We start from the raw sequence: 138,721 nt of genomic DNA on the forward strand, positions 1-138,721 counted from the left end.
GCAATGGTTTGGAGCTGAGGCAGAGCAGAGGGAGAGTGGAGCTGAGGAAGAAGCTCTGCAGTAGGAGGTTGGTGAGAGCCTGGCACAGGCTGCCCAGGGAGGCTGCAGATGCCTTTTCCATGGGGGTGTTCAAGGCCAGGCTGGATGAGGCCTCAAGCAGCTGAGACTAGAATCAGCCAGGTTGGAAGAGAGCTCCAAGATCACTCAGTCCAACCTATCACAGAATCAACCAGGTTGGAAGAGAGCTCCAAGCTCAGCCAGCCCAACCTAGCACCCAGCCCTGCCCAACCAACCAGACCATGGCACTCAGTGCCCCAGCCAGGCAGCCCATTCCAATGCCAATCACTCTCTCTGACAACAACTTCCCAACAACATCCAGCCTCAACCTGCCCTGCCACAGCTTCAGGCTCTGTCCCCTTCTGCTGCTGTGTGACCCGAGCTAGATTGTGTGGTCCTGCTCCGGCAGGAGGGTTGGACTGGATGATCTCTTCGGGTCCCTTCCAACCCCTGACACCCTCTGAGCCTGTGATACAGCCTGTACCTGCCCTGGCACAGCTTGAGGCTGAGTCCCCTTGTTCTGTTGCTGGCTGCCTGGCAGCAGAGCCCAACCCCACCTGGCTACAGCCTCCCTGCAGGCAGCTGCAGACAGCAATGAGCTCTGCCCTGAGCCTCCTCTGCTGCAGGCTGCACCCCCCCAGCTCCCTCAGCCTCTCCTCACAGGGCTGTGCTCCAGGCCCCTCCCCAGCCTTGCTGCCCTTCTCTCAACACCTTCCAGCACCTCAACAGCTCTCTTGCATTGAGGAGCCCAGAACTGGACACAGCACTCAAAGTGTCCTGACTAGATGAGAGACTCTGCCTGTGGCTGGGGGTTGAGGAGCCCTGGGCAGGACAAGGGAGGATCGTTTGAAGCTGAGGCAGAGCAGGGTTGGAGTGGATCTGAGGAAGAAGTTCTTCAGGATGAGGGTGGTGAGACTGTGGAACAGGTTGCCCAGGGAGGCTGTGGCTGCCTCCTCCCTGGGGGTGTTCAAGGCCAGGTTGGATGAAGCCTGGAGCAGCTGAGATTAGTTGAGAGGCTGTGCCCATGGCGGGGGAGGGATGGAGTGGATGAGCCCTGGGCAGGACAAGGGAGGATTGTTTGAAGCTGAAGCAGTGCAGGGTTGGACTGGAGCCGAGGAAGAAGCTCTTCAGGATGAAGGGGGGGGGTGAGATTCTGGAACAGGCTGCTTAGGGAGGCTGTGGATGTCCCCTCCCTGAGGATGTTCAAGGCCAGGGCTGGATGAGACCTTGAGCAACTGACTTCATCCTGCCCATGGCAGAGAGGTTGGAGTAGAGGATCTCTGAGGTCCCTTCCAGCTAAGGCACTCAAGGTTTGCCTGCTCCAAAAGTCAAGTCCCATTTCCCCTTCACTGTGAAGTATTTCCCCCCTCCCAAATGTATACTTTTCCTTCACTGGAAGTATTTCCCTACCCCACTTGAAGAAATTCACTTCTGTCCTCTCTCAAAAGTGGTTTTTTTTTCCCTTTCCAACAAATCCACATTTCTCTTTCACCAAAAGGCTTTCCCCTCTTTGGAGTAAATCCACATTTTGCCTTCATTTCTAAGTCTTTCCCCTCCCTCAATCAAAACTAATCACTTTTTTTTTCCCCTCCTTGAAAGTATTTTCCCCCCTGAATAAATCCACATTTCCCCTTCATTGCAAAGTGTTCCTCCCCCCCCTCCCCCCCAATCAAACACACTTTGGTGTTGCCTTTAGACCAAAGAGTTTTCTTCCTCTGGCAAATCACTGCCCCTGATTCCCTTATTGCAAATTGGGTTCAACCCCCCCTAGAACTAAGCACTTCTGGACCCATCATGAAGGACATAAGGAATCAAATGGGCACAGAGGAACCAGATGAGGTTCAACAAGGACAGTGCAGAGTCCTGCACCTGGGGAGGGATAACAAACTGCAGCAGGACAGGCTGGGAGGTGACTGCTGGAGAGCAGCCCCAAGGAGAGGGAGCTGGGAGTGCTGGGGGAGAGCACCCATGGGGCAGCAATGTGCCCTGCTGGCCAAGAGGGGCAATGGGGTCCTGGGGGGCATTAAGCAGAGTGTGTGCAGCCTCAAGGGAGGTTCTCCTGCCTCTCTACTCTGCCCTGCTGAGACCTCATCTTGAGCACTGCCTTCAGTTTGGGGCTCCCCAGTTGCAGAGGGGCAGGGATCTGCTGGAGAGGGTCCAAGGGAGGGCTGTGAGGATGCTGAGGGGACTGGAGCAGTGCCTGGTGAGGAGAGGCTGAGGGCCCTGGGGCTGCTTAGTCTGGAGAAGAGAAGACTGAGAGAGGATTGAATCAATGTCTATAACTATCTGAGGGCTGGGGGTCAGGAGGGGGGGACAGGCTCTGCTCACTGCTCCCTGGCATAGGACAAGCAGCAATGGATGGAAGCTGCAGCACAGGAGGTTCCAGCTCAGCACAAGGGGGAACTTCTTTGCTGGAAGGGTCCCAGAGCCCTGGCACAGGCTGCCCAGAGAGGTTGTGGAGTCTCCTTCTGTGGAGCCTTTCCAGGCCTGTCTGGATGTGTTCCTGTGTGCCCTGAGCTGGATTGCCTGGTCCTGCTCTGGCAGGAGGGTTGGACTGGATGAGCTCTTTGCACCCCTTCCAACCCCTAATATCCTGTGAGCCTGTGGCATTGAGGGGCTGGAGCAGGTCCAGAGAAGGGCAAGGAAGCTGGGGAAGAGTCTGGAGAACAGGGCTGGGGAGAAGCAGACTGAGGGGAGACCTTTTGGGTCTCTGCAGCTCCCTGGAAGGAGTTTGGAGCCAGGTGGGGGTTGGGCTCTGCTGCCAGGCCGCCAGGGACAGAAGAAGGGGACAGAGCCTGAAGCTGTGTCAGGGCAGGTTGAGGCTGGATGTTGTTAGGAAGTTGTTGTCAGAGAGAGTGATTGGCACTGGAATGGGCTGCCCAGGGAGGTGGTGGAGTCTGTGTGGCTGGAGGTGCTGCAGCCAAGGCTGGCTGGGGCACTGAGTGCCATGGTGTGGTTGGTTGGGCAGGGCTGGGTGCTAGGTTGGGCTGGCTGAGCTTGGAGCTCTCTGCCAACCTGCTTGAGTCTATGATTCTATGATAAGTGGTGGGACAAGAGGAAAAAGCCACAGGTTGGATATTTGGAACAATTTCCTTCCCTTTGAGAGTGGTCAGGCACTGGCCCAGGCTGCCCAGGGAGGTGGTGGAGTCTCCATCCCTGGAGATGCTCAAGAAACCTGTGGCCATGGCACCTGGGGCCATGGTTTGGTGTTGGGTTGATGGTTGGACTCAGTGATCTGAGAGGTCTTTTGCAGCCTTAGTGATTCCATGAAGCCCAAAAGGGTTTTGGTACCCAAGGAATAAATGAGACCATGTTATTGGCTCATCCTTTGGCTGTGCATCCCCTAGACCTCAGCACAAGGGGAAACAGCCTCAGGTTGCACCAGGAGAGGATTAGGTTGAACATTTGGAGAAACCTCTTCACTAAAAGAGTGGAGAAGGATGCCCAGGGAGGTGGTGGTTCAATGCCCATCCCTGGAGGGCTTTTAAAGCCTCTCAGCTGCAGTGCTCAGGGCCATGGTTTAGCCCCAGCCTTTGTAGAGTTAGAGAATGGTTGGACTGGATGAGCTTCAAAGGCTTCTCCAGACAAGGAACAAGTGATAAGCCAATAGGGAATGGCCTCAAGTTGCCCCAGGGGAGGTTTAGGTTGGCCATGAGAAACAATTTCTTCCCCTTGCTGTTTCTCAAGGCCTGGCCCAGGCTGCCCAGGGCAGTGCTGCAGTCTCCATCCCTGGAGAGGTTTCTGAGCCCTGGAGATGTGGTGCTGAGTGCCATGGTTTGCTGGTGCCCTGGCAGTGCTGGCTTCAGGGCTGGACTCACAGTATCACAGCATCATCAGGGCTGGAAGAGACCTCACAGCTCATCAAGTCCAACCCTTTAGCACAGAGCTCAAGGCCAGACCATGGCACCAAGTGCCACGTCCAGTCCTGCCTTGAACAGCTCCAGGGACGGCGACTCCACCACCTCCCCGGGCAGCCCATTCCAGTGTCCAATGACTCTCTCAGGGAAGAACTTTCTCCTCACCTCCAGCCTAAATCTCCCCTGGCACAGCCTGAGGCTGTGTCCTCTTGTTCTGGTGCTGGCCACCTGAGAGAAGAGAGCAACCTCCTCCTGGCCACAACCTCCCCTCAGGTAGTTGCAGACAGCAATGAGGTCTCCCCTGAGCCTCCTCTTCTCCAGGCTAACCAATCCCAGCTCCCTCAGCCTCTCCTCGTAGGGCTGTGCTCAAGGTCTCTCCCCAGCCTCGTTGCCCTTCTCTGGACACGCTCAAGCATCTCAATGTCCCTCCTAAACTGGGGGGCCCAGAACTGAACACAGCACTCAAGGTGTGGTCTAAGCAGTGCAGAGTCCAGGGGCAGAATGACCTCCCTGCTCCTGCTGGCCACACCATTCCTGTTGCAGGCCAGGATGCCACTGGCTCTCTTGGCCACCTGGGCACACTGCTGGCTCATGTTCAGGCAGGTATCAATCAGCACCCCCAGATCCCTCTCTGTCTGGCTGCTCTCAGCCACTCCCACCCCAGCCTGTATCTCTGCATGGGGTTGTTGTGGCCAAAGCGCAGCCAAGGACCCTAAAGGTCTTTTGCAAGCAAAGCAGTGCCATGGTTCTGTGATCTCTGCAGGAGCATTGCTGTGCTTCCCTGCCCAGAAAGGCAGTTCCCATTCCAGACACAACAAAGTTGATAGTTTGGAGTTTTTGGGGCAGTTCTTCATTTAGGTTCAGATCTTTCTTACCAGGAGGAGATCACAGCAAAACCACTTCTTGGGGTTTTTTTTTTTTTGGTAGGAGCTGAAAATGGCCTGAGTTGGCCCCAAACCACCTTTAAGAGCTTCATTTTTGCTTCCCCTCCCTCTCCCCCCCCCACCCCATCCAGGCACCTTGGGATGGGAACATTGCAGCCTGTGGTGCAGGTGCAGCTGAGGGTGCAGCTGGAACTGCAGCTGCAGTCTGGGCTGCAGCCAACCCTTTCTGCTGCATTTTCCATCTCCAAGGAGCTTTTGGTTTGCAGGTTGGGATGCAGTGCCAATCTGGGATGCATTTGCACTCTGGGGGCCTGAGCCCCTGTGATGCTGATGGGCACCATGGGATCACAGAATCCTTTGGGCTGGAAAAAGCCCTTTAAGGCTCATCCAGTCCAAGCCCTCAGCACCATATCTGAAAGGCTTTCAAAGCCCTCCAGGGATGGAGATTCCACCACCTCCCTGGGCAGCCTGAGAACCCTTTCAGTGAAAGTTTCTTTTCATATCAAGCCTAAACCTCCAGGGGTGCAGCTTGAAGTTGTTCCCACTTGTCCTATCACTGGTCCTTAGGAGAAGAGATGAAGCCCAACCTGGCTCCAACGTCCTCTCAGGGAGCTGCAAAGAGCCAGAAGGTCTCCCCTCAGCCTCCTTTTCTCCAGGCTCAACACCTCCAGCTCCCTCAGTTGCTCCTCCCCAGACCCCTCAGCAGTTTCCTTGCCCTTCTCTGGACCTGCTCCAGCTCCTTCATGCCCTTCTTGGAGTGAGGAACCCAAAAGTGAACTCAGGATTTGAAATGACCTCCCCAGTGCCCAGTCCAGGGGCACAATCCCTGCCCTGCTCCTGCTGGCTGCACTCTTGCTGATCCAAGCCAGGCTTCTGGTGCCCTCCTTGCCCACCTGGGCACACATCCAGCTGCTCTCAAGCACCACAGCCCAGGTCTTTCTCTGCTGGGCAGTTCCCAGCCATTCTGCCCCAAGCCTGGAGCCTTCCTGGGCTCGTTGTGACCCAAGTGCAGGACCCAACCCTTGGCCTTGTCAAACCTCATCCCACAGCCCTCAACTGATGGATCCAGCCTGGCCAGAGCCTCCAACCCTTCAGCAGATGCACATCCTGCTCAGCTTGGTGGCACCTGCAAGACCATTTCCAAAGCCAACCCCCCCCACCCCCCCAAACCCTGCTGTAATCCCCTATGAAGCCCCTTGGTGGTGGTTCCAAAAGGGTTAAGAAAGAAAGAGAACATTTTACTCACTGGATCAGTCGTGAAGCATCTCTTTGCCCCCACCTCTTGTCCTGCTGATCTTTTGCTTTTGCCCTAATTTAAAAGCAGAAAAGTGGCAAATTAAAGCCTGGAATCCAGGAGCAGGCTGGGAGGGATTTGGTTGGTTTAGGCTTTTGCCATGTTAGCAATGGGATGGAAGGAAACCACTTTGCCAGCACTGCAGCTCTGCTGCTTGTCCCTCCAAATGCAGGGTAAGTTTTATTCCCTCCCCCTCTTTCCCCTCACCCCCCCCCCCCCCCCCCCAAAAAAAAACCCCAACCAAACCCAAAACCTCTTCACTGAGTTCTTCAGGGTGGAATGGGAAGATTTTGAGGCAGGTTGCATCAGGCTGGGGGTTAAACTGGTTTTTCCTGGGATGTGGGGAACTGGTTTGACCTGTTCATTCCCAACCACAGTCTGGGATGGGGAGTGACTCACCTTGGGTAACCTTAGGCTTGGCTTTGCCTTCCCCAATCCTGGGGGTTGTATCCTTGCTGGGTGGTTTTGGGGGATGGGGATATTGTGGGGGGGTGTTGTCTGTAGGGATAAGGATGTTTAGAGTGTCCCTGGAGATAAGGATATTGGGAATATCCCTTGAGGAAAGGGATGTTTGGGGTGTTGGTGGGGATTGCAGCCAGTCACTAGTGGTGTCCCTCAGGGATCAGTGCTGGGCCCCATCCTCTTTAACATCTTCATAGATGACCTGGGTGAGGGCATGGAGTCAGTCATCAGCAAGTTTGCAGATGAGACCAAGCTGGGGGCAGATGTGGCTGGGTTGGAGGGCAGAAGGGCTCTGCAGCAGGACCTTGACTGCCTGCACAGATGGGCAGAGTCCAAGGGGATGGCTTCAATAGCTCCAAGTGCAGGGTGCTGCACTTTGGCCACAGCAACCCCATGCAGAGATACAGGCTGGGGTGGGAGTGGCTGAGAGCAGCCAGACAGAGAGGGATCTGGGGGTGCTGACTGATACCTGCCTGAACATGAGCCAGCAGTGTGCCCAGGTGGCCAAGAGAGCCAGTGGCATCCTGGCCTGCATCAGGAATGGTGTGGCCAGCAGGAGCAGGGAGGTCATTCTGCCCCTGGACTCTGCACTGGTTAGACCACACCTTGAGTGCTGTGTTCAGTTCTGGGCCCCCCAGTTTAGGAGGGACATTGAGATGCTTGAGCGTGTCCAGAGAAGGGCAATGAGGCTGGGGAGAGGCCTTGAGCACAGCCCTACGAGGAGAGGCTGAGGGAGCTGGGATTGGTTAGCCTGGAGAAGAGGAGGCTCAGGGGAGACCATATTGCTGTCTACAACTACCTGAGGGGAGGTTGTGGCCAGGAGGAGGTTGCTCTCTTCTCTCAGGTGGCCAGCACCAGAACAAGAGGACACAGCCTCAGGCTGTGCCAGGGGAGATTTAGGCTGGAGGTGAGGAGAAAGTTCTTCCCTGAGAGAGTCATTGGCACTGGAATGGGCTGCCCGGGGAGGTGGTGGAGTCGCCGTCCCTGGAGCTGTTCAAGGCAGGACTGGACGTGGCACTTGGTGCCATGGTCTGGCCTTGAGCTCTGTGCTAAAGGGTTGGACTTGATGAGCTGTGAGGTCTCTTCCAACCCTGATGATACTGTGACACTGTGATACTGTGATTGGGGATGTCTCTGGAGAGAGGAATGTTTAGGGAGGGTCCTTAGGGATGGGGATGCTGGAGGTGGACCTGAGGATGGGGAGATTTGGGATATTCATGTCCCCAGGATGGATATATTTGGGGTGTCCCTAGAGATGTCTCTGGAGAGAGGGATATTTAGGGGGGGTCCTTGGGATAGGGATGCTGGAGGTGTCCTGGGGATGGAGACATCTGGGATATTTGTGTTCCCAAGATGGATATATTTGGGGTGTCCTTGGAGAGAGGGATATTTAGGGGGGACACAGCACTTAAGGGGTGTCCTGAGCAGTGCTGAGCACAGGGGCAGAAGAACCTCCCTTGTCCTGCTGGCCACACTGCTCCTGAGCCAGCCCAGGATGCCATTGGCTCTGCTGCCCACTGGGCACACTGCTGGCTCATCTTCAGCTACTCTCTATCAGTACCCCCAGGTCCCTCTCTGCCTGGCTGCTCTCAGCCACTCTGTCCCCAGCCTGTAGTGCTGCTTGGGGTTGTTGTGGCCAAAGTGCAGAACCCTGCACTTGGTCTTGTTCAGTCTCATCCCCTTGGCCTCTGCCCACCCATGCAGCCTGGCCAGGTCCCTCTGCAGGGCTCTGCTACCCTCCAACAGCTCCACAGCTGCTCCTAGCTTGGTGCCATCTGCAAACTCACTGCTGCTGGACTCAATCCCCTGCTCCAGGTCATCAATAAAGATATTGAACAGGACTGTGCCCAGCACTGATCCTTGGGGCACACCACCAGTGCCAGCTGCCAGCTGCATGTGGCACCATTCACCACCACTCTCTGAGCTCTGCCATCCAGCCAGTTCCTGACCCAGCACAGAGTGAATGTGTCCAAACCATGAGCTGCCAGCTTGGCCAGGAGCTTCTTGTGGCAGAAGCTCCATGAGGGCTGGCATCACATTGCCCGGGGAGGTGGTGGAGTCGCCGTCCCTGGGGCACTTCAAGGCAAGGTTGGACGTGGCACTTGGTGCCATGGTCTGGCCTTGAGCTCTGTGCTAAAGGGTTGGACTTGATGGTCTGTGAGGTCTCTTCCAACCCTGATGATACTGTGAGACTGTGATACTGTGATCTTCATTTGGGCTTTCCAGCCATGCCACCCTGCCACAGGCAGCAACTTTTGGTGCCTTCCTGGAAGATCTTTCCAAACTAACAGCCAAAACCACCCTCGGGACACGTTGGGACACATCTTGGAGATGTCCCAAAGTGTTGCCCGGGAGGGTGCCAGTAGAGGGCATCCCCAGCCCAGCTCCATCGCTCCTCTTCCAGGCATCTCTATAAATAACCTATTCTGGTTTGTTTCCCCCCCCCTCCTGGTATGGTTTCTGTTTCGATCCCCACCCTGCCTCCACGCCCATCACGTCTGCTCTGGACCACCTCCCAGCCCTCAGCACCCTTCAGCAGCCGCTGGGAGGCCAAATAGTTCAAATGCCTTGAAATAAAACCAAGTCACAGTTCCCACCCAGCAAAACCAGTTTATGGAGTGTCTCTTCCATCAGATTGGGCAATGCTCCCTCGGGGAGAGGCTGTCAGGCTGCAGAGGGAGGGGGGGGGTTGGATTTTGGGCTGGGGCTGAGATTTGCATTCTAAGCAGGATGAGGCCACCTGGGCTGCATCAGCATCAGCTGCTTATTTAGAGGCTGAGCAGAGCACTGAGCTGATTACATCCTGGGGGTCCTACTTTTGGGGTGTTCCAAGGATGCCAAAAGATTGCTTCTGGTGGGATTAACTCACTGAACCCACGAGTGGGTGCCCCCCCACGCCCTGCACTGAGCCAGCCCTACTCCTTGGTGGGTGAATCCTTACTAGGTGGACTGTGGTGGGTTCCCTGTGGCAGGCAGGAGAGTGCTGCCTTGTGTAGTAGCAGCAGGAGAGGAGGCTGCTGGGCTCCTGGGTGCCAACAGAGATCGTTTTCTTGGCACTGGTTTGATGTCTTGACCTGGATTGGCAGAATGTGCTGCTCCAGGTTGCAAGAGAAGGCTCCAGGGAGACCTCAGAGCAGCCTTCCAGTGTCTGAAGGGGACTAAGGGAGACCTCAGAGCAGCCTTCCAGTGTCTGAAGGGGACTAAGGGAGACCTCAGAGCAGCCTTCCAGTGTCTGAAGGGGACTAAGGGAGACCTCAGAGCAGCCTTCCAGTGTCTGAAGGGGACTAAGGGAGACCTCAGAGCAGCCTTCCAGTGTCTGAAGGGGACTAAAGGAGACCTCAGAGCAGCCTTCCAGTGTCTGAAGTGGACTAAGGGAGACCTCAGAGCAGCCTTCCAGTGTCTGAAGGGGACTAAAGGAGACCTCAGAGCAGCCTTCCAGTGTCTGAAGGGGACTAAGGGAGACCTCAGAGCAGCCTTCCAGTGTCTGAAGGGGACTAAAGGAGACCTCAGAGCAGCCTTCCAGTGTCTGAAGGGGACTAAAGGAGACCTCAGAGCAGCCTTCCAGTGTCTGAAGTGGACTAAGGGAGACCTCAGAGCAGCCTTCCAGTGTCTGAAGTGGACTAAGGGAGACCTCAGAGCAACCTTCCAGTGTCTGAAGTGGACTAAGGGAGACCTCAGAGCAGCCTTCCAGTGTCTGAAGGGGACTAAAGGAGACCTCAGAGCAACCTTCCAGTGTCTGAAGGGGACTAAGGGAGAGCTTAGAGAAGCCTTCCAGTGTCTGAAGGGGACTACAGGAGAGGGACTTGTTATTAGGACATTGAAGGACAGCTCAAATGGTTAGGGATGCCAACTGAGCTTGGATTTGCCATTAAGATGAAATTCTCCCTCATGAGGGTGTTGGGACACATGAAGAGGATGTCTATAGGTGCTGTGGAGGCTCCCAGCCTGGAGGTGTTCAAGGCCAGGCTGGATGGGGACTCGAGCAACCTGGTTTAGTAAGGAGTGTTGCTGCCCATGGTGAGGGCGTTGGGAATTGATGATCAGGGAATTGATGAGTAGGTGTGGAGCTGCTGGAGGGTAGCAGAGCCCTGCAGAGGGACCTGGCCAGGCTGGATGGGTGGGCAGAGGCCAAGGGGATGAGACTGAACAAGGCCAAGGGCAGGGTTCTGCACTTTGGCCACAACAACCCCAAGCAGCACTACAGGCTGGGGACAGAGTGGCTGAGAGCAGCCAGGCAGAGAGGGCCCTGGGGGTGCTGAGAGGAGCTGCAGAGGAGGCAGCAGTGCCCAGGTGGGCAGCAGAGCCAATGGCATCCTGGGCTGGCTCAGGAGCAGTGTGGGCAGCAGGACAAGGGAGGTTCTTGTGCCCCTGTGCTCAGCACTGCTCAGGCTACCCCTGGAGTGCTGTGTCCAGTTCTGGGCTCCTCCAAGAGAGATGTTGAGGTGCTGGAAGGTGTTGAGAGAAGGGCAGCAAGGTTGGGGAGGGGCCTGGAGCACAGCCCTGTGAGGAGAGGCTGAGGGAGCTGGGGGTGTGCAGCCTGCAGCAGAGGAGGCTCAGGGCAGAGCTCATTGCTGTCTGCAGCTGCCTGCAGGGAGGCTGTAGCCAGGTGGGGTTGGGCTCTGCTGCCAGGCAGCCAGGGCCAGAAGAAGGGGCCTCAGGCTGAAGCTGTGGCAGAGCAGGTTGAGGCTGGATGTTGTTAGGAAGTTGTTGTCAGAGAGAGTGATTGGCACTGGAATGGGCTGCCCAGGGAGGTGGTGGAGTCTGTGTGGCTGGAGGTGTTGCAGCCAAGCCTGGCTGGGGCACTGAGTGCCATGGTGTGGTTGGTTGGGCAGGGCTGGGTGCTAGGCTGGGCTGGCTGAGCTTGGAGCTCTCTGCCAACCTGCCTGTCTCTATGATTCTGTGATCTTTAAGGTCCCTTCCAAACCATTCTATGAATAAACCCATGCTGCTGCTGTGCTCTTCTTTTTGGTGGTGGGGGTGGGGGTAGATGGTTGCAAGGAGAAGGTGCATGAAATGTCCTGCAAGCAAGGTGCTAGCAAAAGCACCCTGAACCCTGGCAGCTCATTGCAGTCCTGCTGCACTAACGAAGCCTCTAAGGGCTGGGGAGAGGGGGGAGAAGGTTTGGGGCAGGTTTTTGCTTGCATCAGCCAGGCCCCCCCCCCACCCCCCCCTCCCATCCCTCCCCCTCTTGCCTTGCAGTGGAGGAGCAGCTCAGCAGGCTGGGGAGTGTATTTTTAATGGACCTTTTTTATTTTGGATTTCTTTATTTTGGGGTTGTTATTTCACCTCCCAGCACCCCAGGGTGACCCAACCCTACTGACGCCGGCACCCAGCCCTGGCTGAGTCAGTGCCGCCGGCGGCACGCTGGGCACCAGGCTGCTGCCAGCCCTCCCGGAGCAAAGCTCTGCCTGCTCCTCTTTGTGCTGAGCACTGGGTGAGTTTTCTGGAGGGGTTGGGCGGGGGGGGGGGGGTACCTGATGGGTGACAGGGAGGTGAGTGCAGAGTCCTGCACCTGGAGGGGGAACGATAAACTGCAGCAGGAGAGGCTGGGAGGTGACTGCTGGAGAGCAGCCCCAAGGAGAGGGAGCTGGGAGTGCTGGGGGAGAGCATCCATGGGGCAGCAATGTGCCCTGGGGGCCAAGAGGGGCAATGGGGTCCTGGGGGGCATTAAGCAGAGTGTGTGCAGCAGATCAAGGGAGGTTCTCCTGCCTCTCTACTCTGCCCTGCTGAGACCTCATCTTGAGCACTGCCTTCAGTTTGGGGCTCCCCAGTTGCAGAGGGGCAGGGATCTGTTGGAGAGGGTCCAAGGGAGGGCTGTGAGGATGCTGAGGGGACTGGAGCAGTGCCTGGTGAGGAGAGGCTGAGGGCCCTGGGGCTGCTTAGGCTGGAGAAGAGAAGACTGAGAGGGGATTGAATCAATGTTTATAACTATCTGAGGGCTGGGGGTCAGGAGGGGGGGACAGGCTCTGCTCACTGCTCCCTGGCACAGGACAAGCAGCAGTGGATGGAAGCTGCAGCACAGGAGGTTCCAGCTCAGCACAAGGGGGAACTTCTTTGCTGGAAGGGTCCCAGAGCCCTGGCACAGGCTGCCCAGAGAGGTTGTGGAGTCTCCTTCTCTGGAGCCTTTCCATCCCTGTCTGGATGTGTTCCTGTGTGCCCTGAGCTAGACTGTGTGGTCCTGCTCTGGCAGGAGGGTTGGACTGGATGATCTCTTTGGGTCCCTTCCAACCCCTGGCACCCTGTGAGCCTGCAGCACACACTGGGCTGCACCTCTGCAGCCTTGCAAAGGGAGGTGGCAAACTGCCACTGGGTGCACCTTACAGGTGCATTGCTGCTGGGCTGGTGCCAAGAGAAATGCAAGGCTGCTGCAACGGGGTGGGAGGATTTGGGTGACCTTTGCACCCCACTTTCTTGACAAGGCCAGGTTATTTTTTTGGGGTGTAATATCCCCTTCACTGCTTGGAGAGGGCTTTGAATCCTTTGGGGCGGGGTGGGCAGATGAAAGATTGATTTGCTATTGAAATGCAACCTGAAAAACTGAGTTAAAAATAGCTTTCATCTCCATGATGAGATGCAAAAGCATTTCTGCCATGGCCATGAAAATCTCTCAGTCCCCTCAGGAGCTGTTGAGGATCTTCCTCTTCCCAACATTGGGATAGTGAGGATGATGCCCTCCATACCGGTGATGCTCAGGTCCCATTGCTTCCTGCAGCAAAGTCTTCTTGCTCAGGCTCAGTACCTCCACGGGGAACCACCCAAAGGAAAAGCAGATGACTTTTTTTTTGGGGAGTCATTTGAAGGGCACTTGGATATGTACAATGATTTATTTATTGAGGCTGGGCTTGTTCAGCTGGTTTGGAGCTGCAATACACCCAGCAGCTGTTTGGTCTGTTTGCAGAGGGCTGTTTTGCAGCAGGGCAGGGCTGGGCCGGGCTGTGCCAGCAGGTAACAACTGTGACAGCAGCTCAAAACTCCCTTTCCCAGCAAGAAAAGCTTCTCTAGCAAAGAAAAAGCCCTTCTCAGTAAGAAATAATCTTTTTTTGGTTGTTTTCCCAGCAAGAAAAAAGTTCTCAGCAAGAAAAAAGGTAATTCTCAGTAGGAAAACCTAATTTTTTTCCCCAGCAAAAAAACCTTTTTCCAGCAAGAAAAAAAAAACTCTTCCCAGTCGCAAAACCTTTTTTCCAGCAAGAAGAGTTAATTCCCAGTAAGAAAACATCTTTTTTTCCCCCAGAAAGAATAAGTTCTCAGCAAGAAAACCTTTTTCCAGCAAGAAAAAAATGCCCTTTCCAGTCACAAAACCTTTTTTCCAGCAAGGAAAAAGTTAATTCCCAGCAAGAGAACCTCCTTTTTTTCCCAGCAAGAATAACTTCTCAGCAAGAAAACCTTTTTCCAGCAAGAAGAGTTAATTCCCAGTAAGAAAACGTCTTTTTTTTTCCCAGCAAGAATAAGTTCTCAGCAAGAAAACCTTATTCCAGCAAGAAAAAAAGCCATTCCCAGTCACAAACCCTTTTTTCCAGCAAGAAAAAGTTAATTCCCAATAATAAAACGCCATTTTTTCCCATCAAGAATAAGTTCTCAGCAAGAAAACCTTTTTCCAGCAAGAAAAAAAGCCCTTCCAAGGCACAAACCCTTTTTCCCCAGCAAGAAATGGTTAATTCCCAGTAAGAAAACTTTTTTTTCCCCCATCAAGAATAAGTTCTCAGCAAGAAAACCTTTTTCCCCAGCAAGAAAACCTTTTCCCAGCAGGAAAAAAAGTAATTCCCAGTCACAAACCCTTTTTTTTCCAGCAAGAAATAGTTAATTCCCAGTAAGAAAACCTTTTTTTTTTCCCAGCAAGAATAAGTTCTCAGCAAGAAAACCTTTTTCCCAGCAGGAAAAAAAAGCCCTTTCCAGTCACAAACCCTTTTTTCCTGCAAGAAGAAGTTAATTCCCAGTAAGAAAACCTCATTTTTTCCCAGCAAGAATAAGTTCTCAGCAAGAAAACCTTTTTCCAGCAGGAAAAAAAGTAATTCCCAGTCACAAACCCTTTTTTCCAGCAAGAAAAAGTTAATTCCCAATAATAAAACGCCATTTTTTCCCAGCAAGAATAAGTTCTCAGCAAGAAAATCTTATTCCAGCAAGAAAAAAAAGCCCTTCCAAGGCACAAACCCTTTTTTTCCAGCAAGAAAAAGTTAATTCCCAGTAAGAAAACCTCTTTTTTTCCCCAGCAAGAATAAGTTCTCAGCAAGAAAACCTTTTTCCCAGCAGGAAAAAAAGTAATTCCCAGTCACAAACCCTTCTTTCCAGCAAGAAATAGTTAATTCCCAGTAAGAAAACCTTTTTTTTCCCAGCAAGAATAAGTTGTCAGCAAGAAAACCTTATTCCAGCAAGAAAACCTTATTCCAGCAAGAAAAAAAGCCCTTCCAAGGCACAAACCCTTTTTTCCCAGCAAGAAATAGTTAATTCCCAGTAAGAAAATCTTTTTTTTTTCCCAGCAAGAAAAAGTTCTCAGCAAGAAAACCTTTTTTCCCCAGCAAGAAAACCTTTTTTCCCCAGCAAGAAAACCTTTTTTCCCCAGCAAGAAAACCTTTTTCCAACAAGAAAACCTTTTCCCATCAGGAAAAAAAAGTAATTCCCAGTCACAAACCCTTTTTTTTCCAGCAAGAAATAGTTAATTCCCAGTAAGAAAACCTCCTTTTTTTTTTTTCCCAGGGAGAAAAGGTCCTTCCCAAGGAGAAAAGGTCCTTCCCAAGGAGAAAAGGTCCTTCCCAGGGAGAAAATCACATCCCCGCACTCCGATGCAGTAGGTAAGAGGGGTGCGGGATACTGCGCTTAAAGACACACTCAAGGTCCCTGCGCTGCTCCCACTTGTCCTGGTTGGGTTTTTTTCGGTTCCAAAGTGGAATGTTGGTGATTTTTAGGGAAGTTCTCCTTGAATGAGGGTGTGGAGGTGCGTCTGGGGATCGCTAGCCTCGAAAGCAGCGGTTTAGCAGGCAAAAAAGCCAGGAGAAAGATCCTCTTTGCCTGGAAGAAAGTGGAAGCTCCTGAGCCGGTGTCTGTGCGGGCAGGGAGAGGGTTAATGGATCGCTCCGGCATGCCAGGGGTTAAAAGCGAAGGGGGGGAGGCAAATCTTGCTGGGGGGTTGGTGGTGGTTATTTATCGAGATCGGGAAGCCCAAGGGGTGTAAATCAAAGCTGTGTGGGCAGAAGAGGAGGAAGAGGAGGGGGGGAAGGGAGATGCTGCTCCAAATCCCGGCATCCCTCGCTGCCGCCGCCGCTGCCGCCGCCGCCGGACTGCGGCTCCCGTTCGGCCGCCAGCCCTTAGCGGAGGGGCTTAAGGGTGGGGGTGGGGGGTACTGGGGGTGGGTGCCCCCCACCCTGGGCACCCCGTTGTGGTGCGTGGCTGTGTGTGTCGGGGGGCGGGGTGGTCAGTGGGGTTAATTCCAGTCGGGTGGTGGCCAAGTTGGGTTGATTCCCTCTCGTCGCCTGCCCGCCGGGGGCCTCGCTCGGCCGATGCGGACACAAAGCCGGAGGAGCCTGCGCAGGTCAGCCAGATCCTGTCTTTCCCTCGCCAAAAATATCCCCAAATCCCTATCAAAAGCCAGACGAAGGGGAAAAAAAACAGAGGGAGAGATCTCTGTTTTCCCTCCTAGCTTACGGTATTGCTGGTGCAAGGGGGCAGAAGGAGGAGGAGGAGGAGGAGGTCACCCTTCGCCTCCCGGCGCTTGCGGCTTTTGTTCTCTGCCTGCCTCCAGCTGCTCGGAAGGGAAGAGAATTGAATTGATTTAAAACATTCCCAGCCCCCCCCCCCCCCCCCCAAAAAAAAAGGCCACATGTTGGGGAGGACAGAGCCAAAACTCCTTACCCCAACCCCCAATCCTTGCCTTTTCCACCCCTGTTTTCTACCAGACCCAGCGGGCGGTTGCTAAGCTTCTCCCTTCCCCCCCAGCCCCGGTTGGGGATTTGCAGCACCTGTAGACATGGGAGAATTTTCGGGAGGGGGGGGCAGGGGGAGGAAAAAACTCTTCCTCCAGGAGGAATCTGCCAGGAAATAATGGGAATTGCCCCCTCCCCCCCCCCCCTTTTGTTTTTAAGGTCATTTATTTTGGGTGGCACGAAAGGTGCCCGCAGCGCTGCCCTTGCGAGGGGATGCTGAGGGGCTGCGGATATTCGCCCTCCTCCCCCTGCCGTTAAGCCTTTCTTTGGGATGCTGTTTGCTTATCGGCATTAATTTATTAAGTAGTCGTCTATTAAGAGCAATTTATTACCGGGGTTGAGGAGTTTGAGGCCTTGAGCGACTTGTTCTAGGAGGAGGTGTCCCCTGCCTATGGAGCTGGCTGAGCTTTGAGGTCCCTTCCCACCTCAACCATTGGATGCTTGATCCTCTGGACCACTTAATGATGGGTTTGGTAGTGATGGGCTAAGAGGAAAAGCAATTTATTGCTTGTATTAATAGTAATCATCTCCTAATCGCCCCAATTTATGTTTGTTTAGTGGCACAGCGACCCCAAACCCACTTTGTTGTTAGGTGGTAGCTGCTTATTAGCGCCAATTATTAAGTAGCTATCCGGTAGTGGTCTTATTAACCCCAGTTTGCTGGTGACTTCTTTAGGCTGCTTAGTTATTGATTTGTTTTTAATGGCAATTGTATTGCTAAGGCCACTTAATGATTTGTTTTGGAGTGATAGCCTATTATTAAGGTCAGTTGGTGACTGATTCTTGCCTATGCTTTAGTGTCCAACCCACTTCATTATTTACTTCTGATGATAGTTTAAGACCAGGTTGGTATTTGTTATTATTAGTGTATTAAGACCAGTTTATCATTATTAGTGTATTAAGACCAGTTTATCATTATTAGTGTATTAAGACCAGTTTGTCATTATCATTATTAGTGTATTAAGACCAGTTTGGTATTGATTATTAGTGTATTAAGACTAGTTTGTCATTATCATTATTAGTGTATTAAGACCAGTTTGGTATTGATTATTAGTGTATTAAGACTAGTTTGTCATTATCATTATTAGTGTATTAAGACCAGTTTATCATTTATTATTAGTGTATTAAGACCAGTTTATTAGTGTATTAAGACCAGTTTGGTATTGATTATTAGTGCATTAAGACCAGTTTATCATTTATTATTAGTGTATTAAGACCAGTTTATTAGTGTATTAAGACCAGCTTGGTATTGATTATTAGTGTATTAAGACCAGTTTATCATTTATCAGTGCTAGTGCATTAAGATCAGTTTGTCATTTATCATTATTAGTGCATTAAGACCAGTTTATCATTTATTATTCGTGTATTAAGACCAGTTTGGTATTGATTATTAGTGTATTAAGACCAGTTTGGTATTGATTATTAGTGTATTAAGACCAGTTTGGTATTGATTATTAGTGTATTAAGACCAGTTTGGTATTGATTATTAGTGTATTAAGACCAGTTTATCATTTATCATTATTAGTGCATTAAGACCAGTTTATCATTTATTATTAGTGTATTAAGACCAGTTTATTAGTGTATTAAGACCAGTTTGGTATTGATTATTAGTGTATTAAGACCAGTTTGGTATTGATTATTAGTGTATTAAGACCAGTTTATCATTTATCAGTGCATTAGTTAGTGCATTAAAACCAGTGTGTCATTTATCATTATTAGTGTATTAAGACCAGTTTGGTATTGATTATTAGTGCATTAAGACCAGTTTGTCATTTATCATTATTAGTGCATTAAGACCAGTTTATTATTAGTATTAATGTGTTAAGACCAATTTTCTTATTAGTGTGTTAAGACCAGGTTATCATTTAGCATTATTAATACATTAAGACCAGTTTAGCATTTATTATTAGCGTATTATTTGTATATCGTTTATTATTAGTGTATTAAATGATACCAGTGTATCATGTATTATTATTAGTGCATTGAGATCAGATTATTATTAGTGCATTGAGACTAGTTTATCATTTATTATTATTAGTGCATTGAGATCAGATTATTATTAGTGCATTGAGACCAGTTTATAATTTATTATTAGTGCATTGACATCAGATTATTATTATTAGTGCATTAGGACCAGTTTCTTATTATTATTAGTGTGTTAAGACTGATTTCTTATTAGTGTATTAAGACAAGTTTATCATTTATCATTATTAGTGTATTAAGACCAGTTTCTTATCTATTAGTGTATTAAGACCAGTTAATTATTATTATTAGTGCACTAAGACCAGTTAGTTACTAGTGTATTAAGACCAATTTGTTATTAGTGTATTAAGACCAGTTTGGTGTTATTTCTTAATGTATTAAGACCAGTTTATCATTTATTAGTGTATTAAGACCAGTTTGTTGTTGTTATTAGTGTATGAAGACCAGTTAAGTATTTAATATTATTAGGGCATTAAGACCAGTTTGTTATTAGTGTATTAAGACTGATTTATCATTTATTATTATTAATGTATTAAGAGCAGTTGATCATTTAGTATTAGTGTATTAAGACCAGCTTATAATTTATCATTTATTAGTGTATTAAGACCAGCTTATAATTTATCATTTATTAGTGTATTAAGACCAGTTTATCATTTGTTATTAGTGTATTAAGACCAGCTTATCATTTATTAGTGTATTAAGACCAGCTTATCATTTATTAGTGTATTAAGACCAGTTTATCATTTGTTATTAGTGTATTAAGACCAGTTTATCATTTATTAGTGTATTAAGACCAGCTTATCTTTTATTATTCTTAGTGTATTAAGTGTATTTATTTTTGCTAATACCTGCCTATCAAACCCACTTTATTACTGCTAATAATAGCTTACCAAAACCCACTTTCTTATTTATTTAGTCTTAAACCCACTTTATTATTAATTTCTAATAATAGTCTTGTTACTAAAGCCAGGCTTATTTATTTCAGATGCTGGTTTAGTATGAAACCCAGCTTAAAGTACTAAATTAATATTAAAGCCCCTTTATTAACCCCAAATTTATTAAACCCTAATGAGTTTAGATCCTAATTTAGTATTAAACCCTGATGAGTCTTGATTTTAAGTAGTAGCCTATGATTAAACCCAGGTTATTATTTCTTGTCTATAATAATTTAGCCTCAGATCCACTTTCTAATTCAATATAATTTTATTATTAAGCCCAGTGTATTAATATCTAATAATAGCTTAGTATTAGACCCCCTTTATGGTTTACTTTTAAGCTCAGGTTATTATTAAAAGCAATTTCTTATTGACCTTTAATAATAATTGGAGCCTTAGACCCAATTAATGATTTACTTTTAAGCTCAGGTTATTAATTAAAAGCAATTTCTTATTGACCTTTAATAATAGTTGGAGCCTTAGACCCAATTAATGATTTACTTTTAAGCTCAGGTTATTATTAAAAGCAATTTCTTATTGATCCTTAATAATAATGGGAGCCTTAGACCCAATTAATGATTTCTTTTTAAGCTCAGGTTATTAATTAAAAGCAATTTCTTATTGACCTTTAATAATAATTGGAGCCTTAGACCCAATTAATGATTTACTTTTAAGCTCAGGTTATTAATTAAAAGCAATTTCTTATTGATCCTTAATAATAATTGGAGCCTTAGACCCAATTAATGATTTGCTTTTAAGCTGAGGTTATTATTAAAAGCAATTTCTTATTGATCTTTAATAATAATTGGAGCCTTAGACCCAATTAATGATTTACTTTTAAGCTCAGGTTATTAATTAAAAGCAATTTCTTATTGATCCTTAATAATAATTGGAGCCTTAGACCCAATTAATGATTTACTTTTCAGCTGAGGTTATTATTAAAAGCAATTTCTTATTGATCTTTAATAATAATTGGAGCCTTAGACCCAATTAATGATTTACTTTTAAGCTCAGGTTATTAATTAAAAGCAATTTCTTATTGATCCTTAATAATAATGGGAGCCTTAGACCCAATTAATGATTTCTTTTTAAGCTCAGGTTATTAATTAAAAGCAATTTCTTATTGACCTTTAATAATAATTGGAGCCTTAGACCCAATTAATGATTTACTTTTAAGCTCAGGTTATTAATTAAAAGCAATTTCTTATTGATTCTTAATAATAGTTGGAGCCTTAGACCCTCTTTATGGTTTACTTTTAAGCTCAGGTTATTATTAAAAGCAATTTCTTATTGATCCTTAATAATAATTGGAGCCTTAGACCCACTTAATGATTTCTTTTCTCCACCTCTTTTACTCTGAAGCCCTCTTTAATCAATTTTCATCCTGATTTAATGTTAGACCCACTTAATAAATTACTTTTATTAATTTTATTATTCACCTTATTACTTTTAATAATAATTTATTCCCTTTATTTTAAGTAACACTTCATTAACACCTCCTTTAGTGTCTGTTTTTTCTCCACTTTAATTGGGTTTTAGCAGGATGCTGAGTTGCAAAGGGTAATTTTTGCCCCCAAAACAGCCAAAAAATAATGGGTGGGGGAGAAAACCTCAATTTTTAAACAGGAGGTTGCAAGACAGGGATGGAAATTAAGAGTATTGAGGAGAAGGAGCTCCGAGCCAGCAGTGTGCACTTGCAGCCTGGGCTGCAGCAGCAGCAGTGTGGGCAGCAGGGCCAGGGAGGGGATTCTCCTCCTCTGCTCTCCTCTGCTCTCCTCTGCTCTCCTCTGCTCTCCTCTGCTCTCCTCTGCTCTCCTCTGCTCTCCTCTGCTCTCCTCTGCTCTCCTCTGCTCTCCTCTGCTCTCCTCTGCTCTCCTCTGCTCTCCTCTGCTCTCCTCTGCTCTCCTCTGCTCTCCTCTGCTCTCCTCTGCTCTCCTCTGCTCTCCTCTGCTCTCCTCTGCTCTCCTCTGCTCTCCTCTGCTCTCCTCTGCTCTCCTCTGCTCTCCTCTGCTCTCCTCTGCTCTCCTCTGCTCTCCTCTGCTCTCCTCTGCTCTGCTCTGCTCTGCTCTGCTCTCCTCTGCTCTGCTCTGCTCTGCTCTGCTCTCCTCTGCTCTCCTCTGCTCTCCTCTGCTCTCCTCTGCTCTCCTCTGCTCTCCTCTGGAGTCCTGCATCCAACTCTGGAGCCCCTGGGACAAGAGGGCTGTGGAGATGCTGGAGAGTGTCCAGAGCAGGGCCAGGAGGATGCTGAGAGGCTGCAGCAGCTCTGCTGTGAGCACAGACTGAAAGAGTTGGGGCTGTGCAGGCTGGAGCAGAGGAGGCTCCCAGGGGACCTTCTTGTGGCCTGCCAGCATCTGAAGGGGGCTCCAAAAAAGCTGGGGAGGGACTTTTGAGGCTGTGAGGGAGTGGCAGGAGTGGGGGGGATGGAGCTGGAGGTGAGGAGAGTGAGGCTGGAGGTGAGGAGGAAGTTGTTGAGCAGGAGAGTGGTGAGAGGCTGGAATGGGTTGCCCAGGGAGGGGGTTGAGGCCCCATGGCTGGAGGTGTTTGAGGCCAGGCTGGCTGAGGCTGTGTGCAGCCTGCTCTAGGGTAGGGTGTCCCTGGGCATGGCAGGAAGGTTGGAACTGCCTGATCCTTGTGCTCCCTTCCAACCCTGAGTGCTTCTATGATTCTATCCCATGGAATGAAGGGAAAAAGCTGCCCCACAGGGAAACATCCCCAAACCAGACTGGGATGGCAAAAAAAGGGATGTGAGATAACCTAAGACAGACACCTCCAATGCAGGCTAATCCAAGAAGGACATGGCAATGCAAGATAATCCAAGAGGATTGCAGGGATATTATCTTAGCCATGGGGAAACAGAAGGGATTTCAATCCATAGGATTCCCAACTGGAAGCAGCATCCAGCAGCAGGATGCACTCAGCACTGCTCCTGGTGGTCCCCTCCAGCCCTGCTTGGAGCTGGCTGCTCCTGGTGGTCCCCTCCAGCCCTGCTTGGAGCTGGCTGCTCCTGGTGGTCCCCTCCAGCCCTGCTTGGAGCTGGCTGCTCCTGGTGGTCCCCTCCAGCCCTGCTTGGAGCTGGCTGCTCCTGGTGGTCCCCTCCAGCCCTGCTTGGAGCTGGCTGCTGATCTCTTTTGATTTTTTTGATGGCTTTTGGGGGTCTCTCTTGACATTTTAAGTTTCCCCCTCGAGTTCCAATTAAAACCAAGAGGGTGGTTGGAATGGGGATGCTTTAACTGGGGACTAGTCTCTGAGTGGGGGGGGGTGGGTATGAGGTGTGGAGGGGTGGTTGGCAGCCAGCCCTGCCAGCTGGGACCTGTCACTCTGGCCTGGTAGCTAAAAATAGCCCAAGTAAGCCCAAATGGGGGTGAGCCTGCAGGGCTCAGCAGATGCTGCTGCTCTTCTGCCTTGATTTAGAGCCTGCTTAGTTTATTTTGCCCTCCCTATCCAGGTCAGGAGGGAGATGAGGCTGAACTCCTTCCACCCTGGATCATAGAATCGTAGCATCAGGCAGGTTGGCAGAGAGCTCCAGGCTCAGCCAGCCCAACCTAGCACCCAGCCCTGCCCAACCAACCAGACCATGGCACTCAGTGCCCCAGCCAGCCTTGGCTGCAACACCTCCAGCCACACAGACTCCACCACCTCCCTGGGCAGCCCATTCCAATGCCAATCACTCTCTCTGACAACAACTTCCTAACAACATCCAGCCTAGACCTGCCCTGCCACAGCTTCAGCCTGGGTCCCCTTGTTCTGTTGCTGGCTGCCTGGCAGCAGAGCCCAACCCCACCTGGCTACAGCCTCCCTGCAGGCAGCTGCAGGCAGCAATGAGCTCTGCCCTGAGCCTCCTCTGCTGCAGGCTGCACCCCCCCAGCTCCCTCAGCCTCTCCTCACAGGGCTGTGCTCCAGGCCCCTCCCCAGCCTTGCTGCCCTTCTCTCAACACCTTCCAGCACCTCAACATCTCTCTTGAACTGATGGGCCCAGAACTGGACACAGCACTCAAGGTGTGGACTGAGCAGAGCTGAGCAGAGGGGAAGTTACTCCCTTGTCCAACTGCTGGATGCTGCTTCCAGTTGGGAATCCTATGGATTGAAATCCCTTTTGTTTCCCCATGGTTAATATCAGTATCCTGCAGTCTGTCTTGGATTATCTTGCATTGCCACTTCCATCTTGGATTAGCCTGCATTGGATGTGTCTGTCTTGAGTTATCCCACATCCCTTTTTTTGCCATCCCAGTCTGGTTTGGGGATGTTTCCCTGTAGGGCAGCTTTTTCCCTTCATCCCATGGGATAGAATCATAGAAGCAGTCAGGGTTGGAAGGGAGCACAAGGAGCAGCCAGTGCCAACCCCCCTGCCATGCCCAGGGACACCCTACCCTAGAGCAGGCTGCACACAGCCTCAGCCAGCCTGGCCTCAAACACCTCCAGCCATGGGGCCTCAACCCCCTCCCTGGGCAACCCATTCCAGCCTCTCACCACTCTCCTGCTCAACAACTTCCTCCTCACCTCCAGCCTCACTCTCCCCACCTCCAGCTTTGCTCCATTCCCCCCACTCCTGCCACTCCCTCACAGCCTCAAAAGTCCCTCCCCAGCTTTTTTGGAGTCCCCTTCAGATCCTGGCAGGCCACAAGAAGGTCCCCTGGGAGCCTCCTCTGCTCCAGCCTGCACAGCCCCAACTCTTTCAGGCTGTGCTCACAGCAGAGCTGCTGCAGCCTCTGAGCATCCTCCTGGCCCTGCTCTGGGCACTCTCCAGCATCTCCACATCCCTCTTGTCCCAGGGGCTCCAGAGCTGGATGCAGGACTCCAGGTGGGGTCTCAGCAGAGCACAGCAGAGGGGCAGAATCCCCTCCCTGGCCCTGCTGCCCACACTGCTGCTGCTGCAGCCCAGGCTCTGCTTGGCTCTCTGGGCTGCAAGTGCACACTGCTGGCTCCTGCAGAGCTTCTCCTCCAGCAGCACCCCCAAATCCCTCTGCTCAGGGCTGCTCTCCAGCCTGGCACTGCCCAGCCTGGATTGGTGCTTGGCATTGCCTCTCCCCAGCTGCAGGACCCTGGCAGCTGCTTTGCTTTGAGGAAAAATAATATACAGAAATAACAGTTTTTATTTTAATGTAGCAAGGTTTGGGGGGGATTAGTTTGTAGTTCTCAGTGGCAGTTTTGGTGCAGCTGGGTCAAGTGACAGCCTCTGGGACAAGCTGGGCTGATGAGGAGCTTGTGTCAGCTGTCAAAATGGGAAGTCCTGGACTGCATCAAGAGCAGTGTGGACAGCAGGGCAAGGGAGGTGATTCTGACCCTCTGCACAGCTCTGCTGAGAGCCCAGCTGGAGCTCTGTGCCCAGTTCTGGAGCCCCTGATCTGGAGGTGCTGGACTGTGGCCATAGAAGAGCCACAAGGATGCACAGAGGGCTGCAGCTGCTCTGCTCTGAGGCCAGGCTGAGAGAGTTGGGGTTGTGCAGGCTGGAGAGCAGAAGGCTCTGAGGAGACCTTATTGTGGCCTTCCAGCATCTGAAGGGGGCTACAGGAAAGCTGAGCAGAGTCATTTTTAGGGTGTGAGGTAGGGCTAGGACCAGGGTCAATGGATCCAAGCTGGAGTAGGACAGACTTAGGTTAGACATGAAGAGGTTCTTCACCATGAGGGTAGTGATGCACTGGCACAGGTTGCCCAGGGAGGTGGTGGAAGCCTCATCCCTGGATGGTTTCAAGGCCAGGCTGGATGTGGCTGTGAGCAACTCTGCTCTAGTGTTGAGGTGTCCCTGCCTGTGGCAGGCAGGCTTGGAACTGGATGATCTTTGAGGCCATTTCCAACCCTGACAGTTCTATGGTGGTGTGAAGTGACCTTCTCCTGCCCTGCTCTGGGATCAAATTAAGGCTCAGGCACTTCATCCTCCTCCTGCTTCCCTCTCCCAGTCCAGAACCCATCAGCTTTAGGGAAGAGCAAAACAAAGCAGGGAGCAAACTGCTGTCTGGCTCAAGCCAGCAGCTGGCTTGGTTTTTCCCAGGTGCTTGTTTCCTTTTCCCTTGGTTTAGGGTTTTTTTGGGGGTTTCTTTTATCACTACAAAAGGATTGGATTGGATTTTATGTCCCCATGGTCTCAGCTTTGCAGCTCCCAGTGGGGTTGGATTTATCAGGGTTCTTGTGGTGGATTTCTGGCTTGGTTGGCATCACATCCACAGGGACCAAACCCAGAGCAGAAAGAGGGAAGGGAATTGCATGCACTCATGGGAAGCAGATTGGGTGAGACATCAGAGCAGTTTTAGCTGCTTTAGTTGAGTTTCTGCTTCCAGGACCAGGGAAGGAGTTCAAGGAAGAGCTAAAAACTAAGGCACTGTGGATCCTCCTCCCAGATCAATCCCTATTAATGTGTTTAGGGAGTCAGCTGGCTCCACAACTTGCAGAAGTGGCTGGGAAAGGATATTTGCTGCAGCAACACAGGTCAAGAAGGGGAAGAAGAGGTCAATTCTTCGGGCTGGGGAAGGGTTGAGTTTAGTTTGATGCTTTGGAGGGAGCTTGGCAGTGAGGTGAGATTGGGGTTGCTGAGAGCTTTGCAGCCCAGTGGGGTTGCAGCATCTTGTGCACAAAGTTTGGCTGCAGAGGGTCTCTTGCTTGTTTCCCAGGGGGAAAGGCATCTCTGGGAGGTGAGTTCAGAGCTCAGCTGCCTCCTGCTGTGCTCTGGACCTGTGTGCATAGAAATGTGATGCTGGAGCTGTGTGGCTTGGGCCCAGGGAGTGGTAATGCAGGTAACAGTGACCTCCATTCCAGTTGGGAATGCAGGTAACTGCAGTTGCTGGCTGGTCTCAGGTGGTGTTTCCCAAGGCTCAGTGCTGATCCAGCTACCAGTGACCTGGATGAGAGGATTGAGGCAGTTTGCAGATGATAGTAAGGTGGGAGGGACTCTTGATCTGCTGGAGGCTCTGCCAGGTTGGTTCCATGGGCTGAGATTCAACAAGATCAGGAGCTGGGTCCTGCACTTAGGTCACAACAACCCCAGGAATGCTCCAGGCCCAGGGCATAGTGGATGGAAAGTGCCTGCTGGAAAGGCTGTGGGGATGTTGGTCAGCAGCTGGCTGAGGATGGGCCAGGGTGTGCCCTGCTTGCCAAGAAGGGCACTGGCATCCAGGCCTGGATCAGCAGCAGTGTGGCAGTGGGACCAAGGCAGTGACACACCTTGAGCCCTGGGGTCAGTTTTGGACCCCTCCCTCCGAGAAGGACATTGAGGGATAGGAGCAGGTCCAGCTGGAGAAGGGTCTGGAGAACAGGGCTGGGGAGGAACAGCTGAAGGAGCTGGGAGTGTTGAGCTTGGAGAAGAGGAGGCTGAGGGGAAACCTTCTGGCTCTCTACAGCCCCCTGAAAGGAGGTTGGAGCCAGGTGGGGTTGGTCTCTTCTCCCAAGGATCAAGTGAAGGGACAAGAGGAAAAGACCTGGGGAGGTCCAGGTTGGATGTTTGGAACAATTTCTTTCCCTTTGAGAGTGGTCAGGCGCTGGCCCAGGCTGCCCAGGGAGGTGGTGGAGTCTCCATCCCTGGAGATGCTCAAGAAACCTGTGGCCATGGCACTTGGGGCCATGGTTTGGTGTTGGGTTGATGGTTGGACTCAGTGATCTGAGAGGTCTTTTGCAGCCTTAGTGATTCCATGAAGCCCAAAAGGGTTTTGGTACCCAGGGAATAAAAGGGACAGGTTTTTTTTGGGGGGGGATATCATCCTGTGGCTGTGCATATCCCCTAAACCCCCACCCCAGGGGGCATCCCCTAAACCCCCACCCCAGGGGGCATCCCCTAAACCCCCACCCCAGGGGGCATCCCCTAAACCCCCACCCCAGGGGGCATCCCCTAAACCCCCACCCCAGGGGGCATCCCCTAAACCCCCACCCCAGGAGAAATGGTGGCTGGGGGTGGAGGTCACAGCCCTGTGGAGCACAGCATTCGTTGTTCACCTCCTGCTGCTTCCAACAGGACCAAACCTGTCACTCTTGGCCCTGCTCTGCTCTTTGCAGCCTCTCAGATGCCATTTCTCTCTGTTCCATTGTCCCTGAGGAATGGGAATCCCTCTCTCTGTCCTTTCTCTTCCTCTTGGTGACCTTTCAGGGTGTCCTGCTGGGGCATCTCTGGTTACCAGAGCGGATGAGGCATCGATCGCAGGGAGGAGGCTTGGCGCTTCCTGACCCTCTTGAGACCTTCAGGCTGGATGCTCTGGGCTGGATTTCCTCTGCACAAGATAAATTCCCAGTTCAGGAGCTGGATGTGAGACTTGCAGAGGATAAATTCCCAGGAAAGCAGCTGGATTTGCTGTGCAGGAGCTGGACTTGTCCTGCAAACTGGGACCTGGGAGCAGCTCTTGTGCTTCCTTGCCAGGTTTTGCAGCAGCTGGAGTTGGATCCATCACTCCTGGGCTCTCCCCACTTCTTCTTCTCTTCTGTGAGTAGATTTGCAGGGTCTGATCTGCCCTCTCAACCCATTTCTCCTTCTTTCCCACAGGAAAGCCTCAGGGAAGGGCCCAGGTGGAGCATCTGGACCCCTAGCACCATGGCTTCATCAGAGCTGCCCCCCCACCCTGCAGTAGGTACTGTCAGCCCGCTGGGGGGGGGGGGCAGAAGAAGGGCACACCAAGCCTTGGGCAGGAAGGGAGGCACCCTCCAAGCCCCCATTAGAGCTTTTGGGGGGGTCATGAAATGCCAAAGAGCTGTTATGTTGTGTGGGTTTGGGGGCATGGAGGTTCTTCTGCCCCCCTCCATCGCCATCATCTCCCCTTCCATCATCTCTCTCGGGGTGCAGCAGCACTTGAAGGAGGACCCCAAAGTGACAGACTTTATCCTTGCAGGTGACCATCTTGTCCCAGAGCCCCCCAGCCCCCTGGCCCACGGGGTGGAAGATCTGGGTGAAGCCTTTGCCTTTGAGGACAGCGAGGAAGAGGAGGAGGAGGAGGAGGAAGAAGACTCAACGGCTGAAGCTGTCCTCCGGGCACCTCCTCGCAGGCGCCGTGCTGCCAGCTCTGGAACTGGTGAGGTGCAGGAGTTTGGGGGGGGGGGGTTGGGGAGAGTCTCCAGTGTCCCCCATGTCCCCCCTGTGTCACTTTTGGGTGGCCTGGCTGCCAACTCTGTTGCTCTTTGCTTTTCCTCTCTGTAGATGGGTTGGTGCCAGAGACCCAGGAAGGGTATGTGGGGTCTTGGGGGGTGGGGGTGGGGTGGATTTTGGGAGGGGGTGGTTTGGGTCCCTTGAAGTACAGCTTTGGGGTTTGCCCCTCCCTGTTTGCCGTGTCACAGCCTGGTGCCATGCCTCAGTTTCTTGGCTTCTCCCCATGCAAAAGGAGCTGCAAGAAGAGAGGGCCCTGGAATGTTGGGGTGCACCTGAGGATGTCTGGGGGCTTTGAGGGTCGTGAGGACTTCCTGCAGCTCCCAGACCAGGAGATGAGGGAGAAACCTCTTTGTTTGCTGTTTGGAGTGGGCTGGGAATGTTTGGGGTGAAGTGATGTAAATCTGGGTGCAAGGCTGGGCTTAGCCCTCCTGGTGGACCCTCAAAAGCCAGGACCCTCCAATCTGTGAAGCAGATGTTGGGGTGGGGATGGGAATTTAAGCTTCATTCTGGGCTTGTCAAACCCTGCAGTATGTGATGGTGGGGGGGGGGGGGGGGATGAGAGACCTGATCCCAGGGGGATTCACACCCTGGGGTGCTCCCTGACCCCATTCCCTGCAGGTTGCCAGCAGGGATGAGCAATGGGGAGGCTGCTGGAGATGCCCCCATCAATGCCCAGACCTGGAAGAGGAAAAGCAGCAGCCAAGGTGGGTTCCAAATGCTTTTGAAGCAACCCTGCCATGGCCTGGGAGGGTTTTCTTCAGCCTGCTTTGATCCTTGGGTGCTGACCTGAGCCCTTGGGGGCTTTGTTTTTGTGTGTGTCCCCCCCCAATAGAGGAGCGCTTTGAGTTCCCACCCGTGGAGGATGATGTGATCTATGATGATGTCCCCTGTGAGACCCTTGATGCTGACCATGATGGTAGGGACAAACCTTACCCCACACTGTTTGATTTTGGGGGGCCATGAGTTCATTTTTTTGCCTGCCTGGGCAAACTGAGGCATGCTCTGGGCAGCAGTGAATCCTAGAAGGGGATGTGGACATGGACAATCCTGGGGCAGCTGTTGGAATTTGGGAGGGGTGAAGGCAGATGTGCTCCCAGAGAGGTTCCAAGACCTCTGTGTTCCCCCAGGGTGCAGCACTGGGACTGGTTCTGTTCATCAGTGATCTGGGTGATGGGGATTGAGGCAGTCTCAGACCATTGGCAGATGACACCAGGATGGGAGGGATGTTGATCTGCTGCAGGGTTGGAGGCTTTGCCAGGCTCTGGTCAGGCTGAGGCCAATGGATGAGGTTCAACAAAGCCAAGGGTTGGGTCCTGCACTTGGGTCATAACAATCCCAAGGAAGGCTCCAGGCTGGGGGCAGAGTGGCTGCAAACTGCCCAGCAGGAATGGTCCTGGAGGTGTTGGTTGGCTGCAGCTGACAATGAGCCAGGGGGTGCCCAGGTGGGCAAGAAGGGCACCAGCAGCCTGGCCTGGGTCAGCAAGAGTGCAGCCAGGAGGAGCAGGGCAGGGATTGTCCTTCTGTGCTCAGCATGGTGAGGCTACACCTTGAGTGCTGGGCTCAATTTTGGGCTCCTCACTCCAAGAAGGACATTGGGGGGCTGGGGCAGGTCCAGAGAAGGACAACGAAGCTGGGGAAGGGTCTGGAGAGCAGGGCTGGGGAGGAGCAGCTGAGGGAGCTGGGGGTGTGCAGCCTGGGGGAAAGGAGGCTGAGGGGAGACCTTTTGGCTCTCTGCAGCTCTCTGAATGGAGCTGGGGGTTGGTCTCTTCTCCCAAGGGAGAAGTGACAGGACAAGAGGAAATGGCCTTAGGTTGTCTGAGGGGAGGATTAGGTTAGACCTGGGGAACAATTTCTTCCCCTTGAGGGTTATCAAGGCCTGGCTTCAAAGCCTGCTGGATGTGGTGCTGAGGGCCACGTGTTGCTGGTGCCCTGGCAGTGCTGGGTTCAGGGTTGGACTCAGTGATCATAGAATCAGTCAGAGTAGGAAAGGACCACAAGGATCAGCCAGTTCCAACCCCCCTGCCATGGGCAGGGTCACCTCACACTAGGTCAGGCTGTCCACAGCCTCATCCAGCCTGGCCTTAAACACCTCCAGGGCTGGAGCTTCCACCACCTCCCTGGGCAACCCATTCCAGGCTCTCACCACCCTCATGCTGAAGAGCTTCTTCGTAATACTCAGTGTGACTCTCCCCATTTCCAGCTTTGCTCCATTCCCCCCAGTCCTATCCCTCCCTGACAGCCTCAAAAGTCCCTCCCCAGCTTTCTTGTAGCCCCTTTCAGGTACTGTGATTTCCCATTGGAATGGGCTGCCCAGGGAGGTGGTGGAGGCACCATCCCTGGGGGTCTTCAAGATAAGACTGGATGAGGCACTTAGTGCCATGGTCTGGTTGATTGGATAGGGCTGGGTGCTAGGTTGGACTGGATGATCTTGGAGGTCTCTTCCAACCTGCTTGATTCTATGATTCTATGAAAGACCACAACAAGGTCACTTGGGAGCCTTCTCCTCTCCAGAGCGAACAGTCCCAACTCCCTCAGTCTCTTCTTAAAGCTCTTTTCCAACCAAACCAATTCTGTGCTTCTCAACCTCTGAGCAACTTTGCAGCACCTCCTGAAGGGTCCTTTCTGCTTTGCTTTGCTTTGCTTTGCAGGCCTGAGCACCAAGCCCAGCCTGATCTACGAGGAGGTGCAGCGTGGCGAGGGACCGCGGCTGGCCGAGGACTTGGGCTGGAGCTCCAGCGAGTTCGAGAGCTACAGTGAGGATTCTGGGGAGGAGAACAAGCCTGAGGCTGAGCCCACCAAGCATCGAGCATCATTCCAGCCCAAGGTAGCAACTTGAAGTCAATCTTCTTATTGTTGCTGGTTTTATTTCCCCCTTTCCCCCTCCTCTGGTTTTTCTTGCATGGAGCTCCTCCGGATGGCGACGTTAAGAGGATGCTGCAGTTCCCCGGGGCCAACTTGACACTTTAGGGCTTTCATTTCAATCCCTTCCCCCCCTTTTTTTCTTTCCCCAGTTTTACTTTCAACGTTTTTTTTTTGCCTTGGATTTTCAATGACTTTTTGGTGTGTTTTCCCCTTCCCTCCTGTGCACTGCTGAAGCTTGGCTGCTGCCTTTCCCCTGCGCTTGCTCCCTCTCCCTTTCCCCTGCGCTTGCTCCTTCTCCCTGCTCCAGCCCAACCTGGATTGCTGGGGGTGGGGGGGAAGATGCTGCCTTGGACAATGCTGCTTTGGGATGATTTCTCCTCCTCTTTGTTGTTTTGGTTTTTTTTTGGCTGCCTACCTTGGATCTCTTCTCTGCCTTCTCTCGCCTCCTCTGCCTTCTCCTCCTCCTGCCTGGTTTGCTTTGGGCTCAGCTTTCTCCAGACCTGAATAGACTAAAGGAGAGATACGCCAGGACTAAGAGGGACATCCTGGCTTTAAGAGTTGGGGGGAGAGACATGCAGGAGCTGAAGCAGAAGTACGATTGGAAGGTACTGTCCCCTCCTCCATCCCTTTGTCCCTTCATTCCCCTCAATTTTCCATGGAGAGGTGAGGGTTGGAATTCATCCAGGCTGAATTCATCCCATTTTATCCTCCCCCCCCCCCCCAAGAAGAGTGGAGTTAAGCACCACAAAGCTGCCTCTCATCTCCATCTGTCTTGCAGCTCCCATTTGCTTGCCCAAACTTTTTGCTTGTTGGGTGTTTTGTTTTCTTTCAAGGGGCATTTGGATGAAGCCAAGGTTGGCCCACAGGGATAGATGGACCTGAGAAGGTGTTTTTTGCCCCTGATACAGGGTGGAAATCAGGTGGGGAAGGAGGTTCTTGGGAGGTATGGAAACAGCACAAAGCCTTTCCCAGCCTCAAACCATCCAGGTTGGCCTATTTGTGGCCAGGTTGGGCTTGGGAAGGTGACACCACTGTCAGCTTGGGCTATAAAAACGCTGTGATGGGAGGTGTGAAAGGTCACCACACCCCCAGCCCTTTGCTCCCTCACATGCTACACCCCCAGCTGTGAGGAGGGGATGGATGGATGGATGTGCTCCTGCCTCCCTTCCCTCCTCCCTCCTCTTTGCTTTTGCTGCATGCTCCTGCTTTGCCTGCGCCTGCTTGCCTGTGGCTGGGTCCCCGTGGAGCCAGGAGAGATGCTGGAGCATCCTTTTTCCTCAGCCATGCACCTCCTCTTCCTCCCCATTGGGCTGTGCAGGAAAAGGGGGATGGCTCCTGAAGGAGGTATCTCCAAGGGGATGAGCTGAAACAGGAGATGATGCTCAGAGGAGATGGCTCCAGCAGGGTGGTACCACTCTCTCTGGACTCCAAATAGGGAATGATGATTGGAGATCAGAGGAGATGTCCTCAAGGGGGTGAAGCTGGTGTATCCAGACCTAAAATGGGGAATGATGTTTGAAGGAGGTGTCCCCAGGGGGTAGAAGAACTCTTCTCTGAACCCACAATGGGAAACAGTGTTTGGAGAGAACAGTGCTGAAAGCAGATGGCCCCTAGGGAATGGCTTCCACTGTATCTGGAGTCAGAAAGAGGGACAGTGCTCAGAGATGTCCCCCAGGGGATGGCACCACTTCATCTGGACCCTAAATGGGAGGTGATGCTCAGAGGAGATGTCCTCAAAGAGATGGCATTGCTGTATCCAGACCTAAAATGGGTGATGATGCTTGGAAGAGATGTCCCCAAGGGGATGGTGCCTCTGCATTTGGATCTGAAATGGGCATTGATGCTCAGAGGGGATGTCTTCATGGGGATGGTACCACTCTATCTGGACCCAAAATGGGGACTGATGCTCAAGAGGGGACAGTGTTCAGAGGAGGTGCTCTCAAGAGGATGGCACTGGTGTATCCAGACCTAAAGTGGGTGGTGATGCTTGGAGATGTCCCCAAGGGCATGGTGCCTCTGCACCTGGATCTGAATCAGAGGAGGATGCTCAGAGGGGATGCCCTCATGGACCAAATGACTCAAAATGAGATTCTAGTGCTGCCTCGAGCCTCCTGGTCCCTCTCATCCCCCTGTCTAGATGACCCAGCTGATGAAAGCAGCCAAAAGTGGTACCAAGGATGGTTTGGAGAAGACCAAGATCGCTGTGATGAGGAAGGTGACCTTCCTGCACCGGAAAGAAGCACCAGGTCAGTGTGGAAATCCTCTCCCTTTGCTTTTGACAGCCAAATCAAAAGGCCTTTTGGAAGGTATTAAGGGAGAAAAAAGAATTCCCTCTGAATCCTCATGGCTTCCAACTTTTCCTTTACTGATCTGTTGCTGTGGTTTAAGCTTTCACCTGACTTTTGTTTTCCACTCTGTGCAAGCTTTAGCTCGCTCCTAGCTCCAACCACTCGTGGCCTTTTGGGGAGCAGAACAATGGATTCCCACCATGCCCAGCACCCATGGGTGCCTCAGCTTGGACACAGAGCAGGATCTGCCCTAAGATACTGCTTGGTGGTGTTTTGTTGGGGGGGAGGAGGTGGTGTTAACCCTCCTGCTGTTGTGTAGGGGATGGGGAGCGGAGGAGGAGGGCGGCGGAGGTGGAAAAGCAGCCTCTTGCCCGCCGGAGCTCGAGGGTCTCCCTGGAGCATCACAGGGGAGGTAGGATCCCAACAGGTGGCCTTGGAGCTTGACCAAGGCTTCCTGGGGGATCCAGCGTGTGTGTCCCAGCCTTGCTGCATGTCCCCAGCCTGGCTTAACCTGGCTGAGGTGGGAAGCTTAAATGCTTTTTGTTCTGGGGGAGGGTCCTCCAGCTGTGGGAGGGCATCTGAACGCCAGGCTGCCGCAGAGCATCTCATCCCCAGGGCGTGGAGATGAGGAGGAGGAGGTCTTGGAGCTGGCAGGCAAGGGGTGACGAATCCTGCCTGCCAAAATTAGGGAAGGAACAAGGTCACCCAGGCAGCAGCGCCCTCCCCTGCAGCCTCCCGGCTAGCAGCTATTAATAGGCGGTGGGGATGGGGCAGGGGCGGCCATGTGGAAGAAGAGGCTGTCCAGCCAGCATGATACCTCCTTGGCTCGCTCCTACTCCTCCTCCTCAGCTGCTTCAGCCTCGGGTAAGGGCTCACCACGCTGGCAGACCAGTGCTTGCCTCTTGCCTTCTTCATTTTCTTCTGCCTGCTGCTTTTGGCTCCTTTCCTCCTCCCCATCCCCCCAAACCCCTGCCAGTTTTTCCCTGCGCTCACTCACTCTTGGAGCAAGGAGGAAGGGGATTTTCCCCCCACCCCCAACCGCGGTGGGCTTTGGGGACAGGGAGGTTTGTTGTCCCCTCCCTGCAGGGGGCTGGCAGGGTCACTGCTGGCAGCCTGACTCATGCTGGTGTCCGGTGACAGTGGCCGGAGCTAGGGGAGGGACACACAATGCTGGGAGGACTCAGAGATCCATCACTGCTCACAGCTCCAAACCTAAACCCACGCCCTGCCAAGCTGCTGATGGAGCCATGAGGGCATCTTTAGACCCCCCCCCAAAACTCTCCAGTTAGGGTCTTTTTTCTTTGGCATTTGGTTGTGGCATTTTTTTCTTGCCTCCCTCCAGGGGACTCTGAGGAGGAGGACACAGGTTTCCTGGAGGTGACAGTCTCTGACATGAAGCACCCACCGCCAGAGCTGGGCCCCATGCCTGAGGGGCTGAGCCCACAGCAGGTTGGCATGGGGTGGGTCGGGGTTTTTGGGTGGGGTGGGCACAGCTTCCCCTTCTCCTCTGATTGAGCAAGCCGGGAGAGGGCGAGTCAGCAGAAAGCCCTGCTGCTGCCTCAGCACTTCTGCTGCCCGCTCTGCCCGTGCTGCCTGCCCCCAGCTGTGTCATTTTGCTGGGGTGGGGGAGGGCAGGCAGGGTGAGCTGAGCCTGCCTGAGCCCTGCTGGCCCCGCAGGTGGTGCGGCGCCACATCCTGGGCTCCATCGTGCAGAGCGAGCGCAGCTACGTGGACTCCTTGAAGCGCATCCTGCAGGTGGGGGCAAACTCCCTCTTGGTTTTGGGGCTGGGGGGGGAAAAGGGGGAGGTTTTGGGGCTGGGAAGGGGGGTGTGAGGATGAGGGGATACTGGGGGGTTGTTTAGCTTAGAGAAGAGGAGGCTCAGGGGGGACCTCATTGCTGTCTGCAGCTACCTGAAGGGACATTGTAGCCAGGTGGGGTTGGGTTCTGCTCCCAAGCAACCACCGATAGAACAAGGGGACACAGCCTCAAGTTGTGTTGGCTCAGGAGCAGTGTGGGCAGCAGGACCAGGGAGGTTATTCTGCCCCTGTACTCGACACTGCTCAGGCCACACCTTGAGTGCTGTGTCCAGTTCTGGGCCCCTCAGTTCAAGAGAGATGTTGAGGTGCTGGAAGATGTTGAGAGAAGGGCAGCAAGGCTGGGGAGGGGCCTGGAGCACAGCCCTGTGAGGAGAGGCTGAGGGAGCTGGGGGGGTGCAGCCTGCAGCAGAGGAGGCTGAGGGCAGAGCTCATTGCTGCCTGCAGCTGCCTGCAGGGAGGCTGTAGCCAGGTGGGGTTGGGCTCTGCTGCCAGGCAGCCAGGGCCAGAAGAAGGGGCCCCAGGCTGAAGCTGTGTCAGGGCAGGTTGAGGCTGGCTGTTGTTAGGAAGTTGTTGTCAGAGAGAGTGATTGGCATTGGAATGGGCTGCCCAGGGAGGTGGTGGAGTCTGTGTGGCTGGAGGTGTTGCAGCCAAGGCTGGCTGGGGCACTGAGTGCCATGGTCTGGTTGGTTGGGCAGGGCTGGGTGCTAGGTTGGGCTGGCTGAGCTTGGAGCTCTCTGCCAACCTGCTTGATTCTGTGATTCTCTGATGGCATCTCGCACAGGACTACAGGAACCCCTTGATGGAGATGGAGCCCAAGGTGCTGAGCGCTCGGAAGTGCCAGGTGGTGTTCTTGCGGCTGAAGGAGATCCTGCAGTGCCACTCCATGTTCCAGATCGCCCTGGCCTCGCGCGTGGCCGAGTGGGACTCTGCTGAGAAGATCGGGGACCTCTTCGTGGCCTCGGTAGGAGGGGGAGGTCACACAACCACAGCGTGTTAAGAGGTTGGAAGGGATCATAGAATCAAGCAGGCTGGAAGAGAGCTCCAAGCTCATCCAGCCCAGCCTAGCACCCAGCCCTATCCAGTCATAGAATCAAGCAGGTTGGAAGAGACTCCAAGGTCATCCAGCCCAACCTATCCCCCAGCCCTATCCAATCATAGACTCAAGCAGGCTGGAAGAGAACTCCAAGCTCATCCAGTCCAATCTATCCCCCAGCCCTATCCAGTCATGGAATCAACCAGGCTGGAAGAGAGCTCCAAGCTCATCCAGCCCAACCTATCCCCCAGCCCTATCCAATCATAGATTCAAGCAGGCTGGAAGAGAGCTCCAAGCTCATCCAGCCCAACCTATCCCCCAGCCCTATTCAGTCATGGAATCAACCAGGCTGGAAGAGAGCTCCAAGCTCATCCAGTCCAACCTATCCCCCAGCCCTATCCAGTCATGGAATCAAGCAGGCTGGAAGAGAGCTCCAAGCTCATCCAGTCCAACCTATCCCCCAGCCCTATCCAGTCATAGACTCAACCAGGCTGGAAGAGAGCTCCAAGCTCATCCAGCCCAACCTATCCCCCAGCCCTATCCAATCATAGATTCAAGCAGGCTGGAAGAGAGCTCCAAGCTCATCCAGCCCAACCTATCCCCCAGCCCTATCCAGTCATGGAATCAAGCAGGCTGGAAGAGAGCTCCAAGCTCATCCAGTCCAACCTATCCCCCAGCCCTATCCAGTCATGGAATCAAGCAGGCTGGAAGAGAGCTCCAAGCTCATCCAGCCCAACCTATCCCCCAGCCCTATCCAATCATAGACTCAAGCAGGCTGGAAGAGAGCTCCAAGCTCATCCAGTCCAACCTATCCCCCAGCCCTATCCAGTCATGGAATCAACCAGGCTGGAAGAGAGCTCCAAGTTCATCCAGTCCAGCCTATCCCCCAGCCTTATCCAATCATAGACTCAAGCAGGCTGGAAGAGAGCTCCAAGCTCATCCAGTCCAACCTATCCCCCAGCCCTATCCAGTCATGGAATCAACCAGGCTGGAAGAGAGCTCCAAGTTCATTCAGCCCAACCTATCCCCCAGCCCTATCCAATCATAGACTCAAGCAGGCTGGAAGAGAGCTCCAAGCTCATCCAGTCCAACCTATCCCCCAGCCCTATCCAGTCATGGAATCAACCAGGCTGGAAGAGAGCTCCAAGTTCATCCAGTCCAGCCTATCCCCCAGCCTTATCCAATCATAGACTCAAGCAGGCTGGAAGAGAGCTCCAAGCTCATCCAGTCCAACCTATCCCCCAGCCCTATCCAGTCATGGAATCAACCAGGCTGGAAGAGAGCTCCAAGTTCATTCAGCCCAACCTATCCCCCAGCCCTATCCAATCATAGACTCAAGCAGGCTGGAAGAGAGCTCCAAGCTCATCCAGCCCAACCTATCCCCCAGCCTTATCCAATCAGAGAATCAGGCAGGTTGGCAGAGAGCTCCAAGCTCATCCAGCCCAGCCTAGCACCCAGCCCTGCCCAACCAACCAGACCATGGCACTCAGTGCCCCAGCCAGCCTTGGCTGCAGCACCTCCAGGCACACAGACTCCACCACCTCCCTGGGCAGCCCATTCCCCATTCTTTCTGCCAACAACTTCCTCCTAACATCCAGCCTGAACCTGCCCTGGCACAACTTGAGGCTGTGTCCCTCAGGGTAGTCTGCACAGAAATGCAGCCAGGTGGGATTTGGAAGTCTCCAGAGGAGACTCCACAGCCTCTCTGGGCAGCCTGCTTCAGGCCTCCAGCATCCTCACACCAAAGAAGCTTCTCCTCCTGTTGGGGTGGAACCTTCTATGGGCAAGCTCATATCCATTGTTCCTTGTCTCATTACTGTGTACCACCAAAAAGAGCTAAGCTCTCTCCACTTGACACTCACCCCTCAGATGTTGATAGACATTGATCAGATTCCCTCTCAGCCTTCTCTGGCCTAAACAGCTCCAGGGCTCTCAGTCTCTCTTCACAAGGGAGATGCTCAAGCTCCCCAGTCATCCTCATGGCTCTCTGTTAGACTCTCTCCAGCAGATCTTTGTCTCACTTGAACTGGGAAGCCAAATTGAGGGGGAAGGTTGTGGGTGATGCCAAGCTGTGTGGTCCAGTTGATGTGCTGGAGGGAAGGGATGGGCATCCAGAGACACTTGAAGAGGTGGGGCCAAGTTAACCTCGTGAGGTTAGCAACCCCAAGTGCAGGGTGTTGCTGCCTGGGTTGGGGCAGTTCCAAGGACAAAGAGAGGCTGGGTGAGGAGTGGCTGGAGAGCAGTGCTGAGGAGGAGGACTTGGAGGTGTCAGTTGGTGACAAACTGGCCAGGAGTGGTCACTGGCAGATCAGCAGGCAACTGTGTGCTGAGCTGCATCCAGAGCAGGGAGAGAGCAGAACAGAGAGGAGCTTCTGCCCCTCTGCACTGCTGAGATCTCACCTGCAGCACTGCCTCCAGTTCAGGGGACCCCCAGCACAAGAAGGACTTGGAGCTGCTGGAGAGAGTCCAGAAGAGGCCATGAAGATGATCAGAGGGTTGGAGAGGCTGAGTTGAGGCTGTTCAGCCTGGAGGAGAGAAGGATCCAGGGAAACCTTAGAGCAGCTTTCCAGTAGCTGAAGTGGCATCAGGAGAGCTGGGGAGGGACTTTTGACAAGGGCTGGGAATGCCAGGATGAGGGATGAGGGACAGTGGCTGTGAGCTGGGAGAAAGGAGACTGAGAGTGGAGATGAGAAAGACATTCTTGAGAGTGAGGGTGGGGAGAGACTGGCACAGGCTGCCCAGGGAGGCTGTGGCTGCCTCTTCTCTGGAGGTGTTCAAGGCCAGATTGGCTGAGGCCTTGAGCACCTTGGGCTGGTGGGAGGTGTCCCTGCCCATGGCAGCTGGAACTGGTTGATCTTGAAGGTCACTTCAGACCCAACCCAGTCTGTGTTTCTATGACTGCTGCTAAACAGGCCTGTGGATGTGCTCTATCTGGACTTCAGCAAGGCCTTTGGCACTGTCCCCCACAGCAAACTGCTGGCTAAGCTGTCAGCCCATGGCTTGGATGGCAACACTCTGTGCTGGGTTAGGAACTGGCTGGAGGGCTGGACCCAGAGAGTGGTGGTGAATGGTGCCACATCCAGCTGGCAGCTGTCACTAGTGGTGTCCCACAGGGATCTGTGCTGGGCCCCATCCTCTTTAACATCTTCATAGCTGATCTGGATGAGGGCATGGAGTCAGTCATCAGCAAGTGTGCAGATGACACCAAGCTGGGGGCAGATGTGGCTGGGTTGGAGGGCAGAAGGGCTCTGCAGCAGGACCTGGATCACCTGGACAGATGGGCAGAGTCCAAGGGGATGGCTTCAATAGCTCCAAGTGCAGGGTGCTGCACTTTGGCCACAGCAACCCCATGCAGAGATACAGGCTGGGGTGGGAGTGGCTGAGAGCAGCCAGACAGAGAGGGATCTGGGGGTGCTGATTGATACCCACCTGAACATGAGCCAGCAGTGTGCCCAGGTGGCCAAGAGAGGCAGTGGCATCCTGGCCTGCATCAGGAATGGTGTGGCCAGCAGGAGCAGGGAGGTCATTCTGCCCCTGTACTCTGCACTGGTTAGACCACACCTTGAGTGCTGTGTTCAGTTCTGGGCCCCCCAGTTTAGGAGGGACATTGAGATGCTTGAGCATGTCCAGAGAAGGGCAACGAGGCTGGGGAGAGGCCTTGAGCACAGCCCTACGAGGAGAGGCTGAGGGAGCTGGGATTGGTTAGCCTGGAGAAGAGGAGGCTCAGGGCAGACCTCATTGCTGTCTGCAACTACCTGAGGGGAGGTTGTGGCCAGGGGGAGGTTGCTCTCTTCTCTCAGGTGGCCAGCACCAGAACAAGAGGACACAGCCTCAGGCTGTGCCAGGGGAGATTTAGGCTGGAGGTGAGGAGAAAGTTCTTCCCTGAGAGAGTCATTGGGCACTGGAATGGGCTGCCCGGGGAGGTGGTGGAGTCGCCGTCCCTGGAGCTGTTCAAGGCAGGACTGGACGTGGCACTTGGTGCCATGGTCTGGCCTTGAGCTCTGTGCTAAAGGCTTGGACTTGATGAGCTGTGAGGTCTCTTCCAACCCTGATGATACTGTGACACTGTGATACATCCCCCCCGGACCCTCCTCCACAACGGTGGGATGGGGTTGGAGGATTGAAGTGGTGCAGCCCCAACCTCAGCTATCACCTGCATCACTCCAAAAATGCACAAGCACCACTGTGCTTTGCTGACCTCCTCTTTTAGTGGGGGTAGGGGGGAAGCCCCCAGCCCATCACAGCTCTTCTGCCTCTCCCCAGTTCTCCAAGTCGATGGTGCTGGATGTCTACAGTGACTACGTCAACAACTTCACCACTGCCATGTCCCTCATCAAGAAGGCTTGTCTCACCAAACCTGCCTTCCTCGACTTCCTCAAGGTCAGCAGGACCCAGATGTGGGTGCACAGTGCTGCTGCTCCCCATTATGGGTGCAAACCCCTTTTCTTGTTGCCTCTTTTTCCCTCCCCACCCCACAGAAGAGGCAGATGGCCAGCGCTGACCGGGTCACGCTCTACGGACTGATGGTGAAGCCCATCCAGAGGTTCCCTCAGTTCATCCTCCTCCTGCAGGTATGGGTAAAGAGTACCTACACCCCACCTTGCTTTCCACCCTATCTTTTTTGTGCAGCCTGGGGTGCTGCAGGAAAGGGTTTAGCAAGGGCCACAGTTTGGGGTTGGCAGCTTGGTTGCAGTTTTGGGGACCAACCTCTAAAGCTCTTCTCCCGAGCTTTGATTTTTCCAGAGGTGCCGAAAGTGCTTCCAATTACAGCACCCTTGGTGAGGCTGGGGTTTTTCTCTAGAGGACACACACTTTTGGCTCCTATCCTTCTTTCCCCTCTTTCAGGACATGCTGAAAAACACCCCCAAGGGCCATGCAGACCGCTTGTCCCTCCAGCTGGCCCTCACCGAGCTGGAGACCTTGGCAGAGAAGCTCAACGAGCAGAAGCGCTTGGCTGACCAAGTGGCTGAAATCCAACAGCTCAGCAAGAGCATCAGTGACAGAAGCAGCCTCAACAAGGTGAGGCCTTCAGCCTCACCTCCTCACCTTTCCGTGATGGCTGTTGGGAGGTGCAGCTTCCACCCTTCCAATGGCATCCTGGCCTGCATCAGGAACAGTGTGGCCAGTAGGACAAGGGAGGTTATTCTGCCCCTGTACTCAACACTGATCAGGCCACACCTTGAGTGCTGTGTCCAGTTCTGGGCCCCTCAGTTCAAGAGAGATGTTGAGGTGCTGGAAAGTGTCCAGAGAAGGGCAACAAAGCTGGTGAGGGGCCTGGAACACAAACCCTATGAGGAGAGGCTGAAGGAGCTGGGGGTGTGCAGCCTGCAGCAGAGGAGGCTCAGGGCAGAGCTCATTGCTGCCTGCAGGGAGGCTGTAGCCAGGTGGGGTTGGGCTCTGCTGCCAGGCAGCCAGGGCCAGAAGAAGGGGCCCCAGGCTGAAGCTGTGTCAGGGCAGGCTGAGGCTGGCTGTTGTTAGGAAGTTGTTGTCAGAGAGAGTGATTGGCATTGGAATGGGCTGCCCAGGGAGGTGGTGGAGTCTGTGTGGCTGGAGGTGTTGCAGCCAAGGCTGGCTGGGGCACTGAGTGCCATGGTGTGGTTGTTTGGGCAGGGCTGGGTGCTAGGTTGTGCTGGCTGAGCTTGGAGCTCTCTGCCAACCTGTTTGATTCTATGATTCCTGGCCACGTTGGGGTTTTGGGGAGAGTGGGAGTCCTGTTTTATTGCTTCTGTTGTTGAGCACAGTCAGATCTTGAGGCTGCCATCAGGAAATTCCCCTTCAGACAAGCTGTGGAGGAGCTCTTTTGTTTCCTCAGCTTTTGCAACTGTTGATCTTCTTTTTTTTTTGTCTTCCACCAACAACCCCCCCGCTGAATGAGGCTCTTGCAACACATCCTGGGCTGGGAATGGCTGTGGTGGAAGAAACCACAGCGAGCCACCTGCCAGCTCAGACCTGGGATGAGGATTTAGGACCAGGGGGTGAAGAAAGACTCAAAAAGCCCTTGCAGAAAAGCCACCTTTGTCTTCCAGGGCTCTGCTTTCCTCATGGGTGGCCAGAGAGGGTGCAGAGGGTTTTGCTGGGGTTCAAATGCTCACTCCAAGAAGATTTAGGGGCTGAAGTCTGTCCAGAGAAGGACAATGCTGCTGCTGAAGGCTCTGGAGAATAGGGCTGGTGAGCAGCTGAGGGACCTGGATTTGTTCAGCCTGCAGAAAAGGAGGCTGAGGGGGGACCTGGCTCCCTGCAGTGCTATGAAAGGAAATGAGGGCCAGGTGGGGTTTAAGTCTCTTCTCTCAAGGAACAAGTGACAGGACAAGAGAAAGTGGCCTCAAGTTGCCCTAGGGGAGGTTTAGGTTGGCCATGAGAAACAATTTGTTCCCTTAGAGATATGTCAAGGCCTGACCCAGGCTGCCCAGGGGCAGTGGTGAAATCTCCATCCTTGGAGGGGTTTCAGAGCTATGGAGAAGTGATGCTGAAGGCAATTATTTGATGGTGCCCTGGCAGTGCTGGGTTCAGGGCTGGAATCAGTGACCTTAAAGGTCTCTTCCAAACCATTCCATGGTCCAAGGTTGGACTGGATGACCTTAAAGGTCTCTGACTCTTTGATAGCCATCTCTGCCCCACTTGGAACTGTGCACACTCCCAGTTGGAGTAAGGTTGTAGAATCATAGAATGGTTTAGGTTGGAAGGGACCTCAAAGCTCAGCCAGTTCCAATCCCCTGCCATAGGCAGGGACACCTCCCACTAGAACAAGTTGCCCAAGGCCTCATCCACCCTGATCCTGAACACTTCCAGGGAGGTTGTTCATAGGCAGGGACACCTCCCACTAGAATAGGCTGCTCAAGGCCTCATCCAGCCTGGTCCTGAGCATCTCCAGGGAGGTTGTGGAGCTTTGAGCACCTCCAAAGCTCAGCTGTGCAGAAGACTTCTTAGAGTAGAGTAGGATCATAAAATGGTTTAGGTTGGAAGGGATCTCAAAGATCAGCCAGTTCCAACCCCCCTGTGCCATGGCCAGGGACACCTCTCACTAGAATAGGCTGCTCAAGGTCTCATCCAAGCTGGCCTTGAGCATCTCCAGGGAGGTTGTGGAGCACAGAAGCACCCAATGTGATCAAAGATCACATTGGGTGCTTCTGTGCTCCACAACCTCCCTGGGCAACCTGTGCCAGTCTCTTACCACCCTCAACCTGTGCCAGTGTCTCACCACCCTCAACCTGTGCCAGTGTCTCACCACCCTCAACCTGTGTCAGTGTCTCACCACCTTCAACCTGTGTCAGTGTCTCACCACCCTCAACCTGTGCCAATCTCTCACCACCTTCCCTGCAAACAACTTCTTCCTCACATCCACTTTCCATCTCCCCTCTGCCACTTCAAACCCATTCCTCCTCCTCCTCCTCCTCTCCTCCCCAGACCTTCTCAATAGTCCCTCCCCAACCCTCCTCTAGCCCCTTTCAGATGCTGGAAAGCCCTTACAAGGTCTCTTTGAAGCCTTCCATCATTCCATGAAGAGGTATCTTGAGGCAGGAGGCTTGCAGGAGCCTGCCAGCTGATGCCCCTGCCTGTTGCCTGCCCTTTGCAGATGCTGAGCTCGGGGCAGCGGCAGCTCCTGCTCTGCGAGACGCTGACGGAGACAGTGTACGGCGACCGGGGGCAGCTCATCAAGTCCAAGGAGAGGAAGGTTTTCCTGCTCAATGACATGCTGGTCTGTGCCAACATCAACTTCAAGTACGTGCTGGTGGGCCCCAGACCCCCAAAGCCACTGCCCAAGCCCTGACATAGTGACCCTCTCCCTTCCCCCACCTCTGTTTTTTTGGCCTCAGTGCTTTGCTAGCTCTACCTTTGCCTACCTTTTAAACCTCAGTGCTTTGCTAGCTGCACCTCTGCCTACCTTTTAAACTTGAGTGCTTTGCTAGCTCCACCTCTGCCTGCCTTTTAAACCTCAGTGCTTTGCTAGCTCCACCTCTGCCTAACTTTTAAACCTGAGTGCTTTGCTAGCTCCACCTCTGCCTACCTTTTAAACCTCAGTGCTTTGCTAGCTCTACCTCTGCCTACCTTTTAAACCTCAGTGCTTTGCTAGCTCTACCTTTGCCTACCTTTTAAACCTCAGTGCTTTGCTAGCTCCACCTTTGCCTACCTTTTAAACCTGAGTGCTTTGCTAGCTCCACCTCTGCCTACCTTTTAAACCTCAGTGCTTTGCTAGCTCCACCTCTGCCTACTTTTTAAACCTGAGTGCTTTGCTAGCTCCACCTCTGCCTACCTTTTAAACCTCAGTGCTTTGCTAGCTCTGCCTCTGCCTACCTTTTAAACCTCAGTGCTTTGCTAGCTCCACCTCTGCCTACCTTTTAAACCTCAGTGCTTTCCTAGCTGCACCTCTGCCTACCTTTTAAACCTGAGTGCTTTGCTAGCTGCACCTCTGCCTACCTTTTAAACCTCAGTGCTTTGCTAGCTCCACCTTTGCCTACCTTTTAAACCTGAGTGCTTTGCTAGCTCCACCTCTGCCTACCTTTTAAACCTGAGTGCTTTGCTAGCTCTACCTTTGCCTACCTTTTAAACCTCAGTGCTTTGCTAGCTGCACCTCTGCCTAACTTTTAAACCTGAGTGCTTTGCTAGCTCCACCTCTGCCTACCTTTTAAACCTCAGTGCTTTGCTAGCTCTGCCTCTGCCTACCTTTTAAACCTCAGTGCTTTGCTAGCTCTACCTCTGCCTACCTTTTAAACCTCAGTGCTTTGCTAGCTCCACCTCTGCCTACCTTTTAAACCTCAGTGCTTTGCTAGCTCCACCTCTGCCTACCTTTTAAACCTCAGTGCTTTGCTAGCTGCACCTCTGCTTACCTTTTAAACCTCAGTGCTTTGCTAGCTGCACCTCTGCCTACCTTTTAAACCTGAGTGCTTTGCTAGCTCCACCTCTGCCTGCCTTTTAAACCTCAGTGCTTTGCTAGCTCCACCTCTGCCTACCTTTTAAACCTGAGTGCTTTGCTAGCTCCACCTCTGCCTACCTTTTAAACCTCAGTGCTTTGCTAGCTCTACCTTTGCCTACCTTTTAAACCTCAGTGCTTTGCTAGCTCTGCCTTTGCCTACCTTTTAAACCTCAGTGCTTTGCTAGCTCTACCTTTGCCTACCTTTCAAACCTGAGTGCTTTGCTAGCTCCACCTCTGCCTGCCTCTTAAACCTGAGTGCTTTGTTAGCTCCACCTCTGCCTTTTCAAACCTCGGTGCTTTGCTAGCTGCACCTCTGCCTACCTTTCAAACCTCGGTGCTTTGCTAGCTCCACCTCTGCCTGCCTCTTAAACCTCGGTGCTTTGCTAGCTGCATCTCTGCCTACCTTTCAAACCTGAGTGCTTTGCTAGCTGCATCTCTGCCTACCTTTCAAACCTCAGTGCTTTGCTAGCTGCACCTCTGCCTGCCTCTTAAACCTCAGTGCTTTGCTAGCTCCACCTCTACCTTTTCAAACCTCAGTGCTTTGCTAGCTCCACCTCTACCTTTTCAAACCTCAGTGCTTTGCTAGCTCCACCTCTGCCTACCTTTTCAAACCACTTCACCTTGTGTGGAGGAAGAGGAATCCACTTCCTTAAGGGGTTGTTTTGTCCCTCACTCTTTGGCTTGCCTCCTGTGGTGCTGGAGCTGGTGTAGAGGCCAGGAGCCTGTTTGGGGTTGATGCTCCAAAGGGGAAAGCTTGATTTGAATTCCCTGCAATTCCTCTTATTAATCACTTTCTTTCCCCCCCACTTTTTCCAGGCCAGTGAACCCAGGGTATGTGCCAAGTGTGGTCTGCTGTGGTTGGGTGCCCCACGTTTTGGGGGGTGCAGTGCATGGTGTGGAGTTGCAGGCTGGGGGCTTGGCTTGCGTTTGGTTGAGGAGTAAATCAGCGCCCACTGATTCACCTTTGTCTTGCCAATCCTCCCTTGGCAGAGGCCAGCTGGAAATTAGCAGCCTGGTGCCCCTGGGGCCCAAATACGTGGTGAAGTGGAGCACAGCCCTCCCACAGGTGCAGGTGGTGGAGGTGGGACAGGAGAGTGGTGCCTACGACAAGGACAACGTAGTCATCCACAACGCTGGCGCCAAGAAGCACGCACCCAGCGGGCAGGCTTCGCACAGTGAGCCCTCAGCCCTTCCCCTCCCCTGCCCACTGGGACATCCTCCCTGGGTCTCATTTCCCTCCTTCTTTCTCCACCTAAGATAAAGTCTACCTGGGACCACCACGGCTCTTCCAGGAGCTGCAGGACCTGCAGAAGGACCTGGCGGTGGTGGAGCAGATCACCCTTCTCATCAGCACCTTGCATGGCACCTACCAGGTACCTGTGTGGCAAAGCATGGGCAAGCTCCTTCTCAGCCAGCAGGGGTCTGGGAAGGGCAGGTCCTGTCTCACCAACCTGATCTCCTTTTATGATCAGGTTCCAGCCTGGTGAATGTGGGGCAGGCTGTGGATGGAGTCTACCTGGACTGCAGCAAAGCCTTTGCCACTGTCTGCCACAACAAGCTCCTGGCCAAGCTGGCAGCTCATGGCTTGGACACATTCACTCTGTGCTGGGTCAAGAACTGGCTGGATGGCAGAGCCCAGAGAGTGGTAGTGAGTGGTGCCACATCCACTTGGCAGCTGACACTGTGCCCCAAGGATCAGTGCTGGGCACAGTCCTGTTCAGTATCTTTATTGATGATCTGGAGCAGGGGATTGAGTCCAGCAGCAGTAAGTTTGCAGATGACACCAGGCTAGGAGCAGCTGTGGAGCTGTTGGAAGGTTGGAGAGCCCTGCAGAGGAACCTGGCCAGGGTGGATGGGTGGGCAGAGGCCAATGGGATGAGACTGAACAAGGCCAAGGGCAGAGTTCTGCACTTTGGCCACAACAACCCCAAGCAGCACTACAGGCTGGGGACAGAGTGGCTGAGAGCAGAAGAACTCCTCTTAACATCCAGCCTATAGTTCCCCTGGCACAACTTGAGGCTGTGTCCCCTTGTTCTGTTGCTGGCTGCCTGGCAGCAGAGCCCAACCCCACCTGGCTACAGCCTCCCTGCAGGTAGTTGTAGACAGCAATGAGCTCTGCCCTGAGCCTCCTCTGCTGCAGGCTGCACACCCCCAGCTCCCTCAGCCTCTCATAGGGTTTGTGTTCCAGGCCCCTCCCCAGCCTTGCTGCCCTTCTCTCAACACCTTCCAGCACCTCAACATCTCTCTTGAGGGGCCCAGAACTGGACACAGCACTCAAGGGGTGACCTGAGCAGTGCTGAGCACAGGGGCAGAAGAACCTCCCTTGTCCTGCTGCCCACACTGCTCCTGAGCCAGCCCAGGATGCCATTGGCTCTGCTGCCCACCTGGGCACTGCTGCCTCCTCTTCAGCTCCCTCTCTGCCTGGCTGCTCTCAGCCACTCAGTCCCCAGCCTGTAGTGCTGCTTGGGGTTGTTGTGGCCCAAGTGCAGAACCCTGCCCTTGGCCTTGTTCAGTCTTATCCCCTTGGCCTCTGCCCACCCATCCAGCCTGGCCAGGTCCCTCTGCAGGGCTCTCCTACCCTCCAACAGCTCCACAGCTGCTCCTAGCTTGGTGTCATCTGCAAACTCACTGATGCAGGACTCAATCCCCTGGTCCAGATCATCAATAAAGATGCTGAACAGGACTGTGCCCAACACTGATCTGTGGGGCACACCACTGGGCCAGCTGGCTGTGGCACCATTCACCACCACTCTCTGGGCTCTGCCATCCAGCCAGTTCCTGACCCAGCACAGAGTGAATCTGTCCCAGCCATGAGCTGCCAGCTTGGTTAGGAGCTTCTTGTGGCAGACAGTGGCAAAGGCTTTGCTGAAGGAAGACATCTAAGCAGGTCTTGAGTATCCCCAGAGAGGGAGACTCCACAACCCCCCTGGGCAGCCTGTTCCAGGGTTCTGAGTTGCTTCCATGACTTATGACTCTTCCTCCAGAACCTCAACATGACAGTGGCCCAGGACTGGTGCTTAGCCCTGCAGAGGATGATGAAGGTGAAGGAGGAGGAGATCCACTCCGCCAACAAATGCCGTCTCCGCCTCCTGCTGCCTGGCAAACCAGATAAGTGAGTTTGCAGCTCACAGATGAGTTCTTCCCACCCTGAGGAGGAGGTGGAGGCTGAAGATCAACCTGGTGCTGCTTGCCCTGTTGCAGGTCTGGCCGTCCCATCAGTGTCATGGTGGTCTTCATCACTCCCAGCCCCCTGAGCAAGATCTCCTGGGTGAATCGCCTGCACTTGGCCAAGATAGGACTGCGTGAGTAGCCCCAGGCCACCCTGCTTGCCATCACCCTTGCTGTGGAAAGCCAACCTGGGGGAGCCAAGGAGGAGTTCTTCCCTTTTGAGCCATCTTGATGTGGAAAAGCTTTGGAGCAAAGTGATGGAGAACACTTTGGAGGGCTGCTGTTGGGAGTGGGAGGAGTTGGTCTGGATCGAGGAGCTGAGGCCAGCTGCGTGGTGTTGAGCAAGGGCTGGAGCCAGGTCCTGCACTTGGGCCACCACAACCCATCCAAGGCTCCAGGCTTGGGGCAAAGTGGTGGGAAAGTTGCTTGGCAGAGAGGGATCTGAGGGTGACAGCAGGTGAGGTTGAGTCAATGTGTGCTTAGGTGGCCAGGAAGGGCCACCAGCAGCCTGGTCTGGATCAGCAGTGGTGTGGGCAGCAGGAGAAGGGCAGGGATTGTCTCCCTGGGCTGGACACTGGTGAGGCCACTCCTTGAGTCCTGGGTTCAGTTCTGGGCTCCTCACTCAAAGACACTGAGGGGTTGGAGCAGGCCCAGAGAAGGGCAATGAAGCTGGGGAAGGGTCTGGAGCTCTGGTGAGGAGCAACTGAGGGAGCCAGGGATGTTGAGCCTGGAGAAGAGGAGGCTGAGTGGAACCCTTCTGGCTCTTTCCACCTCTCTGAAAGGAGCTGGGGGTTGACTGGCTAGGGCTGGGTGCTAGGTTGGACTGGATGAGCTTGGAGGTCTCTTCCAACCTGGTTGATTCTATGATCTCTTCTCCCAAGGAACAAGTGATAGGACAAGAGGTGATGGCCTCAGGTTGCCTGAGGGGAGGATTAGGTTAGACTTGAGGAACAACTTCTTCCCCTTGAGGATTGTCAAGGCCTGACTCAGGCTGTCCAGGGCTGTGGTGGAGTCCCCATCCCTGCAGGGGTTTAAAAGATGTTTGGATGAGGAGCTCAGGGCTATGGCCTCAGCTGTGTGCAGGGAGATGTTAGGCTGTGGTTGGACTGGATGATCTTAAGCTCTTTTCCAAGCAGGTGATTCTGTGAGCTGGGAATCCTGGCTCCAAAATCCTTTGTGTTTTGCTGCTCTCAGGAGGCACCTCCCTGCTGGCACAGCTTGGTGAGGGATTTCTGTTGGCTCTTGTGCAGGTGGTGTTGAGGCTGAGGGAGCTGGGGGGGTGCAGCCTACAGCAGAGGAGGCTCAGGGCAGAGCTCATTGCTGTCTGCAGCTGCCTGCAGGGAAGCTGCAGCCAGGTGGGGTTGGGCTCTGCTGCCAGGCACCCAGCACCAGAAGAAGGGGACAGAGCCTGAAGCTGTGTCAGGGCAGGTTGAGGCTGGCTGTTGTTAGGAAGTTGTTGTCAGAGAGAGTGATTGGCATTGGAATGGGCTGCCCAGGGAGGTGGTGGAGTCTGTGTGGCTGGAGGTGTTGCAGCCAAGGCTGGCTGGGGCACTGAGTGCCATGGTGTGGTTGGTTGGGCAGGGCTGGGTGCTAGGTTGGGCTGGCTGAGCTTGGAGCTCTCTGCCAACCTGCTTGGTTCTAGGATTGCATTGCCAAATAGGAGTCACTGTAGAATGGTTTGGGTGGGAAGGGACCTTGAAGATCAGCCACTGCCAACCCCTCCCCCCCTGCCCTGGGCAGCGACACCTCCCCACGTGCCCAGATTGCTTCATTCAGTCTGGCCTGGAACTCCTCCCTGGAGGGGGCAGCCACAGCCTCCCTGGGCAGCCTGTGCCACTCTCTCCCCATCCTCACCCTCAACAACTTCTTCCTCATCTCCACTCTCACTCTCCCCTCTCCCAGTTCAAAGCCTTTGTCCTGTCACTTCCAGCTCTTGTCCAAAGTCCCTCCCCAGCTCTCCTGTAACCTGCTTCAGGCACTGGAAGCCTGGCTGGGGCACTGAGTGCCATGGTCTGGTTGGTTGGGCAGGGCTGGGTGCTAGGTTGGACTGGCTGAGCTTGGAGCTCTCTTCCAACCTGCTTGACTCTGTTTTCCAGGAGACAGGATAAAATAAGGCAGGGAGGAGCTGCTCCTTCTGCCCTTTCCTGTTCCTATTTACCTCCAGCAGCTACTGCAGCTAGGGAAAAAAGAAAGTTTAATTGAGCAAAAAAAGAAGAGCCCAAACTGGTTTGAAATCCTGTTAGAGGTCTTGGATGCCTCCAGGCAGCACTGATTTTGGATTCCCTTGGGGTTTTTTATCAGTTGATCTGATTCTGAGTTGGTTTTCCTTTGAATCTGGGCTGCCTGGGGGGTATCCTGCATCTCTGAGCTGGAGATGAGGGCACATGAAAGCCTGATGTGAAGACACCAAACACTTGGGTGTATTTCTCTTTGCCACTTCAGATGTTTATTATCTCATTGCTTGGGACCTTCCTGTGCTGTTCCTCAAGCAGATTGCTTGGCTGTGTGGCTCTGCTGAGGTGCAGTAGCTTGAAGGACAGGGGTGAGATGTCTTAATCATTGCATTGTGTGGGTTGGAGAAGTCCTCTTAAGATCATCCAGTCCAAACATTGACCTAACACCACCATGGCCACTAAACCATGTCCCCAGGTTTGTTGAACACCTCCAGGGATGGGGACTCCACCACCTCCCTGAGCAGCCTGTTCCAGTGTCTGAAAGGTATGTGACATCCTCTAGGCCTGCAGGTGATGGTTGTTCAGGGCTGGAAATGAATGTCCCTCCAGTTGCTAATTTTGGAGTGCCACTGGTGAGGAAAGGGATGCTGGGAGTTGTCTTGGTCATGCTCAATCTTGCTAGAGGGCAGGGATCCATCCAGAGGGACCTGGGCAGGCTGCAGAGGTGTGCCCAGGCCAACCTCATGGCATTCAACAAGGCCAAGTGTAAGGTCCTGCACCTGGGTGGGTGCAATCCCAAGCACAGCTCCAGGCTGGGTGGGGAATGGCTGAGAGCAGCCCTGAGGAACAGGCCCTGGGGGTCTGGGGTGAGGAAAAGCTCAACCTGAGCCTGCAGTGTGAGTGCAGCCCAGAGAGCAACCCTGTGCTGGGCTGCAGCCAGAGCAGTGTGGGCACAGGGCAAGGGAGGGGATTCTGCCCCTTGGCTCTGCTCTTCTCAGCCCCCACCTGCACTCCTGGGGGCAGTTCTGCAGCCCCCAGCACAAGCAGCACATGGAAGGGTTGGAGCCAGCCCAGAGGAGGCCACCAAGATGCTGAGAGGGCTGCAGCAGCTCTGCTCTGAGCACAGGCTGAGAGAGTTGGGGCTGTGCAGGCTGGAGAGGAGAAGGCTTGGAGGAGAGCTTGGAGTGGCCTTGCAGGATGTGCAGGGGGCTGCAGGAGGGCTGGGGAGGGACTGTTGAGAAGGTCTGGGAATGGCAGGAGGAGGAGGAATGGGTTTGAAGTGGGAGAGGGAAGATGGAAAGTGGATGTGAGGAAGAAGTTGTTTGCAGGGAGGGTGGTGAGAGACTGGCACAGGTTGAGGGTGGTGAGAGACTGGCACAGGTTGAGGGTGGTGAGAGACTGGCACAGGTTTCCCAGGGAGGTTATGGAGCACAGAAGCACCCAATGTGATCAAAGATCACATTGGGTGCTTCTGTGCTCCACAACCTCCCTGGAGGTGTTCAGGACCAGGCTGGATGAGTCCTTGAGTGACCTGTTCTAGTGGGAGGTGTCCCTGCCTGTGGCAGAGGGGCTTGGACCTGGCTGATCTTTGAGCTCCCTTCCAACCTAAACCATTCTGTGATTCTCTGCTTGCTGCAGGGGAGGAGAACCAGCCAGGCTGGCTCTGTCCTGATGAAGACAAGAAGAGCAAAGCTCCTTTCTGGTGCCCCATTCTCTCCTGCCACATGCCTGCCTTCTCCAAGGCCCTTGATCTTCAGGTAGGACTGATGGCCAACATTGTCTCCAGCCTACACCATTAGCTCCTTCCCATCTCCATCCATAATTTGAGGGGGGGAATAAAAGCACAATTCATTTAATTTGGGGTCACAACAACCCCAGGCTTGGGGTGGAGTGGCTGGAAACTGCCCAGTGGAAAAAGACCTTGAGGGGTGCTGGTTGGCAGCAGCTAAAGAGAAACCAGGGTGTGCCCAGGTGGCCAAGAAGGGCACCAGCAGCCTGGCCTGGATGAAGAACAGTGTGGCCAGCAGGAGCAGGACAGGGATTGTCACCCTGAGGTGAGCCCAAACCTTGAGTTCTGAGTCCAGTTTTGGGCCCTGACTCCAAGAAGGACATTGAGGGGCTGGAGCTGGTCTGGAGAAGAGCAGTAAAGCTGAGGAAGGGTCTGGAGAACAGGGCTGGGGAGGAGCAGCTGAGGGAGCTGGGGAATGTTGAGCTTGGAGCAAAGAAGGCTGAGGGGAGACCTTCTGGCTCTCTTCAATCCCTGGAGCCAGCTGGGGTTCAACCTTCTCCCAAGGAACAAGTGATAGGATAAGAGGAAACAGCCTCAAGCTGCCCCAAGGAATGTTTAGGTTGGACCTGAGGAGCAATTTCTTCCCTTTGAGGGCTGTCTGAGCATGGCCCAGGCTGCCCAGGGCAGCAATGGTGTCCCCATCCCTGGAGGGGTTCAGAAGCTGTGGAGATGTGGTGCTGAGGGCCACGATGACCTGAAAGGTCTTTGCCAAGCAAAACAACTCTGTGATTCCAATCCTGCGCTGGATCAGGTCCCCAAGCTGGTTGCCAAGGCAGAAATTGGTGCAATCCACCTTGCAAACTTGGGAATAGAGTTTAGGTGTGGCTGGATCCTGAACTTTGGGACAGGTAGTGATAAGCCTTGACCTGTTGGGTTCACCTGGAGGTGACCTGGACCCCTCTGTGCCTGGTCTCTCCCCAGCTCGGCGCCGCAGTGCACAACCCTGTGCAGTCCTCTCTGCTGGGCTTCTCCGCCGTCAGCACCTCCCTGCCTCAAGGCTACCTCTGGGTGAGCAAAGCAGCCCCAAACTGGGGCAAAACCCACCAGGGTGGAGGCCTGCTGGCTGCAGAACTCCCTCTGCTCCTTGTAGGAACCATCTTCTGCTCCTTGTAGGTTGGTGGGGGCCAGGAAGGAGCAGGGGGACTGGTGGAGATCTTCTCTCTCTACCGCGCTGCGCCGCGGACGGTGAAGTCCTTCCCGGTGGCTTCCCCGGTGCTGTGTATGGAGTACATCCCTGAGGTGGGTGAGGAGGACCAGGCAGGTACCCAGGAGCCTCACCTCACCACTGAACAGCCCTCAGCATCCCCACATCCCACTGTCTGCTTGGGGTTACGGGATGGCAGGTGAGCCTCCACCACCTGCAGCTGCCCTTCGGCTCCGGCGCCAGACCTCGAGGACCAGCTTCATCTCCTGCATCTCCCCTCCGTGTTCTCTCCTCAGCATCGTGGTCTATGGCAGTGTGGACATGGGGGCTCAGTGCTTGTTGACCTGCAAGAGCCCAGGCACACAACCTGTCCTCTGCTTGAGGCACAGCCCTGACTACCTCTTCGCAGGGCTGCAGGATGGGACCGTGGCTGCCTACCCCAGGAGCAACGGTGAGGACAGTCCCCATGTAGGCTTTTCAGGTGGGACACCCTCAAAAAACCATGGTGCAGGAGCTCTGCTGGCTGCTAAAACAGGGATAAGTCTCCACTTCCCCTTTTTCCCCCCTCTCACTGTCTCCTCCTTGCAGCCCAGGGTGGGGGAAATGTTGATGAATGCAAGAGGGGTTTGATCTGGGGGCAGAAAGTTGAGGAGTGGTTCTGGTGAGAGGTTGAGACCACAGCAAAAGGTTTCCTTGGAGGGTTGCTTTGTTTGGGGGCTGTGGGAAGGGCCCAGAGTTTGGCTGCACAAAGATTTGGAGCTTTGGGCTTCTAAATAAACTCACTTTTTGGTGCACTGGAGCAAGCTTTGAGCACCTCCAAAGTGAGTAAGCTTTGAGCACCTCCAAAGCTCAGCTGTGCAGAAGCTTTCTTAGAGTAGAGGAGGATCATAAAATGGTTTAGGTTGGAAGGGATCTCAAAGCTCAGCCAGTTCCAACCCCCCTGTGCCATGGGCAGGGACACCTCTCACTAGAATAGGATGCTCAAGGTCTCATCCAGCCTGGTCCTGAACACCTCCAGGGAGGTTGTGGAGCACAGAAGCACCCAATGTGATCTTTGATCACATTGGGTGCTTCTGTGCTCCACAACCTCCCTGGGCAACCTGTGCCAGGGTCTCACCACCTTCAACCTGTGCCAGTGTCTCACTACCCTCAACCTCTGCCAGTCTCTCACCACCCTCACTCTAACTGAAAGCCACAGAGATGTGGTGCTGAGAGGATATGGTTTAGCCACCAGACCTGGTAGAGTTCCATCATGGCTGGGTTCAAGGACCTTAAAGGTCTTCTCCAGCTAAAATGATTCTGTGATTCTGGTTGTAGTGCTCCTGCTCACTGCAGGGAGACCTTGGACCCCTTCCTCAGCTCAGAACCCCTCTGAGACTGCATTTTGAGGTCCTCCCTATCTCCTTCTCCATCTCAGAGCTCCTCTAAGAGTGCATTGTGAGGTACTCCTCATCCCCTTCACCTCAGAGCTCCTCTGAGACTGCATTTTGAGGTCCTCCCCATCCCTTTCCCCATCTCAGAGCCCCCCTGAAATCACATTTTGAGGTCCTCCACATCCCTTTCCCCACCTCAGAGCTCCTCTGAGACTGCATTTTGAGGTCCTCTCTATCCCTTTCCCCTTCACCTCAGGGCCTCCCTGATGCTACATTTTGAGGTCCTCCACATCCCTTTCCCTATCTCAGAGCCCCCCTCAAATCACATTTTGAGGTTGTCCACATCCCCTTCACCTCAGAGCCCCTCTGAGGCTGCATTTTAAGGTCCACCCCATCCCCTTCCCCACCTCAGTTCTCCTCTGAGACTGCATTATGAGGTCCTCCCCATCCCCTTCCCCACCTCAGAGCTCCTCTGAGGCTGCATTTTGAGGTCCACCCTATCCCCTTCCCCACCTCAGAGCCCCTCTGAGGCTGCATTTTGAGGTCCTCCCCTTCCCCACCTCAGAGCTCCTCTGAGGCTGCATTTTGAGGTCCTCCCCATCCCCTTCCCCACCTCAGAGCTCCTCTGAGACTTCAGACCTGGTAAAATTCCATCATGGTTGGATTCAAGGATCTTAGAGGTCTTCTCCATCCAAAATGATTCTCTGATTCTGGTTGTAGTGCTCCTGCTCACTGCAGGGAGGTTGGACAAGACCTTTGAAGGTCCCTTCCTAACCTGCTGTATTCTGTGGTTGATTCTAAGAGTCAGGGATGTGATGCTGAGGGCCATGGTCCAGCCATGGTTGGACTCAGTCTGAAAGGGCTTCTCCAACCAAAGGGATTTGGTGCTTCTTGGAGCAGCTCTGCTGTGAGCACAGCCTGAAAGAGTTGGGGCTGTGCAGGTTGGAGCAGAGGAGGCTCCCAGGGGACCTTCTTGTGGCCTGCCAGGATCTGAAGGGGGCTACAAAAAAGCTGGGGAGGGACTTCTGAGGTTGTGAGGGAGTGGCAGGAGTGGGGGGAATGGAGCAAAGCTGGAGGTGGGGAGAGTGAGGCTGGAGGTGAGGAGGAAGTTGTTGAGCAGGAGAGTGGTGAGAGGCTGGAATGGGCTGCCCAGGGAGGGGGTTGAGGCCCCATGGCTGGAGGTGTTTGAGGCCAGGCTGGCTGAGGCTGTGTGCAGCCTGCTCTAGGGTAGGGTGTCCCTGGGCATGGCAGGGCTTGGCACTGCCTGCTCCTTGTGCTCCCTTCCAACCCTGACTGATTCTGTGATTCTTAGCTTGCTTCACTTGGGCTGTTAACAACAGTACCTTGGCTTCAGCACTAGAGGGTAGGAAAGAGCCTCAGATAACAATTTGTGCTGGCCTACATTTGGGCCAAACCCTTCCTCTGCTCTGACCCTCAGTGAGCAGCATCCAGCTCAACCCCGAGCCCCTGAAATTGCACTTTGAGGTTCTCCACATCCCCACCTCGGGGCGCCCCTGAAATTGCATTTTGAGGTTCACTCCATCCTCTTCCCCACCTCAGAGCCCCTCTGAGACTGCATTTTGAGGTCCTCCCCACCTCAGACCCTCTCTGAGACTGCATTTTGAGGTCCTTCCCATCCCTTCCTCATTTCAGATCCCTCTGAGACTGCATTTTGAGGTCCTTCCCACCTCAGAGCCTCTCTGAGACTGCATTTGGAGGTCCTCCCCATCCCTTCCCCATTTTAGATCATTCTGAGACTGCATTTTGAGGTCCTCCTCATCCCTTCCCCATTTCAGATCCCTCTGGACTGCATTTTGAGGTCCTCCCCATCCCTTCCCCATTTCATATCACTCTGAGACTGCACTTGGAGGTCCTCCGCACCTCAGACCCTCTCTGAGACTGCATTTTGAGGTCCTTCCCATCCCTTCCTCATTTCAGAGCCTCTCTGAGACTGCATTGTGAGGTCCTCCCCATCCCTTCCCCACCTCAGAGCCCCTCTGAGACTGCATTCTGAGGTTTTCCACATCCCCTTCCCCGTTTCAGATCTCTTTGAGACTGCATTTTGAGGTCCTCCCCATCCCCTTCCCCACCTCAGATCCCTCTGGACTGCATTTTGAGGTCCTCCCCATCCCCTTCCCCACCTCAGATCCTTCTAAGACTGCATTTTGAGGTCCTCTCCATCCCATTTCCCACTTCAGATCCTTCTGAGACTGCATTTTGAGGTCCTCCCCATCCCCTTCCCCACCTCAGATCCCTCTGGACTGCATTTTGAGGTCCTCCCCATCCCTTCCCCATTTCAGATCACTCTGAGACTGCACTTTGAGGTCCTCCCCACCTCAGACCCTCTCTGAGACTGCATTTTGAGGTCCTCCCCATCCCTTCCCCACCTCAGAGCCCCTCTGAGACTGCACTTTGAGGTCCTCCCCACCCCAGAGCCCCTCTGAGACTGCATTTTGAGGTCCTCCCCATCCCTTCCCCATTTCAGATCACTCTGAGACTGCACTTGGAGGTCCTCCCCACCTCAGACCCTCTCTGAGACTGCATTTTGAGGTCCTCCCCATCCCTTCCCCACCTCAGAGCCCCTCTGAGACTGCACTTTGAGGTCCTCCCCACCTCAGAGCCCCTCTGAGACTGCACTTTGAGGTCCTCCCCACCTCAGAGCCTCTCTGAGACTGCACTTTGAGGTCCTCCCCACCTCAGACCCTCTCTGAGACTGCATTTTGAGGTCCTCCCTGTCCCTTCCCCATTTCAGATCCCTCTGGACTGCATTTTGAGGTCCTCCCCACCTGAGAGCCCCTCTGAGACTGCATTTTGAGGTCCTCTCCATCCCATTTCCCACCTCAGATCCTTCTGAGACTGCATTTTGAGGTCTTCCCTGTCTCTACCCCATTTCAGATCCCTCTGGACTGCATTTTGAAGTCCTCCCTGTCCCTTCCCCATTTCAGATCCCTCTGAGACTGCATTTTGAGGTTCTCCCCACCTCAGAGCCCCTCTGAGACTGCATTTTGAGCTCCTCCCCATCCCCTTCCCCACCTCAGAGCCCCCAGCCCAGCTCATTAACGCAGCAGCTTTAATTCCATCTCTCTTTCCAAAGGCAGCAAGCTGCAGGGTTTTTGGAGGGGGGTGGGGGAGGATTTGATCTTAGCTCCATCTTTTTTTGGGTTAGGAAAAAGCCTTCCTAAAATAGCTCCTTCTTTCCATCCTCCCTCCCTCCCCCCCCTCATTTTTAATGGCAAAAGGAGGATTTGCTGCAAAGCAGTTGGCTGAGGATGGGAGCAGAGGTCTGAGAGCCCAAAGGGCTCTGTTTTAGCCTATGGATTTTAGGGTTTTGTGTTTAAGAAATAGTTGGAAAGGAGGTAAAAAAAGAGAGAGAAATGAGCTATTGAAGCTGCTGCAGCCCACTGCTGGTGCAGGATTCATCTGAATTTAGGTTGGATGCTCCTCACAAAGATGCTTGGAGCAGAGAAAGGGAAATGGATCCCAACAAAGGCTAACATTCACCACAAATAAAGTGCTCTTTTAATCCAAGCAAATGAAAAGGCAACTTTTAGGCTTCCCCACTGGGGCAGGTGGTCTGGGTTCTTTTTTTGCCTGGTTAAAAGGTGTTTGCAGGAGGGGAAAGGGTTTTGGAGAGGGGCTGGGACTTAATGGTTGTGGCATTAAGATGCTTGGAAGCATCTGAGGTGATGCTGGGGATGCAAAAAGGGTTGCAGCTGACCCTAGCAGGTGTTTTCAGCTGCATCTAAAGCTGCTTTTTGGTTTTGCTGAGCCATCCTTCTGGTTCCAGGGGGGTTGTGGGACCCAGCTCAGCAGCCCACCTGCCTGACTGTGGGTCCTGGTCCTGTGCGAGCTCTGCTGACGCTGGATGAGACCCTCTGGGCCAGCTGTGCCAACCAGGTCACTGTCCTTGATGCCACCAGCCTCCACACCCAGGTAGGGACCATCACCTTGGCATCTTGCTGTATCTGTTGGGGGGATGTGATGGTGGCTTTGTGGGGGGCAGGATGGTTTGAGCCCCAAAGGTTGCATGTGTGGGTAAAGACCTGGGTGTGATGGGCAGTTGGCAGCTGTGTGCCTGGCCTGGATCAGCAAGAGTGTGGCCAGCAGCACCCAGGGCAGGGATTGTCCTCCTGTACTGGGCACTGGTGAGGCCACACCTTGAGTCCTGGCTTCAGTTTTGGGCTCCTCATTTCAGGAAGGACATTGAGGGGCTGGAGCAGGTCCAGAGAAAGCAAAGAAGCTGGAGAAGAGGTCTGGTGAGGAGCAGCTGTGAGGGTGTTGAGGCTGGAGAAAAGGAGGCTGAGGGGAGATCCTTCTGGCTCTATGCAGTCCCTGAAAGGAGGTTAGAGAGAGGTGGGAATGGGTCTGATCACCTGAGGAACAACTGCTAGGATGAGGAGAAATGGCCTGAAATTGTGCCAGGGGAGGTTAAAGTTGGACATTAGCAGAGAGTTGTTCACTGAAAGGGTTCTCAAAGACTGGAACAGGCTGCCCAGGGAGCTAGGATTGAATCCCCCTGACCTGGAGGTGCTTCAGAAGCCTTTTAAGATGTGGTTCTGAGGGCCATGGTTTAGCCCCAGCCTTGGGAGTGATAAGAGAGTGGTTGAACTGGGGGAGCTCAGCTCTTTCCCAGTCCAAACAATTCCATGGTTCAACATCCCAACCTTTTCTCCCTGCTTTTAGCTGCTTGGCCTGGGTGAGCTCAGCTCTTTCCTACCCCAAACAACACAGTTCAACAGCCCAACCTTTTCTCCCTGCTTTTTGCTGGTGAGCTCAGCTCTTTCCACCCTAAACAACTCCATAGTTCAGCATCCCAACCTTTTCTCCCTGCTTTTATCTTCTTTAACTGAGTGAGCTCAGCTCTTTCCCACCCTAAACAACTCCACAGTTCAGCATCCCAACCTTTTCTCCCTGCTTTTTGCTGGTGAGCTCAGCTCTTTCCCTCTCCAAACAACTCCACAGTTCAACATCCCAACCTTTTCTCCCTGCTTTTAGCTGCTTGGACTGGGTGAGCTCAGCTCTTTCCTACCCCAAACAATACAATTCAACATCCCAACCTTTTCTCCCTGCTTTTATCTTCTTTAACTGAGTGAGCTCAGCTCTTTCCTACCCCAAACAACACAATTCAACATCCCAACCTTTTCTCCCTGCCTTTATCTTCTTTAACTGAGTGAGCTCAGCTCTTTCCACCCCAAACAATTCCATGTTTCAGCATCCTAACCTTTTCTCCCTGCTTTTAGCTGCTTGAACTGGGTGAGCTCAGCTCTTTCCCACCCTAAACAACTCCATAGTTCAGCATCCCAACCTTTTCTCCCTGCTTTTTGCTGGTGAGCTCAGCTCTTTCCCACCCCAAACAACTCCACAGTTCAACATCCCAACCTTTTCTCTCTGCTGCTTGAACTGAGTGAGCTCAGCTCTTTCCCACCCCAAACAACTCCACAGTTCAGCATCCCAACCTTTTCTCCCTGCTTTTAGCTGCTTGAACTGAGTGAGCTCAGCTCTTTCCCACCCTAAACAACTCCACAGTTCAGCATCCCAACCTCTCCTCCCTGCTTTTAGCCTCTTCCCCTGGCTTTCAGCTCCCTTCCCTCTACCAAGTTGCAGGAGGATGCTGCTGAGATGTCTCCTTGCAGCTCCTTACCCAGAGAATGCTGAATAGTTGCTTTTTGCTTTAAAAAAAAAATACCTCAAGCCCTCTCCAAACCTTCAACCTCCTCCTTTCTCCCACCTTTAATCTCCACATTTAGTGCTCAAACTTAGTTTGCATGGATTAGCTGTCATAAATCCAGCCCCACACTGCTGCCCATGCATAATGCAGCAGGGACCTGGAATCCTTCTGCCAGCTCCACTTTTATTGATGACAGCAGCCAGCTGGGAATCCTTACAAGGAGAAAAGTGATGGGGAAGCACACCAAAAAAGAGACCCCCAAATAATCCAGCCATGAAAAGGGGAGCTGGAGGGAGGAGGGTGTTGGGGGGGGCTGGTGGGGAGAGGAGGATGGTGGGGGAAGGAGGATGGTGAGGGGCTGGTGGGGAGAGGAGGATGGTGGGGGAAGGAGGGTGTTGAGGGGCTGGTGGGGAAAGGAGAGTGTTGAGGGGCTGGTGGAGAAGGGATTTTGGGAGCTGATGGGGAAAGGAGGATGTTGAGGGGCTGGTGGAGGAAGGAGGATCTTGAGGGACAGGTGGAGAAGAGATTTTGGGGGCTGGTGGGGAAAGGAGGATGTTGAGGGGCTGGTGGAGGAAGGAGGGTGGTGGGAAAAGGAAGATGTTGAGGGGCTGGTGGAGAAGGGATTTTGGGAGCTGATGGGGAAAGGAGGATGTTGAGGGGCTGGTGGAGGAAGGAGGATCTTGAGGGACAGGTGGAGGAAGTGAATTGAGGGGCTGGTGGAGAAGGGATTTTGGGGGCTGGTGGGGAAAAGAGGGTGTTGGGGAGCTGGTGGGGAGAGGAGGATGGTGGGAGAAGGAGGATGTTGAGAGGCTGGTGGAGGAAGGAGGGTGTTGGGAAAAGGAGGATGTTGAGGGACTGGTGGAGGAAGGAGGGTGTTGGGGAAAGGAGGGTGTTGAGAGGCTGGTGGGGGAAGGAGGATGTTGAGGGACAGGTGGAGGAAGTGATTTGAGGGGCTGGTGGAGAAGGGATTTTGGGGGCTGGTGGGGAAAAGAGGGTGTTGAGAAGCTGGTGGGGAGAGGAGGATAGTGGGAGAAGGAGGATGTTGAGGGGCTGGTGGAGGAAGGAGGATGTCGGGGGGCTGGTGGAGGACAGAAGATGGTGGAAAGAGGAGGATGTTGAGGGGCTGGTGGAGGAAGGAGGATGGTGGGAAAAGGAGAATGTTGAGGGGCTGGTGGAGGAAGGAGGATGGTGGGAAAAGGAGGATGTTGAGGGGCTGGTGGAGGAAGGAGGATGGTGGGAAAAGGAGGATGTTGAGGGGCTGGTAGAAGAAAGAAGGTGGGGAAAGGAGGGTGTTGGGGGGCTGGTGGAGAAGGGACTTTGTGGGGTGGTGGGGGAAGGAGGATGTTGAGGGGCTGGTGGAGGAAGGGATTTGGGGGGCTGGTGGGGGAAGGAGGATGTTGAGGGGCTGGTGGAGGAAGGAGGAGGTTGGGGGAGCTCTTTGCAGTGAGGATGGTGAGACAGTGGCGCAGGTTACCCAGGGAGGTTGTGGAGCACAGAATCACCCAATGTAATTCTGTGCTCCACAGGATGTGAAGAGATGTTCAGGACCAGGCTGGATGAGGCCTTGAGTGACCTGTTCTAGTGGGAGGTGTCCCTGCCTATGGCAGGGGGTTGGAACTGGCTGATCCTTGAGGTCTCTTCCAACCTAACCCATAAGTTTCTAAGTCCCCCACCTGTGGTGAGGCACAAAGTGGAGGTCAGCTGCAAGTTTTTTGTTCACCTTTGATTGGGGCAAGACTCTTAGGTGGATGCTGTGTGTTGGTCCCTCCTGGGATGAGCACCAACTGCTCCTTTTTCCTTCTAGAAAGGAAAACTTCAGGCCAGATGAAGTTTGAAAGCTGTAGGAGAAGTGAAGGTGAAGTCTCTGTGTGCAGGTTTCTCCTGCAGGGATTTAATCCTTCCATGCTAATGGGAGGTTTTAGTTTGGGATAGCTATAGGCAGGGCTGGGGTTTGTTTTTGGTCCAAAGGAAGATGCTTTGTGTTGTGCCAGTCAGAGTGAGGGTGGTGAGACACTGGCACAGGTTGAGGGTGGTGAGACCCTGGCACAGGTTGCCCAGGGAGGTTGTGGAGCACAGAAGCACCCAATGTGATCAAAGATCAAAGATCACATTGGGTGCTTCTGTGCTCTACAACCTCCCTGGAGATGCTCAAGGCCAGCTTGGATGAGATCTTGAGCAGCCTATTCTAGTGAGAGATGTCCCTGCCCATGGCACAGGGGGGTTGGAACTGGCTGAGCTCTGAGATCCCTTCCAACCTAAACCATTTTATGATCCTCCTCTACTCTAAGAAAGCTTCTGCACAGCTGAGCTTTGGAGGTGCTCAAAGCTTGCTCCAGTGCACCAAAAAGTGAGTTTATTTAGAAGCCCAAAGCTCCAAATCTTTGTGCAGCCAAACTCTGGGCCCTTCCCACAGCCCCCAAACAAAGCAACCCTCCAAGGAAACCTTTTGTTGTGGTCTAAACCTCTCACCAGAACCACTCCTCAACTTTCTGCCCCCAGATCAAGCCCCTCTTGCATTCATCAACATTTCCCCCACCCTGGGCTGCAAGGAGGAAACAGTAAGAGAGGGCTCTGAGCTGAGGAAGGGATCAAAGGTCTTGACCAACCTCCCTGCAGTGAGCAGGAGCACTGCAACCAGAATGATAGAAGCATTTTGGCTGGAGAAGACCTCTAAGGTCCTTGAAGCCAAGGATTCAGGATCCAGACTCCATCAGGTCTGCAGTCTCAGAGGGGCTCTGAGGTGGGGAATGGGATGGGGAGGACCTCAAAATGCAGTTTCAGGGGGGCACTGAGGTGGGGAAAGGGATGGGGAGGACCTCACAATGCAGCCTCAGAGGCTTAGAGATGGGGAAAGGGGTAGGGAGGACCTCAAAATGCAGTCTCAGAGGAGCTCTAAAGTGGGAAGGGGATGGGGAGGACCTCAAAATGCAGTCTCAGAGAGGCTCTGAGCTGAGGAAGGCATCAAAGGTCTTGTCCAACCTCCCTGCAGTGAGCAGGAGCACTGCAACCAGAATGATAGAAGCATTTTGGCTGGAGAAGACCTTTAAGGTCCTTGAACCCAGCCATGATGGAACTCTATCAGGTCTGGTGGCTAAACCATATCAGCACCACATCTCTGTGGCTTTCAGTCAGAGTGAGTTCCAGAATGCACCAGGTTAGGAAGGGACTCTCAAAGATCATCCTGTAGTGAGCAGGGACAGCTGCAACTACAATCATAGAAGCATTTTGGGTGGAGAAGAACTTTAAGGTCCTTGAACCCAACCATGATGTAACTCTACCAGGTCTGAAGTCTCAGAGGGGCTCTGAGGTGGGGAAAGGGATGGGGAGGACCTCAAAATACAGTCTCAGAGGGGCACTGAGGTGGGGAAGGGGATATGAAGGACCTCAAAATGCAGCCTCAGTGGCTTAGAGATGGGGAAGGGGATTGGGAGGACCTCACAATGCAGTCTCAGAGGAGCTCTGAGCTGAGGAAAGGGTCAAAGGTCTTGACCAACCTCCCTGCATTGAGCAGGAGCACTCCAACCAGAATGATGGAATCATTTTGGCTGCAGAAGGCCTTTAAGGTCCTTGAATCCAACCATGTTGGAACTCTATCAGGTCTGCAGTCTCAGATGGGCTCTGAGGTGGGGAAGGGGATGGGGAGGACCTCAAAATGCAGTCTGAGAGGGGACTAGAGATGGGGAAAGGGATTGGGAGGACCTCAGAATGCAGTCTGAGAGGGGATTAGAGATGGGGAAAGGGATTGGGAGGACCTCAAAATGCAGTCTGAGAGGGGATTAGAGATGGGGAAAAGGATTGGGAGGACCTCAAAATGCAGTCTGAGAGGGGATTAGAGATGGGGAAAGGGATTGGGAGGACCTCAAAATGCAGTCTGAGAGGGGCTCTGAGCTGAGGAAGGCATCAAAGGTCTTGACCAACCTCCCTGCATTGAGTGCAGGAGCACTCCAACCAGAATGATAGAATCATTTTGGCTGGAGAAGACCTTTAAGGTCCTTGAATCCAACCATGATGGAACTCTATCAGGTCTGCAGTCTCAGATGGGCTCTGAGGTGGGGAAGTGGATGGGGAGGACCTCAAAATGCAGTCTGAGAGGGGATTAGAGATGGGGAAAGGGATGGGGAGGACCTCAAAATGCAGTCTGAGAGGGGATTAGAGATGGGGAAAGGGATTGGGAGGACCTCAAAATGCAGTCTGAGAGGGGATTAGAGATGGGGAAAGGGATTGGGAGGACCTCAGAATGCAGTCTGAGAGGGGCTCTGAGCTGAGGAAGGCATCAAAGGTCTTGACCAACCTCCCTGCAGTGAGCAGGAGCACTACAACCAGAATGATAGAAGCATTTTGGCTGGAGAAGACCTTTAAGGTCCTTGAACCCAGCCATGATGGAACTCTACCAGGTCTGGTGGCTAAACCATATCCTCTCAGCACCACATCTCTGTGGCTTTCAGTCAGAGTGAGTTCCAGAAGGCACCAGGTTAGGAAGGGACTCTCAAAGATCATCCTGTAGTGAGCAGGGACAGCTGCAACTACAATCATAGAAGCATTTTGGGTGGAGAAGAACTTTAAGGTCCTTGAACCCAACCATGATGTAACTCTACCAGGTCTGAAGTCTCAGAGGGGCTCTGAGGTGGGGAAAGGGATGGGGAGGACCTCAAAATACAGTCTCAGAGGGGCACTGAGGTGGGGAAGGGGATATGAAGGACCTCAAAATGCAGCCTCAGAGGCTTAGAGATGGGGAAAGGGATGGGGAGGACCTCAAAATGCAGTCTCAGAGGAGCTCTGAGCTGAGGAAAGGGTCAAAGGTCTTGACCAACCTCCCTGCAGTGAGCAGGAGCACTGCAACCAGAATGATAGAATCATTTTGGGTGGAGAAGGCCTTTAAGGTCCTTGAATCCAACCATGATGGAACTCTATCAGGTCTGCAGTCTCAGATGGGCTCTGAGGTGGGGAAGGGGATGGGGAGGACCTCAAAATGCAGTCTGAGAGGGGATTAGAGATGGGGAAAGGGATTGGGAGGACCTCAGAATGCAGTCTGAGAGGGGATTAGAGATGGGGAAAGGGATTGGGAGGACCTCAGAATGCAGTCTGAGAGGGGATTAGAGATGGGGAAAGGGATTTGGAGGACCTCAGAATGCAGTCTCAGAGGGGCTCTGAACTGAGGAAGGCATCAAAGGTCTTGACCAACCTCCCTGCAGTGAGCAGGAGCACTGAACCAGAATGATAGAAGCATTTTGGCTGGAGAAGACCTTTAAGGTCCTTGAACCCAGCCATGATGGAACTCTACCAGGTCTGGTGGCTAAACCATATCCTCTCAGCACCACATCTCTGTGGCTTTCAGTCAGAGTGAGTTCCAGAAGGCACCAGGTTAGGAAGGGACTCTCAAAGATCATCCTGTAGTGAGCAGGGACAGCTGCAACTACAATCATAGAAGCATTTTGGGTGGAGAAGAACTTTAAGGTCCTTGAACCCAACCATGATGTAACTCTACCAGGTCTGAAGTCTCAGAGGGGCTCTGAGGTGGGGAAAGGGATTGGGAGGACCTCAAAATGCAGTCTGAGAGGGGATTAGATGGGAAAGGAATGGGGAGGACCTCAAAATGCAGTCTGAGAGGGGATTAGAGATGGGGAAAGGGATTGGGAGGACCTCAGAATGCAGTCTCAGAGGGGCTCTGAGATGAGGAAGGCATCAAAGGTCTTGTCCAACCTCCCTGCAGTGAGCAGGAGCACTGCAACCAGAATGATAGAAGCATTTTGGCTGGAGAAGACCTTTAAGGTCCTTGAACCCAGCCATGATGGAACTCTACCAGGTCTGGTGGCTAAACCATATCCTCTCAGCACCACATCTCTGTGGCTTTCAGTCAGAGTGAGTTACAGAATGCACCAGGTTAGGAAGGGACTCTCAAAGATCATCTTGTTCAACCCCACTGCAGCCAGCAGGGACATCTCCAAGTAGATCAGGTTGCTCTGATCTAAGGAAGAAGAAGAAGAGTTGGAGCTATGCAGCCTGGAGAAGAGAAGGCTTGGAGGGGACCTTGGAGTGGCCTTGCAGGATCTGAGAGGAACCTACAGGGGGACTGGGGAGGGAGCAGTGACAAGGTCTGGTAGTGACAGGATGAGAAGAAATGGGTTTAAAAGTGGCAGAGGAGAGATGGAAACTGGGTGTTAGGAAAGGATTCTTTGCAGGGAGGGTGGTGAGAGACTGGCAGAGGTTGAGGGTGGTGAGACACTGGCACAGGTTGCCTAGGGAGGTTGTGGAGCACAGAAGCACCCAATGTGATCTTTGGTGGCCAGTGCCATTCTGGGGTGGATTAGAAGGGCTGTGGTTAGTAGGTTGAGAGAGATTCTCCTGCCCCTCTGCCCTGGTGAGGTCACAGGTGGGTTACTGTGTCCAGTTCTGGGCCCCTCAGTTCAGGAGGGACATGGAACTGCTGGAGAGAGTCCAGCAAAGAGCCACAAAGATGCTGAAGGGAATGGAACAGCTCTGCTAGGAGGAGAGCCTGAGGGAGCTGAGCTGTGCTGCTGGGAGAGAAGACTGAGAGGTGACCTCAGCAATGGTTTAAATAGGGAAAGGTGAGTGCCAGGAGGCTGGAGCCAGCTCTGCTGGGTGATGCCCAGTGCCAGGACAAGGGCCAGCAGTGGAAGCTGAGGCATAGGAGGTTCCATGTGAACCTGAGGAAGAGTTGTTTTTCTTTTGAGGGTCCCAGAGCACTGGAACAGGCTGCCCTGGGGAGTTGTGGAGCCTCCCTCTCTGGAGGTACTCCAGCCCCACTGGGATGTGTTCCTGTGTGATCTGCTCTGGGTGATGCTGCTCTGGCAGGGGGGGCTGGACCAGATGAGCTTTGGTGATCCCTTCCAGCCTCTGCCGTTCTAGGAATTACAGAGAGAAACAACCCTTGGATTTCCTTCTTGGCATTCCTCTCTTGGCAGCAAACCTTTGAGGCCCACCCTGACAGGGAGGCAAGTGTCACACACATGATCAAGGCAGGCAGTGGGGTCTGGATGGCCTTTTCCTCAGGCTCCTCCATCCGCCTCTTCCACACCGAGACGCTGGAGCATCTGCAGGAGATCAACATTGCCACCAGGACCACTTTTGTCCTCCCAGGTGAGCTTCCCCCTTTATTCCCCCTGGCTCTTCAGTGGAAGGCACAAGTTGAGGGTCCCCCCAGCTTGTTGGCTTTGCTTTGTGGCCTCCTTGCTGGTTTGCAGAGAAGCTGGGTGAGGAGCTGAGCTGATCAGTGATGTGAAGCTTTGAGCTTGGACCTCTGAGGGAGCTTCTCCTTATGGGTTTAAACTGGCAGAGGGGAGATTCAAACTAGATGGTAGGAAAGGGGAGGGTGGTGAGGCACTGGCACAGGTTGGGAGGGTGGTGAGAGACTGGCAGAGGTTGAGGATGGTGAGACACTGGCACAGGTTGGGAGGGTGGTGAGACCCTGGCACAGGTTGCCCAGGGAGGTTGTGGAGCACAGAAGCACCCAATGTGATCAAAGATCACATTGGGTGCTTCTGTGCTCCACAACCTCCCTGGAGATGTTCAGGATCAGGTTGGATGAGGCCTTGAGTGACCTGTTCTAGTGGGAGGTGTCCCTGCCTATGGCAGAGGGTTGGAACTGGTTGAGCTTTGAGGTCACTTCCAACCTAAACCATTCTATGACTTGCAGAGACAGAACTGGTGGCATCCATGCACCTTGTCTGTCCACCTGTCTTTCCACCCCATCTCTTGCACTCAGGAGTGTCCTTAGACCTCATTCTTGCCCTTCTCTTTGTGGCTGCATCCATGTGGCACATCTTCACACCTCTGCTCTTCATCCTTCCACCCATCTTTGTCCCCATGCATACAGTCCTGTGCTCAGCACTGCTCAGGCCACACCTTGAGTGCTGTGTCCAGTTCTGGACTCCTCAATGCAAGAGAGATGCTGAGGTGCTGGAAGGTGTTGAGAGAAGGGCAGCAAGGCTGGGGAGGGGCCTGGAGTAGAGCCCTGTGAGGAGAGGCTGAGGGAGCTGGGGGGGGTGCAGCCTGCAGCAGAGGAGGCTCAGGGCAGAGCTCATTGCTGCCTGCAGCTGCCTGCAGGGAGGCTGTAGCCAGGTGAGGTTGGGCTCTGCTGCCAGGCAGCCAGGGACAGAAGAAGGGGCCCCAGGCTGAAGCTGTGCCAGGGCAGGTATAGGCTGGACATAAGGAAGAAGAGATTGGCATTGGAATGGGCTGCCCAGGGAGGTGGTGAAGTCACCATCCCTGGAGGTGCTTAAAAGGAGGGTGAATGAGGCACTCAGTGCCATGGTCTGGTTAATGAGAAGGGTTAGGTGCTAGGTTGGACTCTATGATCCTAGAGGTCTCTTCCAACCTGGTTCATTCAGTGACCAGACCTGTGCCCTGTGCATGCATCCTTGCATCCAGCTGTCTCCCCGTGTCTGCATCTGTGCATCCCATCCTTGCATCCAGCTGCCTCCCCGTGTCTGCATCTGTGCATCCCATCCTTGCATCCAGCTGCCTCCCCGTGTCTGCATCTGTGCATCCCATCCTTGCATCCAGCTGCCTCCCCGTGTCTGCATCTGTGCATCCCATGCTTGCATCCAGCTGCCTCCCCGTGTCTGCATCTGTGCATCCCATCCTTGCATCCAGCTGCCTCCCCGTGTCTGCATCTGTGCATCCCATCCTTGCATCCAGCTGCCTCCCCGTGTCTGCATCTGTGCATCCCATGCTTGCATTCAGCTGCCTCCCTGTGTCTGCATCTGTGCATCCCATGCTTGCATCCAGCTGCCTCCCTGTGTCTGCATCTGTGCATCCCATGCTTGCATCCAGCTGCCTCCCCGTGTCTGCATCTGTGCATCCCATCCTTGCATCCAGCTGCCTCCCCGTGTCTGCATCTGTGCATCCCATCCTTGCATCCAGCTGCCTCCCCGTGTCTGCATCTGTGCATCCCATCCTTGCATCCAGCTGCCTGCCTGTGTCTGCATCTGTGCATCCCATCCTTGCATCCAGCTGCCTCCCCGTGTCTGCATCTGTGCATCCCATGCTTGCATCCAGCTGCCTCCCCGTGTCTGCATCTGTGCATCCCATCCTTGCAGCCTGGTTTTGCACTTCTGGGCATTATGTATCTGTGCACCTCATCAGGGTGAGGAGACACAGGAACAGGTTGCCCAGGGAGGTTGTGGATGTCCCTTCCCTGGAGGTGTTCAAGGCCAGGTTGGATGAGGCCTTAAGCAACCTGGGCTGGTGGGAGGTGTCCCTGCCCATGGCAGGGGCTTGGAACTGGATCTTTAAGGTCCCTTCCAACATAAACCATTCTGTCTCTTGATTCTCTTACTGACTCCATGACTCCAGAATCCCAGAATGGCTTAACTGGAAGAGACCTCAAAGATCATCCATTTCCAACCCCCCTGCCATGGGCAGGGACACCTCTCAACCTCACTTGGGTGCTCAGGGTCTCATTCAACCTGCCCTTGAACACCTCCATGGAGGAGCCATCCACAACCACTCTGGGCAACCCATTCCAGAGTCTGCCCACCCTCATACTGAAGAGCTCCATCTAACCCTGCTCTCCCTCAGCTCCAAACCATTCCCTCCTGTCCTGTCTCCAGCCACCCTCAGCACAAGTCCCTCTGCAGCCTTCCTGCAGGATCCCTTCAGGCACTGTCAGGCAGCATCAAGTTCCCCCTGGAGCTTTCTCTTCTCACAGTATCACCGAGGTTGGAAGAGACCTCACAGCTCATCAAGTCCAACCCTTTAGCACAGAGCTCAAGGCCAGACCATGGCACCAAGTGCCACGTCCAGTCCTGCCTTGAACAGCTCCAGGGACGGCGACTCCACCACCTCCCCGGGCAGCCCATTCCAGTGTCCAATGACTCTCTCAGGGAAGAACTTTCTCCTCACCTCCAGCCTAAATCTCCCCTGGCACAGCCTGAGGCTGTGTCCTCTTGTTCTGGTGCTGGCCACCTGAGAGAAGAGAGCAACCTCCTCCTGGCCACAACCACCCCTCAGGTAGTTGTAGACAGCAATGAGGTCTCCCCTGAGCCTCCTCTTCTCCAGGCTAACCAATCCCAGCTCCCTCAGCCTCTCCTCGTAGGGCTGTGCTCAAGGCCTCTCACCAGCCTCGTTGCCCTTCTCTGGACACGCTCAAGCATCTCAATATCCCTCCTAAACTGGGGGGCCCAGAACTGAACACAGCACTCAAGGTGAGGTCTAACCAGTGCAGAGTACAGGGGCAGAATGACCTCCCTGCTCCTGCTGGCCACACAATTCCTGATGCAGGCCAGGATGCCACTGGCTCTCTTGGCCACCTGGGCACACTGCTGGCTCATGTTCAGGCAGGTATCAATCAGCACCCCCAGATCCCTCTCTGTCTGGCTGCTCTCAGCCACTCCCACCCCAGCCTGTATCTCTGCATGGGGTTGTTGTGGCCAAAGTGCAGCACCCTGCACTTGGAGCTATTGAAGCCATCCCCTTGGACTCTGCCCATCTGTCCAGGCGGTCAAGGTCCTGCTGCAGAGCCCTTCTGCCCTCCAACCCAGCCACATCTGCCCCCAGCATCCTATCCTCCAGCTTTTCCATCACCCTATAAAGGTTGAACCAGCTGATCCTTGAGGTGCCTTCCAAGCTGGCATTCCATGCTTCTCTCCCTCTGGGCATGCTGGATTGGCTCCCACCTTGTTCCAGCTTCCAAGTGACATAACTGTGTAATTAGTCCCAGCCACGCTCCCGCTGTAAGTCACTTATTCCCTTTTCAGGGCATGTTAAATTATTTCTCACTTCCCTTCCTTGCTGGTGCTGAGTGAGCTCTGGGTATTTAATGCATTTTTGAACTTGTGCTCCTTCATCCTTTTTAACTTTGACAGGTCATTAATAAAGTCCTCCTGGAGAAACCCAAGTTGCATCTCCACAGATGGAGCTCTCTGCCACCGCCGCTGCTGTGCCAAGTCCTGCTGATAAAATATTCATCTGCCATTAGAAGTCTCACTCCTCTCTTCCTCCCTTCCTCCCCTCCCTTCCTTCTCCTCTCTTTTTGCTACCTACTCTTTTTTATTTATTTATATTTGGAGCTGCTTTCTTCTTGGCATAAAAGATCTTTGCATTGAGGTCCTGGTTGGCTTTGGAGGGCTGCTGGAGTTTGTAGCCCTTTTGAAAGGTAGCAAGGAGCCTGGAGGAGAGGCTGAGGGAGCTGGGGGGGTGCAGCCTGCAGCAGAGGAGGCTCTCTGCCTGCAGCTGCCTGCAGGGAGGCTGTAGCCAGGTGGGGTTGGGCTCTGCTGCCAGGCAGCCAGCAAGAGAAGAAGGGGACACAGCCTGAAGCTGTAGCAGGGCAGGTTTAGGCTGGATGTTGTTAGGAAGTTGTCAGAGAGAGTGATTGGCATTGGAATGGGCTGCCCAGGGAGGTGGTGGAGTCTGTGTGGAACCTCCTGGATTCCAGCTTGTATCCATTGTTGCTTGTCCTATCACTGGACCTGGCACCTTCTTGACACCCACCCCTCATAGCCATTAATGAGATTTCCTCTCAGCCTTCTCTTCTCCAGTCTGAACAGCCTCAGGTCCCTCAGCCTCTTCCTCCTCAGTGCCTTCATCATCCTTTTGCAGGCTCTGCTGGACTCTTTCCAGTGGTTCCCTGTCTCTCTTGAATCAGGGAATCCAAAATTGGCTGTAGTATTCCAGGGCAGACCTCACTCACCTCTTCCACCCTTCTCTTTCAGGTCAGAAACACGTCCGTGTCACCAGCCTGCTCATCTGCCAGGGGTCACTCTGGGTGGGCACTGATCAGGGCATCATCGTGCTGCTGCCTGTGCCCCGTTTGGAGGGTATCCCCAAAATCACTGGTGAGCACCAAACCCCCTTCCTATCACAGAACCCCAGCAGAGTGGGGTGGGTAGGGACCTCTGGAGGTCATCCAGCCCAACCCCCCTGCTAAAGCAGGGCACCCACAGCAGCCTGCCCAGGAGCACAATGGCCAGGGGGGGTTGGAAGCTCTCCATACAAGGAGACTCCACAACCTCTCTGGGCAGCCTGCTCCAGGCCTCCAGCACCCTCACACCAAGGATGTTTCTCCTCCTGTTCAGGTGGGACCTCCTGGGTTTCAGTTTGTGCCCATTTGCCCCATGTCCTGCCCTGGCAACCACTGACAGGAGTCTGGCCCCAGCCTCTTGTCCCTCCCAGCTCCTTCAGCTCTTGCTGAGCATTGCTCAGCTGCCCTCTGGGGCTGCTCTTCTGCAGGCTCTCAGCCTTTGCTCCTGTCAGAGCTGCTCCAGACCCCTCAGCAGCTCTGTTGCCTGTGCTGGACTCTCTCCAGCAGCTCCCTGCCCCTCTTGTACCAGGGAGCTCAGCACTCCATGCAGTCCTTCAGATGTGGCCTCCCTAGGGCTGAGCAGAGAAGCAGGAGAACCTCCCTTGACCTGCTGCCTGCACTCTTCTTCATGCCCCCCCAGGACACCTTTGGCCTTCTTGGCCATGAGGGCACATTGCTGGCTCCTGGGCATCTTCTTGCCCATCTACCCTCTCAAGGTGGCCTCTGTGGAACTGAGGTTCCCCTTTGCCTGTCCTGGAGCAGGAGGTTGGGACCCAGGAGGCTGGGACCCAGCAGGAGGTTGTTCCTCGGCAGGGGCAGGACCTTTCCCCTGCCTGCTGCGGGGCACAGCCTCAACTCTGGGCTGTTCATAGCACAGCTGCTGTGCGTTTGGGTCCCCTCTCTGCTGCGGGGCACAGCCTGAGCTCTGGGCTTGCTCATAGCACAACTGCTGTGCGTTTGGGTCCCCTGCCTGCTGCGGGGCACAGCCTGAGCTCTGAGCTTGTTCATAGCACAACTGCTGTGCGTTTGGGTCCCCTGCCTGCTGCGGGGCACAGCCTGAGCTCTGAGCTTGTTCATAGCACAACTGCTGTGCGTTTGGGTCCCCTGCCTGCTGCGGGGCACAGCCTGAGCTCTGAGCTTGCTCATAGCACAACTGCTGTGCGTTTGGGTCCCCTCTCTGCTGCGGGGCACAGCCTGAGCTCTGGGCTTGTTCATAGCACAACTGCTGTGCGTTTGGGTCCCCTCTCTGCTGCGGGGCACAGCCTGAGCTCTGAGCTTGTTCATAGCACAACTGCTGTGCGTTTGGGTCCCCTCTCTGCTGCGGGGCACAGCCTGAGCTCTGAGCTTGTTCATAGCACAACTGCTGTGCGTTTGGGTCCCCTCTCTGCTGCGGGGCACAGCCTGAGCTCTGAGCTTGTTCATAGCACAACTGCTGTGCGTTTGGGTCCCTTGCTGCAGGGCACAGCCTGAGCTCTGAGCTTGTTCATAGCACAACTGCTGTGCGTTTGGGTCCCCTGCCTGCTGCGGGACTTAGCCTGAGCTCTGAGCTTGCTCATAGCACAACTGCTGTGCGTTTGGGTCCCCTCTCTGCTGCGGGGCACAGCCTGAGCTCTGAGCTTGTTCATAGCACAACTGCTGTGCGTTTGGGTCCCCTCTCTGCTGCGGGGCACAGCCTGAGCTCTGAGCTTGTTCATAGCACAACTGCTGTGCGTTTGGGTCCCCTCTCTGCTGCGGGGCACAGCCTGAGCTCTGAGCTTGTTCATAGCACAACTGCTGTGCGTTTGGGTCCCTTGCTGCAGGGCACAGCCTGAGCTCTGAGCTTGTTCATAGCACAACTGCTGTGCGTTTGGGTCCCCTGCCTGCTGCGGGACTTAGCCTGAGCTCTGAGCTTGCTCATAGCACAACTGCTGTGCGTTTGGGTCCCCTCTCTGCTGCGGGGCACAGCCTGAGCTCTGGGCTTGCTCATAGCACAACTGCTGTGCGTTTGGGTCCCCTCTCTGCTGCGGGACTTAGCCTGAGCTCTGGGCTTGTTCATAGCACAACTGCTGTGCGTTTGGGTCCCCTGCCTGATGCGGGGCACAGCCTGAGCTCTGGGCTGTTGGTAGCACAACTGCTGTGCGTTTGGGTCCCCTCTCTGCTGCGGGGCACAGCCTGAGCTCTGGGCTGTCGGTAGCACAGCTGCTGTGCGTTTGGGTCCCCTCTCTGCTGCGGGGCACAGCCTGAGCTCTGGGCTGTCGGTAGCACAGCTGCTGTGCGTTTGGGTCCCCTCTCTGCTGCGGGGCACAGCCTGAGCTCTGGGCTGTCGGTAGCACAGCTGCTGTGCGTTTGGGTCCCCTCTCTGCTGCGGGGCACTGCCTGAGCTCTGGGCTGTCGGTAGCACAGCTGCTGTGCGTTTGGGTCCCCTCTCTGCTGCGGGGCACTGCCTGAGCTCTGGGCTGTCGGTAGCACAGCTGCTGTGCGTTTCCTTTCGGCAGGGAAGGGGATGGTGTCCCTCAACGGGCACGGCGGCCCCGTGGAGTTCCTGGCGGTGGCGCTGAGCACCCTGGCACCTGACGTGCTGAAGGGCGACCAGGAGGAGGAAGAGGAGGGCGAGGAAGAGAAGCCCCCGGATCTGGATGCTCCCCAGCCTCGGGAACTGAGGAAGAAAGGGATTTTGTTACAGTATCGCCTGCGCTCCACCTCCCACCTGCCCGGGCAGCTGCTGTCGGTGCGGGAGGCGCCGGCGGGGGGCGCGGCGGAGCACACGGAGGAGGATGGCTCCATCTACGAGCTGGCAGACGACCCCCAGGTGTGGGTGCGCAGCCGACCCTGTGCCCGCGACGCCCCCCGCAAGGAGATCTCCTCCGTGGCCATCGTCTCGGGGGGCCGCGGCTACCGCAACTTCAACGCCGAGGCGCCGCGGAGGGGCGGCGATGCCGACAGCACCCTGCTCATCTGGCAGGTGCCCCTCATGCTGTAGCTGCCCGCGGGCACCCCGCCTGGCACCCGCCTCTATGCTCATCCACCTGATGCCCACCTGCCTGGCACCCATCTGCCTGCTCATCCACCTGGTGCCCACCCGCCTGGCACCTACCTGTCTGCCCATCTGGCTGGCACCCACCTGGCACCTGCCTGTCTGCTCATCTACCTGATGCCCACCCAGCTGGCACCTACCTGTGCCCATCTAGTTGGCACCCACCTGGCACCTGCCTGTCTGCTCGTCTACCTGATGCCCACCCAGCTGGTACCTACCTGTGCTCATCTGGCTGGCACCCACCTGGCACCTGCCTGTCTGCTCGTCTACCTGATGCCCACCCAGCTGACACCTACCTGTGCCCATCTGGTTGGCACCCACCTGGCACCCATCTGCCTGCTCATCCACCTGATGCCCACCCGCCTGGCACCTATCTGTCTGCCCATCTGGCTGGCACCCACCTGGCACCTGCCTGTCTGCTCCTCTACCTGATGCCCACCCAGCTGGCACCTACCTGTCTGCCCATTTGGTTGGCATCCACCTGGCACCTGCCTGTCTGCTCATCTACCTGATGCCCACCCAGCTGGCACCTACCTGCCTGCCCACCCAGCTGGCATCCACCTGGCACCCATCTGCCTGCTCATCTACCTGATGCCCACTCGCCTGGCACCTACCTGACTGCCCATCCAGCTGGCACCCATCTGGCCCCCTGCCTGCCTGCTCACCTACCTGTCTGCCCACCCAGCTGGCATCCACCTGGCACCTACCTGTCTGCTCATCTACCTGATGCCCATCCAGCTGGCACCCACCTGACACCTGCCTGTCTGCTCGTCTACCTGATGCCCATTCAGCTGGCACCTGCCTGTCTGCCCACCCAGCTGACACCTTATGCACCCATCCAACTGACTCCTGCCTACCCACCCTCTTAGTCTCTACCTTCCCACCCTCCTGGCACCTACCTATCCACTCATACCCATGGCACCTACTCCCCAACCCAGCTGAGTCCTAACTTCCTACCCTCCTGGCACCTACCTACCTCCCACTCACTTGGCACCCACACACCTTCCTCCCCACCAGGCATCTTTCCACCCACCCATCTGGCACCAACCTGCCTCCTCACCTGGCACCTACCTACCCACCCAACTGCCACTCACCTAGCACCCACTTGTCTGACACCTGACATATACTCACCCTCTTGGCGCCTACTTGCCCCTTTGGCACCCATCTACTCACCCAAGAGCCACTCACCTGGCACCTACCCACCCCCATAGCATCTGCCTACCCACTAACCTGGCACTTACCTGCCTGGCACCTACCCACTCCCATAGCATCTGCCTACCCACTAACCTGGCACTTACCTGCCTGGCACCTACCCACCCCCATAGCATCTGCCTACCCACTAACCTGGCACCTACCCACCCCCATAGCATCTACCTACCCACTAACCTGGCACTTACCTGCCTGGCACCTGGGCACCTTCCTGCTCACCCACCTCTTTGGCACCTCCCTAGGCACTCACACACCTGGTCCCTTCCTACCCTCCTGACACCTAGCACCTCCCTGCCCCCTTGCCACCCACCTACCCACCCAAGTGCCACTCACCTGGCACCTCCCCACCCACCTGATGCCTTCCTACCCACATACCTGGTACCTACCTCAGACAGGCTCCCCCCCGAGGCTCTGGGAGGGGTGGGGGTGGTGGCTCTGTGCCCTGGGTGCATCACCCTTTGTCTTGCACAGGGTGGGGGGAGAAACCCCTGGGAAATGAGGGAGCTGGGGGGGGGGGGATTTTGCTTTAGTTTTTGCTCTCCTCCTGCTCCCCCAAACCAACTTTGTGCAGAGTGAAGGGGGGGGGAAAAACCACCCTGAAAAATGAGGGATTTGGGGGGGGCTTAGTTTATTTTTTGACCTCCTTCTCCTCCCCCAAACCATTTATTGTGCAGAGAGTGAGGGAGGGGAAAAACCACCCTAAAAATGAGGGATTTGGGGGGGGTTGCTTTATATTTTGGCTTCCTCCTCCCCCAAACTAACTTTTTCCCCTCACTCTGCACAGAATCAACCTGAAAAATGAAGGATTTGGGGGGGGGCTTAGTTTATTTTTTGACCTCCTTCTCCTCCCCCAAACCATTTATTGTGCAGAGAGTGAAGGGTTGGGGGGGAACCATCCTGAAAATGAGGGATTTGGGGGGGGTTGGTTTATATTTTGGTCTCCTCCTCCCCCAAACTAACTTTTTCCTCTCCCTCTGCACAGAATCAACCTGAAAAATGAGGGATTTTGGGGGGGGTTTGCTTTATTTGTTGGCCTCCTCCTCCCCCCCCCAAACCATTTATTGTGCAGAGAGTGGGGGAAAAACCACCCTAAAAATGAGGGATTTGGGGGGGGGTTGGTTTATATTTTGGTCTCCTCCTCCCCCAAACTAACTTTTTCCTCTCACTCTGCACAGAATCAACCTGGAAAATGAGGGATTTTGGGGGGGGGGGTTGCTTTATTTGTTGGCCTCCTCCTCCCCCCCCAAACCATTTATTGTGCAGAGAGTGAGGGGGGGGGAAACACCCTGAAAATGAGGGATTTGGGGGGGGTTGCTTTAATTTTTGACCTCCTTCTCCTCCCCCAAACCATTTATTGTGCAGAGACTGGGGGGGGAAACCCCACCCTAAAAATGATGGATTTGGGGGGGGTTGCTTTATTTTTTTGCCCTTCTCCTACCCCCCCCCCAACCACTTTTTGTGCAGAGTGATGGGGGAAAAAAAAAACCCACCCTAAAAATGAGGGATTTTGGGGGGGTTGCTTTATTTTTTTGCCCTTCTCCTCCCCCCCAAACCATTTATTGTGCAGAGACTGGGGGGGGGGGGGGGGAAACCCCACCCTAAAAATGATGGATTTTGGGGGGGGTTGCTTTAATTTTTTGCCCTTCTCCTCCCCCCCAAACCATTTATTGTGCAGAGAGTGAGGGGTGGGGGGGGAACCATCCTTAAAATGAGGGATTTGGGGGGGGGGGGGGTTGCTTTAATTTTTGACCTCCTTCTCCTCCCCCAAACCATTTATTGTGCAGAGACTGGGGGGGGGGACCCCATTTATTGTGCAGAGACTGGGGGGGGGGGACCCCACCCTAAAAATGATGGATTTGGGGGGGGTTGCTTTATTTTTTTGCCCTTCTCCTCCCCCCCCAAACCACTTTTTGTGCAGAATGATGGGGGGAAAAAAAAAGATGGATTTTGGGGGGAGGGTTGCTTTATTTTTTTGCCTTCTCCTCTCCCCCCCCCCCCCCAGTGTAAGGGAGGGAAAAAAAACCCAAACCCTGGATAAAACTGAAGTGGATTTCATTTTGGGGGGGGTGTGATGATGTTGGTTTATTTTTGTGCCTCCTTCTCCAAACCACTTTTGTGCATGGGTTGGGGAGGGGATGAGGGGGGGGGGGGGTGGGGGGGGATGCTGTGTGTGTGTGTATGGGGGGGGGGGGGGGGCAAACCTCCCTGCAGGCTTTGGAGGTGTTTTTGGTGCTTTGGCATCTGTGTGTGTGTGAATCTCTCTATAAATAGCTATAAATAAGCTGTACATTGTTCATGTGTAAAGAAGGATTCTGTATATAGTAAAAAAAAGGGGGGGGGGGGAAAGGGATTTTTGGGTGGGGGGGGGGTGGGGAGAGATGCAAAAATGAAGTCCTAAAAGGAAGCACTTAGCCAGGTGTTGGCTGCACCCAACCTGAAGTTGGGGGGGGGTGGGGGTGGGGAGAGTTTGGGTTCAAAGCATCCTTCAAAGCATCCTTTGGTGGTTGTTTTCTTGCCTGACTGTGAATGTGGAAGATCTTTTGGTACACCCCCCCCCAGCATCCCCCATCCCCCCCCCCCCCCCCCCCCCAAAAAAAAAAAACCCAAACCAATCCCCCTGGTTTTGGAAGCAGTTCCCAAAGTGGGGGGGGGGGGCTGGGGGAGAAGTTTGGGAGCACCTGGAAATAAAATCCTCTTGGATTTGGGAAGTGATTTTTTTTTTCCTTGGGGGGGGGGTGGGGGTGGGAAAGAGATTTTGCTCTGGGTTGGGTGGCAGCGTTCTGAGGGTTAATGCAGCTCAGCAGCCTGCAGAATCGACAGGGTCCCCCCCTCCCCCCCCCCCTTCAAAAGTGTCTTTTTGTCCTTCTTAAAATGCTCTTTGCTCCCCCCCCCCCCCCAACGATTGCTCCACTTTGCCCCTCCCTGAACTGACCTCTTCCCCCCCACCCAGAACTTGACCCCTTCCTCCCCCACTCCAAGTGGACTCCCTTTTTCCTCCTCCCCCCCCACAAGTGGACTCCCTTTTTCCTCCTCTCCCCCCCCCCCAGTTGGACTCCCTTTTTCCTCCTCTCCCCCCCCCCCAGTTGGACTCCCTTTTTCCTCCTCCCCTCCCCCTCCAAGTGGACTCCCTTTTTCCTTTTTCCTCCCCTCCCCCTCCAGGTGGACTCCCTTTTTCCTCCCCCCTTCCCCCCTCCAAGTGGACTCCCTTTTTCCTCCCCCCTTCCCCCCTCCAAGTGGACTCCCTTTTTCCTCCCCCCTTCCCCCCTCCAAGTGGACTCCCTTTTTCCCCCTCCCCCCCCCTCCAAGTGGACTCCCTTTTTCCTCCTTCCCCCTCCAAGTGGACTCCCTTTTTCCTCCTTCCCCCTCCAAGTGGACTCCCTTTTTCCTCCTTCCCCCTCCAAATGGACTCCCTTTTTCCTCCCCCCCCTCCAAAAGGACTCCCTTTTTCCTCCTTCCCTCTTCAAGTGGACTCCCTTTTTCCTCCCCTCCCCCCCCAATTGGACTCCCTTTTTCCTCCCCTCCCCCCCCAATTGGACTCCCTTTTTCCTCCCCTCCCCCCCCAATTGGACTCCCTTTTTCCTCCCCCCCCCCCCAAGTGGACTCCCTTCTTCCTCCCTCCCCCCTCCAATTGGACTCCCTTTTTCCTCCCCTCCTCCTCCAAGTGGACCTCCTTCCCCCCCCCTCCATGCTGCCTTCCCCCCTCTGCCCCCAAATGCTCTTCTTGCATCCCTTGATGGGTGCCCAGGGCTGGCACAGGCTGCCCAGGGCAGGGCTGCAGTCCCCAGCCCTGCAGGGCTGTCAGAGCTGTGGTGCCCTGGCAGTGCCCTGGCAGTGCCCTGGCAGTGCCCTGGCAGTGCTGGCTTCAGAGTTGGACTCAATGACCTTCAAGTTCTCTTTCAACCCAAACCATTCCATGAAGTCCTGGACCAGCCTCATGCCACAGCCCAAGAAGCAGCAGGCTGGGCCCTGGTGCTGCCCAGGGGGAGGACACTAAGGAGCTCCAGAGCTCTTTCACCCTTTCCCCTCCCCCTACTCCCTTCTCTTCTCCTTTACAGTTGTGCCCCTGGGGGGGGGGTGGGGGAGGAAGCAGAAGCTTTGCTTCTCCAGGGCTATCTCTGGTCGTCCCTGTGCTGGGGAGGTCCCAGGCTGTGTGAGTGCAGTGAGGATGCTCCATGGAGCGCTGCTGCTGCTGCTGCTGCTGCTGCTGCTGCTGCTGCTGCTGCTGCTGCTGCTGCTGCTGCTGCTGCTTCCACAGCCTGGAGAGAAGACTCCAAGGAGACCTTAGTGTGGCCTTCCAGTGCCTGTGCTGCTGCTGCTGCTTCTACAGCCTGGAGAGAAGACTCCAAGGAGACCTTAGTGTAGCCTTCCAGTGCCTGTGCTGCTGCTGCTGCTTCCACAGCCTGGAGAGAAGACTCCAAGGAGACCTTAGTGTAGCCTTCCAGTGCCTGTGCTGCTGCTGCTGCTTCCACAGCCTGGAGAGAAGAAGACTCCAAGGAGACCTTAGTGTGGCCTTCCAGTGCCTGTGCTGCTGCTGCTGCTGCTTCCACAGCCTGGAGAGAAGACTCCAAGGAGACCTTAGTGTGGCCTTCCAGTGCCTGTGCTGCTGCTGCTGCTGCTGCTTCCACAGCCTGGAGAGAAGACTCCAAGGAGACCTTAGTGTAGCCTTCCAGTGCCTGTGCTGCTGCTGCTGCTGCTTCTACAGCCTGGAGAGAAGAAGACTCCAAGGAGACCTTAGTGTGGCCTTCCAGTGTCTGTGCTGCTGCTGCTGCTGCTTCCACAGCCTGGAGAGAAGAAGACTCCAAGGAGACCTTAGTGTGGCCTTCCAGTGTCTGAAGTGGGCTCCAAGAAAGCTGGGGAGAGACTTCTTAAGGTGTCAGTGCCAGGAGCAGGGGGAATGGAACCAAACTAGAAGTGAGCAGGTTGAGATTGGCTCTCAGGAAGAAGTTGTTCAGCAGGAGGGTGGTGAGAGCCTGGAATGGGTTGCTAGGAAGGTGGTGGAAGCCTCATCCCTGGAGGTGTTCAAGGCCAGGCTGAATGAGGCTGTAGGCAACCTGATGTAGTGTTGAGCTGCAGAAAGACCTCAGAGTGCTGGTGGGCAGCAGGCTCTGCGTGGGCAGCAATGTGCCCTTGTGGCCAAGAGAGCCAATGGCAGCCTGGGGGGCATCAGCAAAAGTGTGGCCAGCAGGGCCAGGGAGGTTCTGCTCCCCTTCTGCTCTGCCCTGGTGGCACCACACCTGGAATGCTGTGTCCAGGTTTGGGCTCCTCGGTTCAGAAGAGACAAAGACCTGCTGGAGAGAGTCCAGCAGAGAGACATGAGTGTCACAGGGGTCAGGGGGGATCCAAAGAGCTCATCCAGTCCACCCCCCCTGCCAGAGCAGAGCCATCCAATCCAGCTCAGGGCACACAGGAGCACATCCAGACACAGGATGCCTGTGGGACTTGAGCATGTCCCCTGTGGAGAGAGCCTGAGAGCCCTGGGGGTGGTTAGTCTGGAGAGGAGAAGGCTGAGAGGAGATCTGAGCCAGGTACCTTAGGGGTGGGGGGCAAGGGGCTGGGGCTAAGCTCTGTTGGGTGGTCAGCAGGAGTAAGCCAAGGAGCAACAGCTGCAGACTGGAACAGAGAAGGTTTCAGCTCAACAGGAGGAGAAACTTCCTTACAGTGAGGGTGGCAGAGCCCTGGAGCAGGCTGCACAGAGAGAGGTTGTGGAGTCTCCTTCTCTGGAGGCTTTGCAACCCCCCCTGGATGCATTCCTGTGTGAGCTATCCTAGGGGATCCTGCTTGGCAGGGAGGTTGAGCTCTGGAGGTCCCTTCCAACCTCTGCAGTTCTGTGATTCTCTGTCCCTTGTCTGTGGCAGGGGAGTTGGAGCTGAATGATCACAGAATGGTTTAGGTGGGAAGGGAGCTCAAGGATCAGCCAGTTCCAAGCCTTTGCCATAGGCAGGGACAGCTCCCACTGGAAGAGGTCACTCAAAGCCTCATCCATCCTGGTCCTGAGCATCTCCAGGGAGGTTGTGGAGCACAGAAGCACCCAATGTGATCTTTGATCACATTGGGTGCTTCTGTGCTCCACAACCTCCCTGGGAAACCTGTGCCAGTCTCTCACCACCCTCAACCTGTGCCAGGCTCTCACCACCCTCCCTGCAAACAACTTCTTCCTCACATCCACTTTCCAGCTCCCCTCTCCCACTTCAAACCCATTCCTCCTCCTCCTCCTCCTCCTGCCATTCCCAGACCTTCTCAATAGTCCCTCCCCAGCCCTCCTGCAGCCCCCTGCAGATCCTGCAAGGCCACTCCAAGCTCTCCTCCAAGCCTTCTCCTCTCCAGCCTGCACAGCCCCAACTCTCTCAGCCTGTGCTCAGAGCAGAGCTGCTGCAGCCCTCTCAGCATCTTGGTGGCCTCCTCTGGGCTGGCTCCAACCCTTCCATGTCCTGCTTGTGCTGGGGGCTGCAGAACTGCCCCCAGGACTGCAGGTGGGGTGTGAGGAGAGCAGAGCCAAGGGGCAGAATGCCCTCCCTTGCCCTTGGGGTCCCTTGTAGCCCTGACAATTCCATGCTTCTATGCTGCTGCAGATGTTACCCTCCTCACACATGGCTTTGTGGCACCAGGAGGCTGCTCTGCCACCCTGGGTGGTGTTTTCCCCCTGCTCTACCACCCTGGGTGGTGTTTTCCCCCTGCTCTGCCACCCTGGGTGGTGTTTTCCCCCTGCTCTGCCACCCTGGGTGGTGTTTTCCCTCTGCTCTGCCACCCTGGGTGGTGTTTCCCCTCTGCTCTACCACCCTGGGTGGTGTTTTCCCCCTGCTCTACTACCCTGGGTGGTGTTTTCCCCCTGCTCTGCCACCCTGGGTGGTGTTTTCCCCCTGCTCTACCACCCTGGGTGGTGTTTCCCCCCTGCTCTACCACCCTGGGTGGTGTTTTCCCCCTGCTCTACCCACCCTGGGTGGTGTTTTCCCTCTGCTCTGCCACCCTGGGTGGTGTTTCCTCCCTGCTCTACCACCCTGGGTGGTGTTTTCCCCCTGCTCTGCCACCCTGGGTGGTGTTTTCCCTCTGCTCTGCCACCCTGGGTGGTGTTTTCCCCCTGCTCTGCCACCCTGGGTGGTGTTTTCCCCCTGCTCTGCCACCCTGGGTGGTGTTTTCCCTCTGCTCTGCCACCCTGGGTGGTGTTTCCCCTCTGCTCTACCACCCTGGGTGGTGTTTTCCCCCTGCTCTGCCACCCTGGGTGGTGTTTTCCCTCTGCTCTGCCACCCTGGGTGGTGTTTCCCCTCTGCTCTACCACCCTGGGTGGTGTTTTCCCTCTGCTCTGCCACCCTGGGTGGTGTTTCCCCTCTGCTCTACCACCCTGGGTGGTGTTTTCCCCCTGCTCTACCCACCCTGGGTGGTGTTTTCCCCCTGCTCTGCCACCCTGGGTGGTGTTTTCCTCCTGCTCTACCCACCCTGGGTGGTGTTTTCCCCCTGCTCTACCCACCCTGGGTGGTGTTTTCCCTCTGCTCTGCCACCCTGGGTGGTGTTTTCCCCCTGCTCTGCCACCCTGGGTGGTGTTTTTCCCCTGCTCTACCACCCTGGGTGGTGTTTTCCTCGTCCCAAATTAACATCCTTTAGCTAATGAGGCTGTTTCTCTGTGCTGCCTGCTAAGGATGAGTGTTGTGCTCCTCAGAGGAGATGGGAAACCATCAAAGCCAAGAGGGCTCTTTGTTGCTGCCTTAACGAGCTGTGCTATCCACCCATGTGTGGTCTGAGCCCTGTCTGGGGACAGCTGGGAGCAGAGCCACCACCTTCTCCCGGGTGCAAGTGGCAAAGCTGCTCTGTTTGAGCCACGGATTGTGTTCTCCTGCAGAGCACTGCAGCTGGTTTGATGCTGGTACCTGTTAGAAGATGCTTTTTTGCAAGGCTGTGAGCAGCCTTACTCAGCTTCACAGGTTGTGTTGGCTTGGGAGAGACTCTCTAAGGTCATCTTGTCCAACCCTCCCCCTCCTGCAGGCAGCAGGGACAGCTCCAGCGAGAGCAGGCAGCACAGAGCCACATCAAGGCTGATCTTGGATGTCTGTGGGGATGGAGTCTCAACCACAGCCCAGGGCAACCTGCTCCAGTGTCTCCTCATCCTCATGGTGCAGAACTTGCTCAGGGCATCCAACAAGGCCAAGTGTAAGGTCCTGCACCTGGGTGGGTGCAATCCCAAGCACAGCTCCAGGCTGGGTGGGGAATGGCTGAGAGCAGCCCTGAGGAACAGGCCCTGGGGGTCTGGGGTGAGAAAAAGCTCAACCTGAGCCTGCAGTGTGAGTGCAGCCCAGAGAGCAACCCTGTGCTGGGCTGCAGCCAGAGCAGTGTGGGCACAGGGCAAGGGAGGGGATTGTGCCCCTTGGCTCTGCTCTCCTCAGCCCCCACCTGCAGTCCTGGGGGCAGCTCTGCAGCCCCCAGCACAAGCAGGACATGGAAGGGTTGGAGCCAGTGCAGAGGAGGCCACCAAGATGCTGAGAGGGCTGCAGCAGCTCTGCTCTGAGCACAGGCTGAGGGAGTTGGGGCTGTGCAGGCTGGAGAGGAGAAGGCTTGGAGGAGAGCTTGGAGTGGCCTTGCAGGATCTGCAGGGGGCTGCAGGAGGGCTGGGGAGGGACTGTTGAGAAGGTCTGGGAATGGCAGGAGGAGGAGGAGGAGGAGGAATGGGTTTGAAGTGGGAGAGGGGAGCTGGAAAGTGGATGTGAGGAAGAAGTTGTTTGCAGGGAGGGTGGTGAGAGCCTGGCACAGGTTGAGGGTGGTGAGACTGGCACGGGTTGAGGGTGGTGAGAGACTGGCAGAGGTTACCCAGGGAGGTTGTGGGGCACAGAAGCACCCAAGGTGATCAAAGACTTCCTGCCTCCACAGAGGGTTTTTTGCTGCCCAGAAGGCTTAGAAGGGGTTGAAGGAGGATGTAGTTTTTGTTTCAGAAGAAGCTATCTCAAGACTTTTGTTCCCGGAGCAGGTCCAGAGAAGGGCACTGAAGCTGGGGAAGGGTCTGGAGAACAGGGCTGGGGAGAAGCAGGCTGAGGGGAGACCTTTTGGGTCTCTACAGCTCCCTGGAAGGAGTTTGGAGCCAGGTGGGGGTTGGGCTCTTCTCCCAAGGAGGAAGTCCTGTGAGGAGAGGCTGAGGGAGCTGGGGGGGTGCAGCCTGCAGCAGAGGAGGCTGAGGGCAGAGCTCATTGCTGTCTGCAGCTGCCTGAAAGAAGCCTGGAGCCAGGCAGGAGTTGGACTCTTCTAAGTAACAAGCAATAGGACAAGAGAAAATGGCCTCAAGTTGTGCCAGAGGAGGTTTAGTTTGGCCAAGAGGAACCATTTCTGTCCTGCAGGAGTGGTCAGGCACTGGCACAGGCTGCTCAGGGAGGTGGTGGAGTGCCCATCCCTGGAGGTGTTCTAGAGACCTGTGGCTGTGGCAGCTGGGGCCATGGTTTAGTGGCCATGGTTTAGTGGCCATGGTTTAGTGGCCATGGTTTAGTGGCCATGGTGGGGCTGGGCTGCTGCCTGGACTGGCTGAGCTTGCAGGGCTCCACCAGTGCTGCTTCCTAGCAGGGGCCATGGCCCAGCCTCACCCTGCCTTCCCCACTGCCCCCAGGGCACACACAGAGTGCCTCAGCTCCTTCCCTTGCCTTTAGCCAACTCCCCTTGGCAGGGACTTTAACTTCCCTCCTCCTCCTTCTCCCCCTCCCTCTCTTCCTCCTCCTCCCTCCCTCTCTTCTTCCTCCTCCTCCTTCTCCTCCTCCTCCTCCTCCTCCCTCTCTTCTTCCTCCTCCTCCTCCTCCTCCCTCTCTTTCTCCTCCTCCTCCTCCTCCTTCTCCCTCTCTTCCTCCTCCTCCCTCTCTTCTTCCTCCTCCTCCTCCTCCTCCTCCTCCCTCTCTTCTTCCTCCTCCTCCTCCTCCTCCCTCTCTTCTTCCTCCTCCTCCTCCCTCTCTTCTTCCTCCCTCTCTTCTTCCTCCCTCTCCTCCTCCCTCTCCTCCTCCCTCTCCTCCTCCCTCTCCTCCTCCCTCTCCTCCTCCCTCTCCTCCTCCCTCTCCTCCTCCCTCTCCTCCTCCCTCTCCTCCTCCCCCTCCTTTTTTTTGGGGGGGCTGACAGTTGCAGGCATTTCGTCTGTCCCTGGGCTGTACATCTCTGTGTCTGCAGGGGGGAGGAGGTGGTGCAGTGCTGCATCAGTCTTTTCAGCCCAGCTTTCCACATGTCTCCTCTCCTCAAATAATGCTTTTGTTCCTCCCATACCTCCCCCCCCAAAAAAAATAATCCACTCGATGCCCCAAATTCCCTTTCTCTCCATGGTGACAACAACCTTAGCTTAGGTTGCAGCCGATGCCACCACCCAGCCCAGCCTGAGGAGGGGAGTGGAGGGGGTGGGGGGAGGGACAGGGATGGATCCTGAAGGATTTGCTGTAAATCTGGGGGAGTTCTGGAGCAATTTGTTGCAATGTAGTAGGACAAGGGAGGGGATTCTGCCCCTGTGCTCAGCACTGCTCAGGCCACCCCTGCAGTGCTGTGTCCAGTTCTGGGCTCCTGAATTGCAGAGAGATGCTGAGGTGCTGGAAGGTGTTGAGAGAAGGGCAGCAAGGCTGGGGAGGGGCCTGGAGCACAGCCCTGTGAGGAGAGGCTGAGGGAGCTGGGGGGGTGCAGCCTGCAGCAGAGGAGGCTCAGGGCAGAGCTCATTGCTGCCTGCAGCTGCCTGCAGGGAGGCTGTAGCCAGGTGGGGTTGGGCTCTGCTGCCAGGCAGCCAGGGCCAGAAGAAGGGGCCCCAAGCTGAAGCTGTGGCAGGGCAGGTTGAGGCTGGCTGTTGTTAGGAAGTTGTTGTCAGAGAGAGTGATTGGCACTGGAATGGGCTGCCCAGGGAGGTGGTGGAGTCTGTGTGGCTGGAGGTGTTGCAGCCAAGCCTGGCTGGGGCACTGAGTGCCATGGTCTGGTTGGTAGGGCAGGGCTGGGTGCTAGGTTGGGCTGGGGGAGCTTGAAGCTCTCTGCCAACCTGCCTGATTCTATGTTTCTATAGCTTCATCTCCCTGAATCCCCTTTCCCTTCCAAACAACTCAAGGAGCTGATGTCCTTCACTCATCCCTTAGCTGCTGGGCTTGGACGTGCAAATCCTTCCCTCCCCTCCCTTCCTAATTGAAGCAGAGGGCTAAGGGCTGCTGCTGGCTCTTTGCAGGGGAAACAGCTGCCTGCTTCCAAAGGGTGGGCTGCAGAGCTGCTCTGCCAACCTGCCCTTCTTCAAAGGGGCTGGCAGCAAACCTCATGCCCCAGGAGGGCAGCTGCATGCTCCAGTTGAAGGGGGCAGGATCAGAAGGAGTGCTGAGGTCCAGGTGGGTGGCTGGGGGCTAAGCCCATCTGTACTGCAGGCAGATTTGCTGCCTTGCAGCTCCCAAACCTCCCCATCCACCCCAAACTAAGGTAATTCCCAAATGCAGATCCATCTCCAGGTGTAAAGGAGGAATTTGGGGGGGGCAAGAAGCAATTAGGGGTGCAAAGGGAAGTGGTTGAGTGCTCAGCCCAGCTGGACTCTATGCCCAGTTGTACTGCAGGCAGATTTACTGCCCTAAAGCCCCCAAACCCTCCCAAATCCACCCCAAATAAAGGCAATTCCCAACTGCAGATCCATCTCTGGATGGAAGGAGGAATTTGGGGGGGCAAGAACTAATTAGGGGTGCAAAGGGAAGTAGTTGAATGCTCAGCCCAGCTGGACTCTAAGCCCAGCAGGACTGCAGACAGATTTGCTGCCCTAAAGCCCCCAGACCCTCCCAAATCCACCCCAAATAAAGGTAATTCCCAACTGCAGATCCATCTCCAGGTGTAAGGAGGAATTTGGGGGGGCAAGAACTAATTAGGGGTGCAAAGGGAAGTGGTTGAGTGTTAAACCCAGCTGGGTTCTCAGTCCAGCTGGACTGCAGGCAGATTTGCTGCACTATAGCCCCCAAACCTCCCCAGTCCACCCCAAACTAAGGCTGTTCCCAACTGCAGATCCATCTGCAGGTGTAAGGAGGAATTTGGGGGTGCAAGGATCAATTAGGGGTGCAAAGTGAAGTGGCTGAGTGCTAGGGCCAGCTGGACTGCAGGCAGATTTGCTGCCCTGCAGCTCCCAAACCTCCCCATCCACCCCAAACTAAGGTAATTCCCAAATGCAGATCCATCTCCAGGTGTAAGGAGGAATTTGGGGGGGCAAGGATCAATTAGGGGTGCAAAGGGAAGTGGTTGAGTGCTCAGCCCAGCTGGACTCTAAGCCCAGCTGGACTGCAGGCAGATTTGCTGCCCTAAAGCCCCCAAACCCTCCCAAATCCACCCCAAATAAAGGCAATTCCCAACTGCAGTTCCATCTCCAGGTATAAGGAGGAATTTGGGGGGGCAAGAACTAATTAGGGGTGCAAAGGGAAGTGACTGAGTGCTCAGCACACATGACGACTCTGCAGAGCTTCGCTCGATGCTTTGGGGTTGGTTTTATCTCTCGTTGCCTTTTTTCATTGTGTTGTTCTTTAGTACCAGCTGCTGGGGTTAAGAGCAGCCCAAGTGTGGGCAGCGTGGGGTGATAGCTCCAAGTGCTGGTGCTGCACTTTGGCCACAGCAACCCCATGCAGAGATACAGGCTGGGGTGGGGGTGGCTGAGAGCAGCCAGACAGAGAGGGATCTGGGGGTGCTGATTGATACCTGCCTGAACATGAGCCAGCAGTGTGCCCAGGTGGCCAAGAGAGCCAGTGGCATCCTGGCCTGCAGCAGGAATGGTGTGGCCAGCAGGAGCAGGGAGGTCATTCTGCCCCTGTACTCTGCACTGCTTAGACCACACCTTGAGTGCTGTGTCCAGTTCTGGGCCCCCCAGTTTAGGAGGGACATTGAGATGCTTGAGTGTGTCCAGAGAAGGGCAACGAGGCTGGGGAGAGGCCTTGAGCACAGCCCTACGAGGAGAGGCTGAGGGAGCTGGGATTGGTTAGCCTGGAGAAGAAGAGGCTCAGGGGTGACCTTATTGCTGTCTGCAGCTACCTGAGGGGAGGTTGTGGCCAGGAGGAGGCTGCTCTCTTCTCTCAGGTGGCCAGCACCAGAACAAGAGGACACAGCCTCAGGCTGTGCCAGGGGAGATTTAGGCTGGAGGTGAGGAGAAAGTTCTTCCCTGAGAGAGTCATTGGACACTGGAATGGGCTGCCTGGGGAGGTGGTGGAGTCGCCGTCCCTGGAGCTGTTCAAGGCAGGACTGGACGTGGCACTTGGTGCCATGGTCTGGCCTTGAGCTCTGTGCTAAAAGGTTGGACTTGATGATCTGTGAGGTCTCTTCCAACCTTGGTGATACTCTGATACTGTGTGGGTGAGCAGAGCCCAACAGCCTCCGCGGGCAGCTCCGGCAGCCAGGTGGAAAAAGCCTCCCCCCACCCCACCCTGTGCTCCTCTCTGGTAGCTTTGGCTGAGGTTTCTAAAGCGAGCAGGGGAGTTGGCGACCTGCAGGGCTGTGGTTTGTGTTATCAAAGCCCAGCTACATCCTCCAGTGCGGCCAGAAGCTGGCTCCATCCTGGGAAGGTTGCTAAAAAGCCCTTCCAGCCATTGGCGCTCCTTGGGCAAAGCTCCGCTCCCAGCTCTGCCCCTGGGGAGCCTGCGGCTGAGAGGCGTCGAATGGAGCAGCGGAGGAGGGGAAAGGAAGCTCCTGTGAGGCTTGGGGTTGAGGTTGGTGTCTGGAGGAGCAGAGATGAACACTATCTCTGTCTGCACGAGCAAGACCAGTTCTTATGGATTCTGTGTTGTGAAATTCAGGTGCAAATGAGACCATATTCACAGTATTGTTAGGGTTGGGAGAGACCTCACAGACCATCAAGTCCAACCCTTTAGCACAGAGCTCAAGGCCAGACCATGGCACCAAGTGCCACATCCAGTCCTGCCTTGAACAGCTCCAGGGATGGCAACTCCACCACCTGCTCTTCTGTTCCACCTATGTCAGGCACTGTGGGTTGATTGCTCCTCTGGTCCAGCTCTGCCAGGCACTGTGGGTTGGTTGCTCCTCTGGTTCACCTCTGCCAGGCACTGTGGGTTGGTTGCTCCTCTGGTTCACCTCTGCCAGGCACTGTGGGTTGGTTGCTCCTCTGGTTCACCTCTGCCAGGCACTGTGGGTTGGTTGCTCCTCTGGTTCACCTCTGCCAGGCACTGTGAGTTGGTTGCTCCTCTGGTCCAGCTCTGCCAGGCACTGTGGGTTAGTTGTTCCTCTGGTTCACCTCTGCCAGGCACTGTGACTTGGTTGCTCCTCTGGTCCACCTCTGCCAGGCACTGTGGGTTAGTTGTTCCTCTGGTCCAGCTCTGCCAGGCACTGTGGGTTGGTTGCTCCTCTGGTCCAGCTCTGCCAGGCACTGTGGGTTGGTTGCTCCTCTGGTCCAGCTCTGCCAGGCACTGTGGGTTTTGCAGCCCCATGCATAGCTCCAGGGGAGGGATGGATGTGCAGGGGGTGATGGAACTGTCCCCACTCTCATTATTTTCTCATGCCTCAACCAGCTGCTTGCCAAAGCATGGGGATGCCAAGCTCCAAAGCTCATCATTTGCTCCTGGGCAAGGGTTGGAGGAAGCTTGGAAGCAGTCACCTTGAATTGGGTGGAAGGGAAGCAAAACACTTGAGAAATGTCAAAACAGAGGCTGCTCACCAGTAATTTGCTAAACTAACAATTTGGGCTGTGAGAAGAGCTGTGATTGCCCTCTTCAGATCTCTTAGATGGGTTTGTTTTTCCTCCTGGCTCAACGCCCTCCAAGCAGGAATTTTGGTTTCTCATTCCTCTTCCTCCAACACTGTGGAGGAGGAGGGGAAGGAACCCTCCTGAACCTCCTAAACCTTCCCCTCTGAACCTCCTCTTCTCCAGGCTGCACAACCCCCAGCTCCTTTTAGGCTCTTTTTGCTCCCCCTGGAGAGATTCATTCCATTTTTAGGCACTAAAGACAGACAGTGAAGCCTCTGGGACCATCTTGGATGTTCCCTGGGGGCATCTCACCCTGGTTCAGTCTTGTCCCCAGCCCCACCACAGCATCCTTGGACAAGGTTAGCTGGAAGGAGGTTGGAGTGAGGTGAGAGTTGGTCTCTCCTGCCTAGAATCAGGTGATAGAATGAGAGGCAATGGTCAGAGGAGGTTAAGGTTGGGCATGAGGAACAATTTCTTGTGGTTGGATCCAGGTGGTTTTCACTGCTCTTGCCTTGGGAATCAGCTGGCAGCCAGGCCCTGTGTCTAATCCTTGGAGTCTTTCAGAATCACAGAAGAGTAGGGATTGGAAGGGACCCTCCAGAGGAGATGGATTCCAGGCTCCAGAGGTTCTTTCCAACCCCACTGTGCTGGGATTCTGTGGTTGAATGTCCACCCCTGGAGGTGTTTGAAAGCCACAGAGATGCTGGGCTAAGGGGCATGATTCAGCCCCAGCCTGGGCTGAGTTAGAGAACAGGACAAGGGAGGTGATGTTCCCCCTCTGCTCTGCTCTGCTGAGACCCCACCTGGAGTCCTGCATCCAGTTCTGGAGCCCCTGGGACAAGAGGGCTGTGGAGATGCTGGAGAGTGTCCAGAGCAGGGCCAGGAGGATGCTCAGAGGCTGCAGCAGCTCTGCTGTGAGCACAGCCTGAAAGAGTTGGGGCTGTGCAGGCTGGAGCAGAGGAGGCTCCCAGGGGACCTTCTTGTGGCCTGCCAGGACCTGAAGGGGACTCCAAACAATCTGGGGAGGAACTTTTGAGGCTGTGAGGGAGTGGCAGGAGTGGGGGGGATGGAGCAAAGCTGGAGGTGGGGAGAGTGAGGCTGGAGGTGAGGAGGATGTTGTTGAGCAGGAGAGTGGTGAGAGGCTGGAATGGGTTGCCCAGGGAGGGGGTTGAGGCCCCATGGCTGGAGGTGTTTGAGGCCAGGCTGGCTGAGACTGTGGTCAGGCTGCTCTAGGGTAGGGTGTCCCTGGGCATGGCAGGGGGGTTGGCACTGCCTGCTCCTTGTGCTCCCTTCCAACCCTGACTGAATCTGTGATTCTGTGACTTAGTGCCATGCTCTGGTTGATTGGACAGGGCTGGCTGCTAGGTTGGACTGGATAATCCTGGAGGTCTCTTCCAACCTGGTTAATTCTACAATTCTATGATTCTTGAGCACTGCCTTCAGTTTTGGGCTCCCCAGTTTCAGAGGGTCAGGGATCTGCTGGAGACGGTCCAGTGGAGGGCTAGGAGGTTGATGAGGGGACAGGAGGGCAATGACTGATGAGATGAGGCTGAGGGCCCTGAGGCTGCTTAGTCTGGAGAAGAGAAGACTGAGAGGGGATTGAATCAATGTTTATAACTATCTGAGGTCTGGGGGTCAGCAGGGGGGGACAGGCTCTGCTCACTGCTCCCTGGCATAGGACAAGCAGCAGTGGATGGAAGCTGCAGCACAGGAGGTTCCAGCTCAGCACAAGGGCAACTTCTTTGCTGGAAGGGTCCCAGAGCCCTGGCACAGGCTGCCCAGAGAGGTTGTGGAGTCTCCTTCTCTGGAGCCTTTCCAGCCCTGTCTGGATGTGTTCCTGTGTGCCCTGAGCTAGACTGGATGGTCCTGTTCTGGCAGAGGGGCTGGGCTGGATGATGTATATGCTGGATGTTAGAAGAAATTCTTTACAGAGAGAGTGATTGGCATTGGAATGGGCTGCCCAGGGAGGTGGTGGAGTCTGTGTGCCTGGAGGTGTTGCAGCCAAGGCTGGCTGGGGCACTGAGTGCCATGGTGTGGTTGGTTGGGCAGGGCTGGGTGCTAGGTTGGGCTGGCTGAGCTTGGAGCTCTCTGCCAACCTGCTTGGTTCTATGATTGGGCAGTGCTGGGTGCTAGGTTGGGAGGGATGAGCTTGGAGCTCTCTTCCAACCTGCCTGACTCAATGATTCTATGATCTCTTTGGGTCCCTTCCAACCCCTACCACCCTCTGCTCCTAGGAGCTCTTCCAACCAAACAAATTCTCTGCTCCCATGCCTCTCTCTGACATGGAGTCCCCATGGGTGCCCTGCCAGGCTCAGGTTCGGGTTGCCAGGTTAATTTTAGGGCAGCCTTTTCCCCGTGCCATGACCTGGGGTCAGCAGGGTCGGCCGCTGAGGACATCACTTAACAACCACCCAGCACTTATTATCTATTTACTTCCACCCCCACCCCTGTTCCTTTTCTCTCCTACATGCCAGGCTTGCTAATATCAGGTGCCATTAAATGGCACTTAAAAGCTTTTAACATCTCACCCTGGCACTGCTCAGCTGCTTGTTTGCCCGCTCGGGCTGACAAACACAGCTCGTCTGCGTCCAGCCAATTTCATGGTCTGATTCCTGCTGCACAATAGTGTCCCCAGCTAAAAATAATGCTGCCTGCCTTGGAGGAGAGGCTGATTCATGATGGCTCTATGAAGCACTTGGCTTCAATACCTCCCATTCAAGGAGAGAGGATGAAAGGTGGGGGCACAACTGGCTGTGGAAGCCTTGAATCGTAGAGCGGTGGAGGTTGGATGGGAGCGAAAAGCTCAGTCAGGTCCAACCCCTCCTGCCATAGGCAGGGACAGCTCCCACTAGAACAGGTTGCTCAAGGCCTCATCCAGCCTGGTCCTGAACATCTCCAGGGAGGTTGTGGAGCACAGAAGCACCCAATGTGATCAAAGATCACATTGGGTGCTTCTGTGCTCCACAACCTCCCTGGGAAACCTGTGCCGGTGTCTCAGCATCCTCAACCTGTGCCAGGGTCTCATCACCCTCAACCTCTTCCACTGTCTCCCTACCTGCACTCTCAACAATTCCTTCCACATCTCCCCTCTCATTCTCCACTTCCAGGGAGGTTGAGGGAAACCTGTGCCAGTCTCTCACCACCCTCCCTGCAAACAACTTCTTCCTCACATCCACTTTCCATCTCCCCTCTGCCACTTCAAACCCATTCCTCCTCCTCCTTCTCCTGCCATTCCCAGACCTTCTCAATAGTCCCTCCCCAGCCCTCCTGCAGCCCCCTTCAGATCCTGCAAGGCCACTCCAAGCTCTCCTCCAAGCCTTCTCCTCTCCAGCCTGCACAGCCCCAATTCTCTCAGCCTGTGCTCAGAGCAGAGCTGCTGCAGCCCTCTCAGCATCTTGGTGGCCTCCTCTGGGCTGGCTCCAACACTTCCATGTCCTGCTTGTGTTGGGGGCTGCAGAACTGTCCCCCAGGAGTGCAGGTGGGGTGTGAGGAGAGCAGAGCCCAGGGGCAGAATCCCCTCCCTTGCCCTGTGCCTACACTGCTCTTGCTGCAGCCCAGGTTGAGTAATGCATCTCATGTGGTGTCCTCCTGACCTGGTTGGCTTTGTGGAGCAGAAGCCCCAGGGGTTGTCCTGCTGCTGACTAATCTTTTGGAGGATGCCCTTTGTGGTGGAGCCATAGAGTTTGATTTGCCAGGAAGGACTCTGTGAGGCTCATCAGCACTGAACCCAACTCTGCCATGGCCACTGAACCATGGAATCATGCAATTGTTTCCTTTGGGAATGGCCTCTGAGGTCATCCAGTCCAACCAGCAACCCAACACCACCATGGCCATCAAACCATGGCCCCAAAGTGCCATGGGAGATGTCTGAACACCTCCAGGGATGGGGACTCCACCACCTCCCTGGGCAGCCTGTGCCAATCCTTGACCGCTCTCGCAGTACAAACATGCTACCTCAGGTCCAACCTAAACCTCTTCTGGGGCAATTTCAGGCCACTCCCTCTTGTCTTATCACCTGATACTAGGGAGAAGAGACCAAGCCCCACCTGGCTCCAACCTCCTTTCAGGGATTTGCAGAGAGCAGTGAGGACTCCCCAGCTATGAGGAGTTTCTTTGTGTCTTTGCTCCTCCAGCTTTAATTTCAGGCTGTTCCCTCTTGTCCTATCACCTGAAGCCAGGCAGAAGAGACCAAGCCCCAACCTTCTTTCAGGGATCCAGAAGGTCTCTCCTCAGTCTGGTCTATATGCAAAACACCTTCCTAGTGCTGCCCACCAGGCTAATGGGCATGTGGAGAAGGGAAGGTTGGACCTGGGATGATTCACAGCTTGTGTCAATGGGAGCTGGAGCTGCTGGTAAGAGTTTCCCCTTCTCAGGGCAGGATATTAGGCAGCTGCCTTAATCAGGCATCATTGTCTGCAGGAGCTGGACCTCCACACACATTTCTATTCCTGGTGGTAGGCTGCTGCCAGCAAAGGTTGCCAAGAGGAGAAGCTGAGTGAGCTCAGAAGAAGCTGCTGCTTTGGGGGGGGGGGGTCTTTGTTACAGCTAGAAACAGGAAGGGAGGCAATGGGGAGGGTGAAACCAACTCTTGCCTTCAGCATGGCTCTTGGCAAGCTCTGCTGCTGCTGGGGCTGAGGATGTGCCCCAGGGTCATGGTGCTCTCACCCAAAGGGGTGGAAGGAGGCTTGGTGCTGCTCAGCAGGGCTGGCTGGATCCTGTGCAAGACCAACTCCTGCACTTTAATCCCATGTGGGGATGGGAAGGGCAATGAGGTTGATGAGGGGTCTTGAGCACAGATCCTGTGAGCAGAGGCTGAAGGAGCTGGGGTTGCTCAGGCTGGAGAAGAGGAGGCTGAGAGGAGACTTTCTGGCTCTCTCCAACTCAATCTGAAAGGAGGTTGCAGACAGGTAGGGGTTGGTCTCCTCCCTCTGGTATCAATAGGAAGAGAGGAAATGGCCTGAAGTTGCCCCAGGGGAGGTTTAGGTTGGGCATCAGGAGAAATTCTCCACTAAAGGAGTCATGGAGCATTGGAAGCTGCTGCCCAGGAGGGGGCTGAAGTCAGCATCCCTGGAGGGGTTTCAAACACATTTGGGTGAGGAGCTCAGGGACATGGTCCTACAGCTGTGTGCAGTGAGATCTCAGGGTATGGTTGGACTGGATGAGCTTTGCTTCTGCATCGTGGTGCTGGTGGAAAGGGTTTAGGGGTTGTGGGGAGAGCAGATGAAGAAGGGCTGGAGATGATCCAAGGCAGAGGTGGTTTCTGCTTCTGCATCATGGTGCTGGTGGAAAGGGTTTGGGTATTGTGGGGAGGAGAGATGAAGATGGAGAAGGGCTGGAGATGATCCAAGCAGAGGTGGCTTCTGCTTCTGCATCACAGTGCTGGTGGAAAGGGTTTAGGGGTTGTAGAGAAAGCAGATGAAGAAGGGCTGGAGATGATCCAAGGCAGAGGTGGCTTCTGCTTCTGCATCACAGTGCTGGTGGAAAGGGTTTAGGGGTTGTGGGGAGAAGAGATGAAGATGAAGAAGGGCTGGAGATGATCCAAGCAGAGGTAGCTTCTGCCTCTGCATCATGGTTCTGGTGGAAGGGGTTTGGGGGTTGTAGAGAAAGCAGATGAAGAAGGGCTGGAGATGATCCAAGCAGAGGTGGCTTCTGCTTCTGCATCACAGTGCTGGTGGAAAGGGTTTAGGGGTTGTAGAGAAAGCAGATGAAGAAGGGCTGGAGATGATCCAAGGCAGAGGTGGCTTCTGCTTCTGCATCACAGTGCTGGTGGAAAGGGTTTAGGGGTTGTGGGGAGAAGAGATGAAGATGAAGAAGGGCTGGAGATGATCCAAGCAGAGGTAGCTTCTGCCTCTGCATCATGGTTCTGGTGGAAGGGGTTTGGGGGTTGTAGAGAAAGCAGATGAAGAAGGGCTGGAGATGATCCAAGCAGAGGTGGCTTCTGCTTCTGCATCACAGTGCTGGTGGAAAGAGTTTGAGGGTTATGGGGGGAAGAGATGAAGATGAAGAAGGGCTGGAGATGATCCAAGCAGAGGTGGCTTCTGCTTCTGCATCAATGGTGCTGGTGGAAAGGGTTTGGGGGTAATGGGGAGAAGAGATGAAGATGGAGAAGGGCTGGAGATGATTCAAGCAGAAGTGGCTTTTGCTTCTGCATCACAGTGCTGGTGGAAAGGGTTTGGGAATTGTAGAGAAAGCAGATGGAGAAGGGCTGGAGATGATCCAAGCAGAGGTGGCTTCTGCTTCTGCATCATACTGCTGGTGGAAAGGGTTTGGGGGTTATGGGGGGAAGAGATGAAGATGAAGAAGGGCTGGAGATGATCCAAGCAGAGGTGGCTTCTGCTTCTGCATCACAGTGCTGGTGGAAAGGGTTTAGGGTTGTGGGGAGAAGAGATGAAGATGAAGAAGGGCTGGAGATGATCCAAGGCAGAAGTGTGTTTTGCTTCTGCATCAATGGTGCTGGTGGAAAGGGTTTGGGGGTAATGAGGAGAAGAGATGAAGATGGAGAAGGGCTGGAGATGATTCAAGCAGAAGTGGCTTTTGCTTCTGCATCACAGTGCTGGTGGAAAGGGTTTAGGGGTTGTGGGGAGAAGAGATGAAGATGCTTAGGTTGAAAAGGATGAGATGTATGGGATGGGGACTGGGATACTTTGCATGGTGGGGATGAGCCCCTTGGGTGTGGGTTTGAGGGGTCCTGGCTGTGACCTCATCCCCAGCTCAGGGCTGTAAACCATCCTAATAGGATTGCAGGCGGCGAGGGAAGAAAGGCTCTGGCAGGAGCCTCTGGTGGAAACAAGGCTTAAACTGCTCTTTGTGTCAGAGCTTTTTGAAGTCCTCGTCAAAAGTGACAGTTTTCAGGTTGTTAGCCAAAACCTCCCCCTCTGACAGACCCCAATCTGTCAAGGGGACAAGTCCTTCCCCAGCAGCCTCGACAAAGCCAGTCCGAGCTGCTTGCCGGTGCTGAACCTCAAGCACCTTCACCAGAGCCAGCTGCTGCTGCTGACAACTGCCTTGGTGCTGAGTGGGGGGCACCTGGGGGAGGGCAAAGGGTTTTAAATGGCTCAGAGGGCACAGAATCAGTCACCAGCATTGCATGGTCCCCTGGGGGTGAGGATGTGCCCAGGTGGAGCTGGCATGGAGCAAGGTGGGCACCTCCTCAGCAGGGCTTTGAAAGGTTGGGAAGGTGAAATCCTACTTGAAGAAGGAGAAAAAGCTGCTCTGAGAGCAACCAAGGCTGCTGCTCTCTGCTGGTACTGGTGTTCTGCCCATGTTTGGGAATAAAGTGTTCTGAGGTTGCATGCCCAGGTTGAGCTGGCATGGAGCAAGGTGGGCACCTCCTCAGCAGGGCTTTGAAAGGTTGGGAAGGTGAAATCCTACTTGAAGAAGGAGAAAAAGCTGCTCTGAGAGCAGCCAGGGCTGCTGCTCTGTGCTAATGGTGATGTTCTGCCCACGTTTTGGGGTTGAGCTGGCATGGAGCGAGGTGGGCACTTCCTCAGCAGGGGTCTGACAGCTTCAGAAGGTTAAACAGTGCTTGAAGAAGGAAAAAAAGCCCTTGAGCAGCCAGGGCTGCTGCTCTGTGCTAATGGTAATGCTCTGCCCATGTTTGGGGATGAAGTGTGCTGAGGTTGCATGCCCAGGTTGAGCTGGCATGGAGCAAGGTGGGCACCCCCTCAGCAGGGCTTTGAAAGGTTGAATCCTGCTTGAAGAAGGAGAAAAAGCTGCTTTGAGAGCAGCCAGGGCTGCTGCTCTGTGCTAATGGTGATGTTCTGCCCAGGTTCTGGGGTTGAGCTGGCATGGAGCAAGGTGGGCACCTCCTCAGCAGGGCTTTGAAAGGTTGGGAAGGTTAAACACTGCTTGAAGAAGGAAGAAAAGCTGCTCTGAGAGCAGCCAGGGCTGCTGCTCTGTGCTAGTGCTGCTGTCCTGCCCACGTTCTGGGGTTGAGCTGGCATGGAGCGAGGTGGGCACCTCCTCAGCAGGGCTTTAAAAGGTTGGGAAGGTGAAATCCTGCTTGAGGAAGGCAAAAAGCCCTTGGTGTGAGCAGCCACCTGGTTGATTGGTTCTGTGATTCTGCTCCTTGGTGATGTTCTGCTCACGTTTTTGGGGTGAAGTCTGCTGAGGTTGCCCCCTCTGATGTTTCCTTCTGCTTCCTCTTAGCCCATGTTGAGTGCAGAGGTTAATGAGAGCTTGGTCCTAGAGCTGAGCATCACTCTGCCTCCTGCCAGCCTGCTTCAGTTAACAGCTGGAGGAGCAAAAGAAGGCACCAATGCAAGAGGAAGAAACACTTCAAAGCTGGGGAGACCTCACTGCTCTCTACAAACCCCTGGCAGGAGGTTGGAGCCAGGTGGGGCTTGGTCTCTGCTCCTTAGTGTAAGGTAATAGGAGAAGAGGGAATGGCCTGAAATTGCCCCAGGGGAGGTTTAGGTTGGACATGAAGAGCAATTTCTGTATTGCAAGAGGGGTCAGGGATTGGAACAGGCTGCACAACCCCCAGCTCCTTTCAGGCTCTTTTTGCCCCCCACCCTGGAGAGATTCATTCCATTTTTAGGCACTAAAGACAGACAGTGAAGCCTCTGGGACCATCTTGGATGCTCCCTGGGGGCATCTCACCCTGGTTCAGTCTTGTCCCCAGCCCCAGCACAGCATCCTTGGACAAGGTTAGCTGAAAGGAGGTTGGAGTGAGGTGAGGGTTGGTCTGTCCTGCCTAGGATCACAGTCTCACAGTATCACCAAGGTTGGAAGAGACCTCACAGATCATCAAGTCTAACCCTTTAGCACAGAGCTCAAGGCCAGACCATGGCACCAAGTGCCACGTCCAGTCCTGCCTTGAACAGCTCCAGGGACGGCGACTCCACCACCTCCCCGGGCAGCCCATTCCAGTGGCCAATGACTCTCTCAGGGAAGAACTTTCTCCTCACCTCCAGCCTAAATCTCCCCTGGCACAGCCTGAGGCTGTGTCCTCTCCTTCTGGTGCTGGCCACCTGAGAGAAGAGAGCAACCTCCTCCTGGCCACAACCTCCCCTCAGGTAGTTGCAGACAGCAATAAGGTCTGCCCTGAGCCTCCTCTTCTCCAGGCTAACCAATCCCAGCTCCCTCAGCCTCTCCTCGTAGGGCTGTGCTCAAGGCCTCTCCCCAGCCTCGTTGCCCTTCTCTGGACACACTCAAGCATCTCAATGTCCCTCCTAAACTGGGGGGCCCAGAACTGAACACAGCACTCAAGGTGAGGTCTAACCAGTGCAGAGTCCAGGGGCAGAATGACCTCCCTGCTCCTGCTGGCCACACCATTCCTGATGCAGGCCAGGATGCCACTGGCTCTCTTGGCCACCTGGGCACACTGCTGGCTCATGTTCAGGCAGGTATCAATCAGCACCCCCAGATCCCTCTCTGTCTGGCTGCTCTCAGCCACTCCCACCCCAGCCTGTATCTCTGCATGGGGTTGCTGTGGCCAAAGTGCAGCACCCTGCACTTGGAGCTATTGAAGCCATCCCCTTGGACTCTGCCCATTTGTCCAGGTGGTCAAGGTCCTGCTGCAGAGCCCTTCTGCCCTCCAACCCAGCCACATCTGCCCCCAGCTTGGTGTCACCTGCACACTTGCTGATGACTGACTCCATGCCCTCATCCAGATCATCTATGAAGATGTTAAAGAGGATGGGGCCCAGCACTGATCCCTGAGGGACACCACTAGTGCCAGCTGCCAGCTGGATGTGGCACCATTCACCACCACTCTCTGGGCTCAGCCCTCCAGCCAGTTCCTAACCCAGCACAGAGTGTTGCCATCCAAGCCATGGGCTGACAGCTTAGCCAGCAGTTTGCTGTGGGGGACAGTGTCAAAGGCCTTGCTGAAGTCCAGGTAGACCACATCCACAGGTGATAGAATGAGAGGCAATGGCCAGAGGAGGTTAAGGTTGGGCTCGCAGCTCCCTGGCTGGCAGCAGACTGCTCCTTTTTCCATGGGGAGGTGTTAAAAGAGGGGGGAGGGGAGGGGGAAAAAGAGGGGAAGTCTCAAAACCTCTCTGTAATGAAATGTTAAAGCCAACAATAATAAAGAAACCTCCCTCCAGTTTGCTGAGCTCACCCACAACCTCCCTGGCCAACCTCTGCCAGGGTCTCACCACCCTCAACCTGTGCCAGTCTCTCACCACCCTCAACCTGTGCCAGTCTCTCACCACCCTCAACCTGTGCCAGTGTCTCACCACACTCACTGCAAACAACTTCTTCCTCACATCCACTTTCAATCTCCCCTCTGTACTTCAAACCCATTCCTCCTCCTCCTCCTGCCATTCCCAGACCTTCTCAATAGTCCCTCCCCAGCCCTCCTGCAGCCCCCTGCAGCTCCTGCAAGGCCACTCCAAGCTCTCCTCCAAGCCTTCTCCTCTCCAGCCTGCACAGCCCCAACTCTCTCAGCCTGTGCTCAGAGCAGAGCTGCTGCAGCCCTCTCAGCATCTTGGTGGCCTCCTCTGGGCTGGCTCCAACCCTTCCATGTCCTGCTTGTGCTGGGGGCTGCAGAACTGCCCCCAGGACTGCAGGTGGGGTCTGAGGAGAGCAGAGCCAAGGGGCAGAATCCCCTCCCTTGCCCTGTGCCCACACTGCTCTGGCTGCAGCCCAGCACAGGGTTGCTCAGGTTGAGCAGGCTCAGGTTGAGCTTTTCCTCACCCCAGCCCCCCAGGTCCTTTATCCTTCTGCCATCTTCTGCTCATGGCTGGAGGCTGAGCTGTTTTCCAAGGCACTGGAGTGGTGAGCAGCTGGGGGAGAGGTTAGAGCTGGTCCATTGATAATTGCAGGGCCAGAGCCCATGTGAACATCAAACCATTAGGTCTAATTTGCCTATCTAACGAGGAGCTCTGATGTTTTATGCATGGTGCCTAATTTTACCCTTGCAATCTCCTGCTATATTTAACATCATTAATCATTGCCTCCCATGGGGCTGGAACCCTGATTAGTGTCAGATGTATTATGGGAGGAAAGGGGTTTAAAATACCCTCCCCCTCCCCCCTTGCCTCACTCCCCTTGGGGGAGACTATAGATTGGTGGAGGTGTTTGGGTTGGAAAGGACCTCCAAGATCATCCAGTCCAAGCAGTGACTCAATGCCACCATGGCCACTAAACTGTGTCCCAAGTCCCTTCCAGCACAAAGCCTTTGATGATTCTAGTTCCAGCTTTGATGCTCAGGGAGGTTGTGGTTGCCTCCTGCCTGGAGGTGTTCAGTGCCAGGTTGGATGAGGCCTGGGTTGGTGGGAGCTGTCCCTGCCCAATGCATGTGGGATTGGAACTGGATGATCTTGAAGGTCTCTTCCAAGACAAAGCCTTTTGTGGTTCTAAATCCAGCTCTGATTTGTTGTTATTGATAGCTGTGGCTGGAGCTGGGATGCACCAAGGGAAAAGAGCAAAGAGTGAGGGACCCAGGAGGGTGTGAACACACAGTGAGGGGAAACTGCTGCCAGCCCTCAACAACCCACACAGCCTCAGAGGATCAGGCAGGTTGGAGGAGACCTCCAAGCTCATCCAGCCCAACCTAGCACCCAGCCCTGCCCAACCAACCAGACCATGGCACTCAGTGCCCGAGCCAGCCTTGGCTGCAACACCTCCAGCCACACAGACTCCACCACCTCCCTGGGCAGCCCATTCCAATGCCAATCACTCTCTCTGACAACAACTTCCTAACATTGAATCAATGTCTATAAATCTCTGAGGGCTGGGGGTCAGGAGGGGGGGACAGGCTCTGCTCACTGCTCCCTGGCATGAGACAAGGAGCACTGGATGAAAGCTGCAGCACAGGAGGTTCCAGCTCAGCACAAGGGGGAACTTCTTTGCTGAAAGGGTCCCAGAGCCCTGGCACAGGCTGCCCAGAGAGGTTGTGGAGTCTCCTTCTCTTGAGCCTTTCCAGGCCTGTCTGGACGTGTTTCTGTGTGCCCTGAGCTAGATTGTGTGGTCCTGCTGTGGCAGGGCAGTTGGACTGGATGATCTCCTTGAGTCCCTTCCAACCCCATGACATCCTGTGAGCCTGTGATCCTTTGGAGAGACACTGAACAGGTTGCCCAGGAGGCTGTGGATGTCCCCTCCCTGGAGGTGTTCAAGGCTGGCTTGAATGAGAACCTGGGAGGAGGAGCAATGGATGGAAGCTGCAGCACAGGAGTTTCCAGCCCAGCACAAGGGGAACTTCTTTGCTGGAAGGGTCCCAGAGCCCTGGCACAGGCTGCCCAGAGAGGTTGTGGAGTCTCCTTCTCTGGAGCCTTTCCAGCCCTGTCTGGATGTGCTCCTCTGTGATCTGAGCTGGATTGTGTGGTCCTACACTGGCAGGGGGTTTGGATTGGATGATCTCTTTGGGTCCCTTCCAACCCCTGACATCCTGTGAGCCTCTGATTGAGCAACCTGGGCTAGTGGAAGTTGCCTCTGACCACATGAGAGAGTGACTAGAACAGGATGATGATGCTTAAGATCCCTTCCAACCCATTCTGGCTTCCCCTGACCTCATCAGCTGCACTTACACCGCAAGGATGTGCAGTGGTTCATCAGGAGCTGGTGGGTTTCTTGCAGGCTTTGAAGGCTTTATTGAGTCATTCCCACACTTAAGTGATTAAATCCCCACTGCTGGGAGCCAGCAGTTAGTTTCCCATTCATCAACCCATTTGCATGCCAAGAGAGGGGAACGATCGATCAATCCCCACCGCCCCCACCGCGGCCCTTGGAATAACCTGGAGGTAATCACAGAATCATAGAATCATAGAACCAAGCAGGTTGGAAGAGACCTCCAATATCATCCAGTCCAACCTAGCACCCAGCCCTATCCAACCAACCAGACCATGGCACTCAGTGCCTCATCCAGGCTTTTATTGAAGACCCCCAGGGACAGTGCCTCCACCACCTCCCTGGGCAGCCCATTCCAATGCCAATCACTCTCTCTGTGAAGAACTTCTTCCTAACATCCAGCCTAGACCTACCCTGGCACAACTAGAGACTGTGTCCCCTTGTTCTATTGCTGGTTGCCTGGGAGAAGAGGCCACCCCCACCTGGCTACAATGTCCCTTCAGGTAGTTGTAGACAGTAATAAGATCACCTCTGAGCCTCCTCTGCTGCAGGCTGCACCCCCCCAGCTCCCTCAGCCTCTCCTCATAGGATTTGTGCTCCAGGCCCCTCCCCAGCTTTGTTGCCCTTCTCTGGACACCTTCCAGCACCTCAACATCTCTCTTGAATTGAGGGGCCCAGAACTGGACACAGCACTCAAGGTGTGGCCTGAGCAGTGCTGAGTACAGGGGCAGAAGAACCTCCCTTGTCCTACTGGCCACACTGCTCCTGAGCCAGCCCAGGATGCCATTGGCTCTCTTGCCCACCTGGGCACACTGCTGGCTCATCTTCAGGTCCCTCTCTGCCAGCACCCCCAGCTCCCTCTCTGCCTGGCTGCTCTCAGCCACTCAGTCCCCAGCCTGTAGTGCTGCTTGGGGTTGTTGTGGCCAAAGTGCAGAACCCTGCCCTTGGCCTTGTTCAGTCTCATCCCCTTGGCCTCTGCCCACCCATCCAGCCTGGCCAGGTCCCTCTGCAGGGCTCTTCTACCTTCCAACAGATCAACACCTGCTCCTAGCTTGGTGTCATCTGCTTGGTGCCAAGAGGTTAAGGGAAAGGAGTAATGAATGCTCTCAGTCTCCTTTGCAAAGCTGGTGGGTGGCCAGCAGCTGCCTGCTCCCACTTTTCCTCCTCTTCCCCATGCCAAACAACCTCTCCCTTCCCCCTCCAATTCTTCTGGAGACCCAAAAGTGGGAGCTCGGAGTGGCTCTGTAGGGTTGGTAGCAAGGGGAGGGTGGTGGTGAGGGGTGTTAAGTGCACCTGGGAGATGTTGCTGCTATCAAATCCTCTGATGGCTGAGCTGAGATTGATGCAGAACCTCCTCAAGGTCAAGTGTGTGAAGCAAACGACACCAATTACAGCGAGGCTGCTGCCTCTGGTGCTGATTGCTGCTTGCCGGGGAGGTGACGGAGAGCTGGGGGGAGGCTGCCGTGGTGCAAGGGGGCAGCTGACTGCTGCAGCTCCTCAGCAGGCTGCTGGCTTCTGGGGAGGCTGCTCCTGGGGATCTGCTCTGCCACCTGGAGTCCTGCATCCAGGTCTGGAGTCTCTGGCACAAGAGGGCTGTGGAGATGCTGGAGAGTGTCCAGAGCAGGGCCAGGAGGATGCTGAGAGAGCTGCAGCAGCTCTGCTGTGAGCACAGCCTGAAAGAGTTGGGGCTGTGCAGGCTGGAGCAGAGGAGGCTCCCAGGGGACCTTCTTGTGGCCTGCCAGGATCTGAAGTGGGCTACAAAAAAGCTGGGGAGGGACTTTTGAGACTGTGAGGGAGTGGCAGGAGTGGGGGGAATGGAGCAAAGGTGGAGGTGGGGAGAGTGAGGCTGGAGGTGAGGAGGCTGCAGCCTCCTGGCACTCACCTGCACATCTTGATCAGCACCCATTGTCCCTTGTGCTGGGTGATGCCCCTTGCACTGGGCATCACCCAGCACAGCCTGGCTGCAGCCTCCTGGCACTCACCTGCACATCTTGATCCACATCCTGAGGTCACTTCTCAGTCCCCTCCTCTCCAGGTTGCCTCTCAGTCTCCTCCTCTCCCAGCAACACAGCCCCAGCTCCCTCAAGCTCTCCTCCTAACAGAGCTGTTCCATTCCTTTCATCATCTTTGTGGCTCTGTGCTGGATGCTTTCAAGCACTGAGACATCTCTCCTACCCCTCAAGCTCACTCTTCCCTCCCCAGGCTCCCCACAACCCACCTGCAAGTGTGCAGATGACACAAAGCTGGGGGCAGATTGTCCTGGCGTCCTGTACCCCTAAATTCCTCTCCTGCCCGGACTTCGGGGGGAAAGGGGAAAAGCCACCTGGTTGCCCCCCCCCTCGCCTGCCCTGCAGCTGTGAAGGGGAGGACTGCCCCGTGAGTTCCCGCGCTGGAGCCAGGCTGGGACTGGCCGTGCGCTTTCGCGCCTAAGGTGTGGTAACTCTGCCCTTTGTCTAGCCAAGGTTATAACTATTGGGGGTCTTCCTGCCTTTGGGGTTCCCACTTTGGATTTTGCCTGTGCCTGGACGTATGTCTCTGCCTGAGTTCGCTCACTCCCTTGTGCCTGGACTGCAGAGAGACCAAAGGATTCACTTTCCTGTTAGGCACACCTTTGTCTGCCTAACGACCCTTAACGACCCTTAACGACTCCTGCAGCCGCTGGAGGAGGAAGACAGACCGCACGAGCCAGCCTGAGTGAGTTATTTGGCTTAGCTTAATTTAGTAAGAAACCGCTATTAATTAATAGCTGAGGCCTTTTCCAACTTCTGACTTCAAATATATAGTCAGATTATTGATGGTATCCTTGTAGATTTCTCATGCAACTGAACCTGTTTATCAAACGAAATTAATCTTTGTATATATAGTTGTGGGGGCAGGTTTTGGAAAAATAAAAAAATATCTATTTTTGATAAATTCTCCACTCGGCCACGAATTAATCCTGCTCTCTGCAACACAGATGTGGCTGGGTTGGAGGGCAGAAGGGCTCTGCAGCAGGACCTTGACCGCCTGGACAGATGGGCAGAGTCCAAGGGGATGGGGTTCAATAGCTCCAAGTGCAGGGTGCTGCACTTTGGCTACAACAACCCCATGCAGAGATACAGGCTGGGGTGGGAGTGGCTGAGAGCAGCCAGACAGAGAGGGATCTGGGGGTGCTGATTGATACCTGCCTGAACATGAGCCAGCAGTGTGCCCAGGTGGCCAAGAGAGCCAGTGGCATCCTGGCCTGCATCAGGAATGGTGTGGCCAGCAGGAGCAGGGAGGTCATTCTGCCTCTGTACTCTGCACTGCTTAGACCACACCTTGAGTGCTGTGTTCAGTTCTGGGCCCCCCAGTTTAGGAGGGACATTGAGATGCTTGAGCGTGTCCAGAGAAGGGCAACGAGGCTGGGGAGAGGCCTTGAGCACAGCCCTACGAGGAGAGGCTGAGGGAGCTGGGATTGGTTAGCCTGGAGAAGAGGAGGCTCAGGGGGGACCTTATTGCTGTCTGCAACTACCTGAGGGGAGGTTGTGGCCAGGAGGAGGTTGCTCTCTTCTCTCAGGTGGCCAGCACCAGAACAAGAGGACACAGCCTCAGACTGTGCCAGGGGAGATTTAGGCTGGAGGTGAGGAGAAAGTTCTTCCCTGAGAGAGTCATTGGCCACTGGAATGGGCTGCCCGGGGAGGTGGTGGAGTCGCCGTCCCTGGAGCTGTTCAAGGCAGGACTGGACGTGGCACTTGGTGCCATGGTCTGGCCTTGAGCTCTGTGCTAAAGGGTTGGACTTGATGATCTGTGAGGTCTCTTCCAACCTTGGTGATCCTGTGATACCTGCAAGAGAGGTGGCAAAGCAGCACCCAGGTGGCTCAGAGCAGACCTCCCAATGCTCCGGGGCTGGGTGAGCAAAGCAAACTGGAGGGAGGTTTCTTTATTATTGTTGGCTTTAACATTTCATTACAGAGAGGTTTTGAGACTTCCCCTCTTTTTCCCCCTCCCCTCCCCCCTCTTTTAACACCTCCCCATGGAAAAAGGAGCAGTCTGCTGCCAGCCAGGGAGCTGCGAGCTGCTAATGACGGCTGCTGGAGGCGCAGGGGAGCTGCTGGCTCCTGCCTCATCAAAAGCAGGAGGAGGTATTTTTAGCTAAGGCTTTGCGTTGGAGCTGCTGAAGCTTCGTCATTAGAGCAAGGGATGAGTGTTTGTGTCTTTCCCCTCCCTCCCCCACCCTCACCCTGAGGCTTTTTTTGGGAAGGCATCTTCAAAAATCAAGCCCTTCGTGGGGAGAACCAAAACAACCCTGACACTGCAGCCTCAGGTTGTGGCAGGGCAGGTTGAGGCTGGATGTTGTTAGGAAGTTGTTGTCAGAGAGAGTGATTGGCATTGGAATGGGCTGCCCAGGGAGGTGGTGGAGTCTGTGTGGCTGGAGGTGTTGCAGCCAAGGCTGGCTGGGGCACTGAGTGCCATGGTGTGGTTGGTTGGGCAGGGCTGGGTGCTAGGTTGGGCTGGCTGAGCTTGGAGCTCTCTGCCACCCTGCCTGAGTCTATGATTATAAACTACTCTGGAGGTTTTAGAGAAGAGTTGGGAGGGACAGGATGAGGGTGATGGCTTTGAGCTGGGAGAGGGGAGATTGAGAATGGATATCACAGAATCATAGAATCATCCTGGGATGTGGGAGGATATTGGGGAGGATACTGGGAGCTGGAGGGCAGACCTGAGCATCCATGGTCTGGGTCTGGGGAGACATTGGGATGTGGGAGGATATTGGGGAGGGTACTGGGAGCTGGAGGGCAGATCTGAGCATCCATGGTCTGGGTTTGGGGAGACATTGGGATGTGGGAGGATATTGGGGAGGATATTGGGAGCTGGAGGGCAGATCTGAGCATCCATGGTCTGGGTCTGGGGAGACATTGGGATGTGGGAGGATATTGGGGAGGATACTGGGAGCTGGAGGGCAGATCTGAGCATCCATGGTCTGGGTCTGGGGAGACATTGGGATGTAGGAGGATATTGGGAGCTGGAGGGTGGATCTGAGCATCCATGGTCTGGGTCTGGGGAGACATTGGGATGTGGGAGGATATTGGGGAGGATACTGGGAGCTGGAGGGCAGACCTGAGCATCCATGGTCTGGGTCTGGGGAGTGTGGTGTGTGGAATTGAGACCTGGGGGATGGATCTGAGCACCCACATGTTGATTGTGGGGGAATATTGGACCCTGGGAGGAGGGGGCTGAGCATCCAAGTGGTGATCCTGGGTGGAACTTTGGGACCTGCAGTTGCACAGCTCTGAGGTAGGTAAGAAAAAAAAAAAACACAACACAGGAAAAGAGGGAAAAGAAACAGCACCAAAAAGAGCAGCACGAGGGCTGCAGTTGCATCATCCCAAGGCACAGATGGTGCAATTAGAGGACAAATCCTTCAGTGAAGATGATGCTACTCTAAGAAAGCAAACAGATCCACGGGGGGTCCTTTCCCTGCTTTCAAAGGCTGCCAGCAGCATCTAATTCCTTGATGGGAATTGTCTATTTAAACACTTAAGGTGGTTATGAGAAGAGTGGAGGACATGAAATGGCTTTTCCCTCCCTTCCCAAGTTCAACATTGTTCTTGGGGAGCAAGAGAAGAGGGATGAAGACCCCTGCAGATAAATCCAGGGAAGCAAAAATCCCAGAGGAAAGAAAAGACCAAAAAAAAGAGAGGAGTTATCCAGGTCATTTACCTGGCCCTGAGCAAGGCATTTGCCACTGTCCCACACCACAGCCTGGTCTCCAAGCTGGTGACAGATGGGTTTGAGGGATGGATACAGAACTGGCTTGATGGCTGCACCCAGAGAGTGGCTGCCAATGGCTCCATGGCCAGAGACAAGCAGAGACCCTCAGGGATCAATCCTGGCACCAGTCTTGTTCAACATCTCTGTGGGTGCCATGGACAGAGGCACTGAGTGCAGCCTCAGCAGGTTTGCTGCCCACACCAAGCTGTGTGGTGCAGCAGCCAGGCTGGAGGGCAGGATCCATGCAGAGGGAGCTGGGCAGGCTGCAGAGGTGGGCACAAGCCAAGCTCAGGAGGCTCAACAAGAGCAAGTGCAAGGTCCTGCAGCTGGGTCAAGGCAATGCCAAGCACCAATGCAGGCTGGGCAGTGCCAGGCTGGAGAGCAGCCCTGAGGAGAGGGACTTGGGGGTGCTGCTGGAGGAGAAGCTCAGCAGGAGCCAGCAGTGTGCACTTGCAGCCCAGAGAGCCAAGCAGAGCCTGGGCTGCAGCAGTAGCAGTGTGGGCAGCAGGGCCAGGGAGGGGATTCTCCCTCTCTGCTCTGCTCTGCTCTGCTCTGACCCCACCTGGAGTCCTGCATCCAGCTCTGGAGCCCCTGGGACAAGAAGGATGTGGAGATGCTGGAGAGTGTCCAGAGCAGGGCCAGGAGGATGCTCAGAGGCTGCAGCAGCTCTGCTGTGAGCACAGCCTGAAAGAGTTGGGGCTGTGCAGGTTGGAGCAGAGGAGGCTCCCAGGTGACCTTCTTGTGGCCTGCCAGGATCTGAAGTGGGCTACAAAAAAAGCTGGGGAGAGACTTTTGAGGCTGTGAGTGGCAGGAGTGGGGGGAATGGATCCAAGCTGGAGGTGGGGAGAGTGAGGCTGGAGGTGAGGAGGAAGTTGTTGAGCAGGAGAGTGGTGAGAGGCTGGAATGGGTTGCCCAGGGAGGGGGTTGAGGCCCCATGGCTGGAGGTGTTTGAGGCCAGGCTGGCTGAGGCTGTGTGCAGCCTGCTCTAGGGTAGGGTTAGGGTTAGGGTTGGGACTGGCTGCTCCTTGTGCTCCCTTCCAACCCTGCCTGATTCAGTGATTCTAGGTGGATATGGACATCCCCCATGGCTGCAGGTGAATTTGGGGTTTGGGGGGTGATGAGCTCAGCCCTGCCTCCCTTCTCACCTCCCTCCATCTTCTTGGGTCACGAATTCAGGCTCTAGAGACCAGAACCAATTTCTCAGTGCTTTAAATTAAGTGCTTCCTAGATGAGAGTTTAATTAGCACATTACAGGCCAGTTACTGGGCATTAGGAAATTCTCTTTCTTTCCTTTCTCTTTTTTTATTTTTTTTAATTAATAATTATTAATAGCTTCTTAAACAATGAATTATCAGGAACAATTAAAATTAATTACATTGCTCCAAGTTAATTAAATTATTCTTAGAAGAGGGAGCTGAGTGTGCACCACCATAAAAATTCGTGACCCTCCTGGGAGAGGAGAACAAAATGTCATTGGCAGCAGTGAGGAGGGGATCTGGGGGGTGGGGAGGAGGGGCAGTGGTCCCAAAGTCCATATCTGTCTTGGTTTCCCTTCTCATCCCTGTTTTGGTTTCCCTTCTCATTCCTGTCTTGGTTTCTCTTCTCATCCCTGTCTTGGTTTCCCTTCTCATCCCTGTCTTGGTTTCCCTTCTCATTCCTGTCTTGGTTTCCCTTCTCACCCTTGTCTTGGTTTCCCTTCTCACTCCTGTCTTGGTTTCCCTTCTCATCCCTGTCTTGGTTTCTCTTCTCCTCTTCTCCTCCTCTTCTCTTCTTCTCCTCCCCTTCTCCCCTTCTTCTCCCCTTCTTCTCCCCTTCTTCTCCCCTTCTTCTCCCCTTCTTCTCCCCTTCTTCTCCCCTTCTTCTCCCCTTCTTTTCCCCTTCTTCTCCCCTTCTTCTCCCCTTCTTTTCCCCTTCTTCTCCCCTTCTTCTCCCCTTCTTCTCCCCTTCTTCTCCCCTTCTTCTCCCCTTCTTCTCCCCTTCTTCTCCCCTTCTTCTCCCCTTCTTCTCCCCTTCTTCTCCCCTTCTTCTCCCCTTCTCCCCTTCTTCTCCCCTTCTTCTCCCCTTCTTCTCCCCTTCTTCTCCCCTTCTTCTCCTCTTCTTCTTCTCTTCTTTTCTTTTCCTCTTCTCCTCTCCTTTTTTTCTTATTTATAGATTTTTCTTATTATGGATTTCTGTTTTTTTGGGGAGTGTCTGGGGACAGATCTTGAGCAGAGGCTAAGGGACATGCCCTTAGCAGAGCAGAGCATCAGAGACTACAATCAGAGAGTTGTTTTGTTTGGACAAGCCCTTTAAGCTCATTTACTCCAGCCATTCTCTAACTCTACCAAGGCTGGGGCTAAACCATGGCCCTCAGCACCACAGCTCTGTGGCTTTGAAACACCTCCAGGGATGAGGCTTCAACCATCTCCCTGGGCAGCCTATTCTGACCTTTGGTCTTCTTTCAGGGAAGAAGTTTCTTCTCATGTCCAACCTAAACATCCCCTGGGGCAACTTGAGGCCATTTCCTCATATCCTATTGCTTGTTCCTTAGATGAGACCAACCCCACCCTGACTCCAGCCTCCTTTCTGGGAGCTGTAGAGAGACAAAAGGTCTCCCCTCAGCCTCCTTTTCTCACACCCCCCCCCCCCCAGCTCCCTTAGCTGCTCCTCCCCAGCCCTGCTCTCCAGACCCTTCCTCACCTTTGTTTTCCTTCTCTGAACCTGCTCCAGCCCCTCAATGTCCTTCCAGGACCTGTTACCCAAGGTATGGCCTCACCAGTGCCCAGCACAGAGGGACCATCGCTTCCCTACTCCTGCTGGCCACACTTTTGCTGATCCAAGCCAGGCTGCTGGTGGCCTTCTTGGTCATCACTGCACGGAGAGCACATTTCCAGCCTTGCAAACCCCTAAACCCCTTTAATTCAGGCAGCTCTCCCCTAGGCTTGGGGTGGGGTTTTTTTTCCTGCCCTACTGCAGGTTCAGCACATTTCAACGAGGAGATCTTTTCAGCTGCTCAGAGTGCTCCATTCCCAGAGCAGAGAGCTGCAGAGCAGCAGGATTTGGCTGTTTGACCTTCCCTGTTCTTGCCCATAATAACTGTTATCCTCTGTAATGGCTCTGTGATAACTTGGGGTCATTATGCACCTTCTGGCAATTTTCCCCCATTTAGCTGAGGGTGCCTTGGCCAGGCAGGGGTGGGGGGATGGGGCTCTAATGGGGCTTGATTGGAGGTTTGGAGTTTGGGGTTATTTCTTTATTTGCCTATTTATTTATTTATTTATTTGCCTATCTCTCTATCCATCCACTCATCCATCTTTCTATCTATCTGTCTATCTATCTATCTATCTATCTATCTACCTACCTACCTACCTACCTACCTACCTACCTACCTACCTACCTACCTACTGTGGGCTTCTTGTCTCTTCTTGGCTGGATTAACCCTTGGTGGGTTTAAAACTGAATTAGAAGAGAGGGAAATCTATCTATCTATCTATCTATCTATCTATCTATCTATCTATCTATCTATCTATCTATCTATCTATCTATCTATCTACCTACTTACTGAGGGATCCTTCTATTTTCTTGGATGGATTAACCCTTGGTGGGTTTAAAACCCAAACAGAAGAGAGGTCTATCCATCCACCTGTCTATCTAGCTATCTATCCATCTGTCCACTCGTCCATCTATTTTATCTATCCATCCATCCGTCTATCCATCCATTTTATCTATCCATCCATCTATCCATCTGTCTATCTATTGATCCATCTGTCTGTCTGTCTGTCTATCTAGCTATCTATCCATCCATCCACTCATCCATCTATTTTATCTATCCATCCATCTATCTATCAATCTATCCATCTAGCTATCTAGCTATCCATCCATCTATCTATCTATCCATCCATCTAGCTATCAATCTATCTATCTATCCATCCGTCTATCTATCTATCCATCCATCTATCTATCTATCCATCCATCTATCTATCTATCTATCCATCTATCTATCTATCTATCTATCTATCTATCCATCCATCTATCCATCTGTCTAGCTATCTATCCATCTGTTTATCTGTCTGTCTATCTATCTGTCTCTCTCTCTCTCTATCTATCTATCTATCTATCTATCTGTCTGTCTGTCTATCCACCCATCCACTCATCCACTCATCCATCTATTTTATCTATCTATCCATCCACCCATCTATCTGTCTATCTATCTATCCATCTATCTATCTAACCATCCATCCATCCATCCATCCATCCATCCATCCACTCATCCACTATGGACCCCTATGGACACTATAGACTGCTATGGACCCCTATGGACACTATAGACTGCTATGGACCTCTATGGATGCTATAGACTGCTATGGACACCTATGGATGCTATAGACTGCTATGGACACCTATGGACACTATAGACTGCTATGGACCCCTATGGATGCTACAGACCACTGTGGACCCCTATGGATGCTATAGAGTGCTATGGATCCCTATGGACCCCTACAAACCTTATGGACTCTATAGACCCTAAGGACACTATAGAGACCTAAGGACTCTATAGAGCCCTATCAACCCTATGGACTATTATGCATCTTATGGACCCTATACACCCCTATGGACACTATGGACCTCTATGGGCTCTATGGATCCCTACAGACACTATGGACCCTATGGACCCTTACAGACCTTTTGGAACCTTATGGACATCTAAGAACCCCTATGGACCCTATAGACTCCCCAGGACCCTATAGACCCACATGGATCTTATAGACCCCTATGGACCCTACAGACCCTATGGACTTCTATGGACCATAAGGACCCCTATAGACCTCTGTGGGCCTTTATGGACCTTAAGGATCCTAAATGCAGAGAAAACCCCACCTCAATCCCCATGGATCCCCAAAAACCACCTAAATGTAGACCCCCCACACACTCCAGCCCAGCCAGCCAAGCACTTAAGCACCTCCACAGAGCTGCCAATGCTGCTGCTGTGAGGAGCAAGGACTAAGTGCTTCAATTCTGGCTGGAGCCAGCCCTTTTTGACTGCTGCTGAGAGCTGAAGAGAAGCCCATGGGAGAAAATCCTGGTGTCTGTGACAGCCTGTCCTTGTTTTACAGCCTGACCTATTTGTACCCAGCCCTTGCACCTTGTGAGCATCCTTCTCCTGTTCGCATCGGTGTCACCCAGGTGGTGACACGAGACAGAGTCAGCCCGAGGGAAAGGAAAGGGAGGTGGGGAGGTGGAGGAAAGAATAACCAAAATCTCTCCTAATACAGCTCTAGGTGAGCTGAGGATGCTCTGCTAAAATCCTTCCTTCAGCTCAGCAAAGTGTTGCAGAGTGGTGTGGTTTTGCTCAGTGACAGATTGGAAGCATGAGGAGAAAAAGCAGTGTGGGGCAGGAACACTCTTGGTTAGAATAGAATAGGAATAGAATAGAGTAGACCAGGTTGGAAGAGAGCCCCAGGCTCGTCCAGCCCAACCTAGCACTCAGCCCTGCCCAATCAGAACCAAGCAGGTTGGAAGAGAGCTCCAAGCTCAGCCAGCCCAACCTAGCACCCAGCCCTGCCCAACCAACCAGACCATGGCACTCAGTGCCCCAGCCAGCCTTGGCTGCAACACCTCCAGCCACACAGACTCCACCACCTCCCTGGGCAGCCCATTCCAATGCCAATCACTCTCTCTGACAACAACTTCCTAACAACATCCAGCCTCAACCTGCCCTGACACAGCTTCAGGCTGTGTGCCCTTGTTCTGGTGCTGGCTGCCTGGCAGCAGAGGCAAATCTCACCTGGCTACAGCCTCCCTTTGGGTTTACCTGCTCCTGTTCATCACAGGGATTATTTGGAGTTTATGACTTCAAAATGAAGGGTTTAGAACACTGAAATTCTTCTAAGGGTGAGATTTGTGCTCTGGGGGACCCCAACACTAAGAGAGGCATGGAACTGGTGGTCAGGGGAAAGCCACCAAGATGATCAGAGGGCTGGAGAACCTCCCCTGCAGGGACACGCTGGGAGAGTTGAGGTTGTTCAGCCTGGAGAAGAGAGAAGAGAGACTTCAGAGCTGCATTTCAGTATTTGAAGAGGACCCAAGCACCCAATATAGGCTGGGCTGTGCCTGCCTTGAAATCAGCCCTGAGGAGAGAGACTTGGGGGTGCTGGTGGAGGAAAAGCTCAGTGTGAGTTGTCAGTGTGCTCTGGTAGCACAGAGAGCAACCAGAGCCTGGGCTGCAGCAGCAGAAGTGTGGGCAGCAGGGAGAGGGAAGTGATCCTGCCCCTCTGCTCCACACTGCTGAGACCCCTCCTGGAGTCCTGCATCCAGCTCTGGAGCCCCTGGGACAAGAGGGATATGAAGGTGCTAGAGTGTGCCCAGAGAAGGCCCATGGGGATGAGCAGAGGGCTGGAGCTGCTCTGCTATGAGGAGAGACTGAGGCAGCTGGGAATGTTCAGCCTGCAGAGGAGAAGGCTCTGAGGTGACCTTATTGTGGCCTTTCAGTATCTGAAAGGGGCTACAAAGAAGCTGGGGAGGGACTTTTGAGGCTGCCAGGTAGGGATAGGACTGGGGGGAATGGAACAAAGCTGCAAATGGGGAGGTTCAGACTGGATGTTAGGAAGCTCTTCAGCATGAGAGTGGTGAGAGCCTGGAACAGGTTGCCCAGGGAGGTGGTGGAAGCCTCATCCCTGGAGGTGTTTGAGGCCAGGCTGGCTGAGGCTGTGTGCAGCCTGCTCTAGTGTGAGGTGTCCCTGGGCATGGCAGGGGGGTTGGAACTGGCTGCTCCTTGTGGTCCCTTCCAACCCTGACTGATTCTATTCCAAAGGCAGGCTGGGGAGGGGTCGTTCAGAAGGGCCTGTGGGGGGGATAGGATGAGGAAAAATAGAATCATACAAAGTTTCCCCTTAACTTTTTCAACTCCCCCTTAATTTCCTACAGCCTCCCCTTAGTTATTTGCAGCCAAAGGTAGGTGGGCAGGCAGGAATTGATTTGTCCCAGGTGAGGCAACACCTGCAGCTCATAAGGAGTAGGTGGCACCTACCAATGGTTCCTCCATTGGTTGGAGAAGCTGAATGAGTTTTTGCTGCTGCTTTTCCTTTTTATCTCACCACCCCCACCCCCCAAACCTGGGAAAATGCTGAGTCTAATCCTCACCACTTTGCTTTCTCTGGTTTGGTAGCTCATACCTGGAGCAGCTGAGATGCTGAGTTTGGAGAAGGGAAGGTGAGACTCCCCTTGCAACTCTTCACCTGCTGCCCCAAAGGTATGCTCCTAACGTGGTTGGGATCTGAGTTCTCTTGGAAATGGGGATTTTGAGGAAGGAGGCTCCTTGTGCTGGCTGGGTTGGTGCCTTGTAAAGGTCTTTTGGAGCAGGTGGGCTCCAAGGACCTACAAGTTTAGGCTTCTCTCAAGCTGTGGCTTGGTTTGCACAGGTTGAATGTCCCAATCAACCCAGGACACACACCAAGAGGTGATTCTCACCATCTCCTTGATCTGCTCTCTGTGTCTCAGCCTGTTCTGGAGCTTTTCCAAGCTGCTGGGATAAATTCTGCAGTATCCAGCATGGGGGACACATCCCTGAGGCACATTTGACGTCCAGACCTGCTTTTCTTTCTGGGGTCCTCCCCATGACACCAATGTCCTGGATTTAGTTCTTCCCCTGGTCAAAGGAGGAGTTTTAATTAGCGAGCACTGTAATTAGGACATGAATTTGGGAGGTGGGAAGTGCTGCTCAGTATCCACTCTCCAAGTATTGCCTTCACTTTTGGGTTCCCCACTTGAAGAAGGACAGGGAGTTGCTGGAGAGGGTCCAGCAGAGGGCTATGAGGATGATGAGGGGACTGCAGCACTGCCTGATGAGGAGAGGCTGGTGGAGAGCATCGATGGCCATAAGGGCACATTGCCGTGCTAAGAAGCCAATGGAGTCCTGGGGGGCATTAAGCAGAGTGTGTGCAGCAGATCAAGGGAGGTTCTCCTCCCCCTCTACTCTGCCCTGCTGAGACCTCAGCCAGTATTACCTTCATTTTGGGGCTCCCCAGTTGCAGAGGGACAGGGATCTGCTGGAGAGAGTCCAGCAGAGAGCTATGAGGATGATGAGGGGACTGGAGCAGTGCCTGGTGAGGAGAGGCTGAGGGCCCTGGGGCTGCTTAGTCTGGAGGAGAGAAGACTGAGAGGGGATTGAATCAATGTCTATAAATCTGTGAGGGTTGGGGGTCAGGAGGGGGGGACAGGCTCTGCTCACTGCTCCCTGGGGCAGGACAAGCAGCAATGGATGGAAGCTGCAGCACAGCAGGTTCCAGCTCAGCACAAGGGGCAACTTCTTTGCTGGAAAGGGTCCCAGAGCCCTGGCACAGGCTGCCCAGAGAGGTTGTGGAGTCTCCTTCTCTGGAGCCTTTCCAGGCCTGTCTGGATGTGTTCCTGTGTGTCCTGAGCTAGCTTGGATGGTCCTGCTCTGGCAGGGGGGTTGGACTGGATGATGGAGCCCCATTACAACAAGGATGTGGAGATGCTGGAGAGTGTCCAAAGCAGAGCCAGGAGGATGCTGAGAGGCTGCAGCAGCTCTGCTGTGAGCACAGCCTGAAAGAGTTGGGGCTGTGCAGGCTGGAGCAGAGGAGGCTCCCAGGGGACCTTCTTGTGGCCTGCCAGCATCTGAAGGGGGCTCCAAAATATCTGGGGAGGGACTTTTGAGGCTGTGAGGGAGTGGCAGGAGTGGGGGGAATGGAGCAAAGCTGGGGAGGTTCAGACTGGACATGAGGACAAAGTTGTTGAGCAGGAGAGTGGTGAGAGGCTGGCAGGGGTTGCCCAGGGAGGGGGTTGAGGCCCCATGGCTGGAGGTGTTTGAGGCCAGGCTGGCTGAGGCTGTGGTCAGGCTGCTCTAGGGTAGGATGTCCCTGGGCATGGCAGGGGGGTTTGGAACTGGCTGCTCCTTGTGCTCCCTTCCAACCCTGACTGCTTCTAGGATTCTCTGTAACGTGTGGCCATGGCACTTCAGGACATGCTTTAAAGACCAAGTTGGTATCAGGCTGATGGTTGAACTCAGTGATCTTAGAGGTCTTTTCCAACTGAACCAAGTCTATGATCTCTTTGGATCCCTTCCAACCTCTGACATCCTGTGAGCCTGTGACTTATCACCTCCCTGGGGCTGTGCATCCCTTTGGCTGCATCCCACACCGCTCGCGCTGCATTGCACCAGGTTGCGCTTGCAACACATGGAGCATCCCTCCCCCCTCCCCCAGATTTAGGGGGGGGAGGGAATCCCAAACAGACCTTCTTTTGGTCATATTTCTACCTTAAGCATGGGTCAAACATCATTGTTGGGTGAGTTTCAGAGGAGCAAAGCTCCATTTTCCTCCCTCCCCATCCCCCTTGTGGACGCTCATGGCGAGGGGATGAAAATTTAATGCATCTGCTGATTATTTTTCCTCTGCAATAAAAGCTTGAATGAAGCTGCAAACGAGGCAAATGTGGCATTTTCTCTAAATTGAAGTTCCTCCTAAATGCAAAACAGCTCAGGGAACAGAGAGGCACGGACTGGTCCTGCCACTTAGAGCCCTGGCTGAAAGCTTTAATTCGTTCTCGCTAATGGGTGCGGAGTTAAATGGCAGAGCCATGGGGATGGGGTTTGCAGCAGCAGCAGCAGGAGTCATTGGGCTGCCACAAGTGGGGAAGAAGGAATTGATGGGAGTGTTTTGGAGGCCTTTGTAAGCTGGTGAATGGAGGTGTTAGGGCTTGATGTGCTCGTTTAGGATTTGAGTGGAATTAGGCTGTGGGGCGGTTGGGGTTTGGTGAGGTTCATAGCATAGCTGAGGAGTCGATGTGGTGGGTAGCAAAAAGGGGCTGGTGTGGAAGTGGGGGGGTGGAGGTTGCTCTGTTCTCTCAGGTGGCCAGCACCAGAATGAGAGGACACAGCCTCAGGCTGTGCCAGGGGAGATTTAGGCTGGAGGTGAGGAGCAAGTTCTTCACTGAGAGAGTCATTGGCCACTGGAATGGGCTGCCCGGGGAGGTGGTGGAGTCGCCGTCCCTGGAGCTGTTCAAGGCAGGACTGGACGTGGCACTTGGTGCCATGGTCTGGCCTTGAGCTCTGTGCTAAAGGGTTGGACTTGATGATCTGTGAGGTCTCTTCCAACCCTGATGATACTGTGATACTATAGGAAGGGCATGGACTTGATGGTCCAGAGGAGGGCCATGGAATTGATAGGATCGTAGGATAGGATAGAATCAGTCAGGGCTGGAAGGGACCACAAGGAGCAGCCAGTGCCAACCCCTGCCACGCCCAGGGACACCCTACCCTAGAGCAGGCTGCACACAGCCTCAGCCAGCCTGGCCTCAAACACCTCCAGCCATGGGGCCTCAACCCCCTCCCTGGGCAACCCATTCCAGCCTCTCACCACTCTCCTGCTCAACAACTTCCTCCTCACCTCCAGCCTCACTCTCCCCACCTCCAGCTTTGCTCCATCCCCCCCACTCCTGCCACTCCCTCACAGCCTCAGAAGTCCCTCCCCAGCTTTTTTGGAGCCCCCTTCAGATCCTGGCAGGCCACAAGAAGGTCTCCTCAGAGCCTCCTCTGCTCCAGCCTGCACAGCCCCAACTCTTTCAGGCTGTCCCCATCTCCTCTTCCCTGTTCTGAAGGTCACATTTTTCAGGTCAGGGGGTTAGAGTAACTCTGCTATGAGGACAAGCTGAGGGAGCTGGGGGTGTTCAGCCTGGAGAAGAGAAGGCTCTGGAGAGACCTAACAGCAGCCTGCCAGTGCCTGAAGTGGGCTACAAGATGCTTCCCATCTCCTACCTCTGCTTCAAGTGGTTCATGCTGACAACTTTGGTTCCCAGGCTGAGCTTCTTGTTTCGAGTCTTACCAGGTGAGGGCAGGAAATAAATGCAAGAGGCAGGCTTGGGGAGGTGGAGGAGGAGGAGGAGAAGGAGGAGGAAGCAGAAGCATCTTTTCAGGCAATTAAAATCCACCAGTGTAAATACATTTTCATTACCAGGCAGAAAAGTGCAAACAAGGCAACAGAGACTTCTAACCAGGGAAATGTCTTTATCTGCAGGCTCCTGGGGTGGGGGAATGGGAATTGGAGGAGATAAAGCTGTGGCATGATCCTGCTGGGGTTGAGATTTGGGGACAAGGAGGAGGTTTCCAGCCCATTCCACCTCGGGGGACCCCCAGTTAGGGTTTGCCTCGTGGTCTACAAAAGAAAAGAGGAGTTTCAAGGGGTTGGCAAAAGGTGTTTTGGGAGGGTGGAATTTGAGGGGTGGAGGTTGTGGCTTGGGGTTCTGTCTGGAAGGGTAGAGAATCACAGCGTGGTGGGAGGTGGAAGAGATCTCTGAAGCCACTGCTAAAGGAGTGGCACCTGCAGCAACTTGCCCAGGATGCTCCAGCCAGGGAGCAGAGTGGCTGGAAACAGCCCAGCAGAAAAGGATCTGGGAGTGTTGGTTGGCTGCAGCTGAGGATGAGCCAATGTGTGCCCAGGTGGGCAAGAAGGGCACCAGTAGCCTGGCCTGGATCAGCAAGAGTGTGGTCAGCAGGAGCAGGGCAGGGACTGTCCCCCTGGGCTGAGCATTGATGAGGCTGCACCTTGAGTGCTGGGTTCAGTTTTGGGCTCCTCACTCCAAGAAGGACATTGAGAGGCTGAAACAGGTCCAGAGAAGGACAACAAAGCTGGAGAAGGGTCTGGAGAAGAGATCTGCCTAGGAGCAGCAGAGGGAGCTGGGAGTGTTGAGCCTGGAGAAGAGGAGGCTGAGGGGAGCCCTTCTGGCTCTCTACAACCCCCTGGAAGGAGCCAGGTGGGAATTGGGCTCTTCTCCCTAGTATCAGGTGGCAGCCTGAGAGGAAATGCCCCCTGAAATTGACCCCAGAAGTGGTTTGGGTTGGACATGAGGAAGCATTTTTGTACTGCCTCGTGGCCTACAGAAGAAAGGAGGAGTTTCAAGGGTGGGCAAAAGGTGTTTTGGAAGGGTGGAATTTGAGGGGTGGAGGTTGTGGCTTGGGGTTCTGTCTGGAAGGGCAGAGAATCACAGTGGGGTGGGAGGTGGAAGGGATCTCTAAAGCCACTGCTAAAGCAGTGGCACCTATAGCAACTTGCCCAGGAGCATAATGGTTGGGGGTGGGGGTTGGAAGCTCTCCACACAAGGAGACTCCACAACCTCTCTGGGCAGCCTGCTCCAGGCCTCCAGCACCCTCACACCAAGGAAGTTTCTCCTCCTGTTCAGGTGGAACCTCCTGAGTTCCACTTTGTGCCCCCTGCCCCTTGTCCTGTCCCTGGGCACCACTGCCAAGAGTCTGGCCCCAGCCTCTTGCCCCCCACATCTCTTTCAGCTCTTTCTGAGCATTGCTCAGCTCCCCTCTGGGGCTGCTCTTCTGCAGGCTCTCAGCTCCAGAGCTCTCAGCCTTTGCTCCTCACAGAGCTGCTCCAGGCCCCTCAGCAGCTTTGTTGAATCCAAATGGTGGCCACTGTGCTTTGGTCTCCTTATTGGAGAGGGCTGAACCCAAGTGATGGACTCCATGGCTTGGTCTCCTTTTTGGAGGAGGTTGAATCCAAATAGTGGACACTGTGCCTTGGTCTCCTTTTTGGAGAGGACTGAACCCAAGTGATGGACACCATGGCTTGGTCTCCTTTTCGGAGGTGGTTGAACCCACGTGATGGACTCCATGGCTTGGTTTTCTTCTTGGAGAGGACTGGACCCAAGTGATGGACTCCATGGCTTGGTTTTCTTCTTGGAGAGGACTGGACCCAAGTGATGGACTCCATGGCTTGGTTTTCTTCTTGGAGAGGACTGGACCCAAGTGATGGACTCCATGGCTTGGCTTCCTTTTTGGAGGAGGTTGAACCCAAGTGATGGGCTTCATGGCTTGGTCTCCTTTTTGGAGGAGGTTGAACCCAAGTGATGGGCTTCATGGCTTGGTCTCCTTTTTGGAGGAGGTTGAACCCAAGTGATGGGCTTCATGGCTTGGTCTCCTTTTTGGAGGAGGACTGAACTCGAGTGATGGACTCCATGGCTTGGGTTTCTTCTTGGAGAGGGTTGAACCCAAATGATGGACTCCATGGCTTGGTCTCCTTTTTGGAGGAGGTTGAACCCAAGTGATGGACTCCATAGCTTGGGTTTCTTTTTGAAGGAGGACTGAACCCAAGTGATGGACACCATGGCTTGGTCTCCTTTTTGGAGGAGGACTGAACCCAAGTGATGGACACCATGGCTTGGTCTCCTTTTTGGAGGAGGACTGGACCCAAGTGATGGACTCCATGGCTTGGTTTTCTTCTTGGAGAGGACTGGACCCAAGTGATGGACTCCATGGCTTGGCTTCCTTTTTGGAGGAGGACTGAACCCAAGTGATGGACTCCATGGCTTAGTCTTCTTTTTGGAGGAGGTTGAACCCACGTGATGGACTCCATGGCTTGGGTTTCTTTTTGGAGGAGGTTGAACCCAAGTGATGGACTCCATGGCTTGGGTTTCTTTTTGGAGGAGGACTGAACCCAAGTGATGGACACCATGGCTTGGTCTTCTTTTTGGAGGAGGTTGAATCCAAGTTGCTGGAGCAGGTACAGAGAAGGGCAAGGAAGCTGTTGAAGGATCTGGAGAGGAGGAGCTGAAGGAAGTGAGGTTGTTGAGCCTAGAGAAAAGGAGGCTGAAGGGAGAGTTGAGCCAGGTGGGGGCTGCTCCCCTCTCCCAAGGAACAAGTGATAAGACAAGAGGAAATGACCCCAAGTTGAACCAGGAGAGGTTGAGGTTGGCCATGAGGAACAATTATCTTCCTCTTGAAGGCTATCAAGGTATGGATGAAGCTTCCCAAGGCAGCAGTGGAGTCCCCATCCCTAGAGGTGTTCAAAAGCCTCAGAGATGTGGTGCTGAGGGATGTGGTTTAGCCTTGGCAGGGTGAGACCATGGCTGGACTCACAGAGTCACAGACACATCCAGGTTGCCAAAGCCTCTCAGGATCACCAAGTCCAACCTAGAACCCTACTCTACAAGATCCACCACCAGGCTGGATGAGGCTGTGGCCAGGCTGATCTAGAGTAAGGTGTCCCTGCCCATGGCAGAGGGGTTGGGACTGGCTGATCCTAGTGGTCCCTTCCAACTCTGACTGCTTCTATGACCCTAAAACACATCCTGGGCAGCTCCTTCTCCCTGGGCTGCTGACTCTGACCAGCCTGCTCTAGGGTAGGGTGTCTCTGCCCATGGCAGGGGGATTGGAATTGACTGATCCTAGTGGTGCCTTCCAACCCTGACTGCTTCTATGACCCTTAAACACATCCTGGGCAGCTCCTTCTCCCTGGGCAGCTGACTCTGACCAGCCTGTTCTAGGCTAGGGTAGGGTGTCTCTGCCCATGGCAGAGGAGTTGGACCTGGCTGATCCTTGTGGTGCCTTCCAACTCTGACTGATTCTATGACCCTTAAACATATCCTGGGCAGCTCCTTCCAGTCCCCAGCCGCTCTCTCCACAGAAGAACTTGTTCCTAATGTCTACTGTCAGTGATATTTCTGTATTTGAGGGGGGGGGCTGGGGTGGAATTTGAAGCTGCAGAGTGTTGGGTTTTTGTCTTTGTGGTCAGAGGGAGAAGTTTAGCTCCAGAGCCAAATGCTGCCACGATGTAAAGAAAGCCTCTTCCTCAAATACAGGCTCAGAAGTAGTTCACTTCTCACAAGAGGTCTTTTGATTTGGGAACCAGAAGAGCAGTTCCAAATTTTTTTTTCCTCTCCTCTTCTTTTTTTTTTCCCCTCTCTTTGTCAGTGGCTTTGGAGGGACCTTTTTTTGGCTGCTGAGTGCCTTTGTGGAGGTAGGGAAGGTGATTGAGTGGCAGCGGCGCCGCTTTGAAGGCGTTCAGGAGTGATTGCAATGGGGTTTTATGTTCTGAGATTGTCACAATGGAGCAGCTTTGTAGTTGCAAATTATTTGCTTTGGAAAGCAGGGCCAGGGATGGGAGGAAATTGAAATCAGGAATGAGCAGGAAGGCAGCTGGGAGCTGGTGTGCCTCAAGGTGATGTTAAATCCATCGCCAGGCGTGGTCGCGTAAGGCAAGCCTGGGTTGGACACGTCACAGGATGGCAGGGGTTGGAAGGGACCCAAAGAGCTCATCCAGTCCAACCCCTCTGCCACAGCAGGACCACACAGTCTGGCTCAGGTCACACAGAACACATCCAGACAGGGCTGGAAAGGCTCCAAAGAAGGAGACTCCACAACCTCTCTGGGCAGCCTGTGCCAGGGCTCTGGGACCCTTCCAGCAAAGAAGTTCTCCCTTGTGCTGAGCTGGAACCTCCTGTGCTGCAGCTTCCATCCACTGCTCCTCCTCCCAAGTTCTCATTCAAGCCAGCCTTGAACACCTCGAGGGAGGGGACATCCACAGCCTCCTGGGCAACCTGTTCAGTGTCTCTCCAAAGGATCACAGGCTCATAGGATGTCATGGGGTTGGAAGGGACTCAAGGAGATCATCCAGTCCAACTGCCCTGCCACAGCAGGACCACACAATCCAGCTCAGGGCACACAGGAACACATCCAGACAGGCCTGCAAAGGCTCCACAGAAGGAGACTCCACAACCTCCCTGGGCAGCCTGTGCCAGGGCTCTGGGACCCTTCCAGCAACGAAGTTCCCCTTTGTGCTGAGCTGGAACCTCCTGTGCTGCAGCTTCCATCCACTGCTCCTTGTCCTGCCCCAGGGAGCAGTGAGCAGAGCCTGTCCCCCCCTCCTGACCCCCAACCCTCAGATACTTATAAACATTGATTCAATCCCCTCTCAGTCTTCTCTTCTCCAGACTAAGCAGCCCCAGGGCCCTCAGCCTCTCCTCACCAGGCAGGTGGATGGGGTGAAGGAAGTGAATGCTCTTTGCTGTCACTTCCCCTCCTTGAAAGTGTCCTTTCAGCAGTTCCCAATCTGAAGATCACAGCTCACAGGATATTAGGGGTTGGAAGGGACTCAAGGAGATCATCCAGTCCAACCCCCCTGCCAGAGCAGGACCACAATCCAGCTCAGGTCACACAGAAACACATCCAGACAGGGCTGGAAAGGCTCCAGAGAAGGAGACTCCACAACCTCTCTGGGCAGCCTGTGCCAGGGCTCTGGGACCCCTCCAGGAGAGAAGTTCCCTCTTGTGTTGAGCTGGAACCTCCTGTGCTGCAGCTCAGAAGCAAGCCTTTGAGCTCCCCTCAGCTGTTTCCATGAGTCCAAAAGGTGTGATGTGCTCTGTCCATGGGATGTTGGTGTCCCACAGAATGGTTTTGGTTGAAAAGGCTCACAGGATGTCAGGGGTTGGAAGGGACCCAAAGAGATCATTGAGTCCAGTCCCCTTGTCAGAGCAGGATAAGAGTCCAACTGCCAACCTAAGACCTTTGGGGCCATGACCACTAAACTGTGTCCCCAGTTGCCATGTCCACATGGTTTTTGACCACCTCCCAGGATGGTGACCACACCACCTCCCTGGGCAGCCTGTTTCAATGTCTGGAGACATCCTGGTGAGGCTGCAGGGAGCTTCTAGCTTCTGGTTGCACACTCAGACCTATTGTTCATGTCCTGATTTGGGGGTGTCTCTCCCCTGCTGGCTGAGGGAGTTGGGTGTGTTGATCCTGGAGAAAAGAAGGCTGAGAAGAGACCTTCTGGCTCTCTACAACACCTTGTAAGGGGGCTGGAGCCAGGTGGGGATTGGCCTCTTCTGCCAAGGAACAAGTGACAGGATGAGAGGAAAAGACCCTAAATTGCCCAGGGGAGTTTTAGGTTGGACATGAGGAACAACTTCAACCTTGAGGGTTGTCCAGGCCTTGTCCTGGCTCTGCAGGGCAGGGATGGAGTCCTCATACCTGGAGAGGTTTCAAAGCTCTGGAGATGTGGTGCTGAGTGCTGTAGCTTGATCTAGTGTGAGGTGTCCCTATCCATGGCAGGGGGATTGGAACTAGATGATCCTTGTGGTCCCTTCCCATCCTGATTGATTCTATCAGTCTGTGCTTTAGCAGTGCCCTGGCAGTGCTGGGTTCAGGGTTGACTCAATGATCTTGAATCATAGAATGAAGCAGGTTGGCAGAGAGCTCCAAGCTCAGCCAGCCCAACCTAGCACCCAGCCCTGCCCAACCAACCACACCATGGCACTCAGTGCCCCAGCCAGCCTTGGCTGCAGCACCTCCAGCCACACAGACTCCACCACCTCCCTGGGCAGCCCATTCCAATGCCAATCACTCTCTCTGACAACAACTTCCTAACAACATCCAGCCTCAACCTGCCCTGACACAGCTTCAGCCTGGGGCCCCTTCTTCTGGCCCTGGCTGCCTGGCAGCAGAGCCCAACCCCACCTGGCTACAGCCTCCCTGCAGGCAGCTGCAGACAGCAATGAGCTCTGCCCTCAGCCTCCTCTGCTGCAGGCTGCACACTCCCAGCTCCCTCAGCCTCTCCTCACAGGGCTGTGCTCCAGGCCCCTCCCCAGCCTTGCTGCCCTTCTCTCAACACCTTCCAGCACCTCAGCATCTCTCTGCAATTGAGCTCTCTTCCAACATCTCTCTGCAATTGAGCTCTCTTCCAACATCTCTCTGCAATTGAGCTCTCTTCCAACCCAAACAAGCCTGATTCTCTGGAAGCTTTCCCTGCTTCCTTTTGGCTACCAATCTCTTTGCCAAGCCCTTTTCATGCCTTTCTGCTCCATCACCTCGGGACTTCTTCCTTCCCCTACCCCAAGCCCTTCCCCATCGTTGCTGGGGGGGGGGGGAGGTGGATGATGATCCCAAGCCTCCCTCCCTCCCCGGGCGGCACCGCAATCGCTCTCTACATCTCGGCCGTGAATTATTCAAGAGCCCTTTTCGCCGAGGCTGCTTCGTGCATCCCGGCGGCGGCTTCGCGGTCCTGCCGTTGATGCTAAGGTGCGGTGACAGGTGGCGGAGGGGCTCGGTTGCGTTCATCCGCGGGCGCGGGGCGCGGCGGAGCAGATGTCGTGTTCAGTCACAGCGCATTAAGGCTGCGATGAGGCATGGTGGTGACGCCGGAGTGATGATAACACCCCCCCCACCCCCCCCTAAACTCCCCCCTGGAGAATGAAGACAGGGAGTAGTGGTAATTAAGGGATGCTCCGTGCCACCAACACGCCTGATGGCCACGCTCCGTTAAACTCTGCTCGGGGCCCGACCCCCTCCCTGCAGCGGTAGGAGGTGGGATGCTGGAGGAGGAGGAGGAGGAGGAGGAGGAGGAGGGGTTGCGCCTGGGTACCTGCAGCGGTGATGTCGGCAGCAGAGGATGCTGCGCACCTCCCCGAGGAGCAGCAGCAGAGGGAGGGAAGAGCCTTTAGGGTGCTGTTGTCTTGGGCTGGTGTCCTTTTTCTTTGCTTTCATGCTCGTAGCTCTCCTCTTCCCCCCACCCCAGCCCCCTCCCTGGTTGATTAGCAGGAGTGTGAAGGTCGTGGCCATGATGTAACTGTCTAGAGGACACCTCGGGTGGGGAAGGTGAATCGCAGGATGATTCCTCACAGAGCTGCTCCAGGCCCCTCAGCAGCTTTGTTGAATCCAAATGGTGGCCACTGTGCTTTGGTCTCCTTCTTGGAGAGGGCTGGACCCAAGTGATGGACACCATGGCTTGGGTTTCTTCTTGGAGGAGGTTGAACCCAAGTGATGGACTCCATGGCTTGGATTTCTTCTTGGAGAGGACTGGACCCAAGTGATGGACTCCATGGCTTGGATTTCTTCTTGGAGAGGACTGCACCCAAGTGATGGACTCCATGGCTTGGATTTCTTCTTGGAGAGGACTGAACCCAAGTGATGGACACCATGGCTTGGTCTTCTTTTTGGAGAGGGCTGCACCCAAGTGATGGACTCCATGGCTTGGATTTCTTCTTGGAGAGGACTGAACCCAAGTGATGGACACCATGGCTTGGTCTTCTTTTTGGAGAGGGCTGGACCCAAGTGATGGACACCATGGCTTGGTCTTCTTTTTGGAGGAGGGCTGGACCCAAGTGATGGACACCATGGCTTGGGTTTGTTTTTAGAGAGGGCTGGACCCAAGTGATGGGCACCATGGCTTGGGTTTCTTTTTAGAGAGGGCTGGACCCAAGTGATGGACACCATGGCTTTTGTTTCTTCTTGGAGAGGACTGGACCCAGGGGGTGGACACCATGGCTTGATTTTCTTTTTGGAGGAGGACTGAACCCAAGTGATGGACACCATGGCTTGGTCTCCTTTTTGGAGAGGACTGGACCCAAGTGATGGACACCATGGCTTGGGTTTCATCTTGGAGAGGGTTGAACCCAAGTGATGGGATTCATGGCTTGGTCTCCTTTTTGGAGGAGGACTGAACCCAAGTGATGGACACCATGGCTTGGGTTTCTTTTTAGAGAGGGCTGGACCCAAGTGATGGACACCATGGCTTGGGTTTCTTCTTGGAGAGGGTTGAACCCAAGTGATGGCCACCATGGCTTGGTCTTCTTTTTGGAGAGGACTGAACCCAAGTGATGGACACCATGGCTTGGATTTCTTTTTGGAGAGGACTGAACCCAGTCCAACCCCCTTGCCAGAGCAGCATCACCCAGAGCAGATCACACAGGAACACATCCAGGCAGCTCTTGAATATCTCCAGAGAGAGAGACTCCACAACCCCCCTGAGCAGCCTGTGCCAGGGCTCTGGCACCCTCACAGGGAAAAGTTCTCCCTCCTGTTTAAATTAAACTTCCTATCCCCCAGTTTCTATCCATTGCCTCTTGTCCTGGTGCTGGGCATCACCCAGCAGAGCCTGGCTCCAGCCTCCTGGCACTCAGCCTTGCATCTTGATCAACATCACTGAGGTGACCTCTCAGTCTCCTCCTCTCCCAGCATCACAGCCCCGTGTCACTCAGGCTCTCCTCCTAACAGAGCTGTTCCACTCCCTGCAGCATCTTTGTGGCTCTCTGCTGGGACCCTCTCAATCAGTTCTATGTCTCTCTTTAACTGGGGCACCCAGAACTGTACACAGTACTCCAGATGTGACCTCACCTGGGTAGAGTAGGAGAACCTCTCTCGACCTACTCACCACAGCCCTGATGTGAATCATAGAATCAACCAGGTTGGAAGAGACCTCCAAGATCATCCAGTCCAACCTATGTGGTGCAAGCTGGAGCAGTAAAGGTTCCATGCAAACAGAAGGAAAAGCTTTCTCTGTGAGGGTGTCAGAGTCCTGGAGCAGGCTGCCCAGAGAGGCTGTGGAGTCTCCTTCTCTGGAGGCTTTCCAACCCCCCCTTGAGTATGTTCCTTTGTGTCCTGCTCTAGGTGATCCTGCTCTGCCTGGGGGTTAGGGGAGGTTGAACTCAATCTTTCGAGGTCCTTTCTAACCCCTAACATTCTGTGAACTCCACCTTGGGTTTCTCTCTGTTGCTAGAGTGGCCAAAAGGGTCACTCCATGGAAGGTCCTCTCCTCTTAACTGCTTGCAAAGTGCCACTGCCCTGCTGGCATCTTTCTGAGGAGCAAGTCAGATGGAAGTAAGCTAAATCTTGGATTCAAAGCAGCAACCAATCTTTCTTGGTGCCAGGCTTGGAAGCACTTGCTTCTGTCACAGCATGGGGGTTTGCCTTTGCAGCCTTACCCTGCCAACCTCCCCTCCCAGCATTACTAGAAACCTCAGACAGGGTGGCTGATGTTATTCCCAGCTCCTTCACAGGAGACTGGGATCCCATCCAACACCCACACCATCCTCCAGGGCCCTGCTGAACATCTCCAGTTGGGTTTAGGCGAGTCTCTCTGTAGGTAAGTTCCATACCTGGCAGAGAGACATTTGAGGAGGAGACAGTTTTGCTCCAGCCTGTGTGCCAAAACCCTCATTAAAATTGCATGAGCTTGGCAGGATGTAAATATGAATCTTGGACAAAGATGTGGGTTCCTCTTCCCCCAGAGCACAATCAACTCCTTCAGCCTAAGTAAGAGCATCTATATATAGCCAGCAAGATGCTGAAGCACTGCAAAAGACTCTATCTGGGGGTAGGAGCCTTCACCAAGCATGAATAAAACCCTCCAGGAGAGGGAAATCTGGGGCTGAAGAGGATGTTTTTTGCACACTGAGGTGGCTGTGCCTCCTCTAGCACCCATGGGGATGCCTCTGTAGGAGGCTGGAGGAGTTCAGCAGCTCCCAGTGTGGAGGGTTTATAGCAGGGAAGTTGCTGAAGCACTGCAAAAGACTATCTAGGGGTAAGTTCCTTCCCCAGGCACGAAGAAAACCCTCCAGGAGAAGGAAATCTGTGGCTGAAGATGCTGTTTTTTGTACACTCAGGTGGCTGTGCCTCCTCTAGCACCCATGAGAGTGCCTCTGTAAGAGGCTGGAGGAGCCCAGCAGCTCCCAGTGTGGAGGGTTTATAGCTGGGGAGGTGCTGAAGTACTGCAAAAGATTCTATCTGGGGGTAGGAGCCTTCACCAAGCATGAATAAAACCCTCCAGGAGAGGGAAATCTGGGGCTGAAGATGCTATTTTTTGCACACTGAGGTGGCTGTGCCTCCTCTAGCACCCATGGGGATGCCACTGTTAGAGGCTGGAGGAGCCCAGCAGCTCCCAGTGTGGAGGGTTTATAGCAGGGAAGTTGCTGAAGCACTGCAAAGGAGCCTCTGGGGGTAGGTTCTTTCCCCAGGCACGAAGAAAACCCTCCAGGAGAGGGAAATCTGGGGCTGAAGATGCTATTTTTTGCACATTGAGGTGGCTGTGCCTCCTCCAGCACCCATGGGGATGCCTCTGTAGGAGGCTGGAGGAGCCCAGCAGCTCCCAGTGTGGAGGAACTGAGAGTTTAGGCTTTCTAGAGCAGGTTTTATTATTGAAGAGCTATCTGTGAGCAGCAGAACTCCGTAATGGGGTTAATGACTCCGGCTCCTGTTCCCCGTGAGCTGGCAATAACCTGATAAATTGCTAAGTACACTCCAGCTCGCTTCGCCCGACTCCAGGCTCAGGTTATTTCCTGCACGGTAGAGACCTCCAAGTAGGTCATTACTGCTTAATTACTGCCTAAACGCTCTCATTTGTCCTCCCCTTGTCAGCCGAAGGCAGAGGACTGTGGAGCCAACACGGTGGAGATCCCTCCCGGTCTCATCCTCCTGCGTCTCTCAGGCCAACAGAAAAGAGGGGAAAGGGAAGGGAAAGGGAAGGGAGAGGAGAGGAGAGGAGAGGAGAGGAGAGGAGAGGAGAGGAGAGGAGAGGAGAGGAGAGGAGAGGAGAGGAGAGGAGAGGAGAGGAGAGGAGAGGAGAGGAGAGGAGAGGAGAGGAGAGGAGAGGAGAGGAGAGGAGAGGAGAGGAGAGGAGAGGAGAGGAGAGGAGAAGGGGAAGGGAAAGGGAAAGGGAAAGGGAAAGGAAAGGGGAAAGGAAAGGGGAAGGGAAAGGAAAGGAAAGGGGAAAGGAAAGGGGAAAGGAAAGGGGAAAGGAAAGGGGGAAGGAAAGGGGGAAGGAAAGGGGGAAGGAAAGGGGGAAGGAAAGGGGGAAGGAAAGGGGAAAGGAAAGGGGGAAGGAAAGGGGGAAGGAAAGGGGGAAGGAAAGGGGGAAGGAAAGGGGGAAGGAAAGGGGGAAGGAAAGGGGGAAGGAAAGGGGAAAGGAAAGGGGAAAGGAAAGGGGAAAGGAAAGGGGAAAGGAAAGGGGAAAGGAAAGGGGAAAGGAAAGGGGAAAGGAAAGGGGAAAGGAAAGGGGAAAGGAAAGGGGAAAGGAAAGGGGAAAGGAAAGGAAAGGAAAGGAAAGGAAAGGAAAGGAAAGGAAAGGAAAGGAAAGGAAAGGAAAGGAAAGGAAAGGAAAGGAAAGGAAAGGAAAGGAAAGGAAAGGAAAGGAGCAGTTGTTTGGGTTTGGTGAGGTTTCTTTTCCTGCTTAGTGAATAATTCCAGCCCAGAAGGTGTTTTTCTTTCTTTGTCTTGCTAGGTGAAAAGCTGGACATGAGCTGGCATCGTGTACACAAAGCCCATAAGCCAGAAAGGCAAAGTCCAAGGTCTTGCACTTGGATCAGGGTAATCTCCAGCATCAATCCAGGCTGGAGATGAAGGGTTGGAGAGCAGCCCTGTGGAGAAGGACTTAGGGGGTGGTGGGGAGTGTAAAACTGGCCAGGAGCCAGCACCAAGTGCTGCCAGCCCAGCCCCAGCCCTGTCCTTGTCCAGCAGCATGGGCAGAAGGGGTAGGGAAGGGGATTCTGCCAGCCCCAGCCCTGTCCTGGGCTGATTCCCAGCAGCATGGGCAGAAAGGGTAGGGAAGGAGATTCTGCCAGCCCTGTCCTGGGCTGATCCCCAGCAACATGGGCAGAAGGGGCAGGGAAGGGGATTCTGCCAGCCCTGTCCTGGGCTGATTCCCAGCAGCATGGGCAGAAGGGGTAGGGAAGGGGATTCTGCCAGCCCCAGCCCTGTCCTGGGCTGATCCCCAGCAGCATGGGCAGAAGGGGCAGGGAAGGGGATTCTGCCCCTCTGCTGGGCTCTGCTGTGACTCTCCCCTTCCGTGCTGGGTCCAGCTCTGGCGTCCTCAGCACAGACCTGTTGGAGCAGGGCCAGAGGAGGCCACAGCAGTGCTGGCAGGGCTGGGAGGGCTCTGCTGTGAGGCCAGGCTGGGAGAGCTGTGCTTGTTCAGCCTGCAGAGGAGAAGGCTCCAGGGAGAGCTCCTGGTGGCCTTACAGTGCTCGAAGAGGCTGAGCAGAAAGCTGGGGACAGAGTTTTGAGCAGGGCCTGTTGTGGCAGGCCAAGGGGTGATGGTTTGGAACTAAAAGAGGAAGATTAAGAGTAGCTATTAAATAGCAATTCTTCACTGGGAAGGTGGTGAGAGCCTGTCCCAGGTCTCTTTCTCGGGGAGCTGCTGAATGCACTGCTCCAGGTGAGGTTGGTTGCAGCTCTGAGCAATGTCCTCTACTTGCAGATGTCCCTGCTGAGTGCAGAGGGCTTGGACTAGGTGGCCTTTAGAGGTTCCTTCCCATCCAAACCAGTTTGTGATTCTGTGTTTCCCAGCACATGCTGGAGCTTGGCTTGGTGTCCTCCCAATGCAAGCTGAGTTTGTGCTTTGCACACTTGCACTCTGGCTTCTCCTATCTTCTTGCTCCCTTCTCCTCTTGCCACTGTGTTGGGGTGCAGGAGACTGCCCTCAAACCACTGCAGAGTGAAGAAGTACATCCCAGCATCACAGAAACCTGGCATGGTGGGGGTCAGAAGAGACCTCATCCAGCCCAACCCCCCCTTCCTAAAGCAGGACACCCAGAGCAGCTTGCCCAGGAGCGCAACGGTTGGAAGCTCTCCAGAGAAGGAGACTCCACAGCCTCTCTGGGCAGCCTGCTCCAGGCTTCTGCACACTCACACCTAAAGAAGTTTCTTCTCAGGTTGAGGTGGAACTTCCTGGCTTGTAGTTTGTGTCAGTGGGAAGACTCTGGGACCTTCTTTTTGCCCCCAAGCCACTAGAACAAGTTGTTCCTCCTGTTCATATGGAACCTCCTGGGCTCCAGTTTGTGCCCACTGCCCCTTGGCCACAACAAAAGTCTGCCCCTATCCTCCTGCCCCGCCAACAGCTCCTTCAGCTCCTGCTGAGCATTGCACAGCTCCCCTCTGGGGCTGCCCTTCTGCAGGCTCTCAGCCCCAGGGCTCTCAGCCTTTGCTCCTCACAGAGCTGCTCCATGCCCCTCAGCAGCTTCGTTGAACTCAAGCGGTGGCCACCATGGCTCGGTCCCCTTGCTGGAGGGGGCTGAACTTGGGTTCAAGCCCTCACCTTCCCAGCTTCCATCTTGCTGTGTTGGAACAGGAAGCTTTGACTGCATTTAGATTACTTTTATTATGTTCCCCCCCCACCTTCTTACTGCTATCCCCCCCCTCCCATCACACTCACAGCCCAGTTTGTTGTCGCTGGGTGACAAGCTGATGAAAGCTGCTCCGAAAGGAGGGCGAGGAGATGGATTCGTGCATTGGAGGGGAAAAAAACCCACCCCAACAACACAGAAAAACCCAACCAGACCAATCCCACAGCCAACTTAGGGGAGAGGAGGGAGGGAAGAGGAGGTCAAGGATGGAATAACGAGATGTGGAGACGCCACTTTGCTGCCGGCGCTCGCCTTGATTATCCGATTGCGGCTCCTCGGAGCTGGAGCGTTCCCTGCCTGCCTCCTCTGCTTGTGGTGTGGATCAATCCCCTCCTCCCTCTCCTCCTTTTTTATCTCCTTCTACTTTGTGTGCATTGATAGAGGTGGAAAATTGAGAGATGTCTTAGTGCCACAAGCATCCAACCAACGTGAGGATGGGGGTTGGTGGGTCTGGGGTGGTTGCTTCCCCCAGGTTGAGCTTGAAGCATGAATTTCCAGGAGGGATAATGAGGGGAAAATATCCCCCAGGTGGATTTTTATTCCTTCAAATGATGTCATAGAATCAAGCAGGTTGGAAGAGAGCTCCAAGCTCAGTCAGCACAACCTAGCACCCAGCCCTGCCCAACCAACCAGACCATGGCACTCAGTGCCCCAGCCAGCCTCGGCTGCAACACCTCCAGCCACACAGACTGCACCACCTCCCTGGGCAGCCCATTCCAGTGCCAATCACTCTCTCTGACAACAACTTCCTAACAACATCCAGCCTCAACCTGCCCTGACACAGCTTCAGCCTGGGGCCCCTTCTTCTGGCCCTGGCTGCCTGGCAGCAGAGCCCAACCCCACATGGCTACAGCCTCCCTGCAGGCAGCTGCAGACAGCAATGAGCTCTGCCCTGAGCCTCCTCTGCTGCAGGCTGCACACCCCCAGCTCCCTTTAGGCTCTTTTTGCCCCCCTGGAGAGAGCAAGGCTAAGCAAATAAAACTTCTAAATTAATGATAGAGTTTTGAATTGATGAAGAGGGTTTGGGGCAGAAGCTTGGCTGGGGAAGTGCTTTCAGGACTCAGGTTTCCATCCGTGGGGTGAAACGTGCAGGGAATCGTGGTCAGATCCAGGTGGCTTTCACTGCTCTTCCCTTGGGAATCAGCTGGCAGTCAGGCCCTGTGTCTAATCCTCCATGGAGTCATTCCCCTGAGTTTTGGGGACCTCACATCTCCCCAAACCCTGAGCCAGAGCCCTCATTAACCCCTGGTTTGACAACCAAGGAGGAAAGTAGATCAAGTCCAACCTCCCATCTGGGGCGAGTTCTTCTGTACGCAGGTGAGAGATGATGCAGAGAAATGCAGCTCTCAATAGCTGAAAATTATTTCACCCTCCCCAACCTTTTTCTCCTTACTTTGCACTTCCCCCAAGCTGTCAGTGGTAGCAACCTCCTTCCCAAGGCAGCAGCACCTGTCTGCAGGATTATTTTTACCACCTTTTTGGCACCGCTGCCTCCTCCCGCACAAACCTACCTCCTATAAATAACTCCACCAACTCCCTCCCCCCACCCCACTCCCTCGTATCATTCCATCTTTTCTCCTTGTCTGTCCCTTTTGCTTGTGAAGTGGAGATGCTGGAAGAGCCTGGAGCTGAGGTTTGCCTTACCCAACAGCTTCCTGAGCCCTTAAATCAGCTGCAACAGAGACACGTGGAGGATATCCTGCAATTGAGTTGTGCGTGGGGAAAACTCAGCCTGGGTTTGGCCCCAACCCCTTCTCAAAGTGATTGATCTGTCCATGGGATTGATTTGACCTTCTGTGCTCCCTGCTGCTCCCAAATCTGGGCAGCTCCTTCCCTCCTTCCATGTCATTAATGACTTGATTTGGGTTTTATTCCCAGCCAGAAATCTCTTAAAGATGAATTTTTCCTGAAGGAAAAAAACCTTTCCCATGTGGAAAACTCAGCCTCAGCTTAACCCCAACCCCTCCTCAAAATGTTTGATCTGTCCAGGGGATTGATCTGACCTTCTGTGCTCCCTGCTGCTCCCAGATCTGGGCAGCTCCTTTCCTCCTTCCATGTCATTAAAATGATTTGATTTGGGTTTTATTCCCAGCCAGAACAGCCTTAAAGGTGAATTTTTCCTGAAGGAAAAAGCCTTTCCCATGGGGAAAACTCAGCCACAGTTTGGCCCCAACTCCCTCCTCAAAGTGATTGATCTGTCCATGGGATTGATTTGACCTTCTGTGCTCCCTGCTGCTCCCAGATTTGGGCAGCTCCTTCCCTCCCTCCATGTCATTAATGATTTGATTTGGGTTTTATTCCCATCCAGAACAGTCTTAAAGATGAATTTTTCCTGAAGGAAAAAACCTTCCCATCATGTTTCCCATATGGAAAACAGCTTCAGTTTGGCCCCAACCCCTCCTCAAAATGATTGATCTGTCCAGGGGATTGATTTGACCTTCTGTGCTCCCTGATGCTCCCAGATTTGGGCAGCTCCTTCCCTCCCTCCATGTCATTAATGATTTGATTTGGGTTTTATTCCCAGCCAGAAATCTCTTAAAGATGAATTTTTCCTGAAGGAAAAAACCTTTCCCATGTGTAAAACTCAGCCACAGTTTAACCCCAACCCCTCCTCAAAATGATTGATCTGTCCATGGGATTGATTTGACCTTCTGTGCTCCCTGCTGCTCCCAGATCTGGGCAGCTCCTTCCCTCCCTCCATGTCATTAATAACTTGATCTGGGTTTTATTCCCAGCCAGAACAGCCTTAAAGATGATTTTTTCCTGAAGGAAAAATCCTTTCCCATGAAGAAAACTCAGCCACAGTTTGGCCCCAACCCCTCCTCAAAATGATTGATCTGTCCAGGGGATTGATCTGACCTTCTGTGCTCCCTGCTGCTCCCAGATCTGGGCAGCTCCTTCCCTCCTTCCATGTCACTAAAATGATTTGATTTGGGTTTTATTCCCAGCCAGAAATCCCTTAAAGGTGAATTTTTCCTGAAGGAAAAAGCCTTTCCCATGGGGAAAACTCAGCCACAGTTTAACCCCAACCCCTCCTCAAAGTGACTGATCTGTCCATGGCATTGATTTGACCTTCTGTGCTCCCTGCTGCTCCCAGATCTGGGCAGCTCCTTCCCTCCTTCCATGTCATTAAAATGATTTGATTTGGGTTTTATTCCCAGCCAGAACAGCCTTAAAGGTGAATTTTTCCTGTAGGAATGGGAGGTGAATTTTCCCTGTAGGAAAAACCCCTTCCCATGGTGTTTTCCATCTGCCTTTTGTGCCTGCTTTCAAATTGATGAAGGCAGGGAATAGCTGCATGTGGGTTAGGAATGAAATCCCTTGGGCCATGGGAATGATATTCCCAGAAATCATGGAATGGTTTAGGTTGGAAAGGAGCTCAAAGCTCAGCCAGTTCCAACCCCCTGCCATAGTCAGAGACACCTCCCAGCTAGAACAGGTCACTCAAGTTCTCATCCACTGTGGCCTTGAACACCTCCAGGGAGGTTGTGGAGCACAGAAGCATCTAATGTGATCCAGGTAGGAGAAACTTCACATCCATGAGCATTTGGGAGAGCAGCCAAATCCTTAGGGATTGAGTGGATTGTAAATGTGGCTTTTACTTGATGCTTGGCTGCTTTTCATCTGTCCAAAGAGGGAATAAAGCTGAGAATGGTGGCAGGGGTGGGGGATGATCATGAAGGAGGAATCCAAGTGTAGGTAGGAGAAACTTCACATCCCTGTGCAGAAATAGATTTGGAAGATCAGCCAAATCCTTAGGGATTGAGTGGATTACAAATATAGCTTCTACTTGAGGGTTGGTTCCTTTTATTCTGTCCAAAAGGGGAATGAGGCTGGGAATGGTGGCAGGGGTGGAGTGATCATGAAGGAGACATCCAAGTCTAGGTAGGAGAAACTTCACCTCCATGAGCAAAAGTGGATTTAGAAGAGCAGCCAAATCCTTGGGGATTGAGTGGATTGTAAATGTGGCTTCTACTTGAGAGTTGGCTGCTTTCTTTTCCCTGTCTAAAGGGAGAACGAGGCTGAGAATGGTGGCAGGGGTGGGGGTGATCATGAAGGAGAAACCCAAGTCTAGGTAGGAGAAACTTTGCACCCCTGTGCAGAAATGGATTTGGGAGAGCAGCCAAATCCTTAGGGATTGAGTGGATTGCAAATGTGGCTTTTACTTGATGCTTGGCTGCTTTTTATCTGTCCAAAGAGGGAATGAGGCTGGGGATGGTGGCAGGAATGTGGAGATTATGAAGAAGAAATCCAAGTCTAGGTAGGAGAAACTTCACATGCACAAAAGTGGACTTGGGAGAGCAGGCAAATCCTTAGGGATTGAGTGGATTGCAAATATGGCTTCTACTTGAGGGTTGGTTCCTTTTATTCTGTCCAAAGAGGGAATGAGACTGGGAATGGTGGCAAGGATGGAGTGATCACGAAGGAGGAATCCAAGTCTAGGTAGGAGAAACTTCACATCCCTGTGCAGGAATGGATTTGGGAGAGCAGCCAAATCCTTAGGGACTGAGTGGATTGCAAATGT

General features: G+C 54.2%; 1 protein-coding gene across 8 annotated transcripts; it reads left to right on the plus strand.

Annotated features, from left to right (window-relative positions):
• Positions 1-15,994: 15,994 nt before the first annotated feature.
• On the plus strand, positions 15,995-77,725 carry ARHGEF10L (Rho guanine nucleotide exchange factor 10 like). Of its 8 annotated transcripts, XR_010308497.1 has the most exons (30): positions 15,995-16,077; positions 27,845-27,929; positions 28,188-28,367; positions 28,493-28,520; positions 29,060-29,145; positions 29,274-29,357; positions 31,090-31,265; positions 31,792-31,908; positions 33,441-33,549; positions 33,911-34,003; positions 34,934-35,040; positions 35,269-35,346; positions 36,191-36,370; positions 40,706-40,822; positions 40,921-41,013; positions 41,288-41,461; positions 44,016-44,161; positions 46,344-46,528; positions 46,611-46,726; positions 48,338-48,465; positions 48,555-48,655; positions 52,334-52,452; positions 53,406-53,492; positions 53,598-53,827; positions 53,925-54,079; positions 58,789-58,934; positions 67,593-67,767; positions 72,342-72,464; positions 74,905-75,446; positions 75,489-77,725. XR_010308497.1 is itself a non-coding variant. In XM_064171704.1 (29 exons), exons 2-29 carry the CDS (start codon positions 27,893-27,895, stop codon positions 75,387-75,389), a joined length of 3,855 nt encoding a protein of 1,284 aa, XP_064027774.1. In that variant the 5' UTR covers positions 15,995-16,077; positions 27,845-27,892; the 3' UTR covers positions 75,390-77,725. The 8 variants fall into 8 exon arrangements, 7 of the variants coding, with proteins under 7 accessions (XP_064027774.1, XP_064027775.1, XP_064027776.1 ...); XM_064171704.1 differs by having other exon boundaries at positions 74,905-77,725; XM_064171705.1 differs by lacking the exon at positions 33,911-34,003 and having other exon boundaries at positions 74,905-77,725.
• The last annotated feature ends 60,996 nt before the right edge of the window (positions 77,726-138,721 follow it).

Source organism: Pogoniulus pusillus, chromosome 36 (assembly GCF_015220805.1).
Source record: "Pogoniulus pusillus isolate bPogPus1 chromosome 36, bPogPus1.pri, whole genome shotgun sequence".
Classification (NCBI taxonomy): Eukaryota; Metazoa; Chordata; class Aves; order Piciformes; family Lybiidae; genus Pogoniulus; species Pogoniulus pusillus.

Bases quoted from the DNA above. Each gene is read 5' to 3' on its own strand.
- ARHGEF10L (XM_064171704.1), top strand. From the start codon at position 27,893: ATGGCTTCATCAGAGCTGCCCCCCCACCCTGCAGTAG. The intron at 53,828-53,924 runs GTGAGCCTCCAC...TTCTCTCCTCAG, and splicing joins TTGGGGTTACGGGATGGCAG to CATCGTGGTCTATGGCAGTG. The intron at 67,768-72,341 runs GTGAGCTTCCCC...CTTCTCTTTCAG, and splicing joins GACCACTTTTGTCCTCCCAG to GTCAGAAACACGTCCGTGTC.